This window comes from Bombina bombina, chromosome 7, assembly GCF_027579735.1.
Source record: "Bombina bombina isolate aBomBom1 chromosome 7, aBomBom1.pri, whole genome shotgun sequence".
Taxonomy (NCBI): domain Eukaryota; kingdom Metazoa; phylum Chordata; class Amphibia; order Anura; family Bombinatoridae; genus Bombina; species Bombina bombina.
Window position 1 is genome coordinate 619197625 of NC_069505.1, and position 144179 is coordinate 619341803.

General features: G+C 41.2%; 3 protein-coding genes across 7 annotated transcripts in view; all 3 read left to right on the plus strand.

Moving 5' to 3' along the window:
• Positions 1-12785, plus strand: part of LOC128635619 (oocyte zinc finger protein XlCOF8.4) — a 64625-nt gene extending 51840 nt beyond the window's left edge. For both annotated transcript variants that reach the window (XM_053688688.1, XM_053688687.1), the window contains one exon: positions 10979-12785. In XM_053688688.1, coding sequence (XP_053544663.1) covers positions 10979-11763 — 785 coding nt within the window. In that variant the 3' untranslated portion in view covers positions 11764-12785. The remainder of the gene's footprint in view (positions 1-10978) is intronic.
• A 14594-nt stretch (positions 12786-27379) lies between these two features.
• On the plus strand, positions 27380-84653 carry LOC128635617 (zinc finger protein 862). Of its 4 annotated transcripts, none has more exons than XM_053688681.1 (7): positions 27380-27448; positions 39581-39769; positions 41525-41628; positions 64037-64163; positions 75802-75912; positions 76472-76555; positions 77370-84653. In XM_053688681.1, exons 3-7 carry the CDS (start codon positions 41578-41580, stop codon positions 81644-81646), a joined length of 4650 nt encoding a protein of 1549 aa, XP_053544656.1. In that variant the 5' UTR covers positions 27380-27448; positions 39581-39769; positions 41525-41577; the 3' UTR covers positions 81647-84653. The 4 variants fall into 4 exon arrangements, with proteins under 4 accessions (XP_053544656.1, XP_053544658.1, XP_053544657.1 ...); XM_053688683.1 differs by having other exon boundaries at positions 39581-39744; XM_053688682.1 differs by having other exon boundaries at positions 39581-39739.
• Positions 84654-89762: 5109 nt separating this feature from the next.
• LOC128635620 (gastrula zinc finger protein XlCGF26.1-like) lies at positions 89763-120822 on the plus strand. Its single transcript, XM_053688689.1, has 2 exons — positions 89763-89941; positions 119042-120822. The coding sequence occupies exon 2, from the start codon at positions 119097-119099 to the stop codon at positions 120717-120719; it is 1623 nt and encodes a 540-aa protein (XP_053544664.1). The 5' UTR covers positions 89763-89941; positions 119042-119096; the 3' UTR covers positions 120720-120822.
• Positions 120823-144179: the final 23357 nt, after the last annotated feature.

Below are 144179 nucleotides of genomic sequence, written 5' to 3' on the forward strand. Positions count from 1 at the left end.
GCTGATGTGGTCTACTTCAGATGTATACGTGCACACCTTGTGTACTGTTATAGGAGGTTTTCGCCACCTGGACAACATCGATAACCCAATGTCGTTGTCAACCCATGGAATTTTTATCTTTCTCATTTCTAGGGTGTTCCTCCTATGAGGAAGAGTTCTAGTCCTGTTTTGGATATTTTCACAGGAATAGGAGAAGTCTTCTCCCTGTCTTCCGTCCTTAAAGGATTTTCCTGTCGCTGACAATTATATGCTCAGTGTCTAAGTAGAAGGGAACTTTTCTACTATGGATTAGAGATCTTCGATTCTTATGGAGGGTAGCTTGGTCAGCTGAGAAGCTTAACTGTGGCCTAGTGGTACAGCCTAGGCTTTATATTTCTGCATTTGTAGGTTCAGTATTTTGGGTTTTCTCCAAATCCTCACTTTGGGTTTTCCTTTCTAGGATAAGACCTTGTTTGCACTTGGTCTGTCTGAACTTCTCTGTATTACGGGGTCAGTTATGTCTCTTGGAAACCAACATAACCTAGGATTTCCTCCCAGGGGCAAATTTCTCCTTCTAGAGTATCTGCAATCCAGGTATGATGAGAGGCATTCCTGGAACTGGGTTTAAGACCTTCCTCTCTGGAAGTGTTAGTTCCAATCCCAGTCTGGGAATGGGATTTAGGTATTACCTCAATTTTCTCAGGTTCTGACCTTCTATGGTTCAAGAGGGCCTGTTCATAAAGAACATAGACCTAATGATGTGGTTTTTTGTTCCCATGATCTAGTGAGACTTTTGGATCGTGATTTATGGCAAGGGTATTTTTCCTGGACAATATATGGTTTAGGTGTCTTCCTTCCTTCGAGCAAACTCTCTTTCTCTTGTAAAGGTGTATCCAGTCCACGGGTTCATCCATTACTTGTGGGATATTCTCCTTCCCAACAGGAAGCTGCAAGAGGACACCCACAGCAGAGCTGTCTATATAGCTCCTCCCCTAACTGCCACCCCCCAGTCATTCTCTTGCAGCTCTCGACAAGAAAGGAAGTATAAAGAGAGATGTGGTGACTTAGTGTAGTTTTTACCTTCAATCAAAAGTTTGTTATTTTTAAACGGTACCTGCGTTGTACTGTTTTTACTCTCAGGCAGAAATTGGAAGAAGACTTCTGCCTGGAGGTTTGATGATCTTAGCGGTTTGTAACTAAGGTCCATTGCTGTTCTCACACATAACTGAAGAGTATGGAAAGAAAACTTCAGTTGGGGGGACGGTCTGCAGATTGCCTGCTTTGAGGTATGTTCAGTATATTTTTTTCTAGAGAGATGATAAGGTCTAGAAAATGCTGACAGTGCCTGGTATGTTTAAGGTAAGCCTGATACAGTGATTTAACAACAACTGGGATCATGCTTGCAAAAACGGATAATATTCATGTTAAAACCTATATTACTTAGTGTAAAAACGTTTGCATGATTTATAAATAAAAACATTTTTTCTCTGAGGGTGATAAATCTTTATTTGGGGCCTAATTTCCACATGGCTTGTTAGATTACTCCTAGGAGTACTTTTTTAAGGCCCTCTGACTTTGAGTGCATGGTGGGAGGGGCCTATTTTCGTTTTCAGTCTGAGACATCCAGCTTCCCTGAAGGAGTCCTCTGGCTTATAGGACCTCTATAGAGCGTTTTGTTCCTGCAAAAATCGTTTTTAAGGGCAGGTAGGAGCCACAGCAGGGCTGTGGCAGTGTGTTTGACTGTTTGTTAACAGGTTTTAAGTTTTTCTAATTCGTTTTTGGGCCTGAGGGGTTAATCATCCATTTGCAAGTGGGTGCAATGCTGCTTTAGTCCCTTATACACACTGTATAAATTTCATAGAGTTTACTACTTTTTTTCACTGTTTTGCAGTTTATGTGGTAGTTTTTTTCTCTTAAAGGCACAGTACCGTTTTTTATTATTGCTTTTTTCACATTTATCAAAGTGTTTTCCAAGCTTGCTGGTCTCATTACTAGTCTGTTAAACATGTCTGACATAGAGGAAACTCCTTGTTCATTATGTTTAGAAGCCATTGTGGAACCCCCTCTTAGAATGTGTACCAAATGCACTGACCTTTCTATAAGTTATAAAGCCCATATTATGGCTTTTAAAGATTTATCACCTGAGGTTTCTGAGACTGACAAAAGGGAGGTTATGCCATCTAGCTCTCTCCACGTGTCAGAACCTATAACTCCCGCTCAAGGGACGCCAAGTACATCTAGCTCGTCCAATGCGTTTACTTTACAAGACATGGCGGCAGTTATGAATCATATCCTCACTGAGGTATTGTCCAAACTGCCAGGGTTACAAGGAAAGCGAGACAGCTCTGGGGCTAGAACAAATACAAAGCTCTCTGACGCTTTAGTAGCTATGTCTGATATACCCTCACAATGTGCAGAAGTTGAAGCAGGAGAGCTTCTATCTGTGGGTGACTTCGCTGATTCAGGGAAGGCGTTACTTCAGTCTGACTCTGAAATGACAGCATTTAAATTTAAGCTTGAACACCTCCGCGTGTTGCTCAGGGAGTTTTAGCGACTCTGGATGACTGTGACACCATTGTAGTCCCAGAGAAATTGTGTAAAATGGACAAATACTTTGCAGTGCCTGTTTACACTGATGTTTTTCCAATCCCTAAGAGGTTTTCAGAAATTATTACTAAGGAATGGGATAGACCAGGTGTGACGTTCTCTCCCCCTCCTGCTTTTAAGAAAATGTTTCCTATAGATGCCGCTACATGGGACTTGTGGCAGACGGTCCCTAAGGTGGAGGGAGCAGTCTCTACCCTAGCTAAGCGTACAACTATTCCTGTCGAGGACAGTTGTGCTTTCCTAGATCCTATGGATAAGAAATTAGAGGGTTTCCTTAAGAAAATCTTTATACAACAAGGTTTTATTCTCCAGCCTCTTGCATGCATTGCCCCAGTCACTGCTGCAGCGGCTTTCTGGTTCGAGTCTCTGGAGGAGGCTTTACAGGTAGAGACCCCGTTGGATGATATCCTTGACAGGCTTAAAGTTAGCCAATTCATTTATTTCTGACGCCGTTTTTCATTTAACCAAGCTAACGGCTAAAAATTCAGGTTTTGCCATTCAGGCACGTAGGGCGCTATGGCTTAAATCCTGGTCAGCTGATGTCACTTCAAAGTCTAAACTTCTCAATATCTATAATATTTGGGCCTGGACTGAAGGAGATCATTTCTGATATTACTGGAGGAAAAGGCCACGCCCTTCCCCAGGATAGGTCCAACAAGTTAAGGACCAAACAGACTAATTTTCGTTCCTTTCGAAACTTCAAGAGTGGCGCAGCTTCATCTTCCTCTTCTACAAAACAAGAGGGAAATTTTGCCCAGTCCAAGCTAGTCTGGAGACCTAACCAGCCTTGGAACAAGGGGAAACAGGCCAAAAAGCCTGCTGCTGCCTCTAAGACAGCATGAAGGAGTAGACCCCGATCCGGGACCAGATCTAGTGGGGGGCAGACTTTCTCTCTTCACCCAGGCTTGGGCAGGAGACATCCAGGATCCCTGGGCTCTGGAGATTGTTTCCCAGGGATATCTTCTGGATTTCAAAGCTTCATCTCCAAAGGGGAGATTTCATCTCTCACAATTATCTGCAAACCAGATAAAGAGAGAGGCATTCTTACATTGCGTTCAAGACCTACTAGTTATGGGAGTGATCCACCCAGTTCCAATGGAGGAACAGGGGCAGGGCTTCTATTCAAATCTGTTTATAGTTCCCAAGAAAGAGGGAACTTTCAGACCAATCTTTGATCTCAAGATCCTAAACAAATTTCTCAGGGTCCCATCCTTCAAGATGGAGACTATTCGAACCATCCTACCTATGATCCAGGAGGGTCAATATATGACTACCGTGGATTTAAAGGATGCTTATCTACATATTCCGATACACAGGGATCATCATCAGTTTCTCAGGTTCGCCTTCCTAGACAGGCATTACCAGTTTGTGGCTCTTCCCTTTGGGTTAGCCACGGCACCAAGAATCTTTACGAAGGTTCTAGGGTCCCTTCTGGCGGTTCTAAGACCGCGGGGTATAGCAGTAGCCCCTTACCTAGACGACATCCTAATACAGGCGTCAACTTTTCAAATCGCCAGGTCCCATACGGACATTGTTCTGGCATTCCTAAGGTCTCACGGGTGGAAGGTGAACGAAGGAAAGAGTTCTCTCTCACCTCTCACAAGAGTTTCCTTCCTAGGAACTCTGATAGATTCAGTAGAAATGAAGATTTATCTGACAGAGGTCAGGTTGTCAAAATTTCTTACTTCCTGCCGTGCTCTTTATTCCATTTCTCGTCCATCAGTGGCTCAGTGTATGGAGGTAATCGGATTAATGGTAGTGGCAATGGACATTGTTCCGTTTGGCCGCCTACATCTCAGACCAATGCAACTTTGCATGCTCAATCAGTGGAATGGGGATTACACAGATTTGTCCCCTCTACTAAATCTGGATCAAGAGACCAGGGATTCTCTTCTCTGGTGGCTATCTCGGGTCCATCTGTCCAAGGGAATGAGTTTCCACAGGCCAGAATGGACTATAGTAACGACAGATGCCAGCCTTCTGGGCTGGGGTGCAGTCTGGATCTCCCTGAAGGCTCAGGGTTCGTGGACTCAGGAGGAGGCCCTCCTTCCGATAAACATTCTGGAACTAAGAGCGATATTCAATGCTCTTCAGGCTTGGCCTCGGCTAGCTGAGGTCAGGTTCATCAGATTTCAGTCGGACAACATCACGACTGTAGCCTATATCAACCATCAGGGGGGAACAAGGAGCCCCCTGGCAATGTTGGCGGTTTCAAAGATAATTCTATGGGCAGAGGTTCACTCTTGCCATCTCTCAGATAGCCATATCCCAGGAGTAGAGAACTGGGAGGCGGATTTTCTAAGTCGGCAGACTTTTCAACCTGGGGGAGTGGGAGCTCCATCCGGAGGTATTTGCCCAGTTGATTCAACTTTGGGGCAAACCAGAACGGGATCTCATGGCGTCTCGTCAGAACGCCAAGCTTCCTTGTTACGGGTCCAGGTCCAGGGTTCCCAAGGCAGCGCTGATAGATGCTCTAGCAGCGCCCTGGTCCTTCAGCCTGGCTTATGTGTTTCCACCGTTTCCTCTGCTCCCTCGTCTGATTGCCAAGATCAAGCAGGAGTGAGCTTCGGTGATCTTGATAGCCCCTGCGTGGCCACGCAGGACTTGGTATGCAGATCTGGTGGACATGTCATCCTTTCCACCACGGACTCTGCCGCTAAGGCAGGACCTTCTACTTCAAGGTCCCTTAAACATCCAAATCTAATTTCTCTACGCCTGACTGCTTGGAGATTGAACGCTTGATTCTATCAAAGCGTGGTTTTTCCGAATCGGTCATTGATACCTTAATTCAGGCTCGAAAACCTGTTACCAGGAAAATCTATCATAAGATATGGTGTAAATATCTTCATTGGTGTGAATCCAAGGGTTACTCATGGAGTAAGGTCAGGATTCCTAGGATATTATCTTTTCTCCAAGAAGGATTGGAGAAGGGTTTGTCAGCTAGTTCCTTAAAGGGACAGATTTCTGCTCTGTCTATTCTTTTGCACAAACGTCTGGCTGAGGTTCCAGACGTTCAGGCGTTTCGTCAGGCTTTAGTTAGAATCAAGCCTGTGTTTAAACCTGTTGCTCCGCCATGGAGTTTAAATTTAGTTCTTAAAGTTCTTCAAGGGGTTCCGTTTGAACCTTTGCATTCCATAGATATTAAGCTTTTATCTTGGAAAGTTCTGTTTTTAGTAGCTATCTCCTCGGCTCGAAGAGTTTCGGAGTTATCTGCTTTACAATGTGATTCCCCTTATCTGATTTTCCATGCAGATAAGGTAGTGTTACGTACCAAACCTGGGTTTCTTCCTAAGGTGGTATCTAATAAGAATATCAATCAGGAGATTGTTGTTCCTTCACTATGTCCTAATCCTTCTTCAAAAAGGAACGTCTATTACACAATCTTGATGTGGTTTGTGCTTTAAAGTTTTATTTACAAGCTACGAAGGATTTTCGTCAAACATCTGCTTTGTTTGTTGTCTACTCTGGACAGAGGAGAGGCCAAAAGGCTTCGGCAACTTATCTTTCTTTTTGGCTAAGAAGTATAATACGCTTAGCTTATGAGACTGCTGGCCAGCAGCCTCCTGAAAGAATTACAGCTCATTCTACTAGAGCAGTAGCTTCCACATGGGCTTTTAAACATGAGGCCTCTGTTGAACAGATTTGTAAGGCGGCGACTTGGTCTTCGCCTCATACCTTTTCTAAATTCTATAAATTTGATACTTTTGCTTCTTCGGAGGCTATTTTTGGGAGAAAGGTCTTACAAGCTTCCTGTTGGGAAGGAGAATATCCCACTAGTAATGGATGAACCCGTGGACTGGATACACCACAAGAGAAATAAATTTATCAGGTAAGCATAAATTTTGTTTTTAAGAGATCTTGTCCAATCCTTTTTTCGATGGATGGGAAATTAATCTGGACTACAGCTCCCTTGTAACATCTACAAGGGTGATTTTTTTGAGCGGAGATTTCTATCAGAGGTTAGATAATCTAGGATTTATTCCTTTTCCTCTCTCTGCAGTCTTCTGTCCGGTCAACAGCAAGATCTAGCGGTCTGGTAGATGGCTTATCCATCTTGCAACCAAAGGGCTGGGAATTCGAATCTAGCTGCAGTTGATTTTCCTTCACTTTTCAGTGACTCAATGTATGGAGGGAATTGGTCTGATTGTTGTCATGCACATCATTCCTTTTGCTATTTTCCATAAAAAAGGGAGAACTTTCGGATCTAGAGGATAGATCTAGATCAGTGGACAAGTGACTTTCTCCTGTAGTGGTTTCTCAGAAGTATCGGTCTCAGGGCACGTGCTTCTAGAGACTTTCCTAGGTGATGTGACCGCGTTCATCAACCAGCTAGGGCTGAGAAACAGTCTGAGTCTTGTTTAAGGCATAGGGATTATGGACTCGGGAGTCTCTGCTCTCCTCTTTAACGTCTTGTAGTTGAGAGTGATTTACAATGCTCTAATAGCTTGGCCTCAGTTGTCCTTAAGCTTGGTTCCAGTTGGACAATATCACCTCAATGGTTTACATCAACCACCAGGGAGGAACTCTGAGTTCCTTTGCCATGTTGGTGGTGACTTGAATTGTTCAGTGGGCGTAAGCTCACAATTGTTGTCTATCTGCCATCCACATTCCAGGAGTTGACATCTGGAAAGCGGATTTCCTGAGCAGCCAGACTTTTCATCCTGGGAAATGGGATCCCCTTCCGGAGGTGTTTTGTTGACGGCTCAGCAACTTTCCGAGCTGTCAAGGTACGGTTTGAAGTTAAGAGATCCACAGGCTGCTCTGATAGATGCTCTGGTGGTTCCTTGGGATTTCAGACTGGTACACCGTTTTTTTTTCTCAGATTGCTCTCTTTCCACGAGTCATTGCTCGTATCAAACAGGAGAAACCGGTGGTAATTCTAAATAATTCCTGCGTGGCCTCTCAGGATCTGGTATGCAGACCTTGTGGAGATGTTGTCTCCTCACATTGGAGTCCCTTCTTTCATCCAAATTTGGTTTCTCTGAAGTTGACTGTTTGGAGATTGAACGCTTAGTTCTGTCTAAGCGTGGTCTTTCTGAGTCGGCCATTGAGACCATGATTCAGGCTTGCAAGCCTGTTACGGGGAATAATTTTTATAAGATATGGCGTAAATATCTTTATTGGAGTGTAGCCATGGGCTTCTCTTGGAGTCGGGATCCTAGGATTTTGTCTTTCTCCAGGAGGGTCTGGAGAAGTGTTTGTCAGCAAGTACTCTGAAGGGTCAGCATCTGCCTTGTCTATTTTGTTGCATAAACGTCTGGCGGATGTGCCGGACGTGCAATCCTTTAGTCAGGCCTTGGTCAGAATCAGGCCTGTGTTTAAACCTGTTACTCCTCCCTGGAGTCTTAACCTTGTTCTTAAAGTTATACAGCTGGCTCTGTTTGAGCCTATGCATTCCTTAGATATTAAGATGTTATCTTGGAAGGTTTTGTTTCTTATTGACATTTCTTATGCTCGGAGAGTCTCTGGTGACTCTCGGTGTTGCAGTGTGATTCCTCTTATCTTATTTTTCATTAAGATAATGTGGTTCTGCGTACTAAGTTAGGTTTCCTTCCTAAAGTTGTTTCGGATAGGAATATTAATCAGGAAATCGTTGTTCTTTCTTTGTGTCCTAATCCTCCGTATCATAAGGAGTGTTTGCTGCACAACCTAGAGGTTGTGTGTGCGCTGAAATTCTTCTTGCTGCTAAGAACTTTCGCCAGTCTTCTGCTTTGTTGGTCTGTTTCTCTGGGAAACGCAAGGGTACGAAAGCTACTGCTACTTCTCTTTCGCTCTGGCTGAAGAGTATAATTTGTTTGGCTTATGAAACTGCTGGATAGCAGCCTCCTGAGGGAATCACGGCTCATTCCATGAGGGTTTTTTTCTTCTTCCTGGGCTTTCAAAAATGAAGCTTCTGTGGAACAATTTTGCAAGGCTGCAACTTGGTCCTCCTTGCATACTTTTTCTAAATGTTATAATTTTGATAATTCTGCTTTGGCTGAGGTTTCTTTTGGGAGAATGGTTCTTCAAGCAGTGGTGCCTTCTGTTTAAGTTCCTGTCTTGTTCCTCCCTTATCATCTGTCTCCTCTAGCTTGGGTATTGATTCCCAACAGTAATTGATGATGATCCGTGGACTCACCGTGTCATTAGAAAGAAAACAAAATTTATGATTACCTGATAAATTTATGTATATCTTGACACAGTGAGTCCACGGCCTGCCCTGTTTTTTAGACAGTTTTTTGGTATATAAACCTCAGGCACCTCTGCACCTTGTGTTATTTCCTTTCTCTCCTTTCCTTCGGTCGAATGACTGGGGTTTGTGGGAAGGGAAGTGATACTTGATAGCTTTACTGTGGTGCTCTTTGCCTCCTCCTGTTGGCCAGGAGTGATATTCCCAACAGTAATTGATGATGATCCGTGGACTCACCGTATCAAGAAATAAATAAATTTATCAGGTAAGCATAAATTTCTTTTTTTTTTTTTCTTGGTGAAAAAGTTTCTGCGGGTCATTTTAAAATGAAATTCAATATTAAATTAGACAGTTTCACCAAAGCACCAGCTCAATTGCAACGTGTGGATGAACTCGAGAATAAAGCCATTTTTAACGTTTTTTTTCTAATATATTGCAGCAGTTGAAAATTCCATTGCAAATTAGCTGCAAAGATAAAAAAATGTTAAGTTTTTAGAATGTCTCTTGGAATAAATTTGTTTTCTTTGCTCTTGGTCTAACATTGCAAAATTATAAAGGTACAATGTTTACAATATTGTCTTAGATGCAGGAGTCACAGCTATGCAGACTGGGAAAGGCTAGGGGGGCAGGGTTTAAAAAATCCCAGAGAGATAATCATCAATCATTGCCACTTTGCAGCGCTGCTCTGTATTTGACTGCTCTCTTCAAACAGTACTGTGCTCTGTTCGCGTTATGTTATGTGAAACTTTCGCAGCCAGAGCAAAGCCCTGTTAGATGAGAATGGCCTGCAAAAGTGCTAACAGTATGTGTCGTGTTCTTTCTGCCGACATGCTGCATTTTCTGCAATGACATCTAAGGTCACAGCATGTTCTGCCTTGGGGATCAGCACCAATGAAGAATTAGAACGTTTTAGGCACTAGGTATGAGAATCCACAATAGTGTTGTATATCAATCCATGTAGATGCACTAACGGAAAATACTCATCGGAGTTTGGTTCCAAACGTCAGAAATTTATTGTAGTATAAAATCTGGTCACAGCTCCAATAGACTGTCTGTCTGACAGCTCCTTTTTTGGAAATTTCATATGCTCTTAAGAAAGAGGGCTGATGTCTGTTAAAACGCGTCGAGCTAACAATGAATCTGTACTTCTTGATAGCGGAGTTGTAATCAGATTTTTTTTTATGCCACATTTGCTGAACAATTTCTATTGGAGCTTTAATACCCTACTAGAGAGCACAGCACAGATATTTATTAAAGTCTATTAATATCAGTGTATACAAATCTTAAAGGGATATGAAACACACAGCTCTTATTTTGTGATTCAGAGAGAACAACTTTTTAAATAGTTTCTATTTTACTTCTATTATGAAAATGGCTTTGTTCCCATGTTATTCTTTGTTGAAGTGATACCTAGGTAGGCATCTAAAGCACTACATGGTAAGGAATAGTGCTGCCATATAGTTATCCAGACACGTGCACACTCCTGAGCCTATGTCCCTGCTCTTCAACAAAAGATACCAAGAGAAAATTTGATAATAGAAAAAAAAATAGAAATTTGTTTAACATTGCTTGTTCTTTCATGAAAGTAGAATTCATCTTCATATTTACAGAGAAACATGGATAAGAACCAAAAAGTCCGGGCATATTTCCTTTTGAAGTGAAAAAATAATTCCTATATATATCTTGGAATGTGCACCATTGTATTTCATATACAGCTTAAAGTATTTTTGCACAAATACATTTTTGATGAATGATTTTACTGTACGGTGTATTTCAAATATGACGACTTGTTTACCCTATTTAATTAACATAATTAGAGCTGCAACAACTAGTAGACAATAATCTATTATGAAAATAGTTGTCAATTAATCTGATTATCGATTAATTGGTCTGCGCACAGCACCAGCTGTTTCACTTCGATGAGCTCCTGCACATGGTATTAAATTTATTTTTTTATCCGATGAATCGAAAAAATAATCAGCCGATTAATCAGTTTATGAAAATAATAATTAGTTGCAGCGCTAAAACTCAATATCATGTGCAGGAGTTCATCGGAGTGCAACAGCTGGTGCTGTGAGCAAACCAACTAATTGCAGACCAACTGATCAATAATGAGATTCATTGACAACTATTTTCATAATTGATTATTATCAATGTTATCAGTTAGTTATTGCAGCTCTAAACATTATAAAGTTTTTTACTGACTGGGTATTTTTTTCATAGGTTGGCCATTGGGGTGGAATACGCAGGAACGATATCCCCTGTGCTTTAGCTCCACGCATCACGTGACTGAAAATACAAGCATTACCCAGAACTTCCAGGGATTGAACCATCTTAATGCAAACACGCAAAGCTGCAATCTAAAAACATCTTTTCAGTTAATGGCTTCTAACTCAGACTTACATGAAGAAACTAATCTCACAGAACATATGTATACATACAGAGAAAATACAAGGACGGAATATACCGCTATTCATATTAATGATACTGCTAAAGAACAGCAATTCCATAAAAATGTTTCGGTAAAGAAATATAATTACATAGAATGTGAAGAAAACGTCAACGCTGTGTCTTTGAAAACAAATGGGCAATTCAGCTGTATCGAATGTCAGATGTCCTTTACTTCGTACGCAGATCTATCTACGCATCGAAAAATTCACAAAGAAGTGAAAGTTTTGCCTTGTCCGGATTGTGGGAAATGTTACCGGTGGAAATCGCAGCTTGTTAGACATAGGAGAATGCATACCAGAGAGAAACCATTTCCGTGTTCTCAATGTGGAAAATGTTTTACACAGAAGTCTCATCTCGCTAAACATCAGAACATTCATTCAGGAAAGAAACCGTTTTCATGTTCCGAATGTGGGAAATGTTTTAGTCAAAAGATGCTGTTTGACGCTCATCAACGTGTTCACAGAGGAGAAAAACCATTCCTTTGTAATAAATGTGGGAAGGGATTTAATCAGAGGTCACATTTTCTTAGACATAGGAAGATACACAGAAACCCATAAGTGTTTTGCTTCAATATTTTAATTGTGGAAGGATTTATAAAAGAGTGAAATATTGATCTATTTTCAAACAGGTTGCGTGAAGCTTCTTACAGTTATGTTTCCACAAGCAAATTATCTTGTCTTACCATTAATCATTCACCAACTGAAAGCTTGTTCTTCTTGTCAATGGATATGAACCTCAGCGGCTCCCCTCACGTGTATAAAAGGTCTCATTCAACAATTCAAAGGTTTTTTTTTCTGTTCTGCAAGACTGGATGGACTGGGTTGATTTATTTATTTTACAAACTTTTTATTTTGTTTGTTTGTTTAACAGGGACACTATTTTTTTTAATTAATGCAGTGCATTATTAATATTGCAGTACTTAGAGATGGTCACTACTTACAGTGTTAAATGTTGATACAAGATAATATTTAGCAACTCCACTGGTGCTTTTTTACTCACTTGCCCAGTATCTTTTTTATTTATTTTTTCCTTGTTTTGGGGGTGGGGTATCTCATCAGATGCCGCACCACCTACCTCTTTGAAGTTAAAGAAAGTGTATTCACACAATTTTTTGTCGTTTTGCTTAGTAGCTGGAGAAGAGTATGCACAATCTGGTGCTGTTACTTACTTTTAATGGGGTTGGAAATATGACACCAGATTTACTGTAGCGCACACCAATACATATGTGAAATAAAAGCCTTTATAAGATGGCAATTCTGTGAAAACGCTTCTATGGAGGATCTAATTCTTAACGCAAATTCTAACAATCCCACTGTTGCTCACCTGGTTAATTTGAGTAATGTTTATGCACTGTGAAAGGGGTATTTGTCTCATTATTCTCATATATTATAAGATAGAGCTTTATAATATAAGAGCAGCACCTAGAATTTTCGTTCTGACGCTTATATAATAATTTAGATCCTTCTTTATATATTTTACATATGTGCATTCTGGCTTTTACAATAACTGTATAGGTAGCGCCTCAATATTTTTGTTCACTTTTAAATTTGAAATAAATTTGTCACTTTGTTTAATTTGATTTAAATTTAGAACTATTTTTTTTTTTATGGTGTTTCAAAAAGTAACAAAAATGTAATGATGATTTGATCCTAATTTTTTTTAAACATTCTTCAACAACCTAAATTCACAAGTTTTTAAATGCTCTGCGATATCCATCAAGGAAGTCCTTTGTCACCCTCTCTGTTTGTGAACTTGTTTGTTCAATGCATAGGCATATGGGTTATGAATATAATACTCAACTTACACCACTTAACCCCTTCCCGCCGTTAGGACATTCAATGCCTGTGCTGGGCTTTGAATGCCGTTTGGCTGTCCTGAAAATGGGATCGCGGGCTGGAGGGCATGCCTAGCTTCTTAGGTACTCCCCCAGACCTGATCCCATCATTGAAATTGAACGATTGCGTGATTTCAATTTTTACTTATTTGTTTATATCAAAACTTTGTCAGGTCAGGATGGAGTTAAAAGGGGGCATTTTTTAATACAAATTCATGATTTTCTTCTTTTGCTATTTAGTATACATTATAGAAATAAAAACTATAAATACAATGTATTTTTTTTAAATAGACATAACAACAGGGTTTGACAAATGTGTATTAAATATAGGAACAGCCCAAAATAAATGAGCCATTCATACAGTATTTGGGAGTCATGAAATAATGATATATATATATATATACATATATAAAATAGATATATTCTAAAGGAGCGCCTAATGAGTCTTAGGCAAGGACTGGACTGACTAATGAAAGTTAGATACTAGAGTTCCTATTCTAAAATATAAACATAAATAACAGAGTATAAATTTATTACATTTATGCTAAAAAAATATGTGACATTGTTATCACAAAAAGGCGCATGGATCCATGACCATTAAATAAAAAACTCTAAAAAACACTTAAAAACAGTAAAAATGACAAAAAGCAATGAGGAGATGTACAATAGGAAATCACAAATAGATAATGAATAAATGAAATGACAATGAGGTATTCAATGAGGTATTTCATCAGATAACTAAATGAATGAGTGTTAGGTCATCAATGGAACATTAGTTCATCGAAATAAGTATATTATAGTGCTCTGTGTGGTAGTAGATCCTGGTTCGGAAAAAGTACAAAAAATGTGGCCACAAATAATGAAAAGAAAAAAATTGCGAAAAAAAGTAAAAATTAAAAAATTAGTGATAAGCAAGTGTACAAAATTGTGCTTAGATTAGTGTAAAATAATAATTAAGATAAATATGTGAAGAAAATTATATGTAAATGTGAAACTCAAAATGCCAATGTGGTATAAAAAATAAGTGTATGGATGTGAAAAAAATGTGAAAAAATATATAATCAAAAATACGATAATAGGTGATACACCATATGGTTCCTACAAAAATCCAATATAGTGAAATGATATAATTCCTACGAAAATCCAAAGAGGGCAAAAGTAAGTTCCTTAATGGAGATGATAATCCAAAGTTTTCCTATGTGTTTGTAGAAAAGGCAATCCGCAATTCCTGTAGGTAAAAAACAATAGCAACATAGCCCTATATTGGGCCTTTTTCAAGACATGATAACAATATATAGGGCCGAAACGCGTTGACAACATATGGTGAGCTCCTTTTCAATTATTTCATACTTGTTTTAAACAATACTGTGCTATGTTGCTATTGTTTTTTACCTACAGGAATTGAGGATTGCCTTTTCTACAAACACATAGGAAAACTTTGGATTATCATCTCCATTAAGGAACTTACTTTTGCCCTCTTTGGATTTTCGTAGGAATTATATAATTTCACTATATTGGATTTTTGTAGGAACCATATGGTGTATCACCTATTATCGTATTTTTGATTATATATTTTTTCACATTTTTTCACATCCATACACTTATTTTTATACCACATTGGCATTTTGAGTTTCACATTAACATATAATTTTCTTCACATATTTATCTTAATTATTATTTTACACTAATCTAAGCACAATTTTGTACGCTTGCTTATCACTAATTTTTAATTTTTACTTTTTTCGCAATTTTTTTCTTTTCATTATTTGTGGCCACATTTTTTGCACTTTTTCTGAACCAGGATCTACTACCACACAGAGCACTATAATATACTTATTTCGATGAACTAATGTTCCATTGATGAACTAACACTCATTCATTTAGTTATCTGATGAAATACCTCGTTGAATACCTCATTGTCATTTCATTTATTCATTATATATTTGTGATTTCCTATTGTACATTGCTTTTTGTCATTTTTTACTGTTTTTAAGTGTTTTTTAGAGTTTTTTTATTTAATGGTCATGGATCCATGCGCCTTTTTGTGATAACAATGTCACATATTTTTTTAGCATAAATGTAATAAATTTATACTCTGTTATATATGTTTATTATCACATATGTTTATATTTTAGAATAGGAACTCTAGTATCTAACTTTCATTAGTCAGTCCAGTCCTTGCCTAAGACTCATTAGGCGCTCCTTTAGAATATATCTATTTCTGCCTTTCCCATCTGGGTAGCTAGGGACCCATCTCTCTAGGAGCTATAGGACCACATTTAGCGCTGCTAGATATATATTTTTATATATATATATATAAAACCCAAACCATGAGGAGCCAGATTTAAAGTGTTAGGAGCTGTAAAGCCCTGTATTATATCCCATAACATATACGCCTTTATTGGTTATATCATGACTTTTTTCCATTAGTGTCCCTTGCTAAGTATGTGTTTAACTTCCACAAAAGGGTGAAATATGTATCTAAAGTTGATCTCTAGAGTCACAAAACAGGAGCTTCTGAGCAGTACACAATCTATGCTAGGCAGCTACATGCATATATGGATCCTAATTGGCTCACTTACCCCATGAGGAACATAACCTGTATGTTTAACTCCTCCGCAGATCTTAAAAACATGCAATACATAATCTCTTTAAGTCTCCTTTAAAATACACTATATGGCCAAAATGATGTGGGTATCCCTGCTTCAGCGTAACCCAATGCTAACAGGTGCATAAAATCAAGCACATAGGCATGAAGTCTCCAATAGACAAACATTGGCAGTACAGTTGTCATACTGAAGAGCTCCATGACTTAAAGATGGCACTGTCATGGGATGTCATTTTTGCCACACTCAATTTTTAAGTGCTATTATTGTGAAGTGAAAGCGACAAAGTAGTAGACAATGCAGACTCACAAAGTAGGGCTGCCGAGTGTCACTCACTAAAGAGTTCCAAACTCCCTCTGGAAGCAACATCAGCAGAAGATCTGTACATCAGGAGCTCCATGAAATTGGTTTCCATGGCCAAGCGGTTGTACACAAACCTCACATAAACATGCGTAATGTCAGACATTAGATGGAGTGGTGTAAAGCGTACTGACACTGGGCTCTGGAGCAGTGGAAATGTTCACTGGAGTGATGAATCCCTCTTCACTATCTCGCAGTCTGATGGAAGACTCTGGATGTGTCAGATGCCAGGAGAACATTATCTACTGGACTACATAGTGCACTGTCTGGTGTAGGAGGGATAATGGTCTGGGCTTGGCCCTTTAGTTCCAGTGAACAATCATCTTAATACTACAGGATACAAAGACATTTTAGACAACGGGGCGTTTCCAACTTTGTAGCAACATTTTTAGGAAGGCTCTTTCCTGTTACAGCATGACTGTGCCCTGTGCACAAAGCGAGGTCCTTAAAGACATGGTTTGACGAGTTTGGTGTGAACTTGAGTTGACTGAACAGAGCCCTGACCTCAACCCTATTGAACGCCTTTGATATGAATAGGAACACTGATTGCGAAGGAGGCCTTCTTGTTCATCATCAGTAGCTCACAAATGTTCTTTTAACTGAATGGGCTCAAATTCCAACAGACACACTTTAAAATCTTGTGGAAAGCCTTCCCAGAAGAGTTGTGGCTGTTATAGCTGCTAAGGGTTTTGCAATGGGATGGCCAACAAACTCATATAGATGTGATGGTCAGGTGTCCACATATTTTTGGCCATAAAGCGTAACTTTTTTTAGGGTTCTTTCTTGGTATCAATTATCCACATGTGACCAAGAATAGGTCCTAAGAGGCCGTCTTTGATCAAGGGTAGAGGCTCCAGTGATTTATTTATTTTTATTTTATTTTTTTAATATTATACACATTCTTTAGTCTCTCTAAAAGTCATTGTGGCAACTAATATTAAAGGAATATGAAATCCAATTTTTTTTCTTCCATGATTCAAATAGAGCAGCAATTTTAAGCATCTTTCTAATATTATGAATTTGTATACGTTCTCTTGGCATCTTTGTTTGAAAAAGTAGCAATGTATGCTTAGGAGCCAACCTCTTTTTGGGTTCAGCACCCTGGGTAGGGCTTGCTGATTGGTGGCTACATTTAGGCTACCCAGGTGCTGAACCAAACATGGGCTGGCTACTATGTTTACATTACTGCTTTTCAAATAAAGATACCACGAGAGCAAAGAAAATTGATAATAGGTATACACCAATTTTCATATAACTGAAGGTAATAAACACTACTATAAAGAAGAATATGCACAGATACAGCTATAAAAATCCAGTATAAAACCTTTTAAAAACTTACTTAGAAGCTCCTAGTTTAGCACTGTTGATGAGGTTGGGCTGGGACACCGAATGAAAGGGGCTGAAAATGGAGGAAGAGCAGACCCCCCCCCCTACATATGAAAAGACCCTTTACACAAACAGGAGCCAGCATGAATCTGTAGACATGTGATTACATCTGATGATTTGGGGCTTGGTTAGGAGTCGGCACAATGTTCTTAAAAAAATAAGCAAAAATGTTACATTGTTACAAAACACTCCCAGATGAGTTATATAAATGTAACATCTACAAAACATTTATGCAAAGAAAAATCTAGCGTACAATGTCCCTTTAACTCATTGTGACCATCAGTAGATAAGTCTTTATAGTGATTAAAATGAATTTTATAATTTGTGATGCTGTATTTAGCGCTCCTGATTGGGTCAGGGGCAGTTTTCACTTGGGAGCCGCAGAGCATTGCTGGTCCCTAGCGGTACATTAACTGTGTGTTAAACACTTAACGTTGCTGTCTCTTTAGTTGTAAAATTACACACTTTAACCAATCGGATCATTTTATCACTATAATGGCTTGTGAAACGCTGAAATCATTTTATGATCCGGATAAATTCTTCATACGTTTTGTCCTAATTAAATATTTATTTCAGGTTGTCTAATGTTCCTTTGTTGCCGATCATGGAAATATTAGTACTGAGCACTTTTTTATGCTGGGGTAAGGATTTGTATTATCTAATGAGGCACTGATACCTTGTGATATCACTGTCGGCTTTTTCTGTATTTGTAGAACTCGGCACTTAATCATTTGGAAGCCTCTGATTCAAAGGGACATAAAACAAGTTGGGATAGCGACAGAATATAATATGGACTTTACTTTACCTGCAAATTTATACTGCAGTGCCTCGCCATTAACCCTTTGTTTTTAGTTTCTGAATTGTACAGCTCTAACTCCCCCCCACACATTTCCTTCTTTGGCTGTATCTATATCCACCCGACTTGGTAGAATGCACAGTAATTATCTGCTGGAGCTGCCTACAAGCAAATAAACTGCTGTGAACTCAGTTAAAATACAATGTTTCTGATGCTAAACTATGAAAAGGGGTGGGGTGGATCAGACTACTCCAGACAACATGGCTATGTAACTAATTTTGATTATTTTTGAAAATTATTTAAAATACTTTTTTTTTAATGCAAACTATTTTTCCTTAATTAGCCCCTTTACGATATGTTCAGATTGCAAGCTGTTTTATGGCATTTTATCTTGAGGTGAAGTGGGAAGCAATCATACATCATCAATTACAACATTAAAGGGACATTGCACACTAGATTTTTCTTTGCATAAATGTTTTGTAGATGATCCATTTATACAGCCCATCTGGGAGTGTTTTGTAACAATGTATAGTTTTGCTTATTTTTTTAATAGCATTGTGCTGATTTTCAGACTCCGAACCAGGGCCCAAAGTATCAGATGTAGACCCAGGTCTACAGATTCCTGCTGCTATTGTTTGTGTAATTAGTCTTTTCATATGCAGGGAAGTGGAGGTCTTATTTTCCTGCTTTATCAGCCCTTTTTACTGAGTGTCTCAGCCTAACCTCATCAACAGTGCTAAACAGGAAGCTTCTAAGTAAGTTTTAAAAGGTTTTATACTGTATATTTATCAGTATCTGTGCATATTCTTCTTTATAGTATTGTCTAATACCTGCAGTTATATGAAAATTGGTGTATACTGCCCCTTTAAGGCAGATTTTATCGCTTACTCACAGTTTACTGTGTTTGATCCATGGTTGCTGTATATAACAAGTCTGTGCTGTTATACATTCACAGGCCTAAGGCTACACCGTGTCAGAATAAACAACTACTCTGTAATTGTAAAAAAATGTATAAATACGATGCTTGTATATTTTGTTTAAATGAAAATGAACAATAAAGATTCTTTGTATAAAAACTGTTTTATTGTGTGAAATGTATGACTGATTGATTTACAGTTATATAGAGTTTGCTCTCATTAAAGGGACACTAAACCCACATTTTTTTTCTTTCATGATTCACATAGAGTCAATTTTTCTTCATTCTCTTGGTATCTTTATCTGAAAAGTAGGAATGTAAGCTTAAAAGCCGGCCCATTTTTAGTTCAGACCCTGGGTAGCGCTTGCTAATTGGTGGCTAAATGTAGCCACCAATCAACAAGTGCTGCCCAGCGTACTAAACCAAAAGGTGGCTCCTAAGCTTTACATTCCTAGTTTTACAAAAAAATACCAAGAGAACGAAGAAACATTGATAATAGGCGTAAATTAGAAAGTTGCTAAAAATTTGGGTTTAGTATCCCTTTAAAGGGACATGAAAAACATTTTTTGTGATTCAGACTAAAAAATGTACTGCTGTTATCAAATTCACTTTGTTCATTTGGTATTGTTGGTTGAAAAATATATAAACCTCACCTTTTAATATGACCGTATGAGATCTATCCCCTGTATGTTTCATCTTAGTAACAAATCATTTCCCCGTACTGAAATAGATCGGCCTCTCTATCAGACCGCTGATAACCAAATAATGATTGGGAAGGGGAGTATGAGGGGAAAAGAATGGGAGGGCCACTTGTAAAGAAAAACACGGGGCTAAAACTGACGGGCATATTGGGAAGGGAACCAGCGTTACTGATATTTTAGCAATTACTAAGGTACTGAATAAGCAGTAAATGTATAGTGTGTGGTGCACAATACTTTATTAGTCTTAATTAAAGGGACAGTCTACACCAGAATTTGTATTGTTTAAATAGATAGATAATCCATTTATTACCCATTTTCCAGTTTTGCATAACCAACGGTTATATTAATATATTTTTTTACCTCTGTGATTACCTTGAATCTGCAGACTGCCTCTTATCTCAGTTATAGTAATATACTTTTTACCTCTGTGATTACCTTGTATCTAACCCTCTGAAGACTGCTCCTTATCTCTGTTATATTAATATACTTTTTACCTCTGTGATTACCTTGTATCTAAGCCTCTGCAGTCTGCTGCTTATCTCAGTTATATTAATATACTTTTTACCTCTGTGATTACCTTGTATCTAAGCCTCTGCAGTCTGCTGCTTATCTCAGTTATATTAATATACTTTTTACCTCTGTGATTACCTTGTATCTAAGCCTCTGCAGACTGCCCCTGATCTCAGTTATATTAATATACTTTTTACCTCTGTGATTACCTTGTATCTAAGCCTCTGCAGACTGCTCCTTATCTCAGTTATATTAATATACTTTTTACCTCTGTGATTACCTTGTATCTAACCCTCTGAAGACTGCTCCTTATCTCTGTTATATTAATATACTTTTTACCTCTGTGATTACCTTGTATCTAAGCCTCTGCAGACTGCCCTTTATCTCAGTTATATTAATATACTTTTTACCTCTGTGATTACTTTGTATCTAAGCCTCTGCAGACTGCCCTTTATCTCAGTTATATTAATATACTTTTTTCCTCTGTGATTACCTTGTATCTAACCCTCTGCAGACTGCTCCTTATCTCAGTCATATTAATATACTTTTTTCCTCTGTGATTACCTTGTATCTAACCCTCTGCAGACTGCTCCTTATCTCAGTTATATTAATATACTTTTTACCTCTGTGATTACCTTGTATCTAAGCCTCTGCAGACTGCTCCTTATCTCAGTTATATTAATATACTTTTTACCTCTGTGATTACCTTGTATCTAACCCTCTGCAGACTGCTCCTTATCTCAGTTATATTAATATACTTTTTACCTCTGTGATTACCTTGTATCTAAGCCTCTGCAGACTGCTCCTTATCTCAGTTATATTAATATACTTTTTTCCTCTGTGATTACCTTGTATCTAACCCTCTGCAGACTGCTCCTTATCTCAGTTATATTAATATACTTTTTACCTCTGTGATTACCTTGTATCTAAGCCTCTGCAGACTGCTCCTTATCTCAGTTATATTAATATACTTTTTACCTCTGTGATTACCTTGTATCTAACCCTCTGCAGACTGCTCCTTATCTCAGTTATATTAATATACTTTTTACCTCTGTGATTACCTTGTATCTAACCCTCTGCAGACTGCCCCTTATCTCAGTTATATTAATACACCTTTTACCTTTGTTATTACCCTGTATCTAAGCCTCTGCAGACTGCCCCCTTATCTCAGTTATATTAATACACTTTTTACCTCTGTGATTACCCTGTATCTAAGCCTCTGCAGACTGCCCCTTATCTCAGTTATATTACTATATTTTTTACCTCTGTGATTACCTTGTATCTAAACCTCTGCAGACTGCTCCTTATCTCAGTTATATTCATATACTTTTTACCTCTGTGATTACCTTGTATCTAAGTCTCTGCAGACTGTTCCTTATCTCAGATATATTAATATACTTTTTACCTCTGTGATTACCTTGTATCTAACCCTCTTCAAACTGCTTCTTATCTCCGTTATATTAATATACTTTTTACCTCTGTGATTACCTTGTATCTAACCCTCTTCAAACTGCTTCTTATCTCAGTTATATTAATATACTTTTTATCTCTGTGATTACCTTGTATCTAAGCCTCTGCAGACTGCTCCTTATCTCAGTTATATTAATATACTTTTTACCTCTGTGATTACCTTCTATCTAAGCTTCTGCAGACTGCCCCTTATCTCAGTTATATTAATATACTTTTTACCTCTGTGATTACCTTGTATCTAAGCCTCTGCAAACTGCTCCTTATCTCAGTTATATTAATATACTTTTTACCTCTGTGATTACCTTGTATATAAGCCTCTGCAGACTGCTCCTTATCTCAGTTATATTAATATACTTTTTACCTCCGTAATTACCTTGTATCTAAGCCTCTGCAAACTGCTCCTTATCTCAGTTATATTAATATACTTTTTACCTCCGTGATTACCCTGTATCTAAGCCTCTGCAGACTGCTCCTTATCTCAGTTATATTAATATACTTTTTACCTCTGTGATTACCTTGTATCTAAGCCTCTGCAGACTGCTCCTTATCTCAGTCATATTAATATACATTTTACCTCCGTAATTACCCTGTATCTAATCCTCTGCAGACTGCTCCTTATCTCTGTTATATTAATATACTTTTTACCTCTGTAATTACCCTGTATCTAATCCTCTGCAGACTGCTCCTTATCTCTGTTATATTAATATACCTTTTATCTCTGTGATTACCTTGTATCTAAGCCTCTGCAGACTGCTCCTTATCTCAGTTATATTAATATACTTTTTACCTCTGTGATTACCTTGTATCTAAGCCTCTGCAGACTGCTCCTTATCTCAGTTATATTAATATACTTTTTACCTCTGTGATTACCTTGTATCTTTTATACTTTGTTTGTACTTTGTATCTCCAAAGTTGGCAAAGTTCCCAGTAATCCGGTAGAAGCACAAATACAATACTCTTACTTCTTCTTGCAAGCTACAGTAAAAAGAGAACACAACTATGGAAAGTCCACACTCCGGATTATAAATGTTTTTTTCAATTCCCAGTAATGCACATCTTAGAATGGTCTTATAAACATTTCAGCCCTTCCTATATCAATAGAAGAGACACTTATGCAGGGCGAGATCCACAGGTGGGCTAAATGTAGTTATGCAGGTTCGTCTGCAAATGGAGTTCAATCTCCACGGCACCCCTCACACCTCAAGGCTGCTCATAACTTGAAGGAGAGTTGCTTATCCTGCTTAGAGCAACTGACTGACACTAGGTACCTAGTTTTTTTACCCTGCGCGTGATACACGGCAAGTGCGGGACACACTGACATTCTTCGATATTTTATGCTGCTAGAATTTCAATTTGGTCCTGGAGCCGCTGTTACTAACCGTTGCAAAGTGAGGTGTTAATCTCAGTCAGTACAGATCCAGCCAGTGACACGGACTACTACGGCTACAAACCGTGCTCAACCACCGAGAGGAAACCGCCACCAGTGTGGTCAGAGCGGCTTGCTGTGAGACGGCTAAACCTGAGTGGGAGTTTACCTGGAAGCTTGAACTTCACTTAATCACCACGGGTGAACCTTTACCACAAAAGCTGAGCGGCCTGCTTTTAGCCGACAGAAGAAAACGGTAAGACGCCCTGGAGCGCTCTTCTTAATATATACACAAGTATCTTCGATAATTGCATATAAAAGGTGGAACACTGTCTTTAAACTTCAGACACTTATCTATTTAAGAACTGCTACAAAGTGACTAAAACTATTCTGCAACATTGTTAACCATTTTTGGATCACTACCAACTGTTGGTCCCTGAACATTTGCGGATTCATTTTATTGCAATTACCAGTGGCCTACATCGATCTGACTATACTCTATGGTCTTTATACAAACGGATGATAAATGCAATTTTAACAATTAATTTTTTTTTGGAATATATTGGTATTTTTACGATTAATTTTTTATAGGGAGACGTCCCTTTAATTTTGATGTTAGTAATTTTTACCTGTTATATATATGTATAATTATTCTTATTAAACCCCTATAATTTTTTAGAGATTAAGTGTGGTATTTATTCTTGCTTTTAGCGCCCTCTCATTTTATATTTTGATGCCCTGTTTTTTATATAGCCATTTGGAGAGGTGGTTAGGGAGAGGCTTGGATAAGTTTTTAGACCTTAGCGCTATATAACACTGTTTTTTTCCACTAAATGTAGTTATGCAGGTTCGTCTGCAAATAGAGTTCAATCTCCACGGCACCCCTCACACCTCAAGGCTGCTCATAACAGATCACAGTGGGTTATAGACTGATAGCCAAACACCCTCCCGGGACACAGAGGTATTCAGCCCAAAGAGTGTCTCGCCTGCTGCTCTGCTAGAACTTACAGGACTTCGTTCACAAATGTATCACATACCTTCCATGCCTCTTGAAGCCGCACAGCCAGACGAAAGCAACAGGTAGATTGTGAACGTCTTGTGGGCTGTTGTTGAGTAGCTAGGCGGGCCGTCTACAATCAACGAGTAGAGCACCACCCTGGCATCCAAACGGAAAGAGGACCAGCTGAACTGCGGTTTCAATGTAGCGTCTTCAGTCTAGCGCGCTGATTACCGCTCCCTTCCTCAGGTCACATCAAGCGTGTCTTGCCGACAGATTTTAGACCGCCCATAAGCTGTTTTCCACTGAAAGTGCACAAGGGGCAAACAGGACTCCCTCCGATGTAACCAGGCACACCTGGAGGGACGCTTTCAGAGTATCCAGTGCCTTAAATGCCCAGTAGCACTTAGGTAAGCACCCGTCGCCACACCACACAAAGCTTTGAGCAGCTCATAGCCGTTGAGTAGATGGACTGTTAGGGTACTTGAGATCACTTTTCAATAGCGATCACCACTCTGCCATAAAGATGTACCAATGTTAGGTTTGTTGATCTCATGTAACAGTTCTGGGTACGATGTTCTTAAGAGCCGTCAAATATCCACCTTAATAGTGTCGGGCAGAAAACCGACTAGTTAAACAGCTGCAGGAATGGCGTGCATCAGCCAACATGCACCATTAGGCTGAATGGTGAGACTTCCACTGCGGGCTCTGTAGTCCTCAAACCCGGGCCAACTTCAGCCAAGGGTAACAGCAAAGACTGGCGGTGTAATAGTGTCTCACGATAAGACGCGGAACCTCAACGGCAACTACCTGCAGCTACCTGCCTGCCAGCTCCGCCTCCAGCCGGAAGTCAATTACCTTGTATCTAAGCCTCTGCAGACTGCCCCCTTATTTTAGTTATATTGACAGACTTGCATTTTAGCCTATCAGTGCTGACTCCTAGGTAACTCCACGGGCATGAGCACAATGTTATCTATATCAAACACATGAACTAACGCCCTCTAGTTGTGAAAAACTGTCAAAATGCATTCAGACAAGAGGCGGTTTTCAAGGGCTAAGAAATTAGCATATGAGCCTACCTAGGTTTAGCTTTTAACTAAGAATAGCAAGAGAACAAAGCAAATTTGATGATAAAAGTAAATTTGAAAGTTGTTTAAAATGACATACTCTATCTGAATCATGGCAGTTTCATTTTGACTAGACTGTCCCTTTAAAAGTGGTTTTTAAACATTAAAAACATTCATGTGAAGCCCTAGATGGCAGCACTAATTTACTGCCATGTAGTGCTCCAGAGACCAACCTAGGTATGTTCAACAAAGAATAGCATGGGAACAAAACAAGCTTCAGTTTGCAGAAGACAATGCTATTGTTCTAGCAGCTGCCGAGGGAAATTGCTATTTTTCTGTGTATGAAATAGATGGTTTTGCTCATTAAAACCACCAGCCATTGATCTCAAGAACATTCAAAGTGGCTTAGTCTGCAAGAAAAGCAAACCTTCTTCTCTCCCTTTACTTATATACAAATACTTCCTTAGAATTTCACTGGGAAAAAAAACATTAAAGGGACAGTGTACTTAGACAAGTAGTTCATAAAAGTTAATTGTATTCCAAACACTGGGAACAGCCCCCTATTCGGAAGTTGATTTCTGCTGCTGATTCTTGTTTACATAGATTTTCTATATAGAATACATATATATTTATATTTTTAGTATAGACAGCGGTTTTCATGGTAAAAGGCAGCCGTTTCAGGCATCAAAATAAAGGTAAAAGCTCTGTGTACACAATTTCATGCAACCCAAGAAGGTTAAATTGATCATTGGAAACAACAAAAATGATTCTACTTAACATTAAATGCACCTGCGCACTTTACCTTTTTATCTCTTTAAAGGGAGAACAAATGTGGTAAAATGATCCTTTTAAATGAATATTAAACACTAAATGTCATTTCATTTTGTAGTAAAAGCTTTGTGAGGCACAAGCATCTTTTATTGTAAATGTATTTATTTTTTTACACCGCTTCACCAGATACTGGAATGCATCTTTTGTGAATCTTGACCCTGCAACATGCTGCACACTTATTTGATTAAAGGGATACTAAACCCATTTTTTTCTTTTAGGATTCAGATAGAGCAGCAATTTTAAACAACCAGTTTACTTCTAGTATCACATTTATTTTGTTTTCTTAGTATCCTTTTTGGAAGGAGCAAAAATGTGCTCCTGGGAGCTAGCTGAACACTTTGAGTGAGCCAATAACAAGAGTTATTTATGTGCAGCCACCAATCAGCAGCTATTTCCCAGTAGTGCATTGCTGCTCCTGATCCTACCTTGGTGTTCTTTCAACAAAGGATATCAATTGATCAAAAAAAATTAGATAATATAAGTAATTTGGAAAGTTGTTTAAAATCGAATGCTCCATCAAAATCATGAAAGTTTTATGTTCACTTTATTGTCCCTTTACGTTTCAAAGGTTATGTCCCTGGACAACAGAACAATTCACATTGTACTAAGAATGATTATTTTTTTATGTGGAGACATTTTGTAATATAGCTTATACATTGTGCCCCCCTGTACCCTAGTCCACTAGTGCCTTTACCTGTGCTCAGGCTCCCTAACACCAAAGGTAATCCTGAAAATATGGCCTGGTGGGGAGACGGACAGGTTTGAAAACCAGTGCCCTAGTGTATTATTACTAAAATACAAAATGTTTCATAGCTTATTTTGTCCTTTACTTTAATTCTGATAATTGTGGATTAATAAATGTGGATATTATAAATATATATATCTATGTATCCAGTCTCTTTAGTCACAAAATATTCATATACAGCTTTCTGTGGCATATCATTAGTGCCATATTCACTATGGGCAAGAATTCTTCTTTTCCACCATATACATTATTGGGGCCGAGCAGCCATGTTTGTTATGGGCAGCAGTGTAGAAAGTGAGGGCTAGACCCTATATAACACGTTTGCACAGGGCGCCCCTATTAAAATGGCTTCTGTTTAGAGCGCTCTAGCAATAATAAATATATATGGTGTAATTACTGCTTAAAAAGCAGCAAACGCTACCTGAGCCACTATCAAGCGCAGGCGCAATTTCCTCTTGATGATTGGCTAACGCAAAGCACGTGGCTCGAATCAACAGGACTACGCAAGGCGTACTGACTGGCCATGTGATGTCATCATTAGGCGCCCTGCATAACTCCTTATGTCATCATTAAGGACCCTGAGAAGATTTGTGATGTCATCACTAAGCGTCCAAAAATAACATGGGTTCTTTAATGCTTTATAGCAGTTGCACCAAGGTAAGTATCATTTAGTGTATAAAGTAATGGCTGAGTCCGAGGGTAGCTGTGGCACCGAGTCACTTCCACAGTAGCGGACAGTAGCCTCGGGGGTGACACTTGGGGCAGTGCACAGCCAATATCTGATAATCCAGCTGAGTTATCTGTGTATAGTATTCATGTGTTTATAGGTGTATACACTAACTCATAGCACTGTGTACACTAACTCACTCACAGCACTGTATACACTACTCACAGCACTGTATACACTACTCACAGCACTGTATACACTACTCACAGCACTGTATACACTAACTCACTCACAGCACTGTATACACTAACTTACTCACAGCACTGTATACACTACTCACAGCACTGTATACACTAACTCACAGCACTGTATACACTAACTCACAGCACTGTATACACTTACTCACAGCACTGTATACACTAACTCATAGCACTGTATACACTAACTCACAGCACTGTATACACTAACTCATAGCACTGTATACACTAACTCATAGCACTGTGTACACTAACTCACAGCACTGTATACCCTAACTCATAGCACTGTATACACTAACTCATAGCACTGTGTACACTAACTCACAGCACTGTATACACTAACTCATAGCACTGTATACACTAACTCACAGCACTGTATACCCTAACTCATAGCACTGTGTACACTAACTCACAGCACTGTATACCCTAACTCATAGCACTGTATACACTAACTCACAGCACTGTATACACTAACTCATAGCACTGTATACACTAACTCATAGCACTGTGTACACTAACTCACAGCACTGTATACCCTAACTCATAGCACTGTATACACTAACTCATAGCACTGTGTACACTAACTCACAGCACTGTATACACTAACTCACTCACAGCACTGTATACACTAACTCACAGCACTGTATACACTAACTCACAGCACTGTATACCCTAACTCATAGCACTGTATACACTAACTCATAGCACTGTATACACTAACTCACTCACAGCACTGTATACACTAACTCACAGCACTGTATACACTAACTCACAGCACTGTATACACTAACTCACAGCACTGTATACACTAACTCATAGCACTGTATACACTAACTCATAGCACTGTATACACTAACTCACTCACAGCACTGTATACACTAACTCACAGCACTGTATACACTAACTTACTCACTCACAGCACTGTATACACTAATTCATAGCACTGTATACACTAACTCACTCACAGCACTGTATACACTAACTCACAGCACTGTATACACTAACTCACAGCACTGTATACACTAACTCATAGCACTGTATACACTAACTCATAGCACTGTATACACTAACTCACTCACAGCACTGTATACACTAACTCACAGCACTGTATACACTAACTTACTCACTCACAGCACTGTATACACTAATTCATAGCACTGTATACACTAACTCACAGCACTGTATACACTAACTTACTCATAGCACTGTATACACTAACTTACTCACTCACAGCACTGTATACACTAACTCACAGCACTGTATACACTAACTTACTCATAGCACTGTATACACTACTCACAGCACTGTATACACTAACTCACAGCACTGTATACACTAACTTACTCATAGCACTGTATACACTACTCACAGCACTGTATACACTACTCACAGCACTGTATACACTAACTTACTCATAGCACTGTATACACTAACTTACTCATAGCACTGTATACACTAACTTACTCACAGCACTGTATACACTAACTTACTCATAGCACTGTATACACTAACTTACTCATAGCACTGTATACACTAACTTACTCATAGCACTGTATACACTAACTTACTCATAGCACTGTATACACTAACTTACTCACTCACAGCACTGTATACACTAACTCACAGCACTGTATACACTAACTTACTCATAGCACTGTATACACTACTCACAGCACTGTATACACTAACTTACTCACAGCACTGTATACACTAATTCATAGCACTGTATACACTAATTCATAGCACTGTATACACTAATTCATAGCACTGTATACACTAACTTACTCACAGCACTGTATACACTAACTTACTCACAGCACTGTATACACTAATTCATAGCACCGTATACACTAATTCATAGCACTGTATACACTAATTCATAGCACTGTATACACTAATTCATAGCACTGTATACACTAACTTACTCACAGCACTGTATACACTAATTCATAGCACTGTATACACTTACTCACAGCACTGTATACACTAATTCATAGCACTGTATACACTAACTTACTCACTCACAGCACTGTATACACTAATTCATAGCACTGTATACACTAACTTACTCACTCACAGCACTGTATACACTAATTCATAGCACTGTATACACTAATTCATAGCACTGTATACACTAACTTACTCACTCACAGCACTGTATACACTAATTCATAGCACTGTATACACTAACTTACTCACTCACAGCACTGTATACACTAATTCATAGCACTGTATACACTAATTCATAGCACTGTATACACTAATTCATAGCACTGTATACACTAATTCATAGCACTGTATACACTAATTCATAGCACTGTATACACTAACTTACTCACTCACAGCACTGTATACACTAATTCATAGCACTGTATACACTAACTTACTCACAGCACTGTATACACTAATTCATAGCACTGTATACACTAACTCACAGCACTGTATACACTAACTTACTCACTCACAGCACTGTATACACTAATTCATAGCACTGTATACACTAACTTACTCACTCACAGCACTGTATACACTAATTCATAGCACTGTATACACTAATTCATAGCACTGTATACACTAACTTACTCACTCACAGCACTGTATACACTAATTCATAGCACTGTATACACTAACTTACTCACTCACAGCACTGTATACACTAATTCATAGCACTGTATACACTAACTCACAGCACTGTATACACTAACTTACTCACTCACAGCACTGTATACACTAACTCACAGCACTGTATACACTAACTTACTCACTCACAGCACTGTATACACTAATTCATAGCACTGTATACACTAACTCACAGCACTGTATACACTAACTTACTCACTCACAGCACTGTATACACTAATTCATAGCACTGTATACACTAACTTACTCACTCACAGCACTGTATACACTAATTCATAGCACTGTATACACTAACTTACTCACTCACAGCACTGTATACACTAATTCATAGCACTGTATACACTAACTTACTCATAGCACTGTATACACTAATTCATAGCACTGTATACACTACTCACAGCACTGTATACACTACTCACAGCACTGTATACACTACTCACAGCACTGTATACACTACTCACAGCACTGTATACACTACTCACAGCACTGTATACACTACTCACTCACAGCACTGTATACTCTCACTCACAGCACTGTATACTCTCACTCACAGCACTGTATACTCTCACTCACAGCACTGTATACTCTCACTCACAGCACTGTATACACTGTTCACTCACAGCACTGTATACTCTCACTCACAGCACTGTATACACTGTTCACTCACAGCACTGTATACTCTCACTCACAGCACTGTATACACTATTCACTCACAGCACTGTATACACTACTCACAGCACTGTATACACTAATTCATAGCACTGTATACACTAACTTACTCACTCACAGCACTGTATACACTAATTCATAGCACTGTATACACTAACTTACTCACTCACAGCACTGTATACACTAATTCATAGCACTGTATACACTAACTCACAGCACTGTATACACTAACTTACTCATAGCACTGTATACACTAACTTACTCACTCACAGCACTGTATACACTAACTCACAGCACTGTATACACTACTCACAGCACTGTATACACTAACTTACTCATAGCACTGTATACACTACTCACAGCACTGTATACACTAACTTACTCATAGCACTGTATACACTAACTTACTCACAGCACTGTATACACTACTCACAGCACTGTATACACTACTCACAGCACTGTATACACTACTCACTCACAGCACTGTATACACTACTCACTCACAGCACTGTATACTCTCACTCACAGCACTGTATACACTGTTCACTCACAGCACTGTATACTCTCACTCACAGCACTGTATACACTGTTCACTCACAGCACTGTATACTCTCACTCACAGCACTGTATACACTATTCACTCACAGCACTGTATACACTACTCACAGCACTGTATACACTAATTCATAGCACTGTATACACTAACTTACTCACTCACAGCACTGTATACACTAATTCATAGCACTGTATACACTAACTTACTCACTCACAGCACTGTATACACTAATTCATAGCACTGTATACACTAACTCACAGCACTGTATACACTAACTTACTCATAGCACTGTATACACTAACTTACTCACTCACAGCACTGTATACACTAACTCACAGCACTGTATACACTAACTTACTCATAGCACTGTATACACTACTCACAGCACTGTATACACTAACTTACTCATAGCACTGTATACACTAACTTACTCATAGCACTGTATACACTACTCACAGCACTGTATACACTACTCACAGCACTGTATACACTACTCACAGCACTGTATACACTACTCACAGCACTGTATACACTACTCACAGCACTGTATACACTACTCACAGCACTGTATACACTACTCACAGCACTGTATACACTACTCACTCACAGCACTGTATACACTACTCACAGCACTGTATACTCTCACTCACAGCACTGTATACTCTCACTCACAGCACTGTATACTCTCACTCACAGCACTGTATACTCTCACTCACAGCACTGTATACACTATTCACTCACAGCACTGTATACACTACTCACAGCACTGTATACTCTCACTCACAGCACTGTATACTCTCACTCACAGCACTGTATACTCTCACTCACAGCACTGTATACTCTCACTCACAGCACTGTATACACTGTTCACTCACAGCACTGTATACTCTCACTCACAGCACTGTATACACTACTCACAGCACTGTATACTCTCACTCACTCACAGCACTGTATACACTAACTCACTCACAGCACTGTATACACTAACTCACTCACAGCACTGTATACACTAACTCACTCACAGCACTGTATACACTACTCACAGCACTGTATACTCTCACTCACTCACAGCACTGTATACACTAACTCACTCACAGCACTGTATACACTAACTCACAGCACTGTATACACTAACTCACAGCACTGTATACACTAACTCACAGCACTGTATACACTAACTCACAGCACTGTATACACTAACTCACAGCACTGTATACACTAACTCACAGCACTGTATACACTAACTCACAGCACTGTATACACTAACTCACAGCACTGTATACACTAACTCACAGCACTGTATACACTAACTCACAGCACTGTATACACTAACTCACAGCACTGTATACACTAACTCACTCACAGCACTGTATACTCTCACTCACAGCACTGTATACTCTCACTCACAGCACTGTATACTCTCACTCACAGCACTGTATACTCTCACTCACAGCACTGTATACACTACTCACAGCACTGTATACTCTAACTCACTCACAGCACTGTATACACTACTCACAGCACTGTATACACTACTCACAGCACTGTATACTCTCACTCACAGCACTGTATACTCTCACTCACAGCACTGTATACTCTCACTCACAGCACTGTATACACTAACTCACTCACAGCACTGTATACTCTCACTCACAGCACTGTATACTCTCACTCACAGCACTGTATACTCTCACTCACAGCACTGTATACACTACTCACAGCACTGTATACTCTCACTCACAGCACTGTATACACTATTCACTCACAGCACTGTATACACTATTCACTCACAGCACTGTATACTCTCACTCACAGCACTGTATACTCTCACTCACAGCACTGTATACTCTCACTCACAGCACTGTATACACTGTTCACTCACAGCACTGTATACACTAACTCACAGCACTGTATACACTAACTCATAGCACTGTATACACTAACTCATAGCACTGTATACACTAACTCACAGCACTGTATACTCTCACTCACAGCACTGTATACACTAACTCACAGCACTGTATACTCTCACTCACAGCACTGTATACTCTCACTCACAGCACTGTATACTCTCACTCACAGCACTGTATACACTAACTCACATCACTGTATACTCTCACTCACAGCACTGTATACTCTCACTCACAGCACTGTATACTCTCACAGCACTGTATACTCTCACTCACAGCACTGTATACTCTCACTCACAGCACTGTATACACTATTCACTCACAGCACTGTATACACTAACTCACTCACAGCACTGTATACACTACTCACAGCACTGTATACTCTCACTCACAGCACTGTATACACTATTCACTCACAGCACTGTATACACTACTCACAGCACTGTATACTCTCACTCACAGCACTGTATACACTATTCACTCACAGCACTGTATACACTATTCACTCACAGCACTGTATACACTAACTCACTCACAGCACTGTATACACTACTCACAGCACTGTATACTCTCACTCACAGCACTGTATACTCTCACTCACAGCACTGTATACTCTCACTCACAGCACTGTATACTCTCACTCACAGCACTGTATACTCTCACTCACAGCACTGTATACACTATTCACTCACAGCACTGTATACACTATTCACTCACAGCACTGTATACACTATTCACTCACAGCACTGTATACACTACTCACAGCATTGTATATTCTCACTCACAGCACTGTATACTCTCACTCACAGCACTGTATACTCTCACTCACAGCACTGTATACTCTCACTCACAGCACTGTATACACTATTCACTCACAGCACTGTATACACTATTCACTCACAGCACTGTATACACTATTCACTCACAGCACTGTATACACTAACTCACTCACAGCACTGTATACACTAACTCACTCACAGCACTGTATACACTAACTCACTCACAGCACTGTATACACTAACTCACTCACAGCACTGTATACACTAACTCACTCACAGCACTGTATACACTAACTCACTCACAGCACTGTATACACTAACTCACTCACAGCACTGTATACACTAACTCACTCACAGCACTGTATACACTAACTCACTCACAGCACTGTATACACTAACTCACTCACAACACTGTATACACTAACTCACAACACTGTATACACTAACTCACAACACTGTATACACTAACTCACTCACAGCACTGTATACACTAACTCACTCACAGCACTGTATACACTAACTCACTCACAGCACTGAATATACTACTCACAGCACTGTATACACTAAGTCACTCACAGCACTGTATACACTAACTCACTCGCAGCACTGTATACACTATTCACTCACAGCACTGTATACACTAACTCACTCACAGCACTGTATACACTAACTTACAGCACTGTATACACTACTTACAGCACTATATACACTACTCACAGCACTGTATACTCTCACTCACAGCACTGTATACACTATTCACTCACAGCACTGTATACACTATTCACTCACAGCACTGTATACTCTCACTCACTCACAGCACTGTATGCACTATTCACTCACAGCACTGTATACACTAACTCACTCACAGCACTGTATACACTAACTCACTCACAGCACTGTATACACTATTCACTCACAGCACTGTATACACTATTCACTCACAGCACTGTATACACTAACTCACTCACAGCACTGTATACACTATTCACTCACAGCACTGTATACACTAACTCACTCACAGCACTGTATACACTAACTCACTCACAGCACTGTATACTCTCACTCACTCACAGCACTGTATACACTAACTCACTCACAGCACTGTATACTCTCACTCACTCACTCACAGCACTGTATACACTATTCACTCACAGCACTGTATACACTAACTCACTCACAGCACTGTATACACTAACTCACTCACAGCACTGTATACACTAACTTACAGCACTGTATACTCTCACTCACAGCACTGTATACTCTCACTCACAGCACTGTATACTCTCACTCACAGCACTGTATACTCTCACTCACAGCACTGTATACTCTCACTCACAGCACTGTATACTCTCACTCACAGCACTGTATACACTATTCACTCACAGCACTGTATACTCTCACTCACTCACAGCACTGTATACTCTCACTCACTCACAGCACTGTATACTCTCATTCACTCACAGCACTGTATACTCTCACTCACTCACAGCACTGTATACTCTCACTCACTCACAGCACTGTATACACTATTCACTCACAGCACTGTATACACTATTCACTCACAGCACTGTATACACTATTCACTCACAGCACTGTATACACTAACTCACTCACAGCACTGTATACACTATTCACTCACAGCACTGTAAACACTCACTCACAGCACTGTATACACTATTCACTCACAGCACTGTATACACTAACTCACTCACAGCACTGTATACACTATTCACTCACAGCACTGTATACTCTCACTCACAGCACTGTATACACTAACTCACTCACAGCACTGTATACACTAACTCACTCACAGCACTGTATACACTAACTCACTCACAGCACTGTATACACTAACTCACTCACAGCACTGTATACACTAACTCACTCACAGCACTGTATACACTAACTCACTCACAGCACTGTATACACTATTCACTCACAGCACTGTATACACTAACTCACTGACAGCACTGTATACACTAACTCACTCACAGCACTGTATACACTAACTTACAGCACTGTATACACTATTCACTCACAGCACTGTATACACTATTCACTCACAGCACTGTATACACTATTCACTCACAGCACTGTATACACTATTCACTCACAGCACTGTATACTCTCACTCACAGCACTGTATACACTATTCACTCACAGCACTGTATACACTATTCACTCACAGCACTGTATACACTAACTCACTCACAGCACTGTATACACTAACTCACTCACAGCACTGTATACACTAACTCACTCACAGCACTGTATACACTAACTCACTCACAGCACTGTATACACTAACTCACTCACAGCACTGTATACACTAACTCACTCACAGCACTGTATACACTAACTCACTCACAGCACTGTATACACTAACTCACTCACAGCACTGTATACACTAACTCACTCACAGCACTGTATACACTCACTCACTCACAGCACTGTATACACTCACTCACTCACAGCACTGTATACACTCACTCACTCACAGCACTGTATACACTCACTCACAGCACTGTATACACTCACTCACTCACAGCACTGTATACACTCACTCACTCACAGCACTGTATACACTAACTCACTCACAGCACTGTATACACTAACTCACTCACAGCACTGTATACACTAACTCACTCACAGCACTGTATACACTAACTCACTCACAGCACTGTATACACTAACTCACTCACAGCACTGTATACACTATTCACTCACAGCACTGTATACACTAACTCACTCACAGCACTGTATACACTAACTCACTCACAGCACTGTATACACTCACTCACTCACAGCACTGTATACACTCACTCACTCACAGCACTGTATACACTCACTCACTCACAGCACTGTATACACTCACTCACAGCACTGTATACACTCACTCACAGCACTGTATACACTCACTCACAGCACTGTATACACTCACTCACAACACTGTATACACTCACTCACAACACTGTATACACTAACTCACTCACAGCACTGTATACACTAACTCACTCACAGCACTGTATACACTAACTCACTCACAGCACTGTATACACTAACTCACTCACAGCACTGTATACACTAACTCACTCACAGCACTGTATACACTAACTCACTCACAGCACTGTATACACTAACTCACTCACAGCACTGTATACACTAACTCACTCACAGCACTGTATACACTAACTCACAACACTGTATACACTAACTCACAACACTGTATACACTCACTCACAACACTGTATGCACTCACTCACAGCACTGTATGCACTAACTCACTCACAGCACTGTATGCACTAACTCACTCACAGCACTGTATGCACTAACTCACTCACAGCACTGTATGCACTAACTCACTCACAGCACTGTATGCACTAACTCACTCACAACACTGTATACACTAACTCACTCACAGCACTGTATACACTAACTCACTCACAGCACTGTATGCACTAACTCACTCACAGCACTGTATGCACTAACTCACTCACAGCACTGTATACACTCACTCACAGCACTGTATACACTCACTCAGTTACACAGCACACTCACAGCACTGTATACACTATTCACTCATTAGTTACACAGCACACTCACAGCACTGTATACACTCAGTTACACAGCACACTCACAGCACTGTATACACTCAGTTACACAGCACACTCACAGCACTGTATACACTCACTCAGTTATACAGCACACTCACAGCACTGTATACACTCACTCAGTTATACAGCACACTCACAGCACTGTATACACTCACTCAGTTATACAGCACACTCACAGCACTGTATACACTCACTCAGTTATACAGCACACTCAGCACTGTATACACTCACTCAGTTATACAACACACTCACAGCACTGTATACACTCACTCAGTTATACAGCACACTCACAGCACTGTATACACTCACTCAGTTATACAGCACACTCACAGCACTGTATACACTCACTCAGTTATACAGTACACTCAGCACTGTATACACTCACTCAGTTATACAGCACACTCACAGCACTGTATACACTCACTCAGTTATACAGCACACTCACAGCACTGTATACACTCACTCAGTTATACAGCACACTCACAGCACTGTATACACTCACTCAGTTATACAGCACACTCACAGCACTGTATACACTCACTCAGTTATACAGCACACTCACAGCACTGTATACACTCACTCAGTTATACAGCACACTCACAGCACTGTATACACTCACTCAGTTATACAGCACACTCAGCACTGTATACACACTCAGTTATACAGCACACTCAGCACTGTATACACTCACTCAGTTATACAGCACACTCACAGCACTGTATACACTCACTCAGTTATACAGCACACTCACAGCACTGTATACACTATTCACTCATTAGTTACACAGCACACTCACAGCACTGTATACACTATTCACTCATTAGTTACACAGCACACTCACAGCACTGTATACACTATTCACTCATTAGTTACACAGCACACTCACAGCACTGTATACACTATTCACTCATTAGTTACACAGCACACTCACAGCACTGTATACACTATTCACTCATTAGTTACACAGCACACTCACAGCACTGTATACACTCAGTTACACAGCACACTCACAGCACTGTATACACTCAGTTACACAGCACACTCACAGCACTGTATACACTCAGTTACACAGCACACTCACAGCACTGTATACACTCAGTTACACAGCACTGTATACACTCAGTTACACAGCACACTCACAGCACTGTATACACTCAGTTACACAGCACACTCACAGCACTGTATACACTCAGTTACACAGCACACTCACAGCACTGTATACACTCAGTTACACAGCACACTCACAGCACTGTATACACTCAGTTACACAGCACACTCACAGCACTGTATACACTCAGTTACACAGCACACTCACAGCACTGTATACACTCAGTTACACAGCACACTCACAGCACTGTATACACTCAGTTACACAGCACACTCACAGCACTGTATACACTCAGTTACACAGCACACTCACAGCACTGTATACACTCAGTTACACAGCACACTCACAGCACTGTATACACTATTCACTCATTAGTTACACAGCACACTCACAGCACTGTATTTAGGTGTCAGAAGAGAATAATTTTAAGTATTACAAATAAAACGTTTAGAGTCGTTTTAGCTGATTAGAAACATTTAAGGTTTTTATATAAAATGTTTAGCTATGGGAATCTTTGCAGTATTCTTAATTTATTTTGCTACTTTTTTATGTAATTTAGCTCTGAAAATTTTGCTTTTGTAATTCTCAGAAATGAAAAAGCTCCTTGGAGACACCTGAAGGCTAACCCTGCTTCATATCTTTACCAGTTGGCTTTAGCCGATAACTGCAAAACAATGTGTTTTATACAAACCTTATGACCTTGGCTGCAGACTTAAGTCCAGATCGGTTCTTCTAAATAAGGCAAATGGTGGGGTAAAGTTTAACTATTGAAAATCAGGTGCAGTGAATGTTTATATTAAAATGTCTGTGTTATGTTATTCTATAGCACCAGAGCAGACGTCTTGTAATTACTAAAGGTTTACTGTCTCTTTAAGACAGTCATATGTGTTTGTGAATATGTGTAAATATATTTATATTATAATCAGCGTATACAGTGATATAACCCCTTGGTTGCCAAGCGCACAAGGTATTCAAGGGGTTAAATCAATGCGGAGCCACACAGCAGTGACTTAATTCCTGCTTAGCAACTCGGCTCTGAGTTAGTCGTTCAATTCTTAATTTTTAAGTATTTTATTGAAAACAAATTCACGGTACAATGGGTATAAGCAGTCAAAACATCATAATACAGGCTCAACAAGTACCTGCTTCAGATTCCAGCGTAATGGTCACATAGAATTCGCGTACTGTTGGATTATAAAACATTTGAACATAGAGGAATATAGCAGACAATTAGTCAAGGAAACAACAAACGGTAACCCCTGAATCATTAATGTCAAGTATGAGTTGGACCCTTAGCCTGAAGAGAGCATGGAACCAGGATCTAGGTTTCCCATAGATTAAACACAACGGGGTCTTATAGCCTGGGGACGCATGGCAGGGGGTCTTCCTAGTCAAAGAGGTAGGGAATGGAATAGGGCATTCCTTAGCCCTAGTCGTTCAATTCTTAAAGGGATATGAGACCCAGAAATGTTCTTTTGTGATTTAGACAGAGAATACAATTTAAAAATAAATCCAATTTTACTTCTAATGTCAAATGTTCTTCATTCCTATTGAATTCCCTGTATAAGAGATACCTAGGTAGCATCTGAAGCACTGCATGGTAGAAAATAGTGCTGCCCTCTAGTGCTCTTGCACATAAATACCATTCTTCCAAAACGACTTCAGTATAGTGCCCCAGACACGTGCACACTCCTGAGCTTATGTTCCTTTATTTCAACAAAAGATACTAAAGGAATGAAGATAATTTGATGATAGAAGTAAATCAGAACTGTTATGGTATAACCCAGATACCAAGGTTTAATACCAGATGAAAGATGTCCTGAATATGGGATCAGCAACACACGACCCAGCTAATTCCCCCCAAACATGAGACCAAGCTCCATCTTGAGGGTAAAACAGAATGTGCTTTATTGAGGGCTATATGCCCAGTATTTATGCAGAACTCCCACCTGGTGGACACTCCCTAGGTGGGGGGTTGGAAGAAGATAGTACATTAGATAGAGGGAAGACGCCCTTTTACAGGCTACAATAGCATTACATTACTTAACCAAATAAACAATTAAACACAAGAAAACAAGGGAGTCCTTCTTGACACCTGGCAGTCTGATTAAACAATGTGAACGCTTATCACTTAAACTTAATTACAGTAAACAATAGCTGATGTCGGCTATAGTTTCTCAAAACTGAACAAAGTTAACCCTTCCAGTACTGACAGAGGGGTCTGTCACAAGAACGTTATTTAAAATTGTTTGGTCCTCTAAATCATGAAAGAACATTCATGTCCCTTTAAAGTGATGGCAGCACTGAGTTTTGCAAGAGCCGGGCAGAGGGGACTTGAGACGATGCTGGGAGTGCACAGAGAGATATGGCTGTATCTTTATGTCTTGATCACTTTCCCAGACGTGGGGTCCTATTTTTTTCTGCACTTTTGGCATCCAAATGATTTGTGTTGGGGTTTAGGGAATAGTTTTTTCTAGGCTGTCCCAGTACAATATAATGATCTCATCACTCTCTTTTTTCTCTCCTCTTGCAGAATTATCTAAGCAAACGGAATCTCATCTAATCGATTCATGTCTGATAAGCAACATGAAGACCAACTTGAAGAAATCCTCAGAAATCTACCCGGCAGATAATGAGGTGCGTGAACGAGTCCTGAAATGAGACTAATGGTGGGCTACCTACAGAATATCACACAGCTAATGAATATACTGTTTATATAAACAGCTTGTGTAATGAGACTGGGGGTGGGCTACCTACAGAATATCACACAACTAATGAATATACTGTTTATATAACAGCTTGTGTAATGAGACTGAGGGTGGGCTACCTACAGAATATCACACAACTAATGAATATACTGTTTATATAAATAGCTTGTGTAATGAGACTGGGGGTGGGCTACCTACAGAATATCACACAACTAATGAATATACTGTTTATATAACAGCTTGTGTAATGAGACTGGGGGTGGGCTACCTACAGAATATCACAACTAATGAATATACTGTTTATATAACAGCTTGTGTAATGAGACTGGGGGTGGGCTACCTACAGAATATCACACAACTAATGAATATACTGTTTATATAAACAGCTTGTGTAATGAGACTGGGGGGTGGGCTACCTACAGAATATCACACAGCTAATGAATATACTGTTTATATAAACAGCTTGTGTAATGAGACTGGGGGTGGGCTACCTACAGAATATCACACAACTAATGAATATACTGTTTATATAAACCGCTTGTGTAATGACACTGGGGGTGGGCTACCTACAGAATATCACACAACTAATGAATATACTGTTTATATAACAGCTTGTGTAATGAGACTGGGGGTGGGCTACCTACAGAATATCACACAACTAATGAATATACTGTTTATATAACAGCTTGTGTAATGAGACTGGGGGTGGGCTACCTACAGAATATCACACAACTAATGAATATACTGTTTATATAACAGCTTGTGTAATGAGACTGGGGGTGGGCTACCTACAGAATATCACACAACTAATGAATATACTGTTTATATAACAGCTTGTGTAATGAGACTGGGGTGGGCTACCTACAGAATATCACACAACTAATGAATATACTGTTTATATAAACAGCTTGTGTAATGAGACTGGGGGTGGGCTACCTACAGAATATCACAACTAATGAATATACTGTTTATATAACAGCTTGTGTAATGAGACTGGGGGTGGGCTACCTACAGAATATCACACAGCTAATGAATATACTGTTTATATAACAGCTTGTGTAATGAGACTGGGGGTGGGCTACCTACAGAATATCACACAGCTAATGAATATACTGTTTATATAACAGCTTGTGTAATGAGACTGGGGGTGGGCTACCTACAGAATATCACACAACTAATGAATATACTGTTTATATAACAGCTTGTGTAATGAGACTGGGGGTGGGCTACCTACAGAATATCACACAACTAATGAATATACTGTTTATATAAACAGCTTGTGTAATGAGACTGGGGGTGGGCTACCTACGGAATATCACACAACTAATGAATATACTGTTTATATAAACAGCTTGTGTAATGAGACTGGGGGTGGGCTACCTACAGAATATCACACAACTAATGAATATACTGTTTATATAACAGCTTGTGTAATGAGACTGGGGGTGGGCTACCTACAGAATATCACACAACTAATGAATATACTGTTTATATAACGGCTTGTGTAATGAGACTGGGGGTGGGCTACCTACAGAATATCACACAACTAATGAATATACTGTTTATATAACAGCTTGTGTAATGAGACTGGGGGTGGGCTACCTACAGAATATCACACAACTAATGAATATACTGTTTATATAACAGCTTGTGTAATGAGACTGGGGTGGGCTACCTACAGAATATCACACAACTAATGAATATACTGTTTATATAACAGCTTGTGTAATGAGACTGGGGGTGGGCTACCTACAGAATATCACAACACAACTAATGAATATACTGTTTATATAAACAGCTTGTGTAATGAGACTGGGGGTGGGCTACCTACAGAATATCACACAACTAATGAATATACTGTTTATATAACAGCTTGTGTAATGAGACTGGGGGTGGGCTACCTACAGAATATCACACAACTAATGAATATACTGTTTATATAAACGGCTTGTGTAATGAGACTGGGGGTGGGCTACCTACAGAATATCACACAACTAATGAATATACTGTTTATATAAACAGCTTGTGTAATGAGACTGGGGGTGGGCTACCTACAGAATATCACACAACTAATGAATATACTGTTTATATAAACAGCTTGTGTAATGAGACTGGAGGTGGGCTACCTACAGAATATCACACAACTAATGAATATACTGTTTATATAACAGCTTGTGTAATGAGACTGGGGGTGGGCTACCTACAGAATATCACACAACTAATGAATATACTGTTTATATAACAGCTTGTGTAATGAGACTGGGGGTGGGCTACCTACAGAATATCACACAACTAATGAATATACTGTTTATATAAACAGCTTGTGTAATGAGACTGGGGGTGGGCTACCTACAGAATATCACACAACTAATGAATATACTGTTTATATAAATAGCTTGTGTAATGAGACTGGGGGTGGGCTACCTACAGAATATCACACAGCTAATGAATATACTGTTTATATAAATAGCTTGTGTAATGAGACTGGGGGTGGGCTACCTATAGAATATCACACAACTAATGAATATACTGTTTATATAAACAGCTTGTGTAATGAGACTGGGGTGGGCTACCTACAGAATATCACACAACTAATGAATATACTGTTTATATAACAGCTTGTGTAATGAGACTGGGGGTGGGCTACCTATAGAATATCACACAACTAATGAATATACTGTTTATATAACAGCTTGTGTAATGAGACTGGGGGTGGGCTACCTACAGAATATCACACAACTAATGAATATACTGTTTATATAAACAGCTTGTGTAATGAGACTGGGGGTGGGCTACCTACAGAATATCACACAACTAATGAATATACTGTTTATATAACAGCTTGTGTAATGAGACTGGGGGTGGGCTACCTACAGAATATCACACAACTAATGAATATACTGTTTATATAAACAGCTTGTGTAATGAGACTGGGGGTGGGCTACCTACAGAATATCACAACTAATGAATATACAGTTTATATAACAGCTTGTGTAATGAGACTGGGGGTGGGCTACCTACAGGAATATCACACAACTAATGAATATACTGTTTATATAACAGCTTGTGTAATGAGACTGGGGGTGGGCTACCTACAGAATATCACACAACTAATGAATATACTGTTTATTATAACAGCTTGTGTAATGAGACTGGGGGTGGGCTACCTACAGAATATCACACAACTAATGAATATACTGTTTATATAACAGCTTGTGTAATGAGACTGGGGGTGGGCTACCTACAGAATATCACACAACTCTGAATATACTGTTTATATAAACAGCTTGTGTAATGAGACTGGGGGTGGGCTACCTACAGAATATCACACAACTAATGAATATACTGTTTATATAACAGCTTGTGTAATGAGACTGGGGGTGGGCTACCTACAGAATATCACACAACTAATGAATATACTGTTTATATAAACAGCTTGTGTAATGAGACTGGGGGTGGGCTACCTACAGAATATCACACAACTAATGAATATACTGTTTATATAAACAGCTTGTGTAATGAGACTGGGGGTGGGCTACCTACAGAATATCACACAACTAATGAATATACTGTTTATATAACAGCTTGTGTAATGAGACTGGGGGTGGGCTACCTACAGAATATCACACAACTAATGAATATACTGTTTATATAACAGCTTGTGTAATGAGACTGGGGGTGGGCTACCTACAGAATATCACACAACTAATGAATATACTGTTTATATAAACAGCTTGTGTAATGAGACTGGGGGTGGGCTACCTACAGAATATCACACAACTAATGAATATACTGTTTATAAAACAGCTTGTGTAATGAGACTGGGGGTGGGCTACCTACAGAATATCACACAACTAATGAATATACTGTTTATATAACAGCTTGTGTAATGAGACTGGGGGTGGGCTACCTACAGAATATCACACAACTAATGAATATATGTTTATATAAACAGCTTGTGTAATGAGACTGGGGGTGGGCTACCTACAGAATATCACACAACTAATGAATATACTGTTTATATAAACAGCTTGTGTAATGAGACTGGGGGTGGGCTACCTACAGAATATCACACAACTAATGAATATACTGTTTATATAAACAGCTTGTGTAATGAGACTGGGGGTGGGCTACCTACAGAATATCACACAACTAATGAATATACTGTTTATATAAACAGCTTGTGTAATGAGACTGGGGGTGGGCTACCTACAGAATATCACACAACTAATGAATATACTGTTTATATAACAGCTTGTGTAATGAGACTGGGGGTGGGCCTACCTACAGAATATCACACAACTAATGAATATACTGTTTATATAACAGCTTGTGTATGAGACTGGGGGTGGGCTACCTACAGAATATCACACAACTAATGAATATAACTGTTTATATAACAGCTTGTGTAATGAGACTGGGGGTGGGCTACCTACAGAATATCACACAACTAATGAATATACTGTATATATAACAGCTTGTGTAATGAGACTGGGGGTGGGCTACCTACTAGATACTCACACAACTAATGAATATACTGTTAATATAACAGCTTGTGTAATAGAGACTGGGGGTGGGCTACCTACAGAATATCACACAACTAATCGAATATACTGTTTATATAAACAGCTTGTGTAATGAGGATGGGGTGGGTACCTACAGAATATCACACAACTAATGAATATACTGTTTATATAAACAGCTTGTGTCATGAGACTGGGGGTGGGCTACTACAGAATTCACACAACTAATGAATATTCTGTTTATATAAACAGCTTGTGTAATGAGACTGGGGGTGGGCTTACTACAGAATATCACACAACTAATGAATATACTGTTTATATAAACAGCTTGTGTAATGAGACTGGGGGTGGGCTACCTACAGAATATCACACAACTAATGAATATACTGTTTATATAAACAGCTTGTGTAATGAGACTGGGGGTGGGCTACCTACAGAATATCACACAACTAATGAATATACTGTTTATATAAACAGCTTGTGTAATGAGACTGGGGGTGGGCTACCTACAGAATATCACACAACTAATGAATATACTGTTTATATAACAGCTTGTGTAATGAGACTGGGGGTGGGCTACCTACAGAATATCACACAACTAATGAATATACTGTTTATATAAACAGCTTGTGTAATAAGACTGGGGGTGGGCTACCTACAGAATATCACACAACTAATGAATATACTGTTTATATAAACAGCTTGTGTAATAAGACTGGGGGTGGGCTACCTACAGAATATCACACAACTAATGAATATACTGTTTATATAAACAGCTTGTGTAATAAGACTGGGGGTGGGCTACCTACAGAATATCACACAACTAATGAATATACTGTTTATATAACAGCTTGTGTAATGAGACTGGGGGTGGGCTACCTACAGAATATCACAACTAATGAATATACTGTTTATATAAACAGCTTGTGTAATGAGACTGGGGGTGGGCTACCTACAGAATATCACACAACTAATGAATATACTGTTTATATAACAGCTTGTGTTAATGAGAATGGGGGTGGGCTACCTAAGTAATATCACACAATCTAATGAAATACTGTTCTATATAACAGCTTGTGTAATGAGACTGGGGGTGGGCTACCTACAGAATATCACACAACCTAATGAATATAGCTGTTTATATAAACAGCTTGTGTAATGAGACTGGGGGTGGGCTACCTACAGAATATCACACAACTAATGAATATACTGTTTATATAAAAGCTTGTGTAATGAGACTGGGGGTGGGCTACCTACAGAATATCACACAACTAATGCAATATACTGTTTATATAAACAGCTTGCTGTAATGAGACTGGGGGTGGGCTACCTACAGAATATCACACAACTAATGAATATACTGTTTATATAAACAGCTTGTGTAATGAGACTGGGGGTGGGCTACCTACAGAATATCACACAACTAATGAATATACTGTTTATATAAACAGCTTGTGTAATGAGACTGGGGGTGGGCTACCTACAGAATATCACACAACTAATGAATATACTGTTTATATAAACAGCTTGTGTAATGAGACTGGGGGTGGGCTACCTACAGAATATCACACAACTAATGAATATACTGTTTATATAAACAGCTTGTGTAATGAGACTGGGGGTGGGCTACCTACAGAATATCACACAACTAATGAATATACTGTTTATATAACAGCTTGTGTAATGAGACTGGGGGTGGGCTACCTACAGAATATCACACAACTAATGAATATACTGTTTATATAAACAGCTTGTGTAATGAGACTGGGGGTGGGCTACCTACAGAATATCACACAACTAATGAATATACTGTTTATATAAACAGCTTGTGTAATGAGACTGGGGGTGGGCTACCTACAGAATATCACACAACTAATGAATATACTGTTTATATAACAGCTTGTGTAATGAGACTGGGGGTGGGCTACCTACAGAATATCACACAACTAATGAATATACTGTTTATATAACAGCTTGTGTAATGAGACTGGGGGTGGGCTACCTACAGAATATCACACAACTAATGAATATACTGTTTATATAAACAGCTTGTGTAATGAGACTGGGGGTGGGCTACCTACAGAATATCACACAACTAATGAATATACTGTTTATATAAACAGCTTGTGTAATGAGACTGGGGGTGGGCTACCTACAGAATATCACACAACTAATGAATATACTGTTTATATAAACAGCTTGTGTAATGAGACTGGGGGTGGGCTACCTACAGAATATCACACAACTAATGAATATACTGTTTATATAACAGCTTGTGTAATGAGACTGGGGGTGGGCTACCTACAGAATATCACACAACTAATGAATATACTGTTTATATAACAGCTTGTGTAATGAGACTGGGGGTGGGCTACCTACAGAATATCACACAACTAATGAATATACTGTTTATATAACAGCTTGTGTAATGAGACTGGGGGTGGGCTACCTACAGAATATCACACAACTAATGAATATACTGTTTATATAAACAGCTTGTGTAATGAGACTGGGGGTGGGCTACCTACAGAATATCACACAACTAATGAATATACTGTTTATATAACAGCTTGTGTAATGAGACTGGGGGTGGGCTACCTACAGAATATCACACAACTAATGAATATACTGTTTATATAACAGCTTGTGTAATGAGACTGGGGGTGGGCTACCTACAGAATATCACACAACTAATGAATATACTGTTTATATAAACAGCTTGTGTAATGAGACTGGGGGTGGGCTACCTACAGAATATCACACAACTAATGAATATACTGTTTATATAAACAGCTTGTGTAATGAGACTGGGGGTGGGCTACCTACAGAATATCACACAACTAATGAATATACTGTTTATATAACAGCTTGTGTAATGAGACTGGGGGTGGGCTACCTACAGAATATCACACAACTAATGAATATACTGTTTATATAACAGCTTGTGTAATGAGACTGGGGGTGGGCTACCTACAGAATATCACAACTAATGAATATACTGTTTATATAACAGCTTGTGTAATGAGACTGGGGGTGGGCTACCTACAGAATATCACACAACTAATGAATATACTGTTTATATAAACAGCTTGTGTAATGAGACTGGGGGTGGGCTACCTACAGAATATCATACAACTAATGAATATACTGTTTATATAACAGCTTGTGTAATGAGACTGGGGGTGGGCTACCTACAGAATATCACAACTAATGAATATACTGTTTATATAAACAGCTTGTGTAATGAGACTGGGGGTGGGCTACCTACAGAATATCACACAACTAATGAATATACTGTTTATATAACAGCTTGTGTAATGAGACCTGGGGGTGGGCTACCTACAGAATATCACACACAGCTAATGAATATACTGTTTATATAAACAGCTTGTGTAATGAGACTGGGGGTGGGCTACCTACAGTAATATCACACAACTAATGAATATACTGTTTATATAACAGCTTGTGTAATGAGACTCGGGGGGTGGGCTACCTACAGAATATCACACAGACTAATGAATAATACTGTTTATATAAACAGCTTGTGTAATGAGACTGGGGGGTGGGCTACCTACAGAATATCACACAACTAATGAATATACTGTTTATATAACAGCTTGTGTAATGAGACTGGGGGGGTGGGCTACCTACAGATATCACACAACTAATGAATATACTGTTTATATAAACAAGCTTGTGTAATGAGACTGGGGGTGGCTACCTACAGAATATCACACAACTAATGAATATACCTGTTTATATAACAGCTTGTGTAATGAGACTGGGGGTGGGCCTACCCTACTGAATATCACACAACTAATGAATATACTGTTTATATAACAGCTTGTGTAATGAGACTGGGGGTGGGCTACCTACAGAATATCACACAACTAATGAATATACTGTTTATATAAACAGCTTGTGTAATGAGACTGGGGGTGGGCTACCTACAGAATATCACACAACTAATGAATATACTGTTTAAATAACAGCTTGTGTAATGAGACTGGGGGTGGGCTACCTACAGAATATCACACAACTAATGAATATACTGTTTATATAAACAGCTTGTGTAATGAGACTGGGGGTGGGCTACCTACAGAATATCACACAACTAATGAATATACTGTTTATATAAACAGCTTGTGTAATGAGACTGGGGGTGGGCTACCTACAGAATATCACACAACTAATGAATATACTGTTTATATAAACAGCTTGTGTAATGAGACTGGGGGTGGGCTACCTACAGAATATCACACAACTAATGAATATACTGTTTATATAAACAGCTTGTGTAATGAGACTGGGGGTGGGCTACCTACAGAATATCACACAACTAATGAATATACTGTTTATATAACAGCTTGTGTAATGAGACTGGGGGTGGGCTACCTACAGAATATCACACAACTAATGAATATACTGTTTATATAACAGCTTGTGTAATGAGACTGGGGGTGGGCTACCTACAGAATATCACACAACTAATGAATATACTGTTTATATAACAGCTTGTGTAATGAGACTGGGGGTGGGCTACCTACAGAATATCACACAACTAATGAATATACTGTTTATATAACAGCTTGTGTAATGAGACTGGGGGTGGGCTACCTACAGAATATCACACAACTAATGAATATACTGTTTATATAACAGCTTGTGTAATGAGACTGGGGGTGGGCTACCTACAGAATATCACACAACTAATGAATATACTGTTTATATAACAGCTTGTGTAATGAGACTGGGGGTGGGCTACCTACAGAATATCACACAACTAATGAATATACTGTTTATATAAACAGCTTGTGTAATGAGACTGGGGGTGGGCTACCTACAGAATATCACACAACTAATGAATATACTGTTTATATAACAGCTTGTGTAATGAGACTGGGGGTGGGCTACCTACAGAATATCACACAACTAATGAATATACTGTTTATATAACAGCTTGTGTAATGAGACTGGGGGTGGGCTACCTACAGAATATCACACAACTAATGAATATACTGTTTATATAACAGCTTGTGTAATGAGACTAGGGGGTGGGCTACCTACAGAATATCACACAACTAATGAATATACTGTTTATATAACAGCTTGTGTAATGAGACTGGGGGTGGGCTACCTACAGAATATCACACAACTAATGAATATACTGTTTATATAACAGCTTGTGTAATGAGACTGGGGGTGGGCTACCTACAGAATATCACACAGCTAATGAATATACTGTTTATATAACAGCTTGTGTAATGAGACTGGGGGTGGGCTACCTACAGAATATCACACAACTAATGAATATACTGTTTATATAACAGCTTGTGTAATGAGACTGGGGGTGGGCTACCTACAGAATATCACACAACTAATGAATATACTGTTTATATAAACAGCTTGTGTAATGAGACTGGGGGTGGGCTACCTACAGAATATCACACAACTAATGAATATACTGTTTATATAACAGCTTGTGTAATGAGACTGGGGGTGGGCTACCTACAGAATATCACACAACTAATGAATATACTGTTTATATAAACAGCTTGTGTAATGAGACTGGGGGTGGGCTACCTACAGAATATCACACAACTAATGAATATACTGTTTATATAAACAGCTTGTGTAATGAGACTGGGGGTGGGCTACCTACAGAATATCACACAACTAATGAATATACTGTTTATATAAACAGCTTGTGTAATGAGACTGGGGGTGGGCTACCTACAGAATATCACACAACTAATGAATATACTGTTTATATAAACAGCTTGTGTAATGAGACTGGGGGTGGGCTACCTACAGAATATCACACAACTAATGAATATACTGTTTATATAACAGCTTGTGTAATGAGACTGGGGGTGGGCTACCTACAGAATATCACACAACTAATGAATATACTGTTTATATAAACAGCTTGTGTAATGAGACTGGGGGTGGGCTACCTACAGAATATCACACAGCTAATGAATATACTGTTTATATAAACAGCTTGTGTAATGAGACTGGGGGTGGGCTACCTACAGAATATCACACAACTAATGAATATACTGTTTATATAACAGCTTGTGTAATAAGACTGGGGGTGGGCTACCTACAGAATATCACAACTAATGAATATACTGTTTATATAAACAGCTTGTGTAATGAGACTGGGGGTGGGCTACCTACAGAATATCACTACTAATGAATATACTGTTTATATAACAGCTTGTGTAATGAGACTGGGGGTGGGCTACGTACAGAATATCACACAACTAATGAATATACTGTTTATATAACAGCTTGTGTAATGAGACTGGGGGTGGGCTACCTACAGAATATCACACAACTAATGAATATACTGTTTATATAACAGCTTGTGTAATGAGACTGGGGGTGGGCTACCTACAGAATATCACACAACTAATGAATATACTGTTTATATAAGCAGCTTGTGTAATGAGACTGAGGGTGGGCTACCTACAGAATATCACACAACTAATGAATATACTGTTTATATAAACAGCTTGTGTAATGAGACTGGGGGTGGGCTACCTACAGAATATCACACAGCTAATGAATATACTGTTTATATAAACAGCTTGTGTAATGAGACTGGGGGTGGGCTACCTACAGAATATCACACAGCTAATGAATATACTGTTTATATAACAGCTTGTGTAATGAGACTGGGGGTGGGCTACCTACAGAATATCACACAACTAATGAATATACTGTTTATATAAACAGCTTGTGTAATGAGACTGGGGGTGGGCTACCTACAGAATATCACACAACTAATGAATATACTGTTTATATAACAGCTTGTGTAATGAGACTGGGGGTGGGCTACCTACAGAATATCACAACTAATGAATATACTGTTTATATAACAGCTTGTGTAATGAGACTGGGGGTGGGCTACCTACAGAATATCACACAACTAATGAATATACTGTTTATATAAACAGCTTGTGTAATGAGACTGGGGGTGGGGCTACCTACAGAATATCACACAACTAATGAATATACTGTTTATATAACAGCTTGTGTAATGAGACTGGGGGTGGGCTACCTACAGAATATCACACAACTAATGAATATACTGTTTATATAAACAGCTTGTGTAATGAGACTGGGGGTGGGCTACCTACAGAATATCACACAACTAATGAATATACTGTTTATATAACAGCTTGTGTAATGAGACTGGGGGTGGGCTACCTACAGAATATCACACAACTAATGAATATACTGTTTATATAACAGCTTGTGTAATGAGACTGGGGGTGGGCTACCTACAGAATATCACACAACTAATGAATATACTGTTTATATAACAGCTTGTGTAATGAGACTGGGGGTGGGCTACCTACAGAATATCACACAACTAATGAATATACTGTTTATATAAACAGCTTGTGTAATGAGACTGGGGGTGGGCTACCTACAGAATATCACACAACTAATGAATATACTGTTTATATAACAGCTTGTGTAATGAGACTGGGGGTGGGCTACCTACAGAATATCACACAACTAATGAATATACTGTTTATATAAACAGCTTGTGTTAATGAGCCGGGGGGGTGGGCTACCTACAGAATATCACACAACTAATGAATATACTGTTTATATAACAGCTTGTGTAATGAGACTGGGGGGTGGGCTACCTACAGAATATCACACAACTAATGAATATACTGTTTATATAACAGCTTGTGTAATGAGACTGGGGGTGGGCTACCTACAGAATATCACACAACTAATGAATATACTGTTTATATAAACAGCTTGTGTAATGAGACTGGAGGTGGGCTACCTACAGAATATCACACAACTAATGAATATACTGTTTATATAAACAGCTTGTGTAATGAGACTGGGGGTGGGCTACCTACAGAATATCACACAACTAATGAATATACTGTTTATATAAACAGCTTGTGTAATGAGACTGGGGGTGGGCTACCTACAGAATATCACACAACTAATGAATATACTGTTTATATAAACAGCTTGTGTAATGAGACTGGGGGTGGGCTACCTACAGAATATCACACAACTAATGAATATACTGTTTATATAACAGCTTGTGTAATGAGACTGGGGGTGGGCTACCTACAGAATATCACACAACTAATGAATATACTGTTTATATAAACAGCTTGTGTAATGAGACTGGGGGTGGGCTACCTACAGAATATCACACAACTAATGAATATACTGTTTATATAACAGCTTGTGTAATGAGACTGGGGGTGGGCTACCTACAGAATATCACACAACTAATGAATATACTGTTTATATAACAGCTTGTGTAATGAGACTGGGGGTGGGCTACCTACAGAATATCACACAACTAATGAATATACTGTTTATATAACAGCTTGTGTAATGAGACTGGGGGTGGGCTACCTACAGAATATCACACAACTAATGAATATACTGTTTATATAAACAGCTTGTGTAATGAGACTGGGGGTGGGCTACCTACAGAATATCACACAACTAATGACTATACTGTTTATATAACAGCTTGTGTAATGAGACTGGGGGTGGGCTACCTACAGAATATCACACAACTAATGAATATACTGTTTATATAACAGCTTGTGTAATGAGACTGGGGGTGGGCTACCTACAGAATATCACACAACTAATGAATATACTGTTTATATAAACAGCTTGTGTAATGAGACTGGGGGTGGGCTACCTACAGAATATCACACAACTAATGAATATACTGTTTATATAACAGCTTGTGTAATGAGACTGGGGGTGGGCTACCTACAGAATATCACACAACTAATGAATATACTGTTTATATAACAGCTTGTGTAATGAGACTGGGGGTGGGCTACCTACAGAATATCACACAACCAATGAATATACTGTTTATATAAACAGCTTGTGTAATGAGACTGGGGGTGGGCTACCTACAGAATATCACACAACTAATGAATATACTGTTTATATAACAGCTTGTGTAATGAGACTGGGGGTGGGCTACCTACAGAATATCACACAACTAATGAATATACTGTTTATATAAACAGCTTGTGTAATGAGACTGGGGGTGGGCTACCTACAGAATATCACACAACTAATGAATATACTGTTTATATAAACAGCTTGTGTAATGAGACTGGGGGTGGGCTACCTACCAGAATATCACACAACTAATGAATATACTGTTTATATAAACAGCTTGTGTAATGAGACTGGGGGTGGGCTACCTACAGAATATCACACAACTAATGAATATACTGTTTATATAAACAGCTTGTGTAATGAGACTGGGGGTGGGCTACCTACAGAATATCACACAACTAATGAATATACTGTTTATATAAACAGCTTGTGTAATGAGACTGGGGGTGGGCTACCTACAGAATATCACACAGCTAATGAATATACTGTTTATATAAACAGCTTGTGTAATGAGACTGGGGTGGGCTACCTACAGAATATCACACAACTAATGAATATACTGTTTATATAACAGCTTGTGTAATGAGACTGGGGGTGGGCTACCTACAGAATATCACACAACTAATGAATATACTGTTTATATAACAGCTTGTGTAATGAGACTGGGGGTGGGCTACCTACAGAATATCACAACTAATGAAATATACTGTTTATATAACAGCTTGTGTAATGAGACTGGGGGTGGGCTACCTACATAATATCACACAACTATGAATATACTGTTTATATAAACAGCTTGTGTAATGAGACTGGGGGTGGGCTACCTACAGAATATCACACAACTAATGAATATACTGTTTATATAACAGCTTGTGTAATGAGACTGGGGGTGGGCTACCTACAGAATATCACACAACTAATGAATATACTGTTTATATAACAGCTTGTGTAATGAGACTGGGGGTGGGCTACCTACAGAATATCACACAACTAATGAATATACTGTTTATATAACAGCTTGTGTAATGAGACTGGGGGTGGGCTACCTACAGAATATCACACAACTAATGAATATACTGTTTATATAACAGCTTGTGTAATGAGACTGGGGGTGGGCTACCTACAGAATATCACACAACTAATGAACTATACTGTTTATATAACAGCTTGTGTAATGAGACTGGGGGTGGGCTACCTACAGAATATCACACAACTAATGAATATACTGTTTATATAACAGCTTGTGTAATGAGACTGGGGGTGGGCTACCTACAGAATATCACACAACTAATGAATATACTGTTTATATAACAGCTTGTGTAATGAGACTGGGGGTGGGCTACCTACAGAATATCACACAACTAATGAATATACTGTTTATATAACAGCTTGTGTAATGAGACTGGGGGTGGGCTACCTACAGAATATCACACAACTAATGAATATACTGTTTATATAAACAGCTTGTGTAATGAGACTGGGGGTGGGCTACCTACAGAATATCACACAACTAATGAATATACTGTTTATATAACAGCTTGTGTAATGAGACTGGGGGTGGGCTACCTACAGAATATCACACAACTAATGAATATACTGTTTATATAACAGCTTGTGTAATGAGACTGGGGGTGGGCTACCTACAGAATATCACACAACTAATGAATATACTGTTTATATAAACAGCTTGTGTAATGAGACTGGGGGTGGGCTACCTACAGAATATCACACAACTAATGAATATACTGTTTATATAACAGCTTGTGTAATGAGACTGGGGGTGGGCTACCTACAGAATATCACACAACTAATGAATATACTGTTTATATAAACAGCTTGTGTAATGAGACTGGGGGTGGGCTACCTACAGAATATCACACAACTAATGAATATACTGTTTATATAAACAGCTTGTGTAATGAGACTGGGGGTGGGCTACCTACAGAATATCACACAACTAATGAATATACTGTTTATATAACAGCTTGTGTAATGAGACTGGGGGTGGGCTACCTACAGAATATCACACAACTAATGAATATACTGTTTATATAAACAGCTTGTGTAATGAGACTGGGGGTGGGCTACCTACAGAATATCACACAACTAATGAATATACTGTTTATATAACAGCTTGTGTAATGAGACTGGGGGTGGGCTACCTACAGAATATCACACAACTAATGAATATACTGTTTATATAAACAGCTTGTGTAATGAGACTGGGGGTGGGCTACCTACAGAATATCACACAAACTAATGAATATACTGTTTATATAAACAGCTTGTGTAATGAGACTGGGGGTGGGCTACCTACAGAATATCACACAACTAATGAATATACTGTTTATATAACAGCTTGTGTAATGAGACTGGGGGTGGGCTACCTACAGAATATCACACAACTAATGAATATACTGTTTATATAACAGCTTGTGTAATGAGACTGGGGGTGGGCTACCTACAGAATATCACACAACTAATGAATATACTGTTTATATAAACAGCTTGTGTAATGAGACTGGGGGTGGGCTACCTACAGAATATCACACAACTAATGAATATACTGTTTATATAAACAGCTTGTGTAATGAGACTGGGGGTGGGCTACCTACAGAATATCACACAACTAATGAATATACTGTTTATATAAACAGCTTGTGTAATGAGACTGGGGGTGGGCTACCTACAGAATATCACACAACTAATGAATATACTGTTTATATAAACAGCTTGTGTAATGAGACTGGGGGTGGGCTACCTACAGAATATCACACAACTAATGAATATACTGTTTATATAACAGCTTGTGTAATGAGACTGGGGGTGGGCTACCTACAGAATATCACACAACTAATGAATATACTGTTTATATAAACAGCTTGTGTAATGAGACTGGAGGTGGGCTACCTACAGAATATCACACAACTAATGAATATACTGTTTATATAAACAGCTTGTGTAATGAGACTGGGGGTGGGCTACCTACAGAATATCACACAACTAATGAATATACTGTTTATATAAACAGCTTGTGTAATGAGACTGGGGGTGGGCTACCTACAGAATATCACACAACTAATGAATATACTGTTTATATAACAGCTTGTGTAATGAGACTGGGGGTGGGCTACCTACAGAATATCACACAACTAATGAATATACTGTTTATATAAACAGCTTGTGTAATGAGACTGGGGGGTGGGCTACCTACAGAATATCACACAACTAATGAATATACTGTTTATATAACAGCTTGTGTAATGAGACTGGAGGGTGGGCTACCTACAGAATATCACACAACTAATGAATATACTGTTTATATAACAGCTTGTGTAATGAGACTGGGGGTGGGCTACCTACAGAATATCACACAACTAATGAATATACTGTTTATATAACAGCTTGTGTAATGAGACTGGGGGTGGGCTACCTACAGAATATCACACAACTAATGAATATACTGTTTATATAACAGCTTGTGTAATGAGACTGGGGGTGGGCTACCTACAGAATATCACACAACTAATGAATATACTGTTTATATAAACAGCTTGTGTAATGAGACTGGGGGTGGGCTACCTACAGAATATCACACAACTAATGAATATACTGTTTATATAACAGCTTGTGTAATGAGACTGGGGGTGGGCTACCTACAGAATATCACACAACTAATGAATATACTGTTTATATAAACAGCTTGTGTAATGAGACTGGGGGTGGGCTACCTACAGAATATCACACAACTAATGAATATACTGTTTATATAACAGCTTGTGTAATGAGACTGGGGGTGGGCTACCTACAGAATATCACACAACTAATGAATATACTGTTTATATAACAGCTTGTGTAATGAGACTGGGGGTGGGCTACCTACAGAATATCACACAACTAATGAATATACTGTTTATATAACAGCTTGTGTAATGAGACTGGGGGTGGGCTACCTACAGAATATCACACAACTAATGAATATACTGGTTTATATAACAGCTTGTGTAATGAGACTGGGGGTGGGCTACCTACAGAATATCACACAACTAATGAATATACTGTTTATATAACAGCTTGTGTAATGAGACTGGGGGTGGGCTACCTACAGAATATCACACAACTAATGAATATACTGTTTATATAACAGCTTGTGTAATGAGACTGGGGGTGGGCTACCTACAGAATATCACACAACTAATGAATATACTGTTATATAACAGCTTGTGTAATGAGACTGGGGGTGGGCTACCTACAGAATATCACACAACTAATGAATATACTGTTTATATAACAGCTTGTGTAATGAGACTGGGGGTGGGCTACCTACAGAATATCACACAACTAATGAATATACTGTTTATATAACAGCTTGTGTAATGAGACTGGGGGTGGGCTACCTACAGAATATCACACAACTAATGAATATACTGTTTATATAAACAGCTTGTGTAATGAGACTGGGGTTGGGCTACCTACAGAATATCACACAACTAATGAATATACTGTTTATATAACAGCTTGTGTAATGAGACTGGGGGTGGGCTACCTACAGAATATCACACAACTAATGAATATACTGTTTATATAAACAGCTTGTGTAATGAGACTGGGGGTGGGCTACCTACAGAATATCACACAACTAATGAATATACTGTTTATATAACAGCTTGTGTAATGAGACTGGGGGTGGGCTACCTACAGAATATCACACAACTAATGAATATACTGTTTATATAAACAGCTTGTGTAATGAGACTGGGGGTGGGCTACCTACAGAATATCACACAACTAATGAATATACTGTTTATATAACAGCTTGTGTAATGAGACTGGGGGTGGGCTACCTACAGAATATCACACAACTAATGAATATACTGTTTATATAACAGCTTGTGTAATGAGACTGGGGGTGGGCTACCTACAGAATATCACACAACTAATGAATATACTGTTTATATAACAGCTTGTGTAATGAGACTGGGGGTGGGCTACCTACAGAATATCACACAACTAATGAATATACTGTTTATATAACAGCTTGTGTAATGAGACTGGGGGTGGGCTACCTACAGAATATCACACAACTAATGAATATACTGTTTATATAACAGCTTGTGTAATGAGACTGGGGGTGGGCTACCTACAGAATATCACACAACTAATGAATATACTGTTTATATAACAGCTTGTGTAATGAGACTGGGGGTGGGCTACCTACAGAATATCACACAACTAATGAATATACTGTTTATATAAACAGCTTGTGTAATGAGACTGGGGGTGGGCTACCTACAGAATATCACACAGCTAATGAATATACTGTTTATATAACAGCTTGTGTAATGAGACTGGGGGTGGGCTACCTACAGAATATCACACAACTAATGAATATACTGTTTATATAAACAGCTTGTGTAATGAGACTGGGGGTGGGCTACCTACAGAATATCACACAACTAATGAATATACTGTTTATATAAACAGCTTGTGTAATGAGACATGGGGGGTGGGCTACCTACAGAATATCACACCATAGCTAATGAATATACTGTTTATATAACAGCTTGTGTTAATGAGACTGGGGTGGCTACCTACACGAATAGCCACACAACTAATGAATATACTTGTTTATAGTAACAGATGTGTAATGAGACTGGGGGTGTGGCTACCTACAGATTATCACACAACTAATGAATATACTGTTTATATAACAGCTTGTGTAATGAGACTGGCGGTGGGCGTACCTACAGAATATCACCACAACTAATTGAATAAACTGTTTATATAAACAGCTTGTGTAATGAGACTGGGGGTGGCTACCTACAGAATCTCACACTAGCTAATGAAATATACTGTTTCATATAACAGCTTGTGTAATGAGACTGGGGGTGGGCTACCTACAGAATATCACACAACTAATGAATATATACTGTTTATAAAACAGCTTGTGTAATGAGACTGGGGGTGGGCTACCTACAGGAATATCACACAAGCTAATGAATATACTGTTTATATAAACAGCTTGTGTAATGAGACTGGGGGGTGGGCTACCTACAGAATATCACACAACTAATGAATATACTGTTTATATAACAGCTTGTGTAATGAGACTGGGGGTGGGCTACCTACAGAATATCACACAGCTAATGAATATACTGTTTATATAACAGCTTGTGTAATGAGACTGGGGGTGGGCTACCTACAGAATATCACAACTAATGAATATACTGTTTATATAACAGCTTGTGTAATGAGACTGGGGTGGGCTACCTACAGAATATCACACAACTAATGAATATACTGTTTATATAACAGCTTGTGTAATGAGACTGGGGGTGGGCTACCTACAGAATATCACACAACTAATGAATATACTGTTTATATAAACAGCTTGTGTAATGAGACTGGGGGTGGGCTACCTACAGAATATCACACAACTAATGAATATACTGTTTATATAAACAGCTTGTGTAATGAGACTGGGGGTGGGCTACCTACAGAATATCACACAGCTAATGAATATACTGTTTATATAAACAGCTTGTGTAATGAGACTGGGGGTGGGCTACCTACAGAATCACACAACTAATGAATATACTGTTTATATAAACAGCTTGTGTAATGAGACTGGGGGTGGGCTACCTACAGAATCACACAACTAATGAATATACTGTTTATATAACAGATTGTGTAATAAGACTGGGGGTGGGCTACCTACAGAATATCACACAACTAATGAATATACTGTTTATATAAACAGCTTGTGTAATGAGACTGGGGGTGGGCTACCTACAGAATATCACACAGCTAATGAATATACTGTTTATATAACAGCTTGTGTAATGAGACTGGGGGTGGGCTACCTACAGAATATCACACAGCTAATGAATATACTGTTTATATAACAGCTTGTGTAATGAGACTGGGGGTGGGCTACCTACAGAATATCACAGCTAATGAATATACTGTTTATATAACAGCTTGTGTAATGAGACTGGGGGTGGGCTACCTACAGAATATCACACAACTAATGAATATACTGTTTATATAAACAGCTTGTGTAATGAGACTGGGGGTGGGCTACCTACAGAATATCACACAACTAATGAATATACTGTTTATATAACAGCTTGTGTAATGAGACTGGGGGTGGGCTACCTACAGAATATCACACAGCTAATGAATATACTGTTTATATAAACAGCTTGTGTAATAAGACTGGGGGTGGGCTACCTACAGAATATCACACAACTAATGAATATACTGTTTATATAACAGCTTGTGTAATGAGACTGGGGGTGGGCTACCTACAGAATATCACACAACTAATGAATATACTGTTTATATAACAGCTTGTGTAATGAGACTGGGGGTGGGCTACCTACAGAATATCACACAACTAATGAATATACTGTTTATATAACAGCTTGTGTAATGAGACTGGGGGTGGGCTACCTACAGAATATCACACAACTAATGAATATACTGTTTATATAAACAGCTTGTGTAATGAGACTGGGGGTGGGCTACCTACAGAATATCACACAACTAATGAATATACTGTTTATATAAACAGCTTGTGTAATGAGACTGGGGGTGGGCTACCTACAGAATATCACACAACTAATGAATATACTGTTTATATAAACAGCTTGTGTAATGAGACTGGGGGTGGGCTACCTACAGAATATCACACAACTAATGAATATACTGTTTACATAAACAGCTTGTGTAATGAGACTGGGGGGTGGGCTACCTACAGAATATCACACAACTAATGAATATACTGTTTATATAACAGCTTGTGTAATGAGACTGGGGGTGGGCTACCTACAGAATATCACACAACTAATGAATATACTGTTTATATAACAGCTTGTGTAATGAGACTGGGGGTGGGCTACCTACAGAATATCACACAGCTAATGAATATACTGTTTATATAAACAGCTTGTGTAATAAGACTGGGGGTGGGCTACCTACAGAATATCACACAACTAATGAATATACTGTTTATATAACAGCTTGTGTAATGAGACTGGGGGTGGGCTACCTACAGAATATCACACAACTAATGAGTATACTGTTTATATAACAGCTTGTGTAATGAGACTGGGGGTGGGCTACCTACAGAATATCACACAACTAATGAATATACTGTTTATATAAACAGCTTGTGTAATGAGACTGGGGGTGGGCTACCTACAGAATATCACACAGCTAATGAATATACTGTTTATATAAACAGCTTGTGTAATGAGACTGGGGGTGGGCTACCTACAGAATATCACACAACTAATGAATATACTGTTTATATAACAGCTTGTGTAATGAGACTGGGGGTGGGCTACGTACAGAATATCACAACTAATGAATATACTGTTTATATACACTGCTTGTGTAGAACCCACGGGTCTCATATTAATAAGCTGGTTGGTCCGGTCCTTTAGTGATTCATGACAATGATGTTTTATAGTTGAGTAAATAAAGGTAAATGATTTTCTTTCAGGAGTCGGATAGATAATACAATTTAAACATCCTACAATTTACTTATTTTATAACATTTGCTTTATTCTCTTGTTATTCTTTGTTGAAAGAGCAGCAATGCACTGCTGGGAGCTAGCTGAGCGCATCTGGTGAGCCAATAACAAGAGACACATGTTCAGCCACCTCTCAGCCCTTTAGTCTATATACGTATGCTTTTCAACAAAGGATACCAAAAGAACAAAGCAAGATTGATCATAAAATGAAATTGTAAAGTTGTTTAAAATCACAAGTTCTATCTGAATCGAGAACCTTTTGTTTGGCCTCTACTGACCCTTTTTAAGGTCGTTAGGATTAAAGAGGAACATTTGGTTGATGAATCCTTTTTTTTGTCAATTTTAGGATGATACCGAGTTTGATGATATTGCAGTTTATTTTTCTAAAGAGGAGTGGGACAGTTTAGATGATGAACAGAAGGAACTTTACATGGATGTGATGATGGAGAATTACTGGAACCTCCGGTCTCTGGGTATGACTTGTTTTCTATACAGTTTACAGTAAACGTACATTCTACTGAAATTCCTATTCTTATTATGTATAGAATGCGGCACTTAATTACTGATATATAATGTGCATAAATAAACGTGTGCGCAGACCTTTTGTAATGTGACAGTTAATTTACTAATATATACTGTGCATATATAAACATTTATTGTGTGCGCAGACCTTTTGTAATGCAGCACTTAATTACTGATATATACTGTGCATATATAAACATTGCGTGTGCAGACCTTATGTAATGTAGCACTTAATTACTGATATATACTGTGCATATATAAACATTTATTGTGTGCGCAGACCTTTTGTAATGCAGCACTTAATTACTGATATATACTGTGCATATATAAACATTTATAGTGTGTGCAGACCTTATGTAATGTGACATATAATTACTGATATATACTGTGCATAAATAAACATTTATTGTGTGCGCAGACCTTTTGTAATGCAGCACATAATTACTGATATATACTGTGCATATATAAACATTTATTGTGTGCGCAGACCTTATGTAATGTAGCACTTAATTACTGATATATACTGTGCATATATAAACATTTGTGTGTGCAGACCTTATGTAATGCAGCACTTAATTACTGATATATACTGTGCATATATAAACATTTATTGTGTGTGCAGACCTTTTGTAATGTTGTGCTTAATTACTGATATATACTGTGCATATATAAACATGTGTGTGTGCAGACCTTATGTAATGCAGCACTTAATTACTGATATATACTGTGCATATATAAACATTTGTGTGTGCAGACCTTATGTAATGCAGCACTTAATTACTGATATATACTGTGCATATATAAACATTTATTGTGTGTGCAGACCTTATGTAATGCAGCACTTAATTACTGATATATAATGTGCATATATAAACATTTATTGTGTGTGCAGACCTTATGTAATGCAGTACTTAATTACTGATATATACTGTGCATATATAAACATGTATTGTGTGTGCAGACCTTATGTAATGTGACACTTAATTACTGATATATACTGTACATATATAAACATGTATTGTGTGTGCAGACCTTATGTAATGCAGCACTTAATTACTGATATATACTGTGCATATATAAACATTTATTGTGTGTGCAGACCTTATGTAATGTGACACTTAATTACTGATATATACTGTACATATATAAACATGTATTGTGTGTGCAGACCTTATGTAATGCAGCACTTAATTACTGATATATACTGTGCATATATAAACATTTATTGTATGTGCAGACCTTATGTAATGCAGCACTTAATTGCTGATATATACTGAGCATATATAAACATTTATTGTGTGTGCAGACCTTTTATAATGCAGCACTTAATTACTGATATATACTGTGCATATATAAACATTTATTGTATGTGCAGACCTTATGTAATGTAGCACTTAATTACTGATATATACTGTGCATATATAAACATTTATTGTGTGTGCAGACCTTATGTAATGTGACATATAATTTCTGATATATACTGTGCATATATAAACATTTATTGTGTGTGCAGACCTTATGTAATGTGACATATAATTACTGATATATACTGTGCATATATAAACATTTATTGTGTGTGCAGACCTTTTATAATGCAGCACTTAATTACTGATATATACTGTGCATATATAAACATTTATTGTATGTGCAGACCTTATGTAATGCAGCACTTAATTACTGATATATACTGTGCATATATAAACATTTGTGTGTGCAGACCTTTTGTAATGTAGCACTTAATTAATGATATATACTGTGCATATATAAACATTTATTGTATGTGCAGACCTTAAGTAATGCAGCACTTAATTACTGATATATACTGTGCATATATAAACATTTGTGTGTGCAGACCTTTTGTAATGCAGCACTTAATTACTGATATATACTGTGCATATATAAATATTTGTGTGTGCAGACCTATTGTAATGCAGCACTTAATTACTGATATATACTGTACATATAAACATTTATTGTATGTGCAGACCTTATGTAATGCAGTGCTTAATTACTGATATATACTGTGCATATATAAACATTTATTGTACTGTATATGCAGACCTTACGTAATGCAGCACTTAATTACTGATATATATACTGTGCATATATAAACATTTATTGTACTGTATATGCAGACCTTATGTAATGCAGCACTTAATTACTAATATATATACTGTGCATATATAAACATTTGTGTGTGCAGACCTTATGTAATGTAACACATAGTTACTGATATATACTGTGCATATATAAACATTTATTGTGTGTGCAGACCTTTTGTAATGTAGCACTTAATTACTGATATGTACTGTGCATATATAAACATGTATTGTGTGTGCAGACCTTATGTAATGCAGCACTTAATTACTGATATATACTGTGCATATATAGACATGTATTGTGTGTGCAGACCTTATGTAATGCAGCACTTAATTACTGATATATACTGTGCATATATAAACATTTATTGTGTGTGCAGACCTTATGTAATGTAGCACTTAATTACTGATATATACTGTGCATATATAAACATTTATTGTGTGTGCAGACCTTATGTAATGCAGCACTTAATTACTGATATATACTGTACATATATAAACATTTATCGTGTGTGCAGACCATATGTAATGTAGCACTTAATTACTGATATATACTGTGCATATATAAACATGTATTGTGTGTGTGCAGACCTTATGTAATGCAGCACTTAATTACTGATATATACTGTACATATATAAACGTGTATTGTGTGTGCAGACCTTATGTAATGCAGCACTTAATTACTGATATATACTGTACATATAAAAACATTTATTGTGTGTGCAGACCTTATGTAATGTAGCACGTAATTACTGATATATACTGTGCATATATAAACATGTATTGTGTGTGCAGACCTTATGTAATTCGGCACTTAATTGCTGATATATACTGTGCATATATAAACATTTATTGTGTGTGCAGACCTTATGTAATGCGGCACTTAATTACTGATATATACTGTGCATATATAGACATGTATTGTGTGTGCAGACCTTACGTAATGCGGCACTTAATTGCTGATATATATACTGTGCATATATAGACATGTATTGTGTGTGCAGACCTTATGTAATGCAGCACTTAATTACTGATATATACTGTGCATATATAAACATTTGTGTGTGCAGACCTTATGTAATGCAGCACTTAATTACTGATATATACTGTGCATATATAAACAGTTATTGTGTGTGCAGACCTTATGTAATGTGACATATAATTACTGATATATACTGTGCATATATAAACATTTATTGTGTGTGCAGACCTTATGTAATGTAGCACATAATTACTGATATATACTGTGCATATTTAAACATTTATTGTGTGTGCAGACCTTATGTAATGCAGTATTTAATTAATATATTATATACTGTGCATATATAAACATTTATTGTGTGCGCAGACCTTATGTAATGCAGCACTTAATTACTGATATATACTGTGCATATATAAACATTTATTGTGTGTGCAGACCTTATGTAATGTAGCACATAATTACTGATATATACTGTACATATATAAACATTTACTGTGTGTGCAGACCTTATGTAATGTGACATATAATTACTTATATATACTGTGCATATATAAACATTTATTGTGTGTGCAGACCTTATGTAATGTAGCACATAATTACTGATATATACTGTGCATATATAAACATTTATTGTGTGCGCAGACCTTATGTAATGCAGCACTTAATTACTGATATATACTGTGCATATATAAACATTTATTGTGTGTGCAGACCTTTTGTAATGTTGTGCTTAATTACTGATATATACTGTGCATATATAAACCTGTATTTTGTGTGCAGACCTTATGTAATGTGACATATAATTACTTATATATACTGTGCATATATAAACATTTGTGTGTGCAGACCTTTGTAATGCGGCACTTAATTACTGATATATACTGTGCATATATAAACATTTATTGTGTGTGCAGACCTTATGTAATGCGGCACTTAATTACTGATATATACTGTGCATATATAAACATTTATTGTGTGTGCAGACCTTATGTAATGTAGCACTTAATTACTGATATATACTGTGCATATATAAACATTTATTGTGTGTGCAGACCTTATGTAATGTGACATATAATTGCTGATATATACTGTGCATATATAAACATTTATTGTGTGTGCAGACCTTATGTAATGTGACATATAATTGCTGATATATACTGTGCATATATAAACATTTATTGTGTGTACAGACCTTATGTAATGTGACATATAATTACTGATATATACTGTGCATATATAAACATTTATTGTGTGTGCAGACCTTATGTAATGCGGCACTTAATTACTGATATATACTGTGCATATATAAACATTTATTGTGTGTGCAGACCTTATGTAATGTGACATATAATTGCTGATATATACTGTGCATATATAAACATTTATTGTGTGTACAGACCTTATGTAATGTGACATATAATTACTGATATATACTGTGCATATATAAACATTTATTGTGTGTGCAGACCTTATGTAATGTGACATATAATTACTGATATATACTGTGCATATATAAACATTTATTGTGTGTGCAGACCTTATGTAATGCAGCACTTAATTACTGATATATACTGTACATATATAAACATTTATTGTGTGTGCAGACCTTATGTAATGTGACATAATTACTGATATATACTGTGCATATATAAACATGTATTGTGTGTGCAGACCTTATGTAATGCGGCACTTAGTTACTGATATATACTGTGCATATATAAAACATAATTTATGTAAGAACTTACCTGATAAATTCATTTCTTTCATATTAGCAAGAGTCCATGAGCTAGTGACGTATGGGATATACATTCCTACCAGGAGGGGCAAAGTTTCCCAAACCTCAAAATGCCTATAAATACACCCCTCACCACACCCACAATTCAGTTTAACGAATAGCCAAGAAGTGGGGTGATAAAAAAGTGCGAAAGCATATAAAATAAGGAATTGGAATAATTGTGCTTTATACAAAAATCATAACCACCACAAAAAAGGGTGGGCCTCATGGACTCTTGCTAATATGAAAGAAATGAATTTATCAGGTAAGTTCTTACATAAATTATGTTTTCTTTCATGTAATTAGCAAGAGTCCATGAGCTAGTGACGTATGGGATAATGATTACCCAAGATGTGGATCTTTCCACGCAAGAGTCACTAGAGAGGGAGGGATAAAATAAAGACAGCCAATTCCTGCTGAAAATAATCCACACCCAAAATAAAGTTTAATGAAAAACATAAGCAGAAGATTCAAACTGAAACCGCTGCCTGAAGTACTTTTCTACCAAAAACTGCTTCAGAAGAAGAAAATACATCAAAATGGTAGAATTTAGTAAAAGTATGCAAAGAGGACCAAGTTGCTGCTTTGCAAATCTGATCAATCGAAGCTTCATTCCTAAACGCCCAGGAAGTAGAAACTGACCTAGTAGAATGAGCTGTAATCCTTTGAGGCGGAGTTTTACCCGACTCAACATAGGCAAGATGAATTAAAGATTTCAACCAAGATGCCAAAGAAATGGCAGAAGCTTTCTGGCCTTTTCTAGAACCGGAAAAGATAACAAATAAACTAGAAGTCTTTCGGAAAGACTTAGAAGCTTCAACATAATATTTCAAAGCTCTAACAACATCCAAAGAATGTAACGATTTCTCCTTAGAATTCTTAGGATTAGGACATAATGAAGGAACCACAATTTCTCTACTAATGTTGTTGGAATTCACAACTTTAGGTAAAAATTCAAAAGAAGTTCGCAACACTGCCTTATCCTGATGAAAAATCAGAAAAGGAGACTCACAAGAAAGAGCAGATAATTCAGAAACTCTTCTGGCAGAAGAGATTGCCAAAAGGAACAAAACTTTCCAAGAAAGTAATTTAATGTCCAATGAATGCATAGGTTCAAACGGAGGAGCTTGAAGAGCCCCTAGAACCAAATTCAAACTCCAAGGAGGAGAAATTGACTTAATGACAGGTTTTATACGAACCAAAGCTTGTACAAAACAATGAATATCAGGAAGATTAGCAATCTTTCTGTGAAAAAGAACAGAAAGAGCAGAGATTTGTCCTTTCAAGGAACTTGCGGACAAACCTTTATCTAAACCATCCTGAAGAAACTGTAAAATTCTTGGAATTCTAAAAGAATGCCAAGAAAAATGATGAGAAAGACACCAAGAAATATAAGTCTTCCAGACTCTATAATATATCTCTCTGGATACAGATTTACGAGCCTGTAACATAGTATTAATCACAGAGTCAGAGAAACCTCTTTGACTAAGAATCAAGCGTTCAATCTCCATACCTTTAAATTTAAGGATTTGAGATCCTGATGGAAAAAAGGACCTTGCGACAGAAGGTCTGGTCGTAACGGAAGAGTCCACGGATGGCAAGAGGCCATCCGGACAAGATCCGCATACCAAAACCTGTGAGGCCATGCCGGAGCTACCAGCAGAACAAACGAGCATTCCTTCAGAATCTTGGAGATTACTCTTGGAAGAAGAACTAGAGGCGGAAAGATATAGGCAGGATGATACTTCCAAGGAAGTGACAATGCATCCACCGCTTCCGCTTAAGGATCCCTGGATCTGGACAGATACCTGGGAAGTTTCTTGTTTAGATGAGAGGCCATCAGATCTATTTCTGGAAGTCCCCACATTTGAACAATCTGAAGAAATACCTCTGGGTGAAGAGACCATTCGCCCGGATGTAACGTTTGGCGACTGAGATAATCCGCTTCCCAATTGTCTATACCTGGGATATGAACCGCAGAGATTAGACAGGAGCTGGATTCCGCCCAAACCAGAATTCGAGATACTTCTTTCATAGCCAGAGGACTGTGAGTCCCTCCTTGATGATTGATGTATGCCACAGTTGTGACATTGTCTGTCTGAAAACAAATGAACGATTCTCTCTTCAGAAGAGGCCAAGACTGAAGAGCTCTGAAAATTGCACGGAGTTCCAAAATATTGATCGGTAATCTCACCTCCTGAGATTCCCAAACTCCTTGTGCCGTCAGAGATCCCCACACAGCTCCCCAACCTGTGAGACTTGCATCTGTTGAAATTACAGTCCAGGTCGGAAGCACAAAAGAAGCCCCCTGAATTAAACGATGGTGATCTGTCCACCACGTTAGAGAGTGTCGTACAATCGGTTTTAAAGATATTAATTGAGATATCTTTGTGTAATCCCTGCACCATTGATTCAGCATGCAGAGCTGAAGAGGTCGCATGTGAAAACGAGCAAAGGGGATCGCGTCCGATGCAGCAGTCATAAGACCTAGAATTTCCATGCATAAGGCTACCGAAGGGAATGATTGTGACTGAAGGTTTCGACAAGCTGAAATCAATTTTAGACGTCTCTTGTCTGTTAAAGACAGAGTCATGGACACTGAATCTATCTGGAAACCCAGAAAAGTTACCCTTGTCTGAGGAATCAATGAACTTTTTGGTAAATTGATCCTCCAACCATGATCTTGAAGAAACAACACAAGTCGATTCGTATGAGATTCTGCTAAATGTAAAGACTGAGCAAGTACCAAGATATCGTCCAAATAAGGAAATACCACAATACCCTGTTCTCTGATTACAGACAGAAGGGCACCGAGAACTTTTGTAAAAATTCTTGGAGCTGTAGCTAGGCCAAACGGCAGAGCCACAAACTGGTAATGCTTGTCCAGAAAAGAGAATCTCAGGAACTGATAATGATCTGGATGAATCGGAATATGCAGATAAGCATCCTGTAAATCTATTGTGGACATATAATGCCCTTGCTGAACAAAAGGCAAGATAGTCCTTACAGTTACCATTTTGAACGTTGGTATCCTTACATAACGATTCAATATTTTTAGATCCAGAACTGGTCTGAAGGAATTCTCCTTCTTTGGTACAATGAAGAGATTTGAATAAAACCCCATCCCCTGTTCCAGAACTGGAACTGGCATAATTACTCCAGCCAACTCTAGATCTGAAACACAATTCAGAAATGCTTGAGCTTTCACTGGATTTACTGGGACACGGGAAAGAAAAAATCTCTTTGCAGGAGGTCTCATCTTGAAACCAATTCTGTACCCTTCTGAAACAATGTTCTGAATCCAAAGATTGTGAACAGAATTGATCCAAATTTCTTTGAAAAAACGTAACCTGCCCCCTACCAGCTGAGCTGGAATGAGGGCCGCACCTTCATGTGGACTTAGAAGCAGGCTTTGCCTTTCTAGAAGGCTTGGATTTATTCCAGACTGGAGATGGTTTCCAAACTGAAACTGCTCCTGAGGATGAAGGATCAGGCTTTTGTTCTTTGTTGAAACGAAAGGAATGAAAACGATTATTAGCCCTGTTTTTACCCTTAGATTTTTTATCCTGTGGTAAAAAAGTTCCTTTCCCACCAGTAACAGTTGAGATAATGGAATCCAACTGAGAACCAAATAATTTGTTACCCTGGAAAGAAATGGAAAGTAGAGTTGATTTAGAAGCCATATCAGCATTCCAAGTTTTAAGCCATAAAGCTCTTCTAGCTAAAATAGCTAGAGACATAAACCTGACATCAACTCTGATAATATCAAAAATGGCATCACAGATAAAATTATTAGCATGCTGAAGAAGAATAATAATATTATGAGAATCATGATCTGTTACTTGTTGCGCTAAAGTCTCCAACCAAAAAGTTGAAGCTGCAGCAACATCAGCCAAAGATATAGCAGGTCTAAGAAGATTACCTGAACACAGATAAGCTTTTCTTAGAAAGGATTCAATTTTCCTATCTAAAGGATCTTTAAACGAAGTACCATCTGACGTAGGAATAGTAGTACGTTTAGCAAGGGTAGAAATAGCCCCATCAACTTTAGGGATTTTGTCCCAAAATTCTAATCTGTCAGACGGCACAGGATATAATTGCTTAAAACGTTTAGAAGGAGTAAATGAATTACCCAATTTATCCCATTCTCTGGAAATTACTTCAGAAATGGCATTAGGAACAGGAAAAACTTCTGGAATAACCACAGGAGATTTAAACACCTTATCTAAACGTTTAGAATTAGTATCAAGAGGACCAGAATCCTCTATTTCTAAAGCAATTAGTACTTCTTTAAGTAAAGAACGAATAAATTCCATTTTAAATAAATATGAAGATTTATCAGCATCAATCTCTGAGACAGAATCCTCTGAACCAGAAGAGTCATCAGAATCAGAATGATGTTCATTTAAAAATTCATCTGTAGAGAGAGAAGTTTTAAAAGATTTTTTTATGTTTCCTAGAAGGAGAAATAACAGACATAGCCTTCTTGATGGATTCAGAAACAAAATCTCTTATGTTATCAGGAACATTCTGCACCTTAGATGTTGAGGGAACTGCAACAGGCAATGGTACATTACTAAAGGAAATATTATCTGCTTTAACAAGTTTGTCATGACAATTAATACAAACAACAGCCGGAGGAATAGCTACCAAAAGTTTACAGCAGATACACTTAGCTTTGGTAGTTCCAGCACTAGACAGCGATTTTCCTGAAGTATCTTCTGACTCAGATGTAACGTGAGACATCTTGCAATATGTAAGAGAAAAAACAACATATAAAGCAAAATTGATCAAATTCCTTAAATGACAGTTTCAGGAATGGGAAAAAATGGCAATAAACAAGCTTCTAGTAACCAGAAGCAAAGAAAAAATCAGACTGAAATAATGTGGAGACAAAAGCGACGCCCATATTTTTTGGCGCCAAATAATACGCCCACATTGTTTGGCGCCTAAATGCTTTTTGGCGCAAAAAATGACGCCACATCCGGAACGCCGACATTTTTGGCGCAAAAGGACGTCAAAAAATGACGCAACTTCCGGCGACACGTATGACGCCGGAAACAGAAAAGATTTTTTGCGCCAAAAAAGTCTGCGCCAAGAATGACGCAATAAAATGAAGCATTTTCAGCCCTCGTGAGCCTAACAGCCCACAGGGGAAAAAAGTCAAATTTTTATGGTAAGAAAAAATGATTGATTCAAACGCATTATCCCAAATATGAAACTGACTGTCTGAAAATAAGGAATGTTGAACATTCTGAGTCAAGGCAAATAAATGTTTGAATACATATATTTAGAACTTTATAAACAAAGTGCCCAACCATAGCTTAGAGTGTCACAGAAAATAAGATTTACTTACCCCAGGACACTCATCTACATGTTTGTAGAAAGCCAAACCAGTACTGAAACGAAAATCAGCAGAGGCAATGGTATATATATAAGAGTATATCGTCGATCTGAAAAGGGAGGTAAGAGATGAATCTCTACGACCGATAACAGAGAACCTATGAAATAGACCCCGTAGAAGGAGATCATTGCATTCAAATAGGCAATACTCTCCTCACATCCCTCTGACATTCACTGCACGCTGAGAGGAAAACCGGGCTCCAACCTGCTGCGGAGCGCATATCAACGTAGAATCTAGCACAAACTTACTTCACCACCTCCATAGGAGGCAAAGTTTGTAAAACTGATTTGTGGGTGTGGAGAGGGGTGTATTTGTAGGCATTTTGAGGTTTGGGAAACTTTGCCCCTCCTGGTAGGAATGTATATCCCATACGTCACTAGCTCATGGACTCTTGCTAATTACATGAAAGAAACACTTTTTTTGTGTGCAGACGTTTTGTAATAAACAGCCTCATTGCTGACCATTTATATATGATGTACAAAACAAATGTTTAAACAAAATCCTGCTGCGTGAACTTGAGTTGGTTGAATGCTGTAGCTTTATTATTTACTTCCTATCTATACATAGCGGCAGCTGCAGCAAGCGATTCTTTTTCTACCGCCTCTAGTTTTGCTGTTGCTGCTCTTACTATTCAGCTTGTGATCTGTATGCATGAAACTGTTCTTTTTAGGGTCATCGCTTGTCCCCCGTCTAATGCGATTGACTGCACCTTAGGATAGCTCTGGTTCTTGCAACTGTGATGGCTGACATTGCTGGGCTAGTTCCTTCAGTGAATTCATATATAAATATGTGCAGCTAATCTGCATCCATGTCACCCTTTGGACGCTGGCAAAACTCATCCTGTCCGCCCCTCGGACACATGTAACACTCATTCATGTCCTTCTCTTTGGGCACATTAGACTCTCTAAATACTTTTTTCTATATAATCTCTGAACGTTAAGTCTCTGTCACATACAGCACACGCTGACCGCCATCTTATAATCGCTAACTTACATGAACACAATGTTTATATTTGTGTTAAGATGAATCAGCTCAGACACCAGTCACATAGTACAGATGTAAATTGTATAAACAGTTGTTTGAAGAGATAAAGAACGTTTTGTCTGTGAATTTAAATAATCCCTAAACGTATAATTGTGTTGTACAACTAACAACGCTGAGCCACAGGTTAGAAATTTGTGGTGTTCTGACTTTAGAAATATGTTTACTGGTAAAATTATTATTATTATTATTTAAAGGCAAGTGCAAAAAGAAAATGCTCTGAATCCATCTCTTCAGAACCCGTCCCCAAACTATAGCGGTGTTTTCCGTTTCCGTATGTTTGTACAGGACGAGCCAATGTGAAACCTTTAATTGTCGCAAAGATTGAACAGGGGGAAGAGCCATACGCTGACTGGTGCGAGTGGATTAAGGAGGAGGAAATTCCTATAAATTATATAGGTGAGTAATGAACACCAAATTAATTCATTTAAAAGTAAGTAAAAAAGTTATTTTAAAATGAATATTGTTTCTGGTCACTTTGAAACGGCTTTCAAGCTCCGCCTACTGATGACATCACGATCTGGGCTACATCTAGGCACTCTGCTGTTTAGCATTGATAGTCTATTAAATCAAACTAGTGAGTCTTTTGTGATTGGACGCCAAATGCAGCCCAGATCGTGAGGTTATCAATGGGTGGGGCTTTGCAGCCATTTCAAACTGGCCAGAAACAATATTCATTTTGAAATAACTTTTTTACCATTCCTGCTGCCTGATATAGAAAGGGTGCAGGAGACTATTTGCAGCTTAATCTAAAGTAAGACTTTAAGATGACTAAGGTGTAGACTGTTTCTTTAATGTATACGTTTTAATTTTCGTTTAAAATTGCAACCTACAACTTCTTAATACGGCACAGCTAGGAACATACGGCTTTGTATAAAAAAAACAACCTATATAAATGTATCTGCCACGGTGTCCTTTTCCATCTGCTCCTCTTATAACAAATTAATTATTTATACAGAACAAGTCAATATGGAGTCTATAATTGTCACAGAAATAGAAGACGATGTAAAGGAAGAAGAATTTCCCGTAGATATTAGCAGAGGTGCGTAACAAACACTAATATTACATAAATACAGATATTAATCACACAATGTCAGTGACTCATTGTAATCGTTTAATTAAATTCATAGTGAAAAACTTTGTAGTGCACTTTTTATTTTCTTGTTTGGTTTTTCCCTTTCATTTTAAATCAGAAAATTGTAACTTCCCCAGAGAAGCTGAAGTGTATTCAGTGGAATTCACTCTGACCCCTGTAATGTGGAACATATAGATTGTTTAATCAGTGCAGGAATCCATTTATATATTTTATTTATTGGAAATCTGAACGGAGACAGGATAAATGTACACAAGGCTTTTCAAAGGGTATGTCACTGGACTGCAAAATAATGCAAACTTTTGAAACAAAATGACAGTTTTAAAGGTCTCTAAAAAAATCCTCTTTTAAAGGACATTAAACGCCTTGTTTTGTGTAAATTTGCTTATCCACGCTCCCTAAGAAGCCACAAAGCAATTTCTGCAAATGCTGCAAATCAGTAGCTGGTTAGGCAATTTGCAGCATTTTGAGTTTGCTTTTTGGCCTCTAGGGAGTGAGGGACAAAACACAATTTTTACACAAAAGCAAGTGATGTTTAGAGTCCCAACTGCCCTTTTAGAGACTTGCATCCCTGTTAACATACCACTGTATTTAAATGTTTCTCATGGTAATTTACGAGCCCGTGAGACTAGCGAGGTTGCTATGTTTATATGTAATACTATGAATAGGCATATAATACTGCAGCTGGGTAGTGAACGTTAGAACTATATTTTTAATTTGTTCTCACTAAAGTTTATCTGAAATATTTTATATTTATTACTAGATACTGGACAAATGAAGCTTGAAGTTGGGAGTTCAGAAGAGGCAATGCAGATGATATTGACTCGATGGTTTGCAGTGGAGCCTTCAGTGGGAGGAGGTGCAATGAACCAATATTCACAAAGCGCAAGTGACTTTGCACAGAGTATAAAGTTGGTACAGGCTTCACCTTCAATGACGCAGATGCAAGAAACCAGTAAAGTTTTCAGAGAGGCCTACACTACAGCTGGCCAGACACAAACGCCAGGAAGGCGGAAGTTCAAGGAGGAGTGGTGCAGAGAACTAAGATGGCTTAAATATGACAAGACAACTGGTTTTGTAAATTGCAAGGTATGTGTCTCTTTTCCTAACCTTGCAGACCCAAATTCTAAGCTCGTAAAAGGTTTTACAGGTCCCTTCAAACTGGAGACCTTCAAGAAACATGGAAAATCGCGCCATCACTTGTTGGCATCTGCGAAGGCAAGAGCGGAAACAGTTGCTATAGAAGAAGAATTACAAAGCAGCTGTGTCTTTGGACCAAGTAACGTGCTGGTAGAAGTTTCCCCTTCAACAGGTGAAATGCAAGAAAGAGAGAGAGCACTTGAAGAATCTCCCAATTCACCATGCCAGAGTCAAATTCCAGGAGGGAGAAAATTCAGAAAAGAGTGGTGCAGGGAACTCTCATGGCTCAAATATGACCAGGCATCTGGTATTGCAAGTTGCAAGATATGTGCCAACTTTCCTAATCTTGCCAATCAGAATTCTAAGCTTGTAAAAGGTTGTACAGGACCCTTCAGATTGGAGACCTTCAAGATTCACGGTAGCTCTCGCAGTCACCTAACCGCATCTTCACTTACAGGAGCAGAAGCTTTTGCAACAAACGAAGAACTACAAAGCCAAAGTGACTCTGCACCAAGTAGAGTGTTGGAAGAAGGCTTTTCTTTGTCAAGCCAAATGCAAGACCCAAGAAGTTACCTAGAAGAAGCCTCACCTTTTAGAAGTCAGATTCAAGAACTAAGAAAAGTGCTGGAAGAAGCCTCCATTTCACAGGGCCAGATTCAGGAACTGAGAAGAGTGCTGGAAGAAGATTCTTCAACAAACAAGGTGGAAGAACAAAGCAGATTACTGCAAGACGCCACCCCTTCAACGAGCCTGATGGAAGTACCCAGAAGAGTGCATGAAGAACAAATAGGAGTTCCTGAAGAAGACTTTTTTTTAACAAACCAGCAAGAAGAGCCAAAAAGAGTGCTTGAAGAAGCTTCTTCAACAAGTAATATACAACCAGGAAGGAGGAAATTTAGAGAATCATGGTGCCATGAACTTAAGTGGCTCAAATATGATCGATCTTCCAATACTGCAAGCTGTGAAATATGTCATTCATCTCCTAGTACTGTAGATCAGAATAACATGACTGTAAAATGTTTTGCACAGCCCTTCAAACTGGAGAAGTTTAAGAAACATGCCAGATCACGTAATCACTTACTTGCATCCTCAAGGGAAGGAGTACATTTTGCACTGACTGAAACCCCACAGAGCGAAAGTGACTTTGCAGTAAGAGTAATCCTGAATGAAATATTTTCTTCAGCAAATCTGGTGCAGGACCCAATAAATGTACTGAAACAACTATCCCTTTCAACCGACCAGATTAAAGAACCAATAAGTGTGCTGGAAGAAGCCTCCTCTTTAAAAAATCATGTGGAAGGACTAAAAAGTGTACTGGATTGCCTCCCTTCATCAAACCAGATGGAAGGACCCAGGAGTGTAGTAGACAGAGTCTTCCCTTGGACAAGCCAGATGGAAGGAACCAGAAGAATAATAGACGGAGTCACCCCATGGGCAAGCCAGATGGAAGGAACCAGAAGAATAATAGACGGAGTCACCCCATGGGCAAGCCAGATGGAAGGAACCAGAAGAATAATAGACGGAGTCACCCCATGGGCAAGCCAGATGGAAGGAACAAGAAGTGTAGTAGATGGGGTCTCCCCTTGCACAAGCCAGATGGAAGGAACAAGAAGTGTAGTAGATTGGGTCTCCCCTTGCACAAGCCAGATGGAAGAATCAGGGAGTTTGTCAGAAGAAGCTTCTTCTTCAACAAACATGGTGGGAGTGCTAAGGATAGTAGAAGGAGAAGGATCCACTTTAAAGCTTGAGATGAGAGAACCAAGAGGAAAGCCAGGAGAAGCCTCCCCTTCTAAAATTCAGACAAAAGCAAGAAGCTTCCCAGAAGAGGCATCCATATCAATAAACCAGATGAGTGACCCAAAAAGAGTGCCAGAAGATGCTTTTGCTTTAACAAGTCAGTTAGCACTGACACCAACCATCATTTTACAATCCCGTATACAATCACCGGGAAGGAGGAAATTCAAGGAAGAATGGTGCAGGGAACTTACGTGGCTGAAATATGACAAGATGTCAGGTGTTGCAGTTTGTGAGATTTGTGCTTCTGTGCCTAACGATGCTAATCAGAATTCTAAAGCGGTAAAAGCTTTTACAGAACCTTTCAGACTGGCTACATTTAAAAAACATGGCAAATCGCACTATCACCTGAACTGTGCTAGAGAAAAAAATATATTATTACCTCCGCAGTTGGCGCTATATGTGAAAACAATGGATGAAGATATGACCAGCCAATTTAAAACTCTCTTTAACGTAGCCTATTACATTGCGAAAAACAATAAACCATTTACAGATTTTGATGGCTTACTGGAGTTAAGTGGAAAACTAGGGGCTACTTTAAAAGAAGGATACGCAAACGACAAAAGATGCAAAGATTTCATCTCCAGTATTGCAAAAGTTATCCGAAACGAAGTAACTTGTGAGCTTAAACGTGCTGTATATGTGAGTTTGATTCTAGATAGATCAACTGACAAAGTGGGTGTTGAAGAATTGGTTTTGTATGTGAGATACATAAAAAACAATGGTATTAAAGAAGCATTTTTGTCTGTGCTTCCCCTCAACAGTGCATCTACAGATGACCATTTAGATGCTATCACAAAAGAACTACAATTACGGGGCCTTTCTGAATGGCTTACTTCGAGCCAGCTGATTGGAATTGCAACGGATGGTGCAGAAAGCATGCTTGAAGATGAGAACGGACTAGTTCAGAAATTAAAGCAAAATCTACACCATATAATTCATGTGTGTTGTGTTTCTGCCAGGTTAAATATTATCTTGCGAAGTTCTGTACAGAATTCCAAGTCTATCGAAGATCTTGATTCTGTTCTTAAAAAAATATACTCATTTTATCAGTGTTCACCAAAGAGAATGAGACAGCTGAAACAAGTAGCTACAAGCCTTCAGCACAAAATACAAAAATTCCAATACTTGCGCAGTTTAAGATGGGTAGTCGGTAAAGTGGATGGACTCTCAGCACTTGCAAATGATTGGAAATGTGTTGTTGTACATCTAGAAAGCGTTGTAGTAGTTGACGATGGTGCTTCTTCTGTAGCCAGTGACTTGCTGAAAAAAATGACCAATTTCAAATTTGTCCAAATGCTTCATTTTCTTTTGGATTATCTTGGAATCATCAAAAACCTCTCTCTTTTATTTCAAAGGGAAGGACTCTTTCTAAGCTCCGTTCAGTTGCATATAAAAAACACCATAGCCTCTCTTCAGTCCCTTAAGGATACTCCAGGAGAACATGAAGAGAAGTTAATTTCCAAGACCTCTACAAGCGGGCAATATCAGGATGTACAATTAGTTGGGTTAAGCAACACTGCACATACTTTTATTCAATCAGAAAAAGAGAAACTGATACAGTCTGCAGTCCAGAACTTTGAAGAACAATTTTTGAACCAAACAGAAGTAGAAAAATGTATTTCTGTTTTTGATACGGCTGCTTGGCCTACGGAAAACTCTCTAGCGGAGTATGGCGTAAGTGAAATAACAACATTAGCGCAACATTTTCAGAAACAGATTTCACCACTAGACATGCATGAAAAATGTTTAACGGCTCTTCGCAATGAGTGGAAAGAGTTTAAAGACCTTGGAAAGGGAAAGAAACCAAGCGAACTTCTAGATTTTGCGCGGTCTAATATTGAAAGGTTTCCAAATTTAGGAAATTTGCTATCCATAGTGTCTGTCCTGCCAGTGTCAACAGTGTGTTGTGAGAAAGGTATAAGCCTTATAAATCTTGTAAAAAGCAAGCTACGAGCATCAATGCAAGATGAAAGTTTAAGTGACTTGTTGACAATTAATATGAATGGACCGCCCATAAAAGATTTTGATCCATCGAAATCTGTCAACCAATGGTATTTCAATGCCAGAAGACACGTGCATGGTCACAAACGATCAAAGTGTTAATTGTACATAACAATTCACTTGTATTTCTGCTGTACATGTTGTTTTTCTTTAACCCTTTTAAGTGGACACTAAATTCATTTCATTCACCTCCCACTAATCATAGGTGCTGCCATTTTGTAAACTAGGTTACACTGCAGGTATATGAAGGAGAATTACTGCACATGTGCAAACAGGTCAGCACTGGAATGTAGTGAAAGATACATTTCAGCATGGCCGCACCCATGACTAGAGGGAGGCGGGGAATAACCTCGATACTATAATTGTAGATTGCTGTTATTAAACTGAAAACGAGTTTTTTGATTGTGATATATATATATGCAAAAAATATTGTTTATATTGTTACTATAAATATTGTTTATATTTCCTGTAAAATAAGACTAAAGTTGAATTATTTTTTTTAAGGGGGGGTGAAGATACAGTTATAACAGTGCTAAAACTTTTTTTTAGTAAGTTTTTATTTTCTTTACTCTTATCTATTAAAGCATTCATAAAGCTACCTGGTAATGTTGATACACAGTGGGTATTGAAAAGAATCACCCCCCCCCCCCTTGAAAATAATCATATTGTGTTGCTTTGCAGCCTGAAATAAAGACAGACACCGTTTTTGTTTATCCAGTTGTAATTACTCAGTGCAACTTATAACATCCAAGTGAAAGATATAACACCAACATGTCAGGCAAAAAAAAAAGATAATCACTGAGTTGGAAACAGGATCATCCCCTCCTAAAATTACTTGTAAACTCAATCAGGTGTAGCCAATCACCTTCTCAACGGTGCACACACAAAGCCATTTGACCTTCAACGTGTAATGTGTGGGCATATTGATTAGCTTAGCAGTATAAAATCTTTCCTGGAGCATCTTGGTCCCTGGTAGTGCAACTGAAGCAAACAATCAACAATGGGTGGCAAGGCACTGTCAAAAGATCTCCAGGATAAAGTTGTGGATAGGCACAAGTAAGGAGATGGATACAAGAAAATATCAAAGGCTTTATCAATGCCTAGAAGCACAGTAAAGTCTATTATTAAGACGTGGAAGGTATTTTGTACAACACAGACCCTCTCTGGATTAGGACGTCAATCAAAACTGGATGAAAGGGCCAGGTCAGAGAGGCTACCAAGAGGCCCACAGCAACTCTGAAGCAGTTGCAGGAATTTATGACAAAGAGTGGTCATTGTGTGCATGTGACAACAATATCACAAATTCTCCACAAATGTGGCTTGTATGGGAAGGTTGCAAGAAAAAAAACACTCCTCAAGACAGGCCACATGCAGTCACGACTAAGCTTTGCCTTAACACACATAGGAGATTCTGAGGCCACATGGTAAAAGGAGTTATGGTCAGAAGAGACTAAAATTTAATTATTTGGCCTCAACACCAAACGATATGTCTGGAGGAAATCCAATACAGCTCACCATCCAAATAACACCATACCTACAGTAAAGCATGGAGGTGGTAATATCCTGTTATGGGGGTGTTTATCTGCAGCAGGCACTGGAGCACTTGTCAGGATAGAAGGAATAATAGATGGGGCAAAATACCATCACATTCATGAGGAAAATTCTGCTGCCCTCTGCCAGGAACTTGTCAATGGGAAGAAGGTTTACCTTCCAACATGACAATGACCCAAAGCACACAGCGAAAATGACCACACAGTGGATGAAAGAGAAAAGGGTGAATGGCCTAATCATAGCACAGACTTTTAACCCCATTGAATATCTGTGACAAGACTTGAAGACTGCAGTCCACAAACGGTCACCATCAAACGGAACTGGAGCAGTTCTGCAAAGAAGAGTGGGCAAATATTAGTTAGTAGAGACAAATCCCAACAGACTAAAGGCTGTAATTAAAGCAAACAGTGGTTCAACAAAATACTGACACAAGGGGGTGATCCTTTTTCCAACTCAGTGATTCTGTTTTTAAATTGTCTTTATTTTGCCTGACTTGTTGTTATCTTTTACTTGGATGTTATAAGTTGCACTGAGTAATTACAACCGGATAAACAAAACTTACGTCTGTCTTTATTTTGCCTGACTTGTTGTTATCTTTTACTTGGATGTTATAAGTTGCACTGAGTAATTACAACCGGATAAACAAAACTTACGTCTGTCTTTATGTCAGGCTGCAAAGCAACAAAATGTGATTCTTTTTAATACCCACTCTGTTTTTCTAAGGAGACAGACAATGAATCCAGTACATTGCTAGAGGATTTTTTTATGTACTGATAACAAATAATATTGTAGTTGTGATCTTTACAACAGGTTTTAACCTCCTAAAAGCGTCATTAAAGGGACATGAAACTTCAACATTTCTTTTGTGATTCAGATAGAGCATATGGTTAAAAAAACAAGTTTCCCATTTACTAATATCTAATTTGCTTCGTTTTCATTGTATTTTTTGTTGAAGAGATACCTAGGTAGGTATCTGTAGTTCTAAATGGCAGGAAGAAAAAGTGTTGCCATATAGTGCTCTTGCCAATGTATATCATTCTTATAAAACTGAGCCATATAGGGCTACGGACACATGACCGCTACTAAACGTACCACCCTACTTTTCAACAAAGGATACCACAAGAACAAAGAAAAATTGGCAATAGAAATACATTTAAATTAGAAAGTTATTTAAAATTACATTTTCTATCTGAATCATGAAAGAGATTTTTTTTTTCATATCACTTTAACTGCTAAAGAAGTTACATCTTGAAAATAGTCCAAACGGACAGTGTACTCAACTTTTTTATATCGTTCAAATGATAAAGTATTTCAAACATGTTAAATTCTTTTTCTTGTGAAGGAAATCGTTATTTCATTTTAAAATGAATACAGTAGTATCAGTTGTATACTCCCTGCTTATTGTCCGTAAATATGTCCGTGTACATCCCAGAACCTTTGTAACGCGCGCACCACCCAACCGATTTATTTAACTGACCACCTGGCTAACATTTTAGCTAATATTATTAATAACATTTTTCAATATTGCACAAATTTATCATTAAAAAAATTTGTTAAATTCTGCAATTATTTTGTGCTTTTGATAGCAGAAAAAGTTATATTAGAAAGTATCACATTGCCCCCACCTGGGTTCTTTATTATACTGCCCGGCTGGCAAAAACTTCTGTGCAGAACACTGCGTGTGAATATTCACTTTTACACAAACTAAAAAAAACTATATTTATTAATATTCAAAAGAAATAGCCCCTAACAAAGGGGAAATAGAGAAAATCTGACGCATTTCGTTCATCTGAGACTGTGATTTGCTGATAGGTACTTCATAACCGTGCTCATTGGCTGATAGCTAATCCTGGTAATGGTTGTTTATATTCTACTCTTTTATATAAAGTACCACGTCCCTTTAATATTAACACTATAACTGCAAAATCATTAATATTCAGGGTCAGGCAGAAGTAACGCCCCTTTTTTCATGAGCTTGTATTCTGAACATTACACATAAAACGTAAGAGTATGGTTGTGTTATGTTACATAATTATATGTTTATTTTCTGTAAGATTCTGTAATAAAAGATTTGATATAGATTACAAGCTCATGAAAAAGGGGCGTTACTTCTGCCTGACCCTGTATATCCTCGATGGTCCTACATCTATCTTCTAATTGGAGAATTAAAAGGACAGTAATTACAGACATTTTAAAGTTTTCTTGCAATAGAATAACAAACCACCGAAGTATAAAGATTTTCAAAACAGGCTAACTACTGCCGTTTTGTTATTTTACTTTAGTTATTTTATTATTTATAATTAAAGGGACATAAAACAAGTTGGCATAGACACAAAATATAATATGTACTTTAATTACTTTACCTGCAAATTTATACTGCGTGCCTCGCCAATAACCCTTTGTTTTTAGTTTCTGGAAGCTCTAACTCCCCACACACATTTCCTTCTATGGCTGTATCTATATCTAGAATACAGAAGTGCACAGGGATTATCGTTAGAGCCTACATAGAAGCTGTGAACTCAGTTGAAATATAATGCCTGTGTCTAAACACTGATAAGGGGGGGGGGGGATCAGACTACTCCAGACAGCATGGCTATGTAACTAATTTTACTTATTTTTGAAAATTATTTTAAAATACTTGCAAGCAATTTTTAAACCATTTTTTTATGCAAACTATTATAAATTAATTAGCCCTTTTAGGATATGCACAGATCTCAACCTGTTTTATGGCACTTTAAAGGGACGTTACACTGTAAACTTGTTTTTCCATTAATGTATTTTGAATGCCTTGTTATACCAGCTGCAGAGTATAAAATGTATGAGAAATTGCAGTTTCAGGTTTATTTGTGTATATGAAATAGCTGGTTTTGTGCTTTTAAACCACAGCCTATTACAATGAGTTCAACTTGAAGGTAATATCAGATCTCATTATGTTATCACTTTGTGTACACACACTTGCTTCCTTATCTTATATTTGTCTTTAATCTAAAGCTTAATACTTCATGAGAACAATGGAAAATTAACATTTTATTATTTAACTATCCTGCACCCCATTGGGAGTGCAATTTATTCTGCTGGCTGTGTCAATAGCCGAGACTCCAGTATAGAAACTTTCAGTAAAGGTGGGGATACCACAGGGTAAATCGGCTATTTCAAATGCTGAAATAGGAGTAAAGGAGCTATTTGTAAACAATTTAAAGGAATATGAAACCCCAAAAATTTATTTTATGATTCAGATAGGGCATGCAATATTGAACAACTTTACAATGTATTTCTAATGCATTTGCTTTGTTCACTTGTTATCCTTTGTTGAAAAGCACACCTAGGCAGGCTAAGGAGCTGAGTGCTAGCAGCTGATTGGTGGCTGTATATATAAATATATATATGTGTGTACACCTCTTGTCATTGGCTTACGTGATGTGTTCAGCTAGCTCCTAGTAGTGCACTGTTGCTCCTTTGACAAAGGATAACAAGAGAATGAAGCACATTTGTTTTAGAGATAGAAATGTATATATAATATATGCATATTGCTAGTACATGGGTGACAGCTGAGTGCACTTTCTTCTGTATGTTGTGTTTTATGTTGATATACATTGACCTCTGTACTGGTTTAGGCCTCTATATTTAAAAAAAATAAAACAATAGTAAAAAAAATATAAATGAAATTGTTCATAACGGTGTTGCGGTTCACACATAAGTTTACCAGATGTCTCTCACAAAATTACTGGGTCACGCATTGCCTCCCCTAAAGCCCTACGTCAGCTCACAATGTATATTTTCCACAACTCAGCAGTCATTTTACCCCTTGGCTGCTAGAAACATACAAGCTATAATTTTACCTCTTTAACTGGCAGTAACAAACATAAACGATTTGACATTTGTGTCTGCTCCATATTTGTAAAGTGCTGAGGCATATGAGACTTTTTTACATTTGGCTAACACTAATGGACTAAAACAAATGGACATTTATTTAAGTGTCCAGTATTTATCAGGACAGTCCAGTAGAATCTGTACAAAAATACTGGACACCTGGCATCCTTAGTTATAGAACATTTAATAATGTGAGCACAAATGACAAACTACATTCAATAAGAACAGTATAAATGATGCAGCTGATATAATCTGTCAATATGTTCTGTTTTTTATTATTACAATATTTCTAGTATTTGTATTGAATTTTAAAATTAATAACAATTATCACAGATTAGTTGTTTTAAATAAATATTTATTGAGTTTAATGAAGTAGTGCCAGTTACAGAGAAAAACAACACCATGCATAAAGTACACAATGCAAATGTCAGACATATAATAAAAAGTTTGTTTCTCATTATTCCTGAAATGATAAATTCACAAAAATGGATCTTGTAAAGTCCTTCAAATCCATCTGGGTGCCTCTTAATGATTGGTTAGGAACAAACCTCACAGATATGGATTATTCTAAGAGATCTTTCAGACGAAGTGAGAGCAAATATTAAACAATGTCAGACTGTTCCTCACTGAAAGACGTATGTTCTGTTGTATCAATGTATTTAAAGGGATATTAAACCCAAATGTTTTCTTTCATGTTTCAGATAGAGTAGAATTTTTAAGCAACTTTCTAATTTACTCCTATTATCAATATGTAGTCGTTCTCTTGGTATCTTTATTTGAAAAATGCGTATGTAAAGCTTAGGAGCCGACTAAATGTAGCCACCAATCAGCAAGTGCTACCCAGAGTACTGAACCAAAATGGGCTGGGTCCTAAGCGTACATTCCTGCTTTTTCAAATAAAGATAGCAAAGGAACGATGAAAATGTATAATAGGAGTAAAATAGAAAGTTGCTTATCTGAATCATGAAAGAAACAATTTGGATTCATATCCCTTTAAGCCTAGTAATGGGAAAAGATAAATCTACCCTTATACAATTGTTATAGTGCACCCTTTAATGGATACTAAACCCACATTCTTTCTTTGATTCAGATAGAGTAGCAATTTAAAGTAACTTTCTATTTTACTCCTATTATCAAATTGTCTTCATTCTCTTGCTATCTTTATTTAAAAAGCAGGAATTTAAAGCTTATGAGCCAGCCCATTTTACGTTCAGAACCCTGGATAGCGCTTGCTTATTGGTGGCTACAACAAACCAATAAGCAAGCGTAAACCAGATTCTCAACCAAAAATGATCCGGTTCTTAAAGAGACAGTCTACACCAGAATTTTCTTTTGTTTCAATTTTTTTTTACTTTTTTACCCATTCCCCAGTTATTAATAACTAACACAATTATATTTATATATGTTTTACCTCTCTAATTACCTTGTATCTGTACCTCTGCAGACTGCCCTCTTTGCACTGATTGGCTAAACTGCATGTCCATCAAAATCACTGAGATGACTCCTAAATAACTCCAAAGGAGTGAGCACTATTATTTGTGTGACACACATGAACTAGTACAGTCTGTGAAAAACTTTCAAAATGCTCTGAGCGAGGAGGCGGTTTTGAACGGTTTAGAAATCAGTTTGAGCCTAGCTAGGTTTAGCTTTTGAAAAATACCAGCAAGGGAACCAAGCTAATTTAATGATAAAAGTCAAATGGAAAGTTGTTTAAAATGTCATGCCCTATCTGAATCATGAAAGTTTAATTTTGACTTTACTGTCCCTTTAAAGGGACACTGAACCCATTTTTTTTCTTTTGTGATTCAGATAGAGAATGAATATTTAAGCAACTTTCTAATTTACTCCTATTATCAAATTTTCTTCATTCTCTTGGTATCTTTATTTGAAATGCAAGAATGTAAGTTTAGATGCCGGCCCATTTTTTGTGAACAATCTGGGTTTTCCTTGCTGATTGGTGGATGAATTCATCCACCAATAAAAAGTGCTATTCAGAGTTCTGAACAAAAAAACCCAACTTTGATGCCTTTTTTTCCAAATAAAGATAGCAAGAGAACGAAGAAAAATTAAGGAGTACATTAGAAAGTTGCTTAAAATTGTTGCTCTATCTGAATCACGAAAGAATTTTTTTTGAATCAGAGTCCCTTTAAGCTTTACATTGCTGCTTTTTAAATAAAGATAGCAAGAGAACGAAGAAAATTGATAATAGGAGTAAATTAGAAAGTTGGTAAAAATTGCTGCTCTATCTGAATCATTAAAAAAAATGTTGGGTTTAGAGTCCATTTATATTGCCAAAGACTATTAAAGATGAATGTTGAACATGGCATAAGATAATGAAAATTCTGAATGAGAAATAGCCACCTGTGTACAAAGAACATCACAATGAGTCACAATAAGCCACTCAAATGGGGGACAGTCTAAATATATAAAAAGGTACAGCTGTAGTAAGTAAAAATGGCCACAAGATGGCAATAGCTATTGCATTTTGAAAATGTATACGCTGTATTGTTATTTTATATGTTAATAAAGCTACAGCGCACAAACCCCTTGTACAGACCAACCATAAAACGATCTTACTGGTTGTTATCCGCTCCAGCTAAGTGTACAATCCAGGCCAGCTTCTGCAGAAAACCAGTGACGTCACTACCCAGGAAGCTTTACGGAAGTCCAGTACCGCCATATGAATTGTAAATCCCTAAAGAGGGCGGGGCCTAGTGGTACAGCCTCTGTGATATAATTGGTTGATTGTGTTTTTCTACGCCCGCATTTCATCATTGGCTGCCGGTTGTCATGACAGTAGAAAACCACTTTACTGGGTATCCAATGGAAAAGAATGTCCGATAGATGTGAGACTTGTGGGAGTTGTACTTAAAGGTTGGAATTTTCTCTCCGTATTATTAAGGCTCTTTGCTTTCTCTCTTATAACACCGGATACCAGATGCAGCAGAGAGCTCCAGTGACAGCTGTGCATGACAGGTGAGTGTATAACTAGATCAGTGCCATGGGCTGAGGAGAAAGGCAGAGTGTAAGGTGGGGAGCAGAAGGCTGCGTGTGAGGGATAGAGGGGTGAGGAGGGGGTTGTGTGTGAGGGGAGAAGGGGTTTGTGGGTGAGGAGGGGGATGTGTGTGAGGGATAGAGGGGTGAGGAGGGGGTTGTGTGTGAGGAGGGGGCTGTGTGTGAGGGATAGAGGGGTGAGGAGGGGGTTGTGTGTGAGGGATGGAGGGGGTTGTGTGTGAGGGATGGATGGGGTTGTGTGTGAGGGGTGAGGAGGGGGTTGTGTGTGAGGGATAGAGGTGTGAGGAGGGGGTTGTGTGTGAGGGATAGAGGGGTGAGGAGGGGGTTGTGTGTGAGGGATAGAGGGGTGAGGAGGGGGCTGTGTGTGAGGGATAGAGGGGTGAGGAGGGGGTTGTGTGTGAGGGATAGAGGGGTGAGGAGGGGGTTGTGTGTGAGGGATAGAGGGGTGAGGAGGGGGCTGTGTGTGAGGGATAGAGGGGTGAGGAGGGGGCTGTGTGTGAGGGATAGAGGGGTGAGGAGGGGGTTGTGTGTGAGGGATAGAGGGGTGAGGAGAGGGTTGTGTGTGAGGGATAGAGGGGTGAGGAGGGGGTTGTGTGTGAGGGATAGAGGGGTGAGGAGGGGGCTGTGTGTGAGGGATAGAGGGGTGAGGAGGGGGCTGTGTGTGAGGGATAGAGGGGTGAGGAGGGGGTTGTGTGTGAGGGATAGAGGGGTGAGGAGGGGGTTGTGTGTGAGGGATAGAGGGGTGAGGAGGGGGCTGTGTGTGAGGGATAGAGGGGTGAGGAGGGGGCTGTGTGTGAGGGATAGAGGGGTGAGGAGGGGGTTGTGTGTGAGGGATAGAGGGGTGAGGAGGGGGTTGTGTGTGAGGGATAGAGGGGTGAGGAGGGGGCTGTGTGTGAGGGATAGAGGGGTGAGGAGGGGGCTGTGTGTGAGGGATAGAGGGGTGAGGAGGGGGCTGTGTGTGAGGGATAGAGGGGTGAGGAGGGGGCTGTGTGTGAGGGATAGAGGGGTGAGGAGGGGGCTGTGTGTGAGGGATAGAGGGGTGAGGAGGGGGCTGTGTGTGAGGGATAGAGGGGTGAGGAGGGGGCTGTGTGTGAGGGATAGAGGGGTGAGGAGGGGGCTGTGTGTGAGGGGAGGAGGGGGTTGTGTGTGAGGCATGGAGGGTTAAGGAGGGGGTTGTGTGTGAGGAATGCTGGGGTGAGGAGAGGGTTGTGTGTGAGGGATAGAGGGGTGAGGAGGGGGTTGTGTGTGAGGGATAGAGGGGTGAGGAGGGGGTTGTGTGTGAGGGATGGATGGGGTTGTGTGTGAGGGGTGAGGAGGGGGTTGTGTGTGAGGGATAGAGGTGTGAGGAGGGGGTTGTGTGTGAGGGATAGAGGGGTGAGGAGGGGGTTGTGTGTGAGGGATAGAGGGGTGAGGAGGGGGTTGTGTGTGAGGGATAGAGGGGTGAGGAGGGGGCTGTGTGTGAGGGATAGAGGGGTGAGGAGGGGGCTGTGTGTGAGGGATAGAGGGGTGAGGAGGGGGTTGTGTGTGAGGGATAGAGGGGTGAGGAGGGGGTTGTGTGTGAGGGATAGAGGGGTGAGGAGGGGGTTGTGTGTGAGGGATAGAGGGGTGAGGAGGGGGCTGTGTGTGAGGGATAGAGGGGTGAGGAGGGGGCTGTGTGTGAGGGATAGAGGGGTGAGGAGGGGGTTGTGTGTGAGGGATAGAGGGGTGAGGAGGGGGTTGTGTGTGAGGGATAGAGGGGTGAGGAGGGGGCTGTGTGTGAGGGATAGAGGGGTGAGGAGGGGGCTGTGTGTGAGGGATAGAGGGGTGAGGAGGGGGCTGTGTGTGAGGGATAGAGGGGTGAGGAGGGGGCTGTGTGTGAGGGATAGAGGGGTGAGGAGGGGGCTGTGTGTGAGGGATAGAGGGGTGAGGAGGGGGCTGTGTGTGAGGGATAGAGGGGTGAGGAGGGGGCTGTGTGTGAGGGATAGAGGGGTGAGGAGGGGGCTGTGTGTGAGGAATGCTGGGGTGAGGAGAGGGTTGTGTGTGAGGGATAGAGGGGTGAGGAGGGGGCTGTGTGTGAGGAATGCTGGGGTGAGGAGGGGGTTGTGTGTGAGGAATGGTGGGGTGAGGAGAGGGTTGTGTGTGAGGGATAGAGGGGTGAGGAGGGGGTTGTGTGTGAGGGATAGAGGGGTGAGGAGGGGGTTGTGTGTGAGGGATAGAGGGGTGAGGAGGGGGCTGTGTGTGAGGGATAGAGGGGTGAGGAGGGGGCTGTGTGTGAGGGGAGGCGGGGGTTGTGTGTGAGGAATGGAGGGTTAAGGAGGGGGTTGTGTGTGAGGAATGGTGGGGTGAGGAGAGGGTTGTGTGTGAGGGATAGAGGGGTGAGGAGGGGGTTGTGTGTGAGGGATAGAGGGGTGAGGAGGGGGCTGTGTGTGAGGGGGCTGTGTGTGAGGGATAGAGGGGTGAGGAGGGGGCTGTGTATGAGAGGGATAGAGGGGTGAGGAGGGGGCTGTGTGTGTGAGGGATAGAGGGGTGAGGAGGGGGCTGTGTGTGAGGGATAGAGGGGTGAGGAGGGGGCTGTGTGTGAGGAATCGAGGGTTAAGGAGGGGGCTGTGTGTGAGGAATGGTGGGGTGAGGAGAGGGTTGTGTGTGAGGGATGGAGGGGTGAGGAGGGGGCTGTGTGTGAGGGATAGAGGGGTGAGGAGGGGGCTGTGTGTGAGGGATAGAGGGGTGAGGAGGGGGTTGTGTGTGAGGGATAGAGGGGTGAGGAGAGGGTTGTGTGTGAGGGATAGAGGGGTGAGGAGGGGGTTGTGTGTGAGGGATAGAGGGGTGAGGAGGGGGCTGTGTGTGAGGGATAGAGGGGTGAGGAGGGGGCTGTGTGTGAGGGATAGAGGGGTGAGGAGGGGGTTGTGTGTGAGGGATAGAGGGGTGAGGAGGGGGCTGTGTGTGAGGGATAGAGGTGTGAGGAGGGGGTTGTGTGTGAGGGATAGAGGGGCGAGGAGGGGGTTGTGTGTGAGGGATAGAGGGGTGAGGAGGGGGCTGTGTGTGAGGGATAGAGGGGTGAGGAGGGGGTTGTGTGTGAGGGATAGAGGGGTGAGGAGGGGGTTGTGTGTGAGGGATAGAGGGGTGAGGAGGGGGCTGTGTGTGAGGGATAGAGGGGTGAGGAGGGGGCTGTGTGTGAGGGATAGAGGGGTGAGGAGGGGGTTGTGTGTGAGGGATAGAGGGGTGAGGAGAGGGTTGTGTGTGAGGGATAGAGGGGTGAGGAGGGGGTTGTGTGTGAGGGATAGAGGGGTGAGGAGGGGGCTGTGTGTGAGGGATAGAGGGGTGAGGAGGGGGCTGTGTGAGAGGGATAGAGGGGTGAGGAGGGGGTTGTGTGTGAGGGATAGAGGGGTGAGGAGGGGGCTGTGTGTGAGGGATAGAGGGGTGAGGAGGGGGCTGTGTGTGAGGGATAGAGGGGTGAGGAGGGGGTTGTGTGTGAGGGATAGAGGGGTGAGGAGGGGGTTGTGTGTGAGGGATAGAGGGGTGAGGAGGGGGCTGTGTGTGAGGGATAGAGGGGTGAGGAGGGGGCTGTGTGTGAGGGATAGAGGGGTGAGGAGGGGGCTGTGTGTGAGGGATAGAGGGGTGAGGAGGGGGCTGTGTGTGAGGGATAGAGGGGTGAGGAGGGGGCTGTGTGTGAGGGATAGAGGGGTGAGGAGGGGGCTGTGTGTGAGGGGAGGAGGGGGTTGTGTGTGAGGAATGGAGGGTTAAGGAGGGGGTTGTGTGTGAGGAATGCTGGGGTGAGGAGAGGGTTGTGTGTGAGGGATAGAGGGGTGAGGAGGGGGTTGTGTGTGAGGGATAGAGGGGTGAGGAGGGGGTTGTGTGTGAGGGATGGATGGGGTTGTGTGTGAGGGGTGAGGAGGGGGTTGTGTGTGAGGGATAGAGGTGTGAGGAGGGGGTTGTGTGTGAGGGGGGGGTTGTGTGTGAGGGATAGAGGGGTGAGGAGGGGGTTGTGTGTGAGGGATAGAGGGGTGAGGAGGGGGTTGTGTGTGAGGGATAGAGGGGTGAGGAGGGGGCTGTGTGTGAGGGATAGAGGGGTGAGGAGGGGGCTGTGTGTGAGGGATAGAGGGGTGAGGAGGGGGTTGTGTGTGAGGGATAGAGGGGTGAGGAGGGGGTTGTGTGTGAGGGATAGAGGGGTGAGGAGGGGGCTGTGTGTGAGGGATAGAGGGGTGAGGAGGGGGCTGTGTGTGAGGGATAGAGGGGTGAGGAGGGGGTTGTGTGTGAGGGATAGAGGGGTGAGGAGGGGGTTGTGTGTGAGGGATAGAGGGGTGAGGAGGGGGTTGTGTGTGAGGGATAGAGGGGTGAGGAGGGGGCTGTGTGTGAGGGATAGAGGGGTGAGGAGGGGGCTGTGTGTGAGGGATAGAGGGGTGAGGAGGGGGTTGTGTGTGAGGGATAGAGGGGTGAGGAGGGGGTTGTGTGTGAGGGATAGAGGGGGTGAGGAGGGGGCTGTGTGTGAGGGATAGAGGGGTGAGGAGGGGGCTGTGTGTGAGGGATAGAGGGGTGAGGAGGGGGCTGTGTATGAGGGATAGAGGGGTGAGGAGGGGGCTGTGTGTGAGGGATAGAGGGGTGAGGAGGGGGCTGTGTGTGAGGGATAGAGGGGTGAGGAGGGGGCTGTGTGTGAGGGATAGAGGGGTGAGGAGGGGGCTGTGTGTGAGGGATAGAGGGGTGAGGAGGGGGCTGTGTGTGAGGAATGCTGGGGTGAGGAGAGGGTTGTGTGTGAGGGATAGAGGGGTGAGGAGGGGGCTGTGTGTGAGGAATGCTGGGGTGAGGAGGGGGTTGTGTGTGAGGAATGCTGGGGTGAGGAGAGGGTTGTGTGTGAGGGATAGAGGGGTGAGGAGGGGGTTGTGTGTGAGGGATAGAGGGGTGAGGAGGGGGTTGTGTGTGAGGGATAGAGGGGTGAGGAGGGGGCTGTGTGTGAGGGATAGAGGGGTGAGGAGGGGGCTGTGTGTGAGGGGAGGCGGGGGTTGTGTGTGAGGAATGGAGGGTTGAGGAGGGGGTTGTGTGTGAGGAATGGTGGGGTGAGGAGAGGGTTGTGTGTGAGGGATAGAGGGGTGAGGAGGGGGTTGTGTGTGAGGGATAGAGGGGTGAGGAGGGGGCTGTGTGTGAGGGGGCTGTGTGTGAGGGATAGAGGGGTGAGGAGGGGGCTGTGTATGAGAGGGATAGAGGGGTGAGGAGGGGGGCTGTGTGTGTGAGGGATAGAGGGGTGAGGAGGGGGCTGTGTGTGAGGGATAGAGGGGTGAGGAGGGGGCTGTGTGTGAGGAATCGAGGGTTAAGGAGGGGGCTGTGTGTGAGGAATGGTGGGGTGAGGAGAGGGTTGTGTGTGAGGGATGGAGGGGTGAGGAGGGGGCTGTGTGTGAGGGATAGAGGGGTGAGGAGGGGGCTGTGTGTGAGGGATAGAGGGGTGAGGAGGGGGTTGTGTGTGAGGGATAGAGGGGTGAGGAGAGGGTTGTGTGTGAGGGATAGAGGGGTGAGGAGGGGGTTGTGTGTGAGGGATAGAGGGGTGAGGAGGGGGCTGTGTGTGAGGGATAGAGGGGTGAGGAGGGGGCTGTGTGTGAGGGATAGAGGGGTGAGGAGGGGGTTGTGTGTGAGGGATAGAGGGGTGAGGAGGGGGTTGTGTGTGAGGGATAGAGGGGTGAGGAGGGGGCTGTGTGTGAGGGATAGAGGGGTGAGGAGGGGGCTGTGTGTGAGGGATAGAGGGGTGAGGAGGGGGCTGTGTGTGAGGGATAGAGGGGTGAGGAGGGGGCTGTGTGTGTGGAGGGATAGAGGGGTGAGGAGGGGGCTGTGTGTGAGGGATAGAGGGGTGAGGAGGGGGCTGTGTGTGAGGGATAGAGGGGTGAGGAGGGGCTGTGTGTGAGGGATAGAGGGGTGAGGAGGGGGCTGTGTGTGAGGGATAGAGGGGTGAGGAGGGGGCTGTGTGTGAGGGATAGAGGGGTGAGGAGGGGGCTGTGTGTGAGGGGAGGCGGGGGTTGTGTGTGAGGAATGGAGGGTTAAGGAGGGGGTTGTGTGTGAGGAATGCTGGGGTGAGGAGGGGGGTTGTGTGTGAGGGATAGAGGGGTGAGGAGGGGGTTGTGTGTGAGGGATAGAGGGGTGAGGAGGGGGTTGTGTGTGAGGGATGGATGGGGTTGTGTGTGAGGGGTGAGGAGGGGGTTGTGTGTGAGGGATAGAGGGGTGAGGAGGGGGTTGTGTGTGAGGGATAGAGGGTTGAGGAGGGGGTTGTGTGTGAGGGATAGAGGGGTGAGGAGGGGGCTGTGTGTGAGGGATAGAGGGGTGAGGAGGGGGCTGTGTGTGAGGGATAGAGGGGTGAGGAGGGGGCTGTGTGTGAGGGATAGAGGGGTGAGGAGGGGGTTGTGTGTGAGGGATAGAGGGGTGAGGAGGGGGTTGTGTGTGAGGGATAGAGGGGTGAGGAGGGGGTTGTGTGTGAGGGATAGAGGGGTGAGGAGGGGGCTGTGTGTGAGGGATAGAGGGGTGAGGAGGGGGCTGTGTGTGAGGGATAGAGGGGTGAGGAGGGGGCTGTGTGTGAGGGATAGAGGGGTGAGGAGGGGGCTTGTGTGTGAGGGATAGAGGGGTGAGGAGGGGGTTGTGTGTGAGGGATAGAGGGGTGAGGAGGGGGCTGTGTGTGAGGGATAGAGGGGTGAGGAGGGGGCTGTGTGTGAGGGATAGAGGGGTGAGGAGGGGGCTGTGGTGTGAGGGATAGAGGGGTGAGGAGGGGGCTGTGTGTGAGGGATAGAGGGGTGAGGAGGGGGCTGTGTGTGAGGGATAGAGGGGTGAGGAGGGGGCTGTGTGTGAGGAATGGTGGGGTGAGGAGAGGGTTGTGTGTGAGGGATAGAGGGGTGAGGAGGGGGCTGTGTGTGAGGAATGCTGGGGTGAGGAGGGGGTTGTGTGTGAGGAATGCTGGGGTGAGGAGAGGGTTGTGTGTGAGGGATAGAGGGGTGAGGAGGGGGTTGTGTGTGAGGGATAGAGGGGTGAGGAGGGGGTTGTGTGTGAGGGATAGAGGGGTGAGGAGGGGGCTGTGTGTGAGGGATAGAGGGGGTGAGGAGGGGGCTGTGTGTGAGGGGAGGAGGGGGTTGTGTGTGAGGAATGGAGGGTTAAGGAGGGGGTTGTGTGTGAGGAATGGTGGGGTGAGGAGAGGGTTGTGTGTGAGGGATAGAGGGGTGAGGAGGGGGTTGTGTGTGAGGGATAGAGGGGTGAGGAGGGGGCTGTGTGTGAGGGGGCTGTGTGTGAGGGATAGAAGGGTGAGGAGGGGGTTGTGTGTGAGGGATAGAAGGGTGAGGAGGGGGTTGTGTGTGAGGGATAGAGGGGTGAGGAGGGGGTTGTGTGAGAGGGATAGAGGGGTGAGGAGGGGGCTGTGTGTGAGGGGAGGAGGGGGCTGTGTGTGAGGGGAGGAGGGGGCTGTGTGTGAGGGGAGGAGGGGGCTGTGTGTGAGGGGAGGAGGGGGCTGTGTGTGAGGGGAGGAGGGGGTTGTGTGTGAGGGGAGGAGGGGGTTGTGTGTGAGGGATAGAAGGGTGAGGAGGGGGTTGTGTGTGAGGGATAGAGGGGTGAGGAGGGGGTTGTGTGAGAGGGATAGAGGGGTGAGGAGGGGGCTGTGTGTGAGGGGAGGAGGGGGCTGTGTGTGAGGGGAGGAGGGGGTTGTGTGTGAGAGGGATAGAGGGGGGAGGAGGGGGTTGTGTGTGAGGAATGGAGGGTTAAGGAGGGGTGAGGAGGGGGCTTTGTGTGAGGGGAGGAGGGGGTAGTGTGTGAGGGATAGAAGGGTGAGGAGGGGGTTGTGTGTGAGGGATAGAGGGGTGAGGAGGGGGTTGTGTGAGAGGGATAGAGGGGTGAGGAGGGGGCTGTGTGTGAGGGGAGGAGGGGGCTGTGTGTGAGGGGAGGAGGGGGCTGTGTGTGAGGGGAGGAGGGGGTTGTGTGTGAGGGATAGAAGGGTGAGGAGGGGGCTGTGTGTGAGGGGAGGAGGGGGCTGTGTGTGTGGGATAGAGGGGTGAGGAGGGGGCTGTGTGTGAGGGGAGGAGGGGGTTGTGTGTGAGGGATGGAAGGGTGAGGAGGGGGCTGTGTGTGTGGGATAGAGGGGTGAGGAGGGGGCTGTGTGTGTGGGATAGAGGGGTGAGGAGGGGGCTGTGTGTGTGGGATAGAGGGGTGAGGAGGGTGTGTGTGTGTGGGATGGAGGGGTGAGGAGGGGGCTGTGTGTGTGGGATAGAGGGGTGAGGAGGGGGTTGTGTGTGAGGGATGGAGGGGTGAGGAGGGGGTTGTGTGTGAGGGATGGAGGGGTGAGGAGGGGGTTGTGTGTGAGGGATAGAGGGCTGAGGAGGGGGTTGTGTGTGAGGGATGGAGGGGTGAGGAGGGGTTGTGTGTGAGGGATGGAAGGGTGAGGAGGGGTTGTGTGTGAGGGATGGAAGGGTGAGGAGGGGTTGTGTGTGAGGAATATAGGGGTGAGGAGGGGTTGTGTGTGAGGGGAGGAGGGGTGAGGAGGGGGCTGTGTGTGTGGGATAGAGGGGTGAGGAGGGGGCTGTGTGTGAGGGGAGGAGGGGGTTGTGTGTGAGGGATGGAAGGGTGAGGAGGGGTTGTGTGTGAGGGGAGGAGGGGTGAGGAGGGGGCTGTGTGTGTGGGATAGAGGGGTGAGGAGGGGGCTGTGTGTGTGGGATAGAGGGGCGAGGAGGGGGCTGTGTGTGAGAGGGACAGAGGGGTGAGGAGTTGGCTGTGAGAGGGATAGAGGGGCGAGGAGGGGGGCTGTGTATGAGAGGGACAGAGGGGTGAGGAGTTGGCTGTGAGAGGGATAGAGGGGGTGACGAGGGGGCTGTGTGTGTGGGATAGAGGGGTGAGGAGGGGGCTGTGTATGAGAGGGATAGAGGAGTGAGGTGAGGGATAGAGGGGTGAGGAGGGGGCTGTTTGTGAGGGGGCTTTGTGTGAGGGATAGAGGGGCGAGGAGGAGGCTGTGTATGAGAGGGATATAGGGGTGAGGAGGGCACTGTGTGTGAGAGGGATAGAGGGGCGAGGAGGGGGCTTTGTGTGAGAGGGATAGAGGGGCGAGGAGGGGGCTTTGTGTGAGAGGGATAGAGGGGAGAGGAGGGGGCTGTGTGAGAGGGATAGAGGGGCGTGGAGGGGGCTTTGTGTGAGAGGGATAGAGGGGCGAGGAGGGGGCTGTATGTGAGGATTAGAGGGGCGAGGAGGGGGCTGTGTGTGAGAGGGGCGATGCGTAGGCTGTGTGTGTGGGATAGAGGGGCGAGGAGGGGGCTGTGTGTTTGTGAGGGTTAAAGAGGTGAGGAGGGGGCTGTGTACGAGAGGGATAGAGGGGCGAGGAGGGGGTTGTGTGAGAGGGATAGAAAGGCGAGAAGGGGCTGTGTGTGAGAGGGATAGAGGGGCGTGGAGGGGGCTTTGTGTGTGAGGGATAGAGGGGCGAGGCGGAGGCTGTGTGTGAGAGGGGCGAGGAGGGGGCTTTGTGTGTGAGGGATGGAGGGGTGAGGAGGGGGTTGTGTGTGAGGGATAGAGGAGTGAGGAGGGGGCTGTGTGTGAGGGATGGAGGGGTGAGGAGGGGGTTGTGTGTGAGGGATAGAGGGGTGAGGAGGGGGTTGTGTGTGAGGGGTGAGGAGGGGGTTGTGTGTGAGGGGTGAGGAGGGGGTTGTGTGTGAGGGGTGAGGAGGGGGTTGTGTGTGAGGGATGGAGGGGTGAGGTGGGGGTTGTGTGTGAGGGATAGAAGGGTGAGGAGGGGGTTGTGTGTGAGGGATGGAGAGGTGAGGAGGGGGCTGTGTGTGTGAGGGATGGAGGGGTGAGGAGGGGGCTGTGTGTGAGGGATGGAGCGGTGAGGAGGGGGTTGTGTGAGGGATGGAGGTGTGAGGAGGGGGTTGTGTGTGAGCGATGGAGCGGTGAGGAGGGGGTTGTGTGAGGGATGGAGGGGTGAGGAGGGGGTTGTGTGAGGGATTGAAGGGCGAGGAGGGGGCTGTGTGTGAGGGATAGAGGGGTGAGGAGAGGGCTGTGTGTGAGGGATAGAGGGGCGAGGAGGGGGCTGTGTGTGTGAGGGATAGAGGGGTGACGAGGGGGCTGTGTGTGAGGGATAGAGGGGTGAGGAGGGCACTGTGTGTGAGAGGGATAGAGGGGCGAGGAGGGGGTTGTGTGTGAGGGATAGATGGGTGAGGAGGGGGCTGTGTGTAAGGGATAGAGGGGCGAGGAGGAGGCTGTGTATGAGAGGGATAGAGGAGTGAGGTGAGGGATAGAGGGGTGAGGAGAGGGCTGTGTGTGAGGGATAGAGGGGCGAGGAGGGGGCTGTGTGTGAGAGGGATAGAGGGGTGAGGAGGGGGCTGTGTGTGTGAGGGATAGAGGGGCGAGGAGGGGGCTGTGTGTGTGAGGGATAGAGGGGCAAGGAGGGGGCTGTGTGTGAGAGGGATAGAGGGGCGAGGAGGGGGCTGTGTGTGAGAGGGATAGAGGGGCGAGGAGGAGGCTGTGTATGAGAGGGGCGATGCGGAGGCTGTGTGTGAGAGGGGCGAGGAGGGGGATGTGTGTGAGTGGCGCGAGGAGGGGGGCTGTGTACGAGAGGGCTGAGGAGTGGGCTGTATATGAGAGGGACAGAGGGGCGAGGAGGGGGCTGTGTGTGTGAGGGATAGAGGGGTGAGGAGAGGGCTGTGTGTGAGGAGGGGGCTGTGTGTGAGGGATAGAGTGGCGAGGCGGAGGCTGTGTGTGATAGGGGCGAGGAGGGGGCTTTGTGTGTGAGGGATAGAGGGGTGAGGAGAGGGCTGTGTGTGAGGGATAGAGGGGCGAGGAGGGGGCTGTGTGTGAGAGGGATAGAGGGGCGAGGAGGGGGCTGTGTGTGAGAGGGATAGAGGGGCGAAGAGGGGGCTGTGTGTGAGAGGGATAGAGGGGCGAAGAGGGGGCTGTGTGTGAAAGGATAGAGGGGCGAGGAGGGGGCTGTGTGTGAGAGGGATTGAGGGGCGAGGAGGGGGGCTGTGTGTGTGAGGGATAGAGGGGTGAGGAGAGGGCTGTGTGTGAGGGATAGAGGGGCGAGGAGGGGGCTGTGTGTGAGAGGGATAGAGGGGCGAGGAGGGGGCTGTGTGTGAGAGGGGTGAAGAGGGAGCTGTGTGTGAGAGGGGTGAGGAGGGGCTGTGTGTGAGGGATAGAGGGGTGAAGAGGGGGCTTTGTGTGAGAGGGGTGAGGAGGGGGCTTTGTGTCAGGGATTGAGGGGTGAGGAGGGGGTGTGTGAGTGGGATGGAGGGGTGAGGAGGGGGCTGTGTGTGTGAGAGGGCTGAGGAGGGGGCTGTGTGTGTGAGGGATCGAGGGGTGAGGAGGGGGCTGTGTGAGTGGGATCGAGGGGTGAGGAGGGGGCTGTGTGAGAGGGACATCACACATGAATCTGGCTTTTTCCCTACACTTAAACTAAAACATTAATTCTGTATAAAATAATTAAGGAAGATAAAACCGTCACTATTTATTGTGCTTTTCATGTAATGTAGCAGGTTCCATTCACAACAAAGAGGCTGGAGCGTATTCTGTGGAACAGAGAACCCTATCACTCTTACATGCTGCACCGTTATTGGCTGATATCTATTGTAGTTTGTTTAGATCTCTGTCTAATTGATAAACGATAAACAAAATTAAAGGACATTGTACACTAGATTTTTCATTGCATAATTTTTGTAGATGATACATTTATACATATAGCTGGGAGTGTTTGTGTAACAATATATAGTTTCTCTTGCAAGGTGTATCCAGTCCACGGATTCATCCTTTACTTGTTGGATATTCTCATTCCCTACAGGAAGTGGCAAAGAGAGCACACAGCAGAGCTGTCCATATAGCTCCCCCTCTAGCTCCACCCCCAGTCATTCTCTTTGCCGGCTCTAAGCACTAGGGTCTCTCGGGAGTGTAAAGTGAATGTGGTGTTAGAATTGTAGTTTTATTATCTTCAATCAAAAGTTTGTTATTTTAAATGGTACCGGCTTGTACTATTTACTCTCTAGCAGAAAAGTGATGAAGATTTCTGCTGAGAGGAAAATGATTTTAGCATGTTGTAACTAAAATCCACTGCTGTTCCCACACAGGACTGAGGAGTACCAGAAAACTTCAGTTGGTGGGAACGGTTTGCAGGGTAATCTGCAATGAGGTATGTTCAGTCATGTATTTCTAGACAAGACTGAGATAATGCTAGAAGAGACTGACAATATCCCCATGAGGGGAGGGTAAGCTATTTCACAGACTTAGTAAGGAATTGAATGCTTACATAACAGGGCTCTTTATGCTGGTTGACACTTATTCAGGGCAATCGATTGTTTGGCTAAGGAAAAATCGTTTTGCAAGACACTTTGAAAGCCCTTTTGGGTTCTTTCTGGGGTTATTACCACATGGCTGTTTTTTAGTCATTTAGGAGTGATTTACTAGGCCTCACAGCTCCGGAGTAGAGTGGGAGGGGCCTCATTTCGCGCCTCAGATGCGCAGTTAGAATTGCAGAGAAGTTCATGCTGTTTCACATGGAGGGTCCTGCTGATGTTTGAGGGCCTAAAAGAAGCTATATTCCCCCAAATCTGATCCCTAAGGGCAGGTAGGGCCACAGCAAGGCTGTGGCAAGGTGCTGTAGTACTTTAACCGGGTGTTCGCTTTAGGCTGCTCCGGTTTGGGCATTAAGGGGTTAATCATTTTGAAACTTGTGGTGCAATCTTATTAAGGCTTTAGCTACATACTGTGAAAATGTCAGAAAGATTGGTGCATTTTTCACTGTTTTGTAAAATTGTGTGCTCTTTTTATCTCTTAAAGGCACAGTAACGTTTTTTTCAAATTGTGTTTTTTATTTGATTAAAGTGATTTCCAAGCCTGCTTGTGTATATTACTTGTCTGTTAAACATGTCTGACACTAAGGAAAATCCTTGTTCATTGTGTTTAGAAGCCATGGTGGAACCCCCTCTCAGAATGTGTCCCACTTGTACTGATATGTCTATACACTTTAAAGATCATATTGTTGCACTTAAGAATGTGGCCCAAGATGATTCTCAGACTGAAGGTAACGAGGGTAGCCCGTCTGCCTCTCCCCAAGTGTCACAACCAGTTACGCCCGCGCAAGCGACGCCTAGTACCTCTAGTGCGTCTAACCCTTTTACATTACAAGACTTAGCGGCAGTCATGGATAATTCTCTTACAGCCTTCTTATCTAAACTGCCCGTGTTCCCTGCAAAGCGTGATCACTCCGTTTTAAGAACAGATTATAAGCATTCTGACGCTTTGGTAGCCGTTTCCTGATATACCCTCCCAACGCTCTGAAGTGGGAGCGAGGGATTTGATGTCTGAGGGAGAAGTCTCTGATTCAGGAAGGGTTCCTCCTCAGACAGATTCAGATACATTGGCTTTTAAATTTAAACTAGAACACCTCAGCGTTTTGCTTAGGGAGGTATTAGCTACTCTGGATGACTGCGACCCTTTGGTGATCCCAGAGAAATTGTGTAAAATGGACAAGTACCTAGAGGTCCCTGTTTATACGGATACGTTTCCGGTCCCTAAGAGGATTGCGGATATCGTTACTAGGGAGTGGGATAGACCAGGTATTCCCTTTGTTCCCCCTCTTGTTTTTAAGAAAATGTTCCCCATACCTGACCCCGTGCAGGACTCGTGGCAGACGGTCCCTAAGGTGGAGGGGGCTGTTTCTACACTTGCTAAACGCACAACCATACCAGTTGAAGACAGTTGTGCTTTTAAAGACCCTATGGATAAAAAGTTAGAGGGTTTACTTAAGAAAATTTTTGTTCAACAAGGTTTTCTTCTCCAACCTATTGCCTGCATTATTCCTGTAACTACTTCAGCGGCTTTCTGGTTTGAGGCGCTGGAAGACTCGCTCCAGACGGAGACCTCATATGAGGAAATTATGGATAGAATTAAGGCTCTAAAGCTAGCTAATTCTTTTATCACCGACGCCACTTTCCAAATAGCTAAGTTAGCTGCGAAAAATTCAGGTTTCGCCATTTTGGCGCACAGGGCGCTATGGCTAAAGTCCTGGTCGGCCGATGTGTTGTCTAAATCCAAGCTTTTGAACATCCCTTTCAAAGGAAAGACCCTATTCGGGCCTGAGTGAAAGAGATTATTTCAGATATCACTGGGGGAAAAGGCCATGCTCTCCCTCAGGACAAGCCCTTTAAGACAAAGAATAAAGCTAATTTTCGTTCCTTTCGGAATTTCAGGAACAGCCCCGCTTCATCCTCTCCGGCTGCAAAGCAAGAGGGTAACGCTTCACAACCCAGGGCAACCTGGAAACCTTACCAGGGCTGGAATAGGGGTAAACAGGCCAAAAAGCCTGCAGCTGCCACTGAGACAGCATGAAGGGGTAGCCCCCGATCCGGGACCGGATCTAGTAGGGGGCAGACTCTCTCTTCGCTCAGGCCTGGGCAAGAGATGTACACGATCCTTGGGCATTAGAGATTGTAGCCCAGGGATACCTTCTAGAATTCAAGGACTCTCCTCCAAGGGGAAGGTTCCACATTTCTCGTCTGTCTACAGATCAGACAAAGAAAGAGGCGTTTTTACGCTGTGTAGAAGATCTACATAATGGGAGTGATCCACCCAGTTCCTATTGCAGAACAAGGACTGGGGTTCCCAAAAAAGAAGGAACTTTCAGACCAATCCTGGATCTCAAAATTCTAAACAAATTCATCATTCAAGATGGAGACCATTCGGACAATCTTACCAATGATCCAGGAGGGTCAATATATGACTACCGTGGATCTAAAGGATGCGTATCTGCACATTCCTATCCACAAAGATCATCACCAGTTTCTCAGGTTAGCCTTTCTGGACAAGCATTATCAGTTTGTGGCTCTTCCTTTCGGGTTGGCCACTGCTCCCAGAATTTTCACGAAGGTGCTAGGGTCCCTCCTGGCGGTTCTAAGACCGCGGGGCATAGCAGTGGCGCCTTACCTAGACTACATCTTAATTCAGGCGTCGACTTTCCAAAGTACCAAGTCTCACTCGGAGATTGTATTGGCCTTTCTGAGGTCTCACGGGTGGAAGGTGAACGTCAAAAAGAGTTCTCTCTCCCCCCTCACAAGGGTTCCTTTCCTAGGAACTCTGATAGACTCGGTAGAAATTTAAAAAATATTTCTGACGGAGGTCAGAAAGTTAAAACTGTTAACTACTTGCCGAGCTCTTCATTCCATTCCTCGGCCATTTGTAGCTCAGTGCATGGAGACAATCGGGCTAATGGTAGCGGCAATGGACATAGTCCCTTTTGCTCGGATACACCTCAGACCACTGCAACTATGCATGCTTAAACAGTGGAATGGGGATTATGCAGATTTGTCTCCTCAAATTCAGTTGGACCAGGAGACCAGAGATTCTCTTCTCTGGTGGTTGTACATCACAACTGTAGCTTACGTCAATCATCAGGGGGGAACAAAGAGTTCCCTAGCGATGACGGAAGCAACCAAAATAATCAGGTGGGTGGAGGATCACTCCTGCCATCTCTCAGCAATTCACATCCCAGGAGTAGACAACTGGGAGGTGGATTTTCTAAGTCGTCAGACTTTTCACCCGGGGGAGTGGGAACTCCACCCGGAGGTATTTGCCCAGCTGACTCAGCTATGGGGCACCCCAGAGTTGGATCTGATGGCGTCCCGTCAGAACACCAAACTTCCTCTCTACGGGTCCAGGTCCCGGGATCCCAAGGCGGTATTGATAGATGCTCTAGCGGCGCCTTGGTCCTTCAATCTGGCTTATGTTTTTCCACCGTTTCCTCTCCTCCCGCGTCTGGTTGCCAGAATCAAGCAGGAGAAGGCTTCGGTGATTCTGATAGCGCCTGCGTGGCCACGCAGGACTTGGTATGCAGACCAAGTGGACATGTCATCTGTCCAACAATGGACACTGCCAATGGGGCAGGATCTTCTAATACAGGGTCCGTTCAAGCATCCAAATTTAGTTTTTCTACGTCTGACTGCTTGGAGATTGAACGCTTAATTCTATCAAAGCGTGGGTTCTCTGAGTCAGTTATAGATACTGATTCAGGCTAGAAGGCCTGTCGCCAGGAAAATCTACCATAAGATATGGCGGAAATATCTTTGTTGGTGTGAATCCAAGGGTTACTCATGGAGTAAGATTAGGATTCCCAGGATATTGTGCTTTCTCCAAGAAGGATTGGTGAAAGGATTGTCAGCTAGTTCCTTAAAATGACAAATATCTGCTTTGTCTATCCTGTTACACAAGCGTCTGGCAGAGGTACCAGACGTTCAAGCGTTTGCTCAGGCTTTAGTCAGAATCAAGCCTGTCTATAAACCTGTGGCTCCGCCATGGAGTTTGAATCTAGTTCTTTCAGTTCTTCAAGGGGTTCCGTTTGAACCTTTACATTCCATAGACATTAAGTTGTTATCTTGGAAAGTTTTGTTTTTGATAGCTATCTCTTCTGCTCGAAGAGTTTCAGAACTATCTGTCTTACAGTGTGATTCACCTTACCTGGTGTTCCACGCAGATAAGGTAGTTTTGTGTACCAAGCCTGGTTTTCTTCCTAAAGTTGTTTCTAACAAGAATATTAACCAGGAAATAGTTGTTCCTTCTCTGTGTCCTAATCCATCCTCGAAGAAGGAACGTCTGTTACACAATCTTGATGTAGTTCATGCTTTAAAGTTCTATTTAAAAGCAACTAAGGATTTCAGACAAACATCTTCCTTGTTTGTTATCTATTCTGGTAAGAGGAGAGGTCAGAAAGCGACTGCTACCTCTCTCTCCTTTTGGCTGAAAAGCATCATCCGTTTGGCCTATGAGACTGCTGGCCAGCAGCCTCCTGAAAGAATTACTGCTCATTCTACCAGAGCAGTGGCTTCCACATGGGCTTTCAAAAATGAGGCTTCTGTTGAACAGATTTGTAAGGCAGCGACTTGGTCTTCACTGCATGCTTTTGCCAAATTTTACAAATTCGATACTTTTGCTTCTTCGGAGGCTATTTTTGGGAGAAAGGTTTTGCAAGCAGTGGTGCCTTCCGTTTAAGGTACCTGTCTTATTCCCTCCCTTCATCCATGTCCTAAAGCTTTGGTATTGGTATCCCACAAGTAAAGGATGAATCCGTGGACTGGATACACCTTGCAAGAGAAAACAGAATTTATGCTTACCTGATAAATTACTTTCTCTTGCGGTGTATCCAGTCCACGGCCCGCCCTGGCATTTAAGTCAGGTATAAACATTTTTTGTTTAAACTACAGTCACCACTGCACCCTATGGTTTCTCCTTTTTCTTCCTAACCTTTGGTCGAATGACTGGGGGGTGGAGCTAGAGGGGGTGCTATATGGACAGCTCTGCTGTGTGCTCTCTTTGCCACTTCCTGTAGGGAATGAGAATATCCCACAAGTAAAGGATGAATCCGTGGACTGGATACACCGCAAGAGAAAGTAATTTATCAGGTAAGCATAAATTCTGTTTTTGCTTAGTTTTTTAATAACGTTGTGCTGATTTCTTCTGTTAAGTGTGATCAGTCCACGGGTCATCATTAATTCTGGGATATTACTCCTCCCCAACAGGAAGTGCAAGAGGATTCACCCAGCAGAGCTGCATATAGCTCCTCCCCTCTACGTCACTCCCAGTCATTCTCTTGCACCCAACGACTAGATAGGATGTGTGAGAGGACTATGGTGATTATACTTAGTTTTATATCTTCAATCAAAAGTTTGTTATTTTAAAATAGCACCGGAGTGTGTTATTATCTCTCTGGCAGAGTTTGAAGAAGAATCTACCAGAGTTTTTGTTATGATTTTAGCCGGAGTAGTTAAGATCATATTGCTGTTTCTCGGCCATCTGAGGAGAGGTAAACTTCAGATCAGGGGACAGCGGGCAGATGAATCTGCATAGAGGTATGTAGCAGTTTTTATTTTCTGACAATGGAATTGATGAGAAAATCCTGCCATACCGATATAATGTCATGTATGTATACTTTACACTTCAGTATTCTGGGGAATGGTACTTCACTAGAATTACACTGTAAGAAATACATAAAGCTGTTTAATAACTAGAGATTATGTTTAACGTTTTTGCTGGAATGTAAAATCGTTTTCATTTGCTGAGGTACTGGGTGAATAAATGTTTGGGCACTATTTTTCCACTTGGCAGTTGCTTAATCTGTTTTCTGACAGTTTCTGTTCTCTCTCACTGCTGTGTGTGAGGGGGAGGGGCCGTTTTTTGGCGCTTTTACTACGCATCAAATATTTCCGTCAGCAACTCATTGTATTCCCTGCATGATCCGGTTCATCTCTACAGAGCTCAGGGGTCTTCAAAACTTATTTTGAGGGAGGTAATTTCTCTCAGCAGAGCTGTGAGAATTATAGTTTGACTGAGATAAAAAACGTTTATTCTGTAATTTGTTACCTGCTTTCAGAATTTGTTATCTTTGCTAAAGTTGTGTTGTTTACAAGGATTGAGGCTATAACTGTTTCAATTTATTAATTTTCAACTGTCTTAGATTTTCTGTGCTTCTTAAAGGCACAGTACGTTTTAATATTATTCTAATTGAATTGTATTTCCAAGTTGCAAGTTTATTTGCTAGTGTGTTAAACATGTCTGATTCAGAGGATGATACCTGTGTCATTTGTTGCAATGCCAAAGTGGAGCCCAATAGAAATTTATGTACTAACTGTATTGATGCTACTCTAAATAAAAGTCAATCTGTACAAATTGAACAAATTTCACCAAACAACGAGGGGAGAGTTATGCCGACTAACTCGCCTCACGTGTCAGTACCTGCATCTCCCGCTCAGAGGGAGGTGCGTGATATTGTAGCGCCGAGTACATCTGGGCGGCCATTACAAATCACATTGCAGGATATGGCTACTGTTATGACTGAGGTTTTGGCTAAATTACCAGAACTAAGAGGTAAGCGTGATCACTCTGGGGTGAGAACAGAGTGCGCTGATAATATTAGGGCCATGTCAGACACTGCGTCACAGGTAGCAGAACATGAGGACGGAGAACTTCATTCTGTGGGTGACGGTTCTGATCCAAACAGACTGGATTCAGATATTTCAAATTTTAAATTTAAACTGGAAAACCTCCGTGTATTACTAGGGGAGGTGTTAGCGGCTCTGAATGATTGTAACACAGTTGCAATACCAGAGAAAATGTGTAGGTTGGATAAATATTTTGCGGTACCGACGAGTACTGAAGTTTTTCCTATACCTAAGAGACTTACTGAAATTGTTACTAAGGAGTGGGATAGACCCGGTGTGCCGTTCTCACCCCCTCCGATATTTAGAAAAATGTTTCCAATAGACGCCACCACACGGGACTTATGGCAAACGGTCCCTAAGGTGGAGGGAGCAGTTTCTACCTTAGCTAAGCGTACCACTATCCCGGTGGAGGATAGCTGTGCCTTTTCAGATCCAATGGATAAAAAGTTAGAGGGTTACCTTAAGAAAATGTTTGTTCAACAAGGTTTTATATTGCAACCCCTTGCATGTATTGCGCCGATCACGGCTGCAGCGGCATTCTGGATTGAGTCTCTGGAAGAGAACATTGGTTCAGCTACTCTGGACGACATTACGGACAGGCTTAGAGTCCTTAAACCAGCTAATTCATTCATTTCGGAGGCCGTAGTACATCTTATTAAACTTACGGCGAAGAATTCAGGATTCGCCATTCAGGCACGCAGGGCGCTGTGGCTAAAATCCTGGTCAGCTGATGTTACTTCTAAGTCTAAATTGCTTAATATACCTTTCAAAGGGCAGACCTTATTCGGGCCCGGGTTGAAAGAGATTATCGCTGACATTACAGGAGGTAAAGGCCATGCCCTGCCTCAGGACAAAGCCAAAGCCAAGACTAGACAGTCTAATTTTCGTTCCTTTCGTAATTTCAAAGCAGGAGCAACATCAACTTCCTCTGCACCAAAACAGGAAGGAGCTGTTGCTCGCTACAGACAAGGCTGGAAACCTAACCAGTCCTGGAACAAGGGCAAGCAGACTAGGAAACCTGCTGCTGCCCCTAAAACAGCATGAATTGAGGGCCCCCGATCCGGGATCGGATCTAGTGGGGGGCAGACTTTCTCTCTTCGCCCAGGCTTGGGCAAGAGATGTTCAGGATCCCTGGGCGCTAGAGATAATATCTCAGGGATACCTTCTGGACTTCAAATACTCTCCTCCAAGAGAGAGATTTCATCTGTCAAGATTGTCAACAATCCAGACAAAGAAAGAGGCGTTTCTACGCTGCGTACAAGAGCTCTTGTTAATGGGAGTAATCCATCCAGTTCCACGATCGGAACAGGGACAGGGGTTTTACTCAAATCTGTTTGTGGTTCCCAAAAAAGAGGGAACTTTCAGACCAATCCTGGACTTAAAGATCCTAAACAAATTCCTAAGAGTTCCATCGTTCAAGATGGAGACTATTCGGACAATTTTACCTATGATCCAAGAGGGTCAGTACATGACCACTGTAGATTTAAAAGATGCTTACCTTCACATACCGATTCACAAAGATCATTATCGGTACCTAAGGTTTGCCTTCCTAGACAGGCATTACCAGTTTGTGGCTCTTCCATTCGGATTGGCTACAGCTCCAAGAATCTTCACAAAGGTTCTGGGTGCTCTTCTGGCGGTACTAAGACCGCGGGGAATCTCAGTAGCTCCATACCTAGACGACATTCTGATACAAGCTTCAAGCTTTCAAACTGCCAAGTCTCATACAGAGTTAGTGCTGGCATTTCTAAGGTCACATGGATGGAAGGTGAACGAAAAGAAAAGTTCACTCGTTCCACTCACAAGAGTTCCATTCCTGGGGACTCTTATAGATTCTGTAGAAATGAAGATTTACCTGACAGAGGACAGGCTAACAAGACTTCAAAGTGCTTGCCGCACCCTTCATTCCATTCAACACCCGTCAGTGGCTCAATGCATGGAGGTAATCGGCTTAATGGTAGCGGCAATGGACATAGTACCCTTTGCACGCTTACACCTCAGACCACTGCAACTGTGCATGCTAAGTCAGTGGAATGGGGATTACTCAGACTTATCCCCTTCTCTGAATCTGGATCAAGAGACCAGAAATTCTCTTCTATGGTGGCTTTCTCGGCCACATCTGTCCAGGGGGATGCCATTCAGCAGACCAGACTGGACAATTGTAACAACAGACGCCAGCCTTCTAGGTTGGGGTGCCGTCTGGAATTCTCTGAAGGCTCAGGGACAATGGAGTCAGGAGGAGAGTCTCCTGCCAATAAACATTCTGGAATTGAGAGCAGTTCTCAATGCCCTCCTGGCTTGGCCCCAGTTGACAACTCGGGGGTTCATCAGGTTTCAGTCGGACAACATCACGACTGTAGCTTACATCAACCATCAGGGAGGGACAAGAAGCTCCCTAGCTATGATGGAAGTATCAAAGATAATTCGCTGGGCAGAGTCTCACTCTTGCCACCTGTCAGCAATCCACATCCCGGGAGTGGAGAACTGGGAGGCGGATTTCTTAAGTCGTCAGACTTTTCATCCGGGGGAGTGGGAACTTCATCCGGAGGTCTTTGCCCAAATACTTCGACGTTGGGGCAAACCAGAGATAGATCTCATGGCGTCTCGACAGAACGCCAAGCTTCCTCGTTACGGGTCCAGATCCAGGGATCCAGGAGCAGTCCTGATAGATGCTCTGACAGCACCTTGGGACTTCAGGATGGCTTACGTGTTTCCACCCTTCCCGTTGCTTCCTCGATTGATTGCCAGAATCAAACAAGAGAGAGCATCAGTGATTCTAATAGCACCTGCGTGGCCACGCAGGACTTGGTATGCAGACCTGGTGGACATGTCATCCTGTCCACCTTGGTCTCTACCTCTGAAACAGGACCTTCTGATACAGGGTCCCTTCAAACATCAAAATCTAACTTCTCTGAAGCTGACTGCTTGGAAATTGAACGCTTGATTTTATCAAGACGTGGGTTTTCTGAGTCAGTTATTGATACCTTAATACAGGCTAGGAAACCTGTTACCAGAAAGATTTACCATAAGATATGGCGTAAATACCTATATTGGTGTGAATCCAAAGGTTACTCTTGGAGTAAGGTTAGGATTCCTAGGATATTGTCTTTTCTACAAGAAGGTTTAGAAAAGGGTTTATCTGCTAGTTCATTAAAGGGACAGATCTCAGCTCTGTCCATTCTGTTACACAAACGTCTGTCAGAAGTTCCTGACGTCCAGGCTTTTTGTCAGGCTTTGGCCAGGATTAAGCCTGTGTTTAAAACTGTTGCTCCACCATGGAGTTTAAACCTTGTTCTTAATGTTTTACAGGGCGTTCCGTTTGAACCCCTTCATTCCATTGATATAAAGTTGTTATCTTGGAAAGTTCTATTTTTAATGGATATTTCCTCGGCTCGAAGAGTCTCTGAATTATCAGCCTTACATTGTGATTCTCCTTATTTGATTTTTCATTCGGATAAGGTAGTCCTGCGTACTAAACCTGGGTTCTTACCTAAGGTAGTTACTAACAGGAATATCAATCAAGAGATTGTTGTTCCTTCTTTATGCCCAAATCCTTCTTCAAAGAAGGAACGTCTACTGCACAACCTGGATGTAGTCCGTGCTCTAAAATTTTACTTACAAGCAACTAAGGAATTTCGACAAACGTCTTCTCTGTTTGTCATTTACTCTGGGCAGAGGAGAGGTCAAAAAGCTTCTGCTACCTCTCTTTCTTTTTGGCTTCGTAGCATAATTCGTTTAGCTTATGAGACTGCTGGACAGCAGCCTCCTGAAAGAATTACAGCTCATTCTACTAGAGCTGTGGCTTCCACTTGGGCCTTCAAGAATGAGGCCTCTGTTGAACAGATTTGCAAGGCTGCAACTTGGTCTTCGCTTCATACTTTTTCCAAATTTTACAAATTTGACACTTTTGCTTCATCGGAGGCTATTTTTGGGAGAAAGGTTCTTCAGGCAGTAGTTCCTTCTGTATAAAGAGCCTGCCTATCCCTCCCGTCATCCGTGTACTTTTGCTTTGGTATTGGTATCCCAGAAGTAATGATGACCCGTGGACTGATCACACTTAACAGAAGAAAACATAATTTATGCTTACCTGATAAATTCCTTTCTTCTGTAGTGTGATCAGTCCACGGCCCACCCTGTTTTTAAGGCAGGTAAATATTTTTTAATTTATACTCCAGTCACCACTTCACCCTTGGCTTTTCCTTTCTCGTTGGTCCTTGGTCGAATGACTGGGAGTGACGTAGAGGGGAGGAGCTATATGCAGCTCTGCTGGGTGAATCCTCTTGCACTTCCTGTTGGGGAGGAGTAATATCCCAGAAGTAATGATGACCCATGGACTGATCACACTACAGAAGAAAGGAATTTATCAGGTAAGCATAAATTATGTTTTTCAGATGCCTAACCAAGCCCTAAAGTGTCAGATGTAAACTCAAGTCTACAGATTCCTGCTGCTCCTATTTGTATAAAACCTCTTTTCATATACAGGGGGAGGGGGAGTTTCTGCTTTTTCTGCTTTCCCAACCTCTTTCACTGGGTGTCCCAGACTAACCTCAAACAGTGCTTGTAACGGCACCACCAAGCATAAAAGGGTTAAAACGCCGTTTAGTAGATCTTCCCTTTCAGAGGCACAGCATACAGTACATTTCCCCTCTCCCTCCCCCCAAGCATGAGTCAAAGCTCCATGGTGAGGGTCAAAAAGATATCAGCAAGAGCTGTGGGTTTATTGTTCTTATATACACATTCTTACACATTATTACCACCCACAGGGTTTTGTAAAACAACCAATAAACACATACAATACTCTCAGACACTCCCACACAAAATCCTCCCCTCTGCCTGATGCAATTACCTTACACAATGGTTGATACAATTACCTTAAACCAGTTCCACAGAGTTTTCTATCCTGGAGATTATTGGAAAGTAATACAATTATCTCCAAGGACAGAGGCAAAACTCCATTGAACACATGGTAGCAAAAGACAATAATATACATAAAAATATATAACTGCAGCTATTGCATAAAACAGGTACATTCAACAAATCCCCAGATAGCCTAGATCTGAGCGCACATTATTACTGAATGGCGCTCAGGTCACACACATACAGTTCAATTGCCATGGAGCCAAAGTCTTTCGTTATACAAATGGGCTACATGGCATAGCTATCTGGGGTATCACTTTTCAAATAGGGCAAGTACTGAATGACCCGGCTTTCGTGTCTTTGCAGGGGAAAAGTAAGCTTTTCAACATGGGGCCATAGTCTAAAGGCAGCAGGCGGGCAACCAGGCTCCTCCAATGCACAGTGGCGAGATTGGTCTCGTCACAGTGCTAAACTGGGAGCTTCTAAGTAAGTTTTTCAAAAGGTTTTATGTTGGATTTTTAATTTTCTAGCAAAATAACTTTTAAATATTTTATTTTTGTCAGTATATACTAGGGTTATAATACAATTTATTTATATTATTCTTTAAAACAACCTCCAATAAAAATGTATATACGGGGGCTGTGTGAGATGGGTAGAGGGGTGAGGAGGGGGCTGTGTGAGTGGGATGGAGGGGTGAGGAGGGGGCTGTGTGTGAGAGGGGTGAGGAGGGGGCTGTGTATAAGAGGGATAGAGGGGTGAGGGCGCTGTGTGTGTGAGGTATAGAGGGGTGAAGAGGGGGCTGTTTTTAAGAGGGACAGAGGGGTGAGGAGCGGTCTGTGTGAGAGGGGTGAGGGATAGAGGGGTGAGGAGGGCGCTTTGTGAGAGCAATAGAGAGGTGAGGGATTGAGGGGCGAGGAGGAGGCTGTGTATGAGAGGGATTGAGGGGCGAGGAAGGGGCTGTGTATGAGAGGGATAGAGGGGCAAGGAGGGGGCTGTGTATGAGAGGAATAGAGGAGCGAGGAGGGGGCTGTGTGTGTGAGGGGTGAGGGCTGTGTGTGTGAGGTATAGAGGGGTGAGGAGGTGGTTGTGGGTAAAGAGGGGGCTGTTTATAAGAGGGGTGAGGAGGGGGCTGTGTGTGAGAGGGCTAGAGAGGCGAGGAAGGGGCTGTGTGAGAGGGACATCACATATGAATCTGGCTTTGTCCCTACACTTAAACTAAAACATTAATTCTGTATAAAATAATTATGCAAGATAAAACCGTCACTATTTATTGTGCTTTTCATGTAATGTAGCAGGTTCAATTCACAACAAAGAGGCTGGAGCATATTCTGTGGATCAGAGAACCCTATCACTCTTACATGCTGCACCGTCATTGGCTGATATCTATAGTAGTTTGTTTAGATCTCTGTCTAATTGATAAACGATAAACAAAATTAAAGGGACATTGTACACTAGATTTTTCATTGCATAATTTTTTTGTAGATGATACTTACTTAGAAGCTCCCAGTATAGCTGGGAGTGTTTGTGTAACAATATATAGTTTTGCTTATTTTTTAATAACGTACTGATTTTCAGATGCCTAACCAAGCCCTAAAGTGTCAGATGTAAACTCATCTACAGATTCCTGCTGCTCCTATTTGTACAAAACCTCTTTTCATATACGGGGGGGGGGGGGGTAGTTTCTGCTTTTTCTGCTTTCCCAGCCTCTTTCACTGGGTGTCCCAGACTAACCCCAAACAGTGCTAAACTGGGAGCTTCTAAGTAAGTTTTCAAAAGGTTTTATGCTGGACTTTTAATTTTCTAGCAAATTAACTTTTAAATATTTTAGTATTTTAGTCAGTATATACTAGGGTTATAATACAATTTATTTATATTATTCTTTAAAACAACCTCCCATAAAAAGGTATATACGAAACAATTGAAATTATAAATTTAACTAATTTCAAGAATTTAGGAATAAATTTTAAACACATTGAAATATATTAAGTAGAGACTAGCTTTGAATCAACTATGCACGCCTATTCCGTTACAATAATCTATACAATTGATCATAAAAAAATATACCTGTAAATTTAACCTTGCTCACAATGAATCGCATTGAAATACCACAATAAAATACCAGAATATGGACAGCTAAGTTCACAGTGTTTAGATAAACAATATTCCAAGATACTTTACCCAAATCTTACTGGATTTCAATAGATTTAAAATAACTTTCAGACAAGTATAATTAAGTTATTTAGCCCACAAATGATTCTATATAATTTCAATTAAAACACCAGAAATTGTATATATTATTAATGCAAACAGCCAATTTATATGCCAATATGTCTGACCTGAAATGATCTCTTATTTAGCTACATACAATAAGGCAAATTCTAAAATATATTTATAGCAATAACTGTAATTAATTTGATATTAAAATACAAAATTATTTCTAAACATTAATATTTAATACCAGTATACTTACTACAATCTAACTAAAGCTTTAGAATATCTTTGATTTAAATATAAAAGTATGAAATAACCTTTTATACGTTACCAGATGAAATTGAAGTTCACCTTATAAATTAAGAGAGGTATTTTTGCATTATGGATAAGGAAGTTAGGTCCAGATTTGCTATATAGAGACTGGATTCCAAGGCAACAGTTTGCCCGTCAAAATTCAGCAGCAAAGACCTAATTTTTTCTCTTATGCATGAGGTTATATAATGTGATACACCCCACCCCTTTTTATTCTAATCGTTAGTGAATGCTTGGATACGCACCACGGAAGCTTGTCTGTGATAGGCCCTTCGAACTGAACATCTCTTGGTTATTTGAGAGACGCCTCCCTGAGTAGCCATTTACCTTTTGGCTGCAATATCATCTCTGAACTATAGGTGGGAGCAGACAACCAGAAATGGTCTCACCATCAATACTGCTACAGTAAATACAGTTCTTATATATTTTTTTATCAAATGCCTATTTTTATATACTTTTAATCTCCTAGTTTTAATAATTATATGTTCCATATATGGTCCATTTAATATAATTTATACTGAGTATTTCAAGATTAAATATGAATATACTCCACTTATAATATCTTAAAAATGCGTTTAAAAATCATATTTTCTATGAAAAGATTTAAAAGGATTATAATACCTTCATCATGGACTCAATTACTTTCTCAGTTATCATCTTAATATCACATACATACCTTAAGATCAGCAATCAGATGTAGTTTCATACAGTTATATCTATATTGGATTACTATCCCATATTAAATTAAATATTTTATATCTGTATATCTCTTGCTGAGTGTATAAAGCATATGATATTATTTAAAGCACCAATTATATATGTACTTATTAGATGCCTGAAAAATATAAGAATATGTTATCTATTTTGAAACAAGTTGATTAAACAATTTACATTGATTATATAGCTACTTTATTAAGTTCAGCAAATACTTATCTAATATGTTACTGTGAGGCATTTCTTCTTATATCCACAAATATACATTTTTATACAATACTGAGGTATACCACTGAAAATTAAACATAAGTTGTACTTTAAAATGAATTTCAAAGTTACAATGCAAAACTTGTGTTTCTGTTAGCCAGCCTAATGTGTATTTAGAGGAAATCCAGTGAGCCATTGTGTTAAATTATCACATGTCTGTTAGCTCATAATATCTTGAAATTCTGTTAACTTATCTGAAAATAGTGCAGAATTTCTTCTCCAACACCCCAGGATGCATATTGAGAATCTTCAAGGGGCGGTTTGTGATCTAACATTTGATTGCCAAGTAAGTGTTAATTACTATCTTGCTGGGCTTTAGCCAGTTCCAAAGAGGTCATCACAGACATCATGCCTGTTTATCTCTACATGGGTTTACCACCTGATAACCTTTATTATACATTTTGGGCAGGAAACTCCATATATGGGCGTTCAAACTTGAGAGTGTCATTCTAAGACTTTACATGTGTGAGTTCCTATGTTCTGTTAATCAGGAAAAGGCATCTCATGTCTGACCTCAGATTTGCAATACACAGAATGTATTCAGCGATAAAATGAGCATGCTTAAATTTAAGATTTGATACATTGTATACATATTTTATCTTATTATATATATATATATATATATATATATATATATATATATATGTATTGTCTACTGACATTCACAGATACCCTGACATTGTTCTAAATAAAACAATGACTTTACTGTTCCCTTAATCATTCAATGCAAAATAACTATGTAGTTACAGTGTACTGTGAAATTGGTTTCCCTTTAACGTGTTTACAATAACTTAATATAACAGCTGCTGAGTTTAAATGTTTGAGAAATTGATCCTTTATGTTTATATTTGTATATGAAATTGCTGTTTCTGTTAGTTGAATTTTCTACCCATTTAAATAGCCTGGGCTTGCAGGGAGAGCTGACCTAATTAGCCCATCTGTCTATTATTTGCACAAAATCCTCTTTATCTTAATATACACAGAGAACAATGGAACATTAACATTTTATCACTTTTTTGTCCAATTCCAGAGTGATGTATTTATAATCCTTCTTGTTTCTATAACCATTACTTAAAGGGACAGTCTAGTCAAAAATAAACTTTCATGATTCAGATAGGGAATGCAATTTTAAACAAGTTTCCAATTTACTTTTATCATCAAATTTGCTTTGTTCTCTTGGTATTCTTTGTTGAAAGCTAAACCTAGGTAGGCTCATATCCTTATTTATTTATATTTATTGAGTATGCAAACCTTTTGCAATGCTTAATTGGTAAAATATAGTGGTATTTCTCAATTCCAGTCCTCCCGCAAACACTAACAGGCCTGATTTTCAAGATTGCCTTGAGTGCGAGCAGATTTGTAACCATGGTTAATGATAGATGTGTAATCAGAGTGAACCTCTGAATGTGGAAAGGTGGCGTCCCTTCATGCTGCGCGGCTACTTAGGTTGCCAAATTCATTCTTGTGCAACAACAACACGCTAATATCTCTGCAAATCCAGATTTTAGCGGGTTTCTGTTGCAGATGACTGAATTCTGCAACGAATATAGTCGAGCATCATGTAGGACCGCCGCCTTCCCCATTCATGAAACCTCTGAATAAACCTCTCTAGTTAATGATCAACTGATTATTTAATTTGTGCTGTATTTCAGATATTACTCTGAAAATCTGGCCTGTTAGTGTGTCCTGAGGACTAGATTTAAGAGAGACTGATATTTAGTATGTATTTAATGTTCTTGTAAACATTTTGTGTTATTATACTGAAGCATATTATTTGTCAAGTGAACTTATTTATAAGTATTTTTTTTTCTTTCAGCAGATGGACCTATGACATTAAGGCAATATAGTTAATTTCATTCAAATGATTTGTGATGGAGATCAAAGATGATCAGATTACAGAATATACACAAATTAACAGACTGTCTGAAGGGGCTATAACTACCCTATCAAACTCAATAGAAGGTGATTTGACAAAACCAAATGTTCTTAAAATCAAAGCGGAGTCACAGAGTGAATATACATTTATATCTATTAACCAATGTGTTGAAGAAAACAGAGAGAGCATACATAGGAATTTACCAGTTATAAAATATAATTTTGGGGACGAAGGTGAGCCTATTAAAAATGAATGCCCCACAAACACTCTTTATAAATACTGTGAATGCCAGAAATGTTTCAAAAATACGTTGCACAAGATTGTTGATTTGGAAAAAAAGTTGCTTGCTTGTACAGAATGTGGGGGACACTTGTACCAAATCAATGAATTTTTCCCACGACACAGTATGCAAACAGGAGATAAACAGTTCACATGTATTGATTGTGGGAAAAGGTTTAGTCGGAATGGAAGTCTAATTAGACATCAACTAATCCATACAGGAGAAAAAATGTTTGCGTGTTCAGAATGTAGGAAATCTTTTGTCAATAGCTCCGATCTTATCAGACACCAAAGAACTCACACAGGGGAGAAACCATTTGTATGTAGTGACTGTGATAAATGTTTCAGCCGATCGTGTCTACTGATTGCGCATAAAAAAATCCACACTGGAGAAAAGCCATATGAATGTTTTGACTGTGGGAAATGTTTTACTCAGAACATAAATCTTGTTCGACATAAGAGAATTCACACGGGAGAAAAACCATTTGAATGTTCTGACTGCGGAAAATGTCTCAGCCGTGCTTCCCTTCTCGTTGAACATAAAAGAAGTCATACAGGACAAAAACCATTTGCGTGCTCAGACTGTGAGAAGTGTTTTAGCCGTGCGTCTTTACTCGTGGCGCATAAGCGGATTCATACAGGTGAAAAACCATTTGCATGTTCGGATTGTGGAAAACGCTTTACCCAGAAATCAAACCTCGTTAAACATCAGTTAATTCATACAGGAGAAAAAACATTTGTTTGTCACGATTGTGGGAAATGCTTTATGCAGCATGCTTACCTTATGAAACATCAGATAATTCACACTGGAGAAAAAACATATGCTTGTTCCGACTGTGGGAAATGTTTTATACGTACCTCAGATCTTCTTACGCATCAGAGAATACATACAGGCGAAAAACCATTTGCATGCTCAGATTGTGAGAAAAGTTTCAGTCGCGCCTATCTTCTTGTTATACATCAACGTATACACACAGGCGAAAAACCTTTTGTATGCTCCGTGTGTGGTAAATGTTTTACTCAGCATTCCAATCTTGTTAAACATAAAAGGATACATACTGGAGAAAAGCCATTTTCATGCTCTGAATGTGGAAAATGTTTTACTCAAAACTCAGATCTTATCATACATCAGAGGATTCACTCCGGGGAAAAACCATTTTCTTGTTCTCAGTGTGGGAAATGTTTTATCAGCCCATCAAATCTCGTTATACACGAGAGAATTCACACGGGAGAGAAACCTTTTCCATGTACTGTATGTGGAAAATCATTTATCAGTTCCTCAAATCTTGTCACACATCAAAAAATTCATGCAAGAACAGAAATTACTTATACAGTCTAAATACAAACTTACCTACAAATGTTGTTTAGTTGACACTGTTTTTTACATGTTTAATTTATTTTAGTTTGTAATATAAGTACATAAAGTGTCAAATTTAACTTAAGCCTTTTCAAGAGATAAGAAGAGTTTTTTTAGCATACAATTTTTGCATTACTATCTTTAACTGCCTCAATGGGGTTAAATGCATAGGTAATGTCCGGTAATTTTTTGGAACAAGAATTAGCACATTTTTTCCCCTTTTATTCCCAAATAAGTATTATTCCATTAACATTTTTATTTTATTATGACTCTTCTTGAAATATAAAATTATAATATTTTGAAATAGGTTGTAACTATTAGACCTATATTCTAGGCCTATAGCAAGAGTGATATTATGGCACCATATTACCTGCTTCATTATCCTAATCAAGCAGAGTTCTCCCCAAAACATTTTTAGTGGGATTTTGTTGACCAGCCAGCTAAAATTTTAGCCTATATTAAGCTAAAATTAGCTAGTATTAAAAATGTTAAATTTTCTCTTGTTAAGTGTATTCAGTCCACGGATCATCCATTACTTATGGAATATATTCTCTTCCCAACAGGAAATTGCAAGAGGATCACCCAAGCAGAGCTGCTACATAGCTCCTCCCCTCACATGTCATATTCAGTCAGTCATTCTCTTGCAACTTAATAGATAGGACGTTGTGAGAGGTCTGTGGTGTTTTTATACTTAGTTTATTTCTTCAATCAAAAGTTTGTTATTTTAAAATGACACCGGAGTGTGTTGTTTATTCTCAGGCAGTATTTGGAAGAAGAATCTGCCTGCGTTTTCTATGATCTTAGCGGCAGTAACTAAGATCCACTGGCTGTTCTCGCATATTCTGAGGAGTGAGGTAACTTTCAGAAAGGGAATGGCGTGCGGGGAACCCTGCAAACAAGGTATGTGCAGTAAATTATTTTTCTAAGGAATGGAATTGACTAAGAAAATACTGCTGATACCGATGTAATGTAAGTAAAAGCCTTTAATACAGTGAGAGCGACTGTTAGCAGGCTGGTTTAAATATATACAGTAAAGTAATTTTCTAAGGAATGGAATTTGACTGAGAAAATGCTATTAATACTGAAGTGATGTTATAAGCCTTAAATGCAGTAAGATGACTGGTATCAGGCTTATCAATAAAGATACATGCTCCTTAAAAAAGGGATGTTTAAAACGATTTTACTGGCATGTTTAATTGTTTTGTGAGGTACATTGGTGATAAGACTTGCTGGGGCATAACATTTTTCCACATGGCTGACAAATTTCTGCATAGAAACAGTTAACTGAAACTCCCAATATTGTAATATTGAGTAGGAGGGGCCTATTTTAGCGCTCTTTTGACGCAGTAAAAATTCAGGCTCTGTCTTCCTGCTTCCTTCTGCTTGACCCGGGTCATCTCCAGACAGCTTAAGGGACTTCAAAAGTCATTTTGAGGGAGGTAATCAGTCACAGCAGACCTGTGACAGTGGTTTTTTGACTGTATTAAAAAACGTTTTTTTGCTTATAAAAACCGTTTGGGTTTTAAGGGGTTAATCATCCATTTGCAAGTCGGTGCAATGCTCTGCTAACTTAATACATTTACTGTGAAAATTTGTTTGCTATAACTAATTTGGTTAATTGTTATTTCAACTGTGACAGTTTTCTGTGCTTCTTAAAGGCACAGTAGAGTTTTTCTTTATTACTTGTAAAATTATTTACAGTGTTTTCCAAGTCTGCTAGTCTTATTGCTAGTCTGTTTAAACATGTCTGACACAGATGAATCTGTTTGTTCACTATGTTTAAAGGCCACTGTGGAGCCCCACAGAAACATGTGTACTAAATGTATTGATTTCACTTTAAATAATAAAGGTCAGTCTTTATCTATAAAGGAATTATCACCAGAGGGGGAAGTTATGCCGACTAACTCTCCTCACGTGTCAGTACCTTCGCTTCCCGCTCAGGAGGCGTGTGATATTGTGGCGCCAAGTGCATCAGGGACGGCCATACAAATCACCTTACAAGACATGGCTAATATTATGAATAATACCCTGACAGAAGTATTATCTAAATTGCCAGAATTAAGAGGCAAGCGCGATTGCTCTGGGGTAAGAATAGAGCGCGCTGGTGCTACAAGAGCCATGTCCGATACTGCGTCACAGTTTGCAGAACATGAGGACGGAGAGCTTCATTCTGTAGGTGACGGATCTGATCCAGGGAAACCGGATTCAGAGATCTCTAATTTTAAATTTAAGCTTGAGAACCTCCGTGTATTGCTAGGGGAGGTTTTAGTGGCTCTGAATGACTGTAACACAGTTGCGATTCCAGAGAAATTATGTAGGCTGGATAGATACTATGCAGCACCGGTGTGTACCGACGTTTTTCCTATACCTAAAAGGCTTACAGAAATTATTAGCAAGGAGTGGGATAGACCTGGTGTGCCCTTTTCCCCACCTCCTATATTTAGAAAAATGTTTCCAATAGACGCCACTACACGGGACTTATGGCAGACGGTCCCTAAGGTGGAGGGAGCAGTTTCTACTTTAGCTAAGCGTACCACTATCCCGGTGGCAGATAGTTGTGCTTTTTCGGATCCAATGGATAAAAAATTGGAGGGTTACCTTAAGAAAATGTTTGTTCAACAAGGTTTTATCTTACAGCCCCTTGCATGCATTGCCCCTGTCACTGCTGCTGCGGCATTTTGGTTTGAGTCTCTAGAAGAGGCCATTCACTCAGCTCCATTGGATGAAATTATGGACAAGCTTAAAGCACTTAAGCTAGCTAATGCATTTGTTTCTGATGCCATTGTACATCTAACTAAACTAACGGCTAAGAATTCCGGTTTTGCCATTCAAGCGCGCAGAGCGTTATGGCTTAAATCCTGGTCAGCTGATGTGACATCTAAATTACTTAATATTCCTTTCAAGGGGCAAACCTTATTCGGGCCCGGCTTGAAAGAAATTATCGCTGACATTACGGGAGGTAAGGGTCATACCCTTCCTCAGGACAAGGCCAAATCAAAGGCCAAACAGTCTAATTTTCGTGCCTTTCGAAACTTCAAGGCAGGAGCAACGTCAACTTCCTCCGCCCCAAAACAGGAAGGAACCGTTGCTCGTTACAGACAGGCCTGGAAAACTAACCAGTCCTGGAACAAGGGCAAGCAGGCCAGAAAACCTGCTACTGCCCCTAAGACAGCATGAAGGGATGGCCCCCTATCCGGAAACGGATCTAGTGGGGGGCAGACTTTCTCTCTTCGCCCAGGCGTGGGCAAGAGATGTCCAGGATCCCTGGGCGTTGGAGATCATATCTCAGGGATATCTTCTGGACTTCAAGGCTTCTCCTCCTCTAGGGAGATTTCATCTTTCAAGGTTATCAGAAAACCAAATAAAGAAAGAGGCATTCCTATGTTGCGTACAAGACCTCCTAGTAATGGGAGTGATCCACCCAGTTCCGCGGACGGAACAAGGACAGGGATTTTATTCAAATCTGTTCGTGGTTCCCAAGAAAGAGGGTACCTTCAGGCCAATATTGGACCTAAAGATTTTAAACAAATTCCTAAGAGTTCCATCATTCAAAATGGAAACTATTCGAACTATCCTACCCATGATCCAAGAGGGTCAGTACATGACCACGGTGGATTTAAAGGATGCCTACCTTCACATACCGATTCACAAAGATCATCTTCGGTTCCTAAGATTTGCCTTCCTAGACAGGCATTACCAGTTTGTAGCTCTTCCCTTCGGGTTGGCTACGGCCCCGAGAATCTTTACAAAGGTGCTGGGCTCTCTTCTGGCGGTTCTAAGACCGCGAGGCATAGCGGTGGCTCCGTATCTAGACGACATCCTGATACAGGCGACAAGCTTGCAAATTGCCAAGTCTCATACAGAGATAGTTCTGGCATTTCTAAGGTCGCATGGGTGGAAGGTGAACGTGGAAAAGAGTTCTCTATCACCACTCACAAGAGTCTCCTTCCTAGGGACTCTGATAAATTCTGTAAAAATGAAAATTTACCTGACTGAGGCCAGGTTATCAAAACTCTTAAATGCTTGCCGGGTCCTTCATTCCATTGCACGCCCGTCAGTGGCTTAGTGCATGGAAGTAATCGGCTTAATGGTAGCGGCAATGGACATAGTGCCATTTGCGCGCCTGCATCTCAGACCGCTGCAATTGTGCATGCTAAGTCAGTGGAATGGGGATTACTCAGATTTGTCCCCTCTACTAAATCTGGATCAAGAGACCAGAGATTCTCTTCTCTGGTGGTTATCTCGGGTCCATCTGTCCAGGGGCATGACCTTTCGCAGGCCAGATTGGACGATTGTAACAACAGATGCCAGCCTCCTAGGCTGGGGCGCAGTCTGGAATTCCCTGAAGGCTCAGGGATCCTGGACTCAGGAGGAGAAACTCCTCCCAATAAATATTCTGGAGCTAAGGGCAATATTCAACGCTCTTCTAGCTTGGCCTCAGCTAGCAACACTGAGGTTCATCAGATTTCAGTCGGACAACATCACGACTGTGGCTTATATCAACCATCAAGGGGGAACCAGGAGCTCCCTAGCGATGTTGGAAGTCTCAAAGATAATTCGCCGGGCAGAGTCTCATTCTTGCCACTTGTCAGCGATCCACATCCCAGGAGTGGAAAACTGGGAGGCGGACTTTCTAAGTCGTCAGACTTTTCATCCGGGGGAGTGGGAACTCCATCCGGAGGTATTTGCTCAACTGGTCCATCGTTGGGGCAAACCAGAACTGGATCTCATGGCGTCTCGCCAGAACGCCAAACTTCCTCTTTACGGTTCCAGGTTTAGGGACCCGGGAGCAAAGCTGATAGATGCTCTAGCAGCTCCTTGGTTTTTCAACATGGCTTATGTGTTTCCACCGTTTCCTCTGCTCCCTCGACTGATTGCCAAGATCAAACAGGAGAAGGCATCGGTGATTCTGATAGCGCCTGCGTGGCCACGCAGGACCTGGTATGCAGACCTAGTGGTCATGTCGTCCTGTCCTCCATGGACTCTACCTTTGAGGAAAGACCTTCTAATACAAGGTCCCTTCAATCATCCAAATCAAATTTCTCTGAGGCTGACTGCGTGGAGATTGAACGCTTGATCCTATCAAAGCGTGGCTTCTCCGAGTCAGTTATTGATACTTTGATACAGGCACGAAAGCCTGTTACCAGAAAAATCTACCATAAGATATGGCATAAATACCTGTATTGGTGCGAATCCAAGAGTTACTCGTGGAGTAAGGTTAGGATTCCGAGGATATTGTCTTTTCTCCAAGAGGGCTTGGAAAAAGGCTTATCAGCTAGTTCTTTAAAGGGACAGATTTCTGCTCTGTCTATTCTTTTGCACAAGCGTCTGGCAGAAGTTCCAGACGTCAAGCCTTAGCTAGGATTAAGCCTGTGTTTAAAACTGTTGCTCCTCCGTGGAGCTTAAACTTGGTTCTTAAAGTTCTTCAAGGAGTTCCGTTTGAACCCCTTCATTCCGTTGATATTAAACTTTTATCTTGGAAAGTTCTATTTTTGATGGCTATTTCCTCGGCTCGAAGAGTCTCGGAATTGTCTGCCTTACACTGTGATTCTCCTTACCTGATTTTCCATTCAGACAAGGTAGTTCTGCGTACTAAACCTGGGTTTTTACCTAAGGTAGTCTCTAACAGGAATATCAATCAGGAGATTGTTGTTCCGTCATTATGTCCTAATCCTTCTTCAAGGAAGGAACGACTTTTGCATAATCTGGACGTAGTCCGTGCCCTGAAATTCTATTTACAGGCAACTAAAGATTTTCGTCAAACTTCTTCCCTGTTTGTCGTTTACTCTGGACAGAGGAGAGGTCAAAAAGCTTCGGCAACCTCTCTCTCCTTTTGGCTTCGTAGCATAATACGTTTAGCCTATGAGACTGCTGGACAGCAGCCCCCTGAAAGAATTACAGCTCATTCCACTAGAGCTGTGGCTTCCACCTGGGCCTTTAAGAATGAGGCCTCTGTTGAACAGATTTGCAAGGCTGCGACTTGGTCTTCGCTTCACACTTTTTCAAAATTTTACAAATTTGACACTTTTGCTTCTTCGGAGGCTGTTTTTGGGAGAAAGGTTCTACAGGCAGTGGTTCCTTCCGTTTAAGTGCCTGCCTTGTCCCTCCCATCATCCGTGTACTTGGCTTTGGTATTGGTATCCCATAAGTAATGGATGATCCGTGGACTGAATACACTTAACAAGAGAAAACATAATTTATGCTTACCTGATAAATTTATTTCTCTTGTAGTGTATTCAGTCCACGGCCCGCCCTGTCTTTTTAAGGCAGATCTAAATTTTAATTAATACTTCAGTCACCACTGCACCCTATGGTTCCTCCTTTCTCGTCTTGTTTTGGTCGAATGACTGAATATGACATGTGAGGGGAGGAGCTATGTAGCAGCTCTGCTTGGGTGATCCTCTTGCAATTTCCTGTTGGGAAGAGAATATATTCCATAAGTAATGGATGATCCGTGGACTGAATACACAAGAGAAATAAATTTATCAGGTAAGCATAAATTATGTTTTTAGTGCACAAATTATCATTAAATACATAAATTATAAATATGTAAAATTATTCAATACATAGAATCATAAATTATGCTTACCTGATAATTTTCTTTTCTTCAGATGGAAAGAGTCCACAGCTGCATTAATTACTTTTGGGAATTCAGAACTTGGCCACCAGGAGGAGACAAAGATACCCCAGCCAAGGCTTAAATACTCCTCCTCCCACTCCCCTCATCCCTCAGTCATTCAGCTGAGGAACAAGGCACAGTAGAAGAAATATCAGGGTGAAAAGGTGACAGAAGAACAAAAATTACGTCCGCCATGCATAAAAACACGCGCGGGGAGCTGTGGACTCTTTCCATCTGAAAAAATAAAATTATCGGGTAAGCATAATTTATGTTTTTCTTCATAAAAGGAAAGAGTCCACAGCTGCATTCATTACTTTTGGGAAAACAATATCTAACTATAGAGGACACTGAATGCAAAAACGGGAGGGTACAAGAGGCGGCCCATTCTGAGCGCACCTGGCCTGAAAACCCCTACTCAACCAAATCCTGCTTCGTCTGAAGCCAAGACAACTTTGAAAAAGAGGAAAAGACCCGAGGACACTGACCCGCAGATAGTCTACAAGCCTTGCTAGAGACCGCAGGAACTAGACTCAGAGTCAACAGCCTCCAGGAGACACCATTGCCCAGCAGTCTGTCTCCAAACATCACGCCCCTTACTAAAGAAAGGGAACAAGCTACCATAATCTTCCACAGAGAAGGAAAGACACCGAGAAAACATGAATGTACTTGTAAACCACGGCTAATCCCCCCCTTAAGGGACTCAAGGCGCTGATCATCATATCAACCTCGAAAGGAGGAAGGCTGAGTAGACCTCGCCGGGGATCGACTTGCAACTCTCGGTTTGCTACAGTGCAGAGTATCCACAGCACATTAGTATGCTGAGTTAGCTGTCCAGCTAGCATAAGGAACTCCAGACCAACAGAGACCCACCAGTCTCATAGAAACAAGGGGAGGCAACGCCCAGACCCCAGAAAAACAGAAACCATGGGATAAGGCCAGGAGTCTGAAACAGAGAGGATCTTCCCCCAACACAGTGCAACTGAAGACAAAGGTCCCCAAGTCGCAAAAAGGTAGCTCAGAATACTGAAATATTCAGAAACGAAACTTCATGCAGCAAGCTCAGATAGTTCTGACGAACAACACCTGAAGCAAAAACACTGCACACTGCAGTCATCTAAAAATGACTCTGAATCTTAAATACTTGCAGGGCAAGCAGAAAGCAGCTGAAGATAGGATCCTTCAGATTGCTAAGTATCCACTAACCAGCGGATAACATCGCAGGCTATCTAAGATCCGCCAGTCCTTCCCACAAATCCTGAACATGGAGAAAGGAGAAACCTTTAAGAGGCTTACCGTACCTCAAATGCTCCAAGGATGAATTTAGCAGAGCAACAGATCTCAGATCCTTCCCCAACACACATGTCTGATAGACAGGGGGGACAGACCCCAACCACAAGCCCCAAGGGAATGGTCAACAGAGCTCGGGAGCAAACCCAATCCACTCCTCCAAAATAAGGCACTCCCAAGGAGAACCCCTTGGGATCTAGAACAGAGAAAAGTGCAATAGATACATAGGAAGACCTGTCACAGCTCTCTTAGACAGTCTCTACATAGAGAGATCAAATTCCAACAGGTGGAACAGAGCCCACAGAGAACGGGTACAGGACTCACTCATAATTCCCAGCCCAAAGGGAAGAGAACACTCTTAGCCAGAGGTCAACACCCCCCCCCAACAAGGTGCTAGGCCGTGACAAAGTCATGCAATTTCTCTAGAGCCCAAAGGCCCCAAGGGCAACACTAAGGGAAATGAGAACAAGAACAGAGTCACCTGAAAGAGAGTAGAAGAAAGGCTAGTCTCCATAATCCTTTCAGATTAACGTTCCAGAGGACCACACCCAAGGGAGAAGAATGCAAAGCATCCCGAACCCAGGCAGAAAAACATCCCCTAAGCAAAAAGCTTGGAAAAAGAGACACACCTCCTATTGCCCCTGATATGGAGACGACTAACTCCCGAAGGAAGACAGAGCCTCACAGCCTTCACTTCCTAATGAAGTGGCCAAAGCCACCAGAAAAACCGGACAAAGTTCAGAAAGTCTCGACCCAAAGAAAGAGAACCTCTAAAAGGAACAACTCCTAAAAGGACACTTCAAAGAGACCATGAAAGGCAAAACCGTAAGAACGGCGATATGAAGGACCTAAATCCTCCAACCCACAACGGGAAGGAACACTCTAGTTCCCGGAAAAATTGGAAACGACTGAGCATGTTGCCGTGGATCTCAACGGAGTCCCGGCCCACTAGATTGAAAAGCAAATGAGGAATGAACCAATACCCCATGCCCCTAAGCATCCACGGACCCTCAAGTCCTCTCAGGATGCTAGTTGAAGCTTGTAAAATAAAACAAAAAAAACAACACAAATCATATTGTGATCACTAGGCGCCCTCACCGGACCAACCGGACATAAAAATGCACCACATGTCTGAACTAGGCCTCAAAGACAGAAGGATTTGTACCCAGTCAGGACCAGCCTGAAACCAAGGGCCCCAGCACTGTCAAGGCCACATAGAGTCTCCCCCGAGGTAGAGGGATAAAGAACAGTCAAACAGTGCGTCCACAAAATCGCCAGTATCAATTCCAGAGAAGAAAGTTCCCGAAGGAAACATCACACCACAACCTGAGCTTTAGACCAAACAAAAATCATCCTCACCGGATGAAAATAAAAAATAAGGCAACCCGTAGGTTATCGCCCAGAAAGAACGGACAGCCCCACGGGACCAGCCCAACAGGGGTCCGAGACTTCAAAGCTCAGAACTGGAACAGGATACACATAAGAAGATTACTTTATCCCCTTATGTCTATGCATGCAAGCCAGTCGAAGATTAGGACTGAATTCCCAGACCCATTAAGAGTGGGATCCAGCAGTGCCAAAAACGTGCCTTAGTAGAACAGTACATCATCCATGATGAAAGTAAAATGAAACGATCTTACCGGAATCTACGCCGTGGAACAGGAACACGGCCCTTCAAGTGTGACAGATAGTAGCATTGCTTCTGCCATGGACTTGAGAGAAAAAAGCAGGCAGCGAAACTCGTCAACGCTGTTAATGAGTCGGGATGGTTTCGCTGAAAGACTCTCCCTGCATCTCCGGACTCTAACTTTCATCCAAGCCCTCACTGAGAGACTGACAGGACTACTTAAAACTCCCATGCCGAAGAGCACTACCCTCCATAAGAGACTATCGAAAACTTCTGACACTTCTCTGCCAACCTCCTGGGACGAAAGGCAAAGAATGACTGGGGGATGAGGGGAGTGGGAGGAGTATTTAAGCCTCTTCCTGGTGACCAAGTTCTGAATTCCCAAAAGTAATGAATGCAGCTGTGGACTCTTTCCATTTATGAAGAAAAATATGTATTATTATAGATATAATATTAGAAAATATTACACTGCCCCCACCCAGCTACTTCATAATGTTACCCGGCTGACAACATTTTCATTGGATAATACTGTCATGGTATGTATATCTCTAAGACATGACATATAGCTGATTTGTATTGTGGAATTATTGTTTAGTTTCTAACATACTGAAGTTATGTTTGCTACATATTGGAGCATATATGTAATTCATCTTTAAAGTATCAGTGTTGAGGGATCTTTGCTTTTTGATGGGAAGTGCAATAACTATGACCTGCTTTATATATTTTTATATTCTGTGTTTATTGTTTGGTCCCAAGAGTCAGTCAGATTCTATTGTATAATTTAAATAAATTCAGAAAAAAACATGAATGTCTCATTTGTACAATTTCATCAATTACACAAAACATTTATAGAGATATTATTCAACTATAAAAGGTTCAAAGTAAATACTGAATTTATTGGCAGAAGTTGATCTATTTTGTGTATATAGTAGCATAATAATATTGCTGCGTTTTGTCATAGAATCTACATATTTTAAACCGTTAATAATATTTTTGAAGGCAAAAAAACAAACACCACAACACGTGATAGAATTCACGTTCTCTGTTTTTCACTAAAAAAAGTGAACTTCCTAATTTCCAGTGAAACCCAAAATGTTTCTTTCATGATTTAGATAGAACATACAATTTTAAACAACTTTCCAATTTACTTCTATTATCAAATTTGTTACTCTCTTGGTATCTTTTGTTGAAAAAGCAGTATTGTACTACTGGAGCTAGCTGAAAGCCAATAGCAAGAGGCATATATGTGCTGCCACCAATCAGCAGCTTCTGAGCCTACCTAGGCTTACCATCAATACAAAAATACAAAGAATGAAACAAATTAGATAATAGAAATAAATTGTAGTTATTTAAGATTGCATGCTCTCTCTCTATCATAAAGGAAAAAAAACATAATTTATGCTTACCTGATAAATTTCTTTCCTTCATGGTGGAGAGAGTCCACGAATCTTGATGTGTGGGATTGAATTCCAGCCACTAGGTGGAGGCAAAAATACCCCAAATACCAAGAGCTTTTAAATCCTCCCATCTCCCTGTACAACTCAGTTTATTGTATAGCCAAAGAAAGGAAAGGGTGAACAGAAAGGTAAGAAAATGTGAAATTAAATACTGCCATAAAAAATGTGTTCTTTTGGTATTCTTAGTTGAAATTGGGTGGGGTCTTGTGGACTCTCACCACCATGGGAAAAAAAGGAATTTATCAGGTGATGAGAGTCGACGAGCCTTGACGTATGGGATCTAATACTCAAGATGTGGAATCCACGAGAATGGGTGGGACAAAAAAAAGGGCAGTTCCTATTCACCTGACACTGCAGCCTGAAGGACTTTTATACCAAAAGCCACCTCCGAGGAGGCAAATTATTAAAAATAAACTTTAGTGAATGTATGTAATGAGGACCAAGTCGCAGCTTTGCAAATCTGTTCCAAGGAAGCCTCAATTTCAAAGACCCAAGAAGTAAATACTGATCTAGTGGAATGGGCTGTAATACGTGTAGGGTGTCTTAAGTCTTCACCTACTACTGGGAGGTGGTAGCAGAATGCAGTTTACTGGAGAGCTCTACAAGAATGAGTATCTACAGGCAACAGTGACGCATGGTGGAGGTCCCTTGCAAGTTTGGGGCTGCATTCTGTAAATGAACTTGTGGAATAGGTCAGAATTAATGGTCTGCTCAATGCTGAGAAGTAAAGGCAGATACTTACCCATCATGCAATCCCATCAGGGAGGTATCTGATTGGCCCTAAATGTATTCTACAACATAACTGCCCCAAACCTACAGCCAAAGTCATTAAGAACGATCTTCAGTGTAAAGAAGAACAAGGAGCCTTGGAAGTGATGGTGTGGCCCTCACAGACGTCAACATCATCAAGTTTGTCTGGGAGTACTGAAAGAGACAGAAGAACTGTGGTTCCTTAAAGAGACACTCAACCCAAATGTTTTCTTTCATGATTCAGATAGAGCAGCAACTTTCTAATTTACTCCTATTATCAATTTGTCTTCATTCTCTTGCTATCTTTATTTAAAAAGCAGGAATGTAAAGCTTAGTAGACCATTTTTGTTTCAGAACCTGGGTTATGCTTGCTTATTGGTTGGCTGAATGTAGTCATCAATATGCAAGTGCTATCCAGGGTACTAAACCTAAAATGGTCCAGCTACTAGCCTGACAAGGCTGCTTTTTAAATAAAGATAGCAAGAGAACAAAGAAAAATTGATAATAGGAGTACATTAGAAAGTTGCTTAAAACTCTGAATCATGAAAGAAAGTTTAGTGTCCCTTTAAAAATCTGTGTGCAAGTTTACCTAGAAGAATTGATGCTGTTATGAAGGTCACACCAAATAATGATTTGATTTAGATTTGTCTTCTGTTCACTCATTTTGCTAATTGATTACATTTCTATTTTTGAAAGCATTCTTACCTTACAGCATTGATATAAATCATATTACACATAATAATAACCCAATCAGTTTAGGTGTGGGTGATGGTGGCTATCAAGGGGAAGAAGTGTCTTGGGGGAGCTAAGGCCTAATTTATTTTTTTTTTAACTTTTATTTATAACCAACAAAGGGTGCAAAGTTACAGGATGCTTCTCCAGCCCATCTCGCAGGATGAGCCAAGAAGGCAGATAGTACAATACAATCAATCAATTGCAACTTCAGTTGACAACATGCAGATATCTTCATAAACTTTCAATAGACAGTTATTGTTTTAAAATACATGGGTTTGCACCGCTATATTGGAGTTTTTTAACCTTATTATAAAACAAAACAGGACAAACAGGGAATGGAAGAATGGGAAGGGATGTGGGAAACAGACAGAGCGGGGGAGACAATAGGGAGGCTAGGAGGGGGAAGTCAGGGAGGGGGAAGGATAGCGTGGGAGGAGGTGAGGGGGGCATAGTGGGCATAAATAGACCAACAAATAACATTTCTACATACTTTGCAATATAATCCATGAGTTATTGTGGTGAACTTAGGACAATACCATAATGGGTCAGTAATAGTGCTGGCTCGCTCACATTGATAGGAAGTTACCAAGGATCAACCAGCAAAATAGTAATCCTCCTTCATGAAACATTAGCGTACATTGCTGGAGTCACAGTGAGATACAAGTGAGTAATAGAAAATCATAAACAGGCAACAGCAAGTGCCTCTTCCTAGTTTGTTATGTAGTGCTAAGTTAGGATAACAACTATAGGCTAGTAATGGGGACCATCAGTACAAGCAGTATAGCACATATTTCTTTAGATTATAGGAAGATTTGTGAGGGCATAGTAAATTTAAGAGTGGGTATTCTGTTAACAAAAAGGCTATAAGGTAGAGAGTAGGATTTCCTTACATATAAAATAAAGCTGTGACAGAGCTAATTAAAGATAGGCAAACACTGACTGTGAGCTGCGTGCAAGCAAGTACTTAGAGGCACAAAGTCTGTGACCTAATAAATAACACGTCCGCGAAACGGAGAATTAGTGTGGCCACAGGACAGTTGAGTTGGGCTAGATCTGTCTGCAGTATAAGGGCTAATATTATATAATTTAGAAATAGGCCGTCCCTTATGATAAGAATATATACATACATAGACTAAATGACAATATATGTTACTCAGTAGGACAATATAAACAAGTCTATGTGTTTGGTTAATCCGTGTGTTTGCCAGGGGCTCAGTTAAAAGCATCTCTCATAGGGAAGAATGTCTAGTTCTGTCGCTATGCTATACTGTCTGATAGTTTACCTTCAGTGAACAGTGGGCTAGCCTTTAGATGCAAGGAAGTAACTGTATAATGTGATATATGAGGAATCGATCTCTTCATAATGAAATGATCTGTTTTAGCTTAATGCTTGAATGAGTGTTTGCGGGGCTGTATTAGTTTCCTGAGGGTGCCTGAGGAAAGTAGTAGTGGTAACAGTCGCATCAACATCCCAGGTATATTTTCGCTGAAAGATGCGGGCCGAACTAAATTGAAGTGGGAGTGACTTGTGTCTGCCACGCAGAGATTGTACCGGAATCAGCCCACAGACCATGCAATAGGCTACAGCACTGGGGATAGCCCAGGAGTATTTTAACAGAGTGGCAGAGCTTTTTAAGAATAAATAACCATTTACAAGCATTCCTAAGTAAATCTTCCCCTTTACATATACATAGAGACTAATTGACATTGTGTTCTAGTCAGCAATATAAGATAGGCATGCTTATGCAGTTAATCAATCAGTGGGTTTGTCAAGAGCTCAGTTAATAACAGCACTCACAGAAAGGTATGTCTATTGCCGTCTGGGAATTAAAAGGGTTTTAACAGAGCAATGGAGCTTCTTGCGAGTGAGTAACCTTTTCAGCAGATTTACATATAGATTTGTCAATTAGGGAACAAAAATGATTTCATGAACTACAACAGACCAAGTGTACAACAGCATAATACAGTGATCAGCAGACCATACTCACAGGATGGGGTCAATTTATAGATGTGAGGCATGATATAGTGATATCTAAACTATTTGGTATGAGAACGCAGCGCTGCTAATGAAATGTACTGCCCTTACTGTTAGCTTTAATATCTCAGGGGGAGGAAAAGTAAGTGCAGCAAAACGACCAGAGTTAGGCATATATGTAGCAGATCCAATATATAATATAGTCCAATCTAAAAGGCAAGGTAATGCAACCGCTGAGATTACAAATTTACAGATGCTGGACAAATGCAACCAGATATTTAAAGGTGCTGGGAGTTCCACAGATATATGAAAGCTGCGCAAAACCTCAGTTCATGTAAATTGTATACACAGTAATTAGCGGCAGTTGCTACAGCAAAAATGATAAGAAATTAGAGTTAGCCAACACCCGTAACCATTCGACTCCCACACTGCCTCCGTCTCCCCCCAGCTCTCACATCAGTGATGCCAGGCATGTAGTCTCTCAGGGTTACAGACAGAAATGTAGCAAGTTTGGACATTGTTCCATATTTATGACTACCAAGTCGGTCCTCCGCCGCATCAGCAGTGGCACATGAAGTATCAGGGGACTTGGCTGTAAGGACAGCCGGGTAGACGGCCTTGTAAGCAGCCTCCTCTCTCGTACCTGGGTTGGACTTTGTAGCCGAAGCTGGGGCATCAGGCAGATGAGTTGCGTGCCTCAAGTGAACAGTCATCTCCAAAACACAGCCCGACCTGATCGAATTGACATCAAGCTCTATAGCTGGGCTCCACAGATGGCGGGTCCATGCAGGTGCCGGTAGGCTCTTCTCTAGTCTAAGTCGCGTTTCTGTATCGGGTCCCACCAGATCTGTAGCAGGAGAAGTTATTTCACTCACTAACAGCCGCGGAGACTTACAGTCGTCAGTAAGGGACAGGGAGGTGTCGGTATTTATGAAAGTCTCAATGGCTGGCCGTTCTTGAGGCCCATGCTGCGTCCTGCCCGACAGCATTTTGCATAATTCAGCGCAAGAGTGTAGAAGTTTCTCTAGTTTAGGCGAGAATACAGTTTGTAGTTCCGCTAAGATGAGGGATTCAGCAGAGCCTTCATTTGTAGCTAAGATAAGCATTGTTGTTTATAAGAACTTTGCTAATGAACAGGAACTTGGTTATGTATATACACTGTGGCGGTAGTGTTCCCGCCACGAAGCCCGCTGGCTTTAATCTTTAAAATGACACTCCGGGGTAGAAGAGCTGGTGTTTCTTCTGTCTGCTAGGTATTCCCGGACAGCTTGCCTGTCAAGGGAGACGCAGATGGCATGGATAAGCAGCAGCAATATTCGATTTATAAGTGTAATTCCTCAGAGCTGTTAATGCCTGCATCCATCTTGTTGAGCCGCCCACCGGAAGTCGCTAAGGCCTAATTTTAAGGAGCCAGTGGCTCCCTAGTGCCTGGGTTTGTTAAGCCCTGTTGTGAAGTATTTTTTTATCTGGGGGCTCCTATATAGAAAGATCTTATACCTCACTATTGAAGATTAAAGAGACAGTCTATTAAAAAAAAACAAGTTTCATGATTCAGATAGTGTCATTTTAAGCAATTTACAAATTTACTTTAATCACCAATTTTGCTTTGTTCTTTTGGTATTCTTAGTTGAAAGCTAAGTATAGGCGATTCATATGCTAATTTCTAAGCCCTTGAAGGCCGCCTCTTCTCTCACGGCATTTTTACAGTTTTTCACCACTAGAGGGTATTAGTTCATGTGTGCCATATAGATAACACTGTGCTCATGCCTGTGGAGTTACCTAGGAGTCAACACTGATTGGCTAAACTGTAAGTCTGTCAAAAGAACTGAAATAAGGGGGCGGTCTGCAGCGGCTTAGATACAAGGTAATCACAGAGGTAAAAAGTATATTAATATAACAGTGTTGGTTGTGCAAAACTAGGGAATGGGTAATAAAGGGATTATCTATCTTTTAAAACAATAACAATTCAGGTGTAGACTGTCCCTTTAATGTAATCCCTAATAAATGCATTTTTCTCTGAAAAGGTAAAATATATAGCTGACCTGTACTTTACAGTATTTTGGAACAGCCTCACACAAGCACATATTATATTAAACGTTGTCATTGGAGAATATGTACAATTAGACAATAACTATAATATTCACAAGAAACAAGTATAAACAATGCAAGTGCAGGCTAGTTATGTTCAAAAACAGATAAATAGAGATGAGATGAATTAAATCAGTGTCCAAGTAGTGTTTCCAAAGGGCGGGGCAGAAGAGTAACCAATGACTGGGCAAGTCCAGGCAAGACATAGAGGACTTAAAGGGACATGTAAACCAAAATGTTTCTTTCATGATTCAGACAGAACATTTCATTTGAAACAACTTAACAAGTTACTTATATTTCCTAACTTGCTTCATTCTCTTGGTATCCTTAGTTAAAAGCATACATAGTTAACTCCCAGTACTGCAGTGCTGTTCCTGAGCATATCTGCTAACTGGAGACTGCACATAAATGCCTCTTTTCATTGGTTCACCAGATGTGTTCAGCTAGCTCCCAGTAGGGCATAGCCGCACCTTCAACAAAGGATGTCAAGAGAATTAAGCAAATTTGATACCAGAAGTCAATTTTAAAGTTATTTTTATAAATCATCTGCATCATGAAAGAAAATGTTTTTGTCCTTTTAAGCCAAAGAGGTTTCAGATCAATGCCAAATAATCATTAATGAGTTGTTTCTCAGCTCTCTAATATAAAGGACTGGGCAGCAGAGAGGTGGAGCTGGCATAGGCAGGGTGTGTGGTTTTGGTGTCAGGAGGGCACAGGTAAGGTTTAGAGTCTAGGTGCATGACTGGGCAGCAGAGAGGTGGAGCTGGCATAGGCAGGGTGTTTGTTGTTTAGGTGTTAGGAGGGCACAGGTAAGGTTGAGAGTCTAGGTGCATGACTGGGCAGTACAGAGGTGGAGCTGGCATAGGTAAGGTGTGTGGTTCAGGTATCAGGAGGGCACAGGTAAGTTTTAGAGTCTAGGTGCATGACTGGGCAGCAGAGAGGTGGAGCTGGCATAGGCAGGGTGTGTGGTTCAGGTGTCAGGAGGGCACAGGTAAGGTTGAGAGTCTAGGTGCATGACTGGGCAGCAGAGAGGTGGAGTTGGCATAGGCAGGGTGTGTGATTTAGGTGTCAGGAGGGCACGGTTCAGTTGAGAGTCTAAGTGCATGTCTGGGCAGCAGAGAGGTGAAGCTGGCATAGGCAGTGTGTGTGGTTCAGGTCTCAGGAGGGTATATAGGTAAGTTTGAGAGTCTATGTGCATGACTGGGCAGCAGAGAGATGGAGCTGGTATATATATATATATATATATATATATTATCTATATGGCATAAGCAGTGTGTTTGGTTTAGGTGTCAGGAGGGTACAGGTAAGGTTGAGAGTCTCGGTGCATGACTGGGCAGTACAGAGGTGGAGCTGGCATAGGCAGGGTGTGTGATTAAGGTGTCAGAAGGGCACAGGTAAGGTTGAGAGTCTAGGTGCATGCATGGGCAGTACAGAGGTGGAGCTGGCATAGGCAGGGTGTGTGATTAAGGTGTCAGAAGGGCACAGGTAAGGTTGAGAGTCTAGGTGCATGACTGGTCAGTACAGAGGTGGAGCTGGCATAGGCAGGGTGTGTGATTAAGGTGTCAGAAGGGCACAGGTAAGGTTGAGAGTCTAGGTGCATGCATGGGCAGTAGAGAGGTGGAGTTTGCCTAGGCAGGGTGTGTGGTTCACAAGGATTCATGAACTTGGTGATGTATGGTGATGGCCTTGGGCAGCTTCTGAGCAAGGTTTAGATAACTAGGGGTCTCAGTAGGAGGGTTTGCATTTGTAGTATGACCCTGGGGAAGTATCTTTATCTTTCTGATTGCAGGGAGGAACTACCAACCCATGAAAATCCCCCCCAAATAGAAAAGGCTGGGATCTTTAAAATTGTCCAGCATCTTCATTCCCTCTGTCCCTCCTTCCTCTGTATTAACTTTTATTCTGCCTTCCCAGATCTGGGCTACCATATCTCCACCATTGACCACCAAACAGATAGCTCAGCATGCTAAGGCACTGTGGCTGAGCTCTGTAGTAACCCAAGGGTTGCAGGTTCGATCCCCGGCGAGGTCCACTCAGCCTTTCATCTTTCCGAGGTCGATAAAATGAGAAGCGCCTTGAGACCCTTACGGGTGATTAGCTGCGCTTTACAAGTACCCAATACAAACATGACTAAAATGTCCTATGAACCATCTGAATTCTGAACCCTTTCCTGTCTTTTGAGCCACATGTGGTAACAAGAAACAGGCACGTCCCTTTAAAACCTTGTTCAAAATAAACAAATTGTAGCAAACATGGTTACCCCCTTAATAAGTGTAATATAGTAATTCCATTTACATAATCCCACCCACCGCCCAGTCTGGTTACTATGGTACCTTGTAGCTACATACGTAGGAAGCGTGAATATAATATTACAATGATAAACGTAAGGCAGCCATGTTTGTCATTTATAAAGATCTTCTTAGATAATTACATTTAAATGCATTAACGATAACCGCTGTTCCTTTGCCCGTCAGTCTTCAGTTGATTATAGCTGACTCATCTGCAATTAACTAATCGTTATTTCCCCGTTGTGACGTTTGTGCAACGGGTATGAATGCCCCGGGGGGAAACAACGATTAGTTAATTGCAGATGAGTCAGCGGTCAATCAACTGAAGACTGGCGGGCAAAGGAACAGCGGTTATCGTTCCTGCATTTAAATGTAATTATCTAAGAAGATCTGTATAAATGACAGATTTCATAAATTAAAGTCTAGCTCATTTTTTAAATGATATTTTATGACTTGAGCGAGTACGTTCAAGTTTACATTCCCTTTAAACACAAAATAAATGCTAGATAGAATGCATTCAAAGAAAAGATTAGTCTGAGAATAACGTAGATGTAAAGTTTAATTAGCTGTTTAGATAGTGACAAAATAAGTGTTAAGTTTTAGTGTCTATAAAACAGTGGGAGCTGCCATGTTGTAACTTAGGTTAACTTCTCTGCTCTGGCCAATTAGGGACAGTCATAAATAGCTCACTATAGTGTGCAGCCAATGGCTGTGTGGAATATAGCAGTGTTCTGCACTTCATTTCTAAAAGCAACTGAAAAGCTCACAATTTCAGAGTGGAATTACAGGAAAAGGGGACAAAAAAAAATAAATAAGATTTTATTCTAATCCCCAAGGCTCACGGGTGCTTCCTACTCATGCTCACTGGCAGACAGATACTTCCACTCATGCTCACTGGCAGACAGATACTTCCTACTCATGCTCACTGGCAGACAGATACTTCCACTCATGCTCACTTGCAGACAGATACTTCCACTCATGCTCACTGGCAGACAGATACTTACACTCATGATCATTGGCAGACGTACTTCCACTCATGCTCACTGGCAGTCAGATACTTCCACTCATGCTCACTGGCAGTCAGATACTTCCACTGATGCTCACTGGCAGACATACTTCCTACTCAAGCTCACTGGCAGACATACTTCCTACTCATGCTCACTGGCAGACAGATACTTCCTACTCATGCTCACTGGCAGACAGATACTTACACTCATGATCATTGGCAGACGTACTTCCACTCATGCTCACTGGATGACAGGTGCTTCCAACTCATGCTCACCGGCTGACACGTGCTTTCTACTCATGCTCACTGGCAGACAGATACTTCCACTCATGCTCACTGGCAGACAGATACTTCCACTCATGCTCACTGGCAGACAGATACTTCCACTCATGCTCACTGGCAGACAGATACTTCCACTCATGCTCACTGGCAGACAGATACTTCCTACTCATGCTCACTGGCAGACAGATACTTCCACTCATGCTCACTGGCAGACAGATACTTCCACTCATGTTCATTGGCAGACAGATACTTCCACTCATGCTCACTGGCAGACAGATACTTCCACTCATGCTCACTGGCAGACAGATACTTCCACTCACGCTCACTGGCAGACAGATACTTCCACTCATGCTCACTGGCAGACAGATACTTCCACTAATGCTCACTGGCAGACAGATACTTCCACTCATGTTCATTGGCAGACAGATACTTCCACTCATGTTCATTGGCAGAAAGATACTTCCTACTCATGCTCACTGGCAGACAGATACTTCCACTCATGCTCACTGGCAGACAGATACTTCCTACTCATGCTCACTGGCAGACAGATATTTCCTACTCATGCTCACTGGATGACAGGTGCTTCCAACTCATGCTCACCGCCTGACACATGCTTTCTAATCGTGCACACCGGCTGACACGTGCTTTCTACTCATGCTCACTGGCAGACAGATACTTCCACTCACGCTCACTGGCAGACAGATACTTCCACTCATGCTCACTGGCAGACAGATACTTCCACTAATGCTCACAGGCAGACAGATACTTCCACTCATGTTCATTGGCAGACAGATACTTCCTACTCATGCTCACTGGCAGACAGATACTTCCACTCATCCTCACTGGCAGTCAGATACTTCCTACTCATGCTCACTGGCAGACAGATACTTCCATTCATGCTCACTGGCAGACAGATACTTCCTACTCATGCTCACTGGCAGTCAGATACTTCCACTCATGCTCACTGGCAGACAGATACTTCCACTCATGCTCACTGGCAGACATACTTCCTACTCATGCTCACTGGATGACAGGTGCTTCCAACTCATGCTCACCGCCTGACATGTGCTTTCTAATCGTGCACACCGGCTGACACGTGCTTTCTACTCGTGCTCACTGGCAGACAGATACTTCCACTCACGCTCACTGTCAGACAGATACTTCCACTCATGTTCATTGGCAGAAAGATACTTCCTACTCATGCTCACTGGCAGACAGATACTTCCACTCATGCTCACTGGAAGACAGATACTTCCTACTCATGCTCACTGGCAGACAGATACTTCCGCTCATGCTCACTGGCAGACAGATACTTCCACTAATGCTCACTGGCAGACAGATACTTCCACTAATGCTCACTGGCAGACAGATACTTCCACTCATGTTCATTGGCAGACAGATACTTCCTACTCATGCTCACTGGCAGACAGATACTTCCACTAATGCTCACTGGCAGACAGATACTTCCACTCATGCTCACTGGCAGACAGATACTTCCGCTAATTCTCATTGGCAGACATACTTCCACTCATGCTTAATGGCAGACAGATACTTCCTACTCATGCTCACTGGCAGACAGATACTTCCTACTCATGCTCACTGGATGACAGGTGCTTCCAACTCATGCTCACCGCCTGACACGTGCTTCCTAATCATGCACACCGGCTGACACATGCTTCCTACTCATGCTCACTGGCAGACAGATACTTCTACTCATGCTCACTGGCAGACAGATACTTCCACTCATGCTCACTGGCAGACAGATACTTCCACTCATGCTCACTGGCAGACAGATACTTCCTACTCATGCTCACTGGCAGACAGATACTTCCACTCATGCTCACTGGCAGACAGATACTTCCACTCATGTTCATTGGCAGACAGATACTTCCTACTCATGCTCACTGGCAGACAGATACTTCCAATCATGCTCACTGGCAGACAGATACTTCCACTCATGTTCACTGGCAGACAGATACTTCCTACTCATGCTCACTGGCAGACAGATACTTCCTACTCATGCTCACTGGATGACAGGTGCTTCCAACTCATGCTCACCGGCTGACACGTGCTTTCTACTCATGCTCACTGGCAGACAGATACTTCCACTCACGCTCACTGGCAGACAGATACTTCCACTCATGCTCACTGGCAGACATATACTTCCACTAATGCTCACTGGCAGACAGATACTTCCACTAATGCTCACTGGCAGACAGATACTTCCACTAATGCTCACTGGCAGACAGATACTTCCACTCATGCTCACTGGCAGACAGATACTTCCTACTCATGCTCACTGGCAGACAGATACTTCCACTCATGCTCACTGGCAGACAGATACTTCCACTCATGTTCATTGGCAGACAGATACTTCCACTAATGCTCACTGGCAGACAGATACTTCCACTCATGCTCACTGGCAGACAGATACTTCCACTCACGCTCACTGGCAGACAGATACTTCCACTCATGCTCACTGGCAGACAGATACTTCCACTCATGCTCACTGGCAGACAGATACTTCAACTAATGCTCACTGGCAGACAGATACTTCCACTCATGTTCATTGGCAGACAGATACTTCCACTCATGTTCATTGGCAGAAAGATACTTCCTACTCATGCTCACTGGCAGACAGATACTTCCACTCATGCTCACTGGCAGACAGATACTTCCTACTCATGCTCACTGGCAGACAGATACTTACTACTCATGCTCACTGGATGACAGGTGCTTCCAACTCATGCTCACCGCCTGACACGTGCTTTCTAATCGTGCACACCGGCTGACACGTGCTTTCTACTCATGCTCACTGGCAGACAGATACTTCCACTCACGCTCACTGGCAGACAGATACTTCCACTCATGCTCACTGGCAGACAGATACTTCCACTAATGCTCACAGGCAGACAGATACTTCCACTCATGTTCATTGGCAGACAGATACTTCCTACTCATGCTCACTGGCAGACAGATACTTCCACTCATGTTCATTGGCAGACAGATACTTCCTACTCATGCTCACTGGCAGACAGATACTTCCATTCATGCTCACTGGCAGACAGATACTTCCTACTCATGCTCACTGGCAGTCAGATACTTCCACTCATGCTCACTGGCAGACAGATACTTCCACTCATGATCATTGGCAGACATACTTCCACTCATGCTCACTGGCAGACATACTTCCTACTCATGCTCACTGGATGACAGGTGCTTCCAACTCATGCTCACCGCCTGACATGTGCTTTCTAATCGTGCACACCGGCTGACACGTGCTTTCTACTCGTGCTCACTGGCAGACAGATACTTCCACTCATGCTCA

Coding starts and splice junctions, on each gene's coding strand:
- LOC128635617 (XM_053688681.1), top strand. CDS start 41,578: ATGAAGACCAACTTGAAGAAATCCTCAGAAATCTACCCGGCAGATAAT. Junction 41,629..64,036: donor TCTACCCGGCAGATAATGAG/GTGCGTGAACGA, acceptor TGTCAATTTTAG/GATGATACCGAGTTTGATGA. Junction 75,913..76,471: donor AATTCCTATAAATTATATAG/GTGAGTAATGAA, acceptor TTATTTATACAG/AACAAGTCAATATGGAGTCT.
- LOC128635620 (XM_053688689.1), top strand. CDS start 119,097: ATGGAGATCAAAGATGATCAGATTACAGAATATACACAAATTAACAGA.